Raw genomic sequence first — 144,179 nt, 5'->3', positions numbered from 1 at the left:
TGTGGATGTGAAGGCTATTAATGGCAACTGCTCCAGTCCCCCGAGTGAGACCCTGACATTCAGCTCAGGTAAGAGATGGAAAATATGATTTTGTATGTACACACCAAAATCAAAGACTCTGTAATGCTGCTTTTAGCCTTTTGGGTCTAAGCATGCTCTCTTCTAGATTAGAAGATGTAAGTGTCACGCATGGATTCAAATGTTGGTTGGGATTAACAATTGGATGAGTGAGTGAGTGAGTGAGTGAGTGAGTGAGTGAGTGAGTGAGTGAGTGAGTGAGCTAAAATAACATGTCAACATTGTGTTTTACCTTTGTCTCTTCCCAGCTCCATGTGCTCCAAAGAATGTTAGTGCCAGTCTGGTGTGTCCCAACTCAGTCGATGTGTCCTGGGTAGCAAGCTCCAGTGCCACAGCTTACAATGTGACAGCAGTGGGTCAGGATGGACACATACATTACTGCTACACCAACAGTACCAGCTGTGACATACCCAACATGCCCTGTGGCCAGAACTATACGATCACAGTGACACCATATGCTGACTCCTGTGCTGGGAATCCCAGCAGTCTTCACTTCATTGGAGGTACACAGAGAGAACAACATTTCAAATCTAAAAGATATACAGTATAAAGTATCTGAACAGTATTCAACAGACTTTTTGAACATTGTAATTGATCAGTTCTTTCTCTCCACCTCTTCCGTCCACCTCTCCAGGTCCCTGCTCCCCCAGTAATGTTCATGTTTCTACAGAATGTGGGGCCAGCACAGTGTCCTGGTCCCCTGTTTCAGGAGCAGAATCATACATAGCAACAGCAACAGCACATGATGGACACAGCCGCACCTGTAACTCAAGCTCTGCAAACTCCTGCTCTTTCACTAATCTACACTGTGGTGAAAACTACTCTGTCAGTGTTGTAGCTGTTGACAGAGGTTGTCACAGTGAGCCAAGTTCACCTGTGGAACTGAAAACAGGTGAGAAGATGTTAATCAAAGACAGTGTAATTATGTATGACACGTGTAAATGAATCAATGAAAGATTACATTTGGCGCCCCACAATGTAAAATTATGAATATCTTCTTAAACAACATCATGGTTCAACTGAACGTATTTCTTTTAGGACACCTTGACCCGTTACCCGTTACTAATTCTGAGATTTTAATCATGTCAATTTACATTACAATTTACATCCAAGATATTATGTAATACAATATACATTTGATTACACTATTAAGATGCCTCAGGGCCCATACATGGAGATCCCTGTCTGAACCAGCCGCACAGATATGGGCTTCCTCCATTCTTCCTCCATTTATGGGCATTCCCATATGAAGTCCTGTTAGATATGGGATTAATATTGATGACATCAGGGATCTCCATATATGGGAATAAAAGGGATTCTGTTAGAGTGGTCCCCATGACATCACAACATACAATATCGTTTATGTCCATACATGGTGGAGATCCCTTTCTGAACCAGCCACACAGATATTCAGATATATGGGCCATCTAGCCAGTGATGTATATGGATGACATCAGGGATCTTCATATATGGGCATAAAAGGGATTCTGGGGAATACCCATATATAGACGTTTACATAGGTGATGTCACCTGTGATATGTATCAAGGGAACCAACCCATAGACTGTAAAAATGTGTACACAGTACACACGTCTACACACAGACAAGCTGTGACATTTCTCATGGTAAATGCGACCTTCGGTCACAATAATACTGTGTCTTGGAGCCAAGTCATATTGTTGATGTGTAATAATTAACTCTGTATCCATCCTCTCTTTGTAGTGCCATGTGTCCCTACCAACATCTTGGCATCTCCTGACTGTATCAGCAACACTGCTGTTGTGTCCTGGTCTGCCAGCAAGGGGGCAGTACAGTACTCTGTTTCTGCCTGGAGTAGTCAAGGCAATGCCACCTGCCGGTCCTCTGATCTCAACTGTACTCTTACAAACATCACCTGTGGCTCCAACTACACTGTAGATGTGAAGGCTATTAATGGCAACTGCTCCAGTCCCCCGAGTGAGACCCTGACATTCAGCTCAGGTAAGAGATGGAAAATATGATTTTGTATGTACACACCAAAATCAAAGATTCTGTAATTAGTCCGGTTCACTATGTTAAGAAATGTTTATTCGTTCAAAATTTGTGGGGATTTGTAAAACTATACATTTTTGGAATCTTCAGAGCATGGGGAATCCAAAAATCTTTGTTTACATTTGCACAGAAACCTGCAAAGCCGCCATTTTGGACGTTCAAAATGGCTGACATAAAATACATAATTTGTGCCATCTTGGCTTCTAGACAACCTAGAAACTTAATTAAACATGCCAATCCTATGTTTTCTGGGTCAAGGAACCAAATGAGTAAATGATGGGTGTAAAATGTCCTGGACCCCCACCCCCTTTCTGGGTGTTATCTATTTTGGGACCTCCCAGAACATTACGCCAGCCAGTTAATGTCCGATTTTCATAATATCAGAGTTGTTTTGTAGGTTCCCCGAACATCCCGAGTTCATTTATTACACTTTTAAAGCAGCCAGAATGACCTGTCTGACTTTTGGTTGGGGTCTTTCCTCACCTTGGACCCCCCAGACAGACCCCTGAGCCTATCTCAGTAATCGCTCTGCTCCTGCTCCAGAACAATGTTAAATTATATCATAATTGAAGCATAAAGGTTGTTGTAGCTGGGCTCTGGAAACAGAAATGAGTAGTAGCAAATAACAGGGGTCTTCCACAGGGGGTCTGGGACCCCTGGGGGGTCCTCATATTTACTACAGGGGGTACGCCAAATCTTTATGGGATCTTTTTTTTTTTTTTTTTTTTTTCTAGGTATCCTGGGTTATGTATTGTACTTTGATGGTTTATTAGTATTCTCAGTATTATTTATATATTTTGTGTGTTAGACAGTTATGGTTGACAGGTGTTACTGCAGGGATTGCAATAATTAAGGTATTGCAACTTCTTACTTTGGGCGTGCAGAACAACGTGTCTATTTATTCCACTGCACTCACACTGACAACACAACACGCACACCTCTTTGTATTGTCACCCCAAAACCCTCACCCTATCCAAGAGCCCATGGTCAATTATGCCCAAAGAGATTCACTACAATACAGTAATTTCAGACATACAGGATCTATTCGTCTTTATCATCGTCATCTTCGATGTCCAACCTAATAGTGTTGACAGTGTCTCCACCATAGCATAGAGTAAAAGGCAGGTTATTTGACTACCTGCACCATCCCTTGCAAACTGCTTTTCAGTCACATTATGAGCTCAAGTACTGCCTTTGGAGCAGGGAGGGCAAGACACCTGACTGGAACATACCCTCCACTCTCTGAATTCCATCAATTTTCTTCAATTGGTGGGCAATTTGACAGGTATGATTTATCCCTCATTGTGACATAGTTGGCACAGAAGATATGTGGTAACAGTGCAGCACAAGTTGGAGGTAGTATCTCAAGCTCTAAGTTCTTTGACAGAAATAGTTCCCATCTGAGTAATTGCAGGGTTGTTGGACCTTTTGAACTGTAAACACGGCATGCAAAATGCTCCAATGATGTTGATGGATGCTCACCATTAATAAGCTCAGGAGGAAACCTTGCCAAGGTCCTTGAAGCGGTTTATGGCTTGGTCATCATCATCATAACCAGCATTGACCCATGTACTTTGGAGATTCCAACAAATGTTCTTCCCCAGTCAGCAACAGGTAGATTGTGTAGGCCAAGGAACCCTTGACATTTGTGACATCCAATAACTTGACCTCACTCGAATATATCTATATTCTTTTTTTTTTTGTATCTGTTGCAAATTTCAGAGAAGTAACAGCAGGAGGACATCAGTGTCGGGTGACCAAACACATATATCTCGCAAAGCACCATAAGCAGTAGAGGCAAGGACTTGAGTAATCAGGGCCTATTCATGTGTGTGCACTTCCTCAAAATCATGTCCCTTGATGAATGTATTGTATTATGATGCCTACTTTGTCATAACTGACAAATTGCCCTGAGCTTCCATCAATCGAAGAAAATAGATGGAATTCAGGTTGCAAGGGACGGTGCAGCTGCTCAAACAATAACCTGCCTTGCACTCCTCCCTGCAAATGCTATGTTGGAGACTGTCAACACTATTAGGGAGGACATATATTGTAGTGAATCTCCTTGGGCATAATTGACCATGAGCTCTTTAAGAGGATAGGGTGTGGGGTTTTGGGCTGACGATAACAAAGAGGTGTGTGTGTGTGTGTGTGTGTGTGTGTGTGTGTGTGTGTGTGTGTGTGTGTGTGTGTGTGTGTGTGTGTGTGTGTGTGTGTGTGTGTGTGTGTGTGTGTGTGTGTGTGTGTGTGTGTGTGTGTGTGTGTGTGTCAGTGCAATAAATGGACACGTTGGTCTGTGCGCCCAAAGTAAGAAGTTGCAATACCTTAATTCTTGCAATCCCTGCAGTAACAACTGTCAACCATAACTGTCTAACACAAAAAATGTTATAAATAATACTGAGAATACTAATAAACCATCATTATACATAAAAATTTTAAAAGTTTAAAAAGGTTTCAAAATATAGATTTGGCGGGCCCCCTGTAGTAACTCTGAGGACCTCCCAGGCGTCCCGGACCCCCTGAGGAAGACCCCTGGTATTTGCTACTACTCCTTTTTTTTTTCAAAGCCCAGCTACAACAACTTCTATGCTTCAATTATGATCTGATTTAACATTGTTCTGGAGCAGGAGCAGAGCGATTACTGAGATAGGTTCAGGGGTCTGTCTGGGGGGTCCCAGGTGAGGAAAGACCCCAACCAAAACAGAAAGGTCATTCTGGCTGCTTTAAAAGTGTAATAAATGAACTCAGGATGTTTTAAAACCTACAAAACAACTCTAAAATTATGAAAATCGGACATTAACTGGCTGGTGTACTGTTCTGGGAGGTCCCAAAATAGATAACACCCAAAAAGGGGGTGGGGGTCCGCAATATTTTACACCCATCATTTACTCATTTGATTCCTTGACCCAGAAAACATAGGATTGGCATGTTTAATTAAGTTTCTAGGTTGTCTAGAAGCCAAGATAGCACAACTTATGTATTTTTTGTCGGCCATTTTGAACGTCCAAAATGGCAGCTTTACAGGTTTCTGTGCAAATGTAAACAAAGATTTCTGGATTCCCCATGCTCTGAAGATTCCAAAAATGTATAGTTTTACTAATCCCCACAAATTTTGAACGAAAATACATAGTGAACCTGACTAAATGCTGCTTTTAGCCTTTTGGATCTAAGCATGATGAATGAAAGAGTGAGTGAGTGAGTGAGTGAGTGAGTGAGTGAGTGAGTGAATATTCATGGAAGAGAAGAGAAGTTGTTAAGAGTGTGTGATTGTTTTTATTCTTCTACAATGTCATTTTATTTCCTGAACGTATGATGTAAACTAATGCTGCACAATGCTTCATATTCTTGTGATGTGAATTTCAACATTATAGCAAAGAGCTGTTATTTCAGATATGTGTTAAGCTAAAACATTTAATCAGCTAAAATACCTTTTTTAGAAACATGTCCGACATAGATGTTTGACAGATATTAAACCTGCTGATTGTTTACCAATGTAAACATGTGACAGTGATGTCTTGTTTTTCCCTTCTCTTCATTACATTTATTGATTTTTATACAAAACAAGCTTCCCATATCCCTCACCTACCCACCACCCTACAAACAAACCCCTATCGCATCCAAAACCCTCACCCCTGCATCATCCAAATGCACACTTTTTAACATAATGTCGCATTTTGCTTCTTAAAACACTGAATGCTGCTGCCATAGTGTAGAGGGTTAGTTCAAATATCACTGAAACCAATCTTACCTCAAATGGCCAAAGGGGGGCGCTATATAATTTTGAGCAGTTTGTAAAACGCTTAAACCAGTTTTAAGCCTGGGATCTTTGAGCAATTTGCATGAAACATTCTACACGCAATCTAAGGACCTTTATCAAACATGCCTATGAAGTGCACAATCTTTTTAAAATAATATTCATAATAATAAATATAGCTGCAAGCAGCGATGAAGTGGCCAAAAACACCTCAAATCATGAACACAGCCCGCGATGTGCGTGAAACTTTGCAAGCACATTCCCACTAGGTCAAGGAACAGATGCCACCCTTCTCACATTGGCCTGTTATAGCGCCACCAGCGGGTCAACTTTTGCATAACAAATTTTTGGAACAAAATGCCTCAAATCAAAGAGAGCACTGCCTGCGATCTTGACATTTTGTACTATTATAGCCATTGATTTTTGGCTTGAAGCGAGCCCACAATTGTTTCGAAGGAACAATATTTTCTAGTTGTATCTGTTTTTGTTTACATATCACATTCACACACATTCACACACATACCACCTGCACATGCCTATTTAAAGTGGGTGTCACAGTTTATGGCTGGGGTCAGACGTGACAACCTAACCACCAGACCTCTCATCCCATCTTGCGACTTGGAGGTCTGAGTCAGCCCCCGTATGAACCTTTGGAGAGCATCTCCTTGAAGCTTCTCAGCCTCAAAACCGCTCTTCCTTTGGCTTTGACTACAGCCAAAAGGGTTAGTGACCTACATGCCCTTTCAGTGTCATAGGACTGCATGAGGTTTGCTACTGATGACCGGAAGGTCTTGCTGAAGCCCCATCTCCAATTCATACCGAAGAATGGAGTGGTGCAGGATGCTCCACTGGAACTGCTTGCCTCCCTTCACTTCGGAGGAGGACAGGCGCTTAAACTGTCTTTGCCCGGTTCGGGGGCTGAAGATTTTTTGTGAGAGGAAAAAGGATCGCAGAAAGTCGAACTGTCTCTTTGTCTCATATGGTAAGTCAACCAAGAAAACAGAGATCCCCGCAGCAGCTGGTGGAAAGTAACTAAAAGTACATTTACTGCCTGTTGTAGATGAGTCCAATTTCCAGTACTTTCCTTCTACTCCACTACACTTCGGATCCTTTTGTATTTAATACCCAGCGATTTATTTTAAAACATTAGTCTTTTTGCAGTTATAAATTAGCCTAAAACATAGGTCTACATAAACCATGCTTTTACCAGTAATGCATTGGAGTACTTTTTCCAATCAGCCACGCTGTCACACAGAGAGAGACACGGAAAAGGAGAAAAACACCGTTCCCCTCAGCCTCAATAAAACGTGAAGGTCCCTCCACCATTCTCTCTCTCTCTCTCTCTCTCTCTCTTAAAATAGGGTAGAGTGAGCTTACTTTGATACACAGAGAGAGAGGAATTCGCCTTTGAACGTTCGCTAAATTCGACACAAGGGCGAATAAAAAACAGACGCCTTTTCGCTTTTTCGAAATTCGCGGTTGGTGTGGATGCTTCCATTGACTTTATAAGGTTTTAAACAAAAGGCGAATTATACGCTAATTCGCTATTTGCCAATTCGCCCTTTAGGCCTTAAAGCCCATTCCACTAGGGGAATGTCTTCCTCATGGGGTCTCTCGCAAGGAACCTCCATTCAAGAGGTGTGTATGACGGCGAACTGGAAGCCGCCTTCTACCTTTTCAGCACATTACCGTTTGGACGTGGCGCCGTGTTCCTTGGCGCACTCGGTCCTATAAGTAGCTGCTTCTTCTGTATAAGGTGTTGCCCGTGGCAGTTTACACCTTATCTAGTGTGAATAAAGGTGTCCGTGTACGCTTTTTTTTACACTTCCTTGACCAGCCTGGTAGTGGTCTCAGTGAAGGGGGACCCTTTCTCCTTATGAGATAATCCTTGATTATTATAAGGCGGGCTGCCTGCCTATAGCTGAATGAGGCGGGCTTAGCCTGTCAGGGTCTCTAATTCTCTCCAAATCACTACCCCTGAGTCCGGTGGGCTCAGGGGGCGTTAAGGCGGGGCTACGCCTGGGGGCGTGGCCTTCGCCACTGAGGTGTGTAGGTGATTGGGTGTTGGCCGTCGTCGCTTCCCAGGAATTCTCCTTCGGGGGTTTACGTGAGTACGTTTCTGTGATATGGGATGCCACATTAGCGCCACCCATAGGATGGAATGCCTCCTTCCAGAACTAAATAAACAGGTGTTTCGTTCGAAACACTTGTGTTTTGTAGGCTGTTCCGATTAGCCTAGTAAACTTGACTCCTCCCATCTTCTGTTCGAATCGCAGGAAGAGGAGTCTGGTTTACGAGGCTATGTTCCGATAGCCCTGTGATGTGTTGCCTGGGCCACAATAATAGCTGTTACAGAGGCTACTACTGTGATGAAATCTGCATTCAATTCAATGACAGTTGTTCTGACTATAACCACCTGTGTTGCAGGTAAAGCACCTGTACCTGCCACGGTACACATCTAGGATGTGAGAGCATTTTAGTCAAAATATAATCCATTGTAGTGAACCTGTTGAACAGTGAATACCATAGTAGAATTGTGTTGTTGTTTTTTTGCCTTTTTTAAAATGTTGTCATCACAACAGGCTGCCAGACATAATATCAAGATTCATTTCTATGGTTGAAAAGATTTTCAAAGACAAATAGAACACATTTGCAAATTACAATTTTATTATCAAGGTATTGGTTTCCTACTGTCTTACAATTGTGATATCACCACACCCCTGCATCGAATTCTACAAATGCTTCTACACCTTTGTATCCATTGACCTCTACCAATGCTACTACAGGTACCTATGCATTAACCTCTACAACTTGTACAACACCTACCCCTGGCATTTACACCCACAGGTGTTTCCTCCAACGTTGAACATTAGCCTTTCCATCCCTGCGCCTCGGGATCCAAACTCTGCGGTGGGCACCACAGCACATTGGGTCCTTGCCTATCTGTATGCCAAGTTTGAAGTTGGCCGGGCCCATATTCTGTTTGCACATGACCATGGGCATAGCGGTCGAAATATGTGGCTTTGGACAACCGGATCTCCATATACAGTATGCCTGTATATGGGCATTGTTTATGGTTATTGTTGCGACCGTCAGGTCGCAGTTACTATCAAAACCTCAACCAGCTGTCCGTCAGTCCTTCCGTCAGTCTGTCAGTCTGTCTGTCACACGTCACACTTTTGCCCTGCTCATATCTCTGCAACCGTTGCCCCGATCCATGCCACATTTTGCATACACACTCCTTGCCTGCCAAACCACAACCAATTCTCACTTGACCCTCTTCTAGCGCCACCATGAGGCAGATTCTTGCAAAACACATTTATGGACACAGCTCCTACAATATTTGCCCTAAAATCACGCAAATCGGTACACAGTATGTCTAGACCCATGTCATCAACATGGATCTGTCCCATTTAGCGCCACCTTCAGGCTGATTTCTTTAAACACAAATTTGGACACTCCTCCTACACATTTTGCCCTAAAATCAGGCTGCGACATGTCGTTTGTCTTACTGGTTTATGTTTAAGTCTGAATCATAGTGACATGCTTATACAGTATATGGGCGTATTGGGTATATCAGGTTTATTTATGGTTATGTCTGAGTCAGAGTGACATGGTCGTCGGCTGGCCAGCCGCCCTGCTCGCCGGCCCTCCCTGTAGCCAATTTTAAAATATACAACATCAGTTGCTTCAGATGCTGTCATTGACTTGGAAGAGAAGCCTCCAGGTTATCAGACATGGTATGGATGGAGGATGCGGTTGAAGGGCTTAGTATCAAATAGCTAGTGAGCCTCTTGATTATCTGTCTGTCTGTCTTTTTCCTGACAGGCCTGCTTGTCTGTCTTCAAGCATTTTATTTTGAAGTTGTAGAAGGACAAAGACCACATGACCAAGTATACAGAAGAGTCACTTTTTACTTTTGATTCAGAAACAAAAGAATCACACCTGTGCGAAGTGAGCACCGCTATCAAACATGACACACGTGCATATCTCCTTGTATGGCCCGTTCTGACCGTGACCTCAGCTGTGTTGATGTCGGTCTCTGCGTACTTTCGACGTTAGTAGTCTCGTGTGACGTTAGTCTCATCTGAGCTGTTGATACTGCATACATAGGGACATAGGGGCATACACAAAAAGTCAAACGGCACTGATCAATGCAACTAGCACCAGTAAATAATACTCATAGGTAGAATTAACCAGCACATAGGTAGAATTAACCAGTATTTGCAACAACAGCACCAGTCAATGCAACAATAACACCAGTCAATAAAACGACATCAGTCAAAGCAACTACACCACCAGGTAATGCAAGTACGACTACAACTATAATTGTGTCAATTTCTAAATAGTTTGATTTTTATTTACTCACCTGCTTTTATACCTTTTAATATAGGTTAAGCTTTTACACATGCCATTCATTTCAAAATGGGTTTAGTTAGGTCTCTTTTGCGGTCTGGGATCACGCACTTCCGGTTTTGGTTCAACGCTGTGATCGTTTGCGATTATCGTTTGCGTTCTTAATTTAAAAATATGTTTTAATCCATTCTGGCTGATTGGGACTACAAAGAAAATCTGTTAAAATACATTTGGCTGGGAGCGAGTTAATCTTTCTACGTCATTATCATTATTATTTTTTCTGATGTTATTATATTATGTTACAGTAAGCTGCTCGAGGTGTCCGTCCGTCCGTCCGTCCGTCACACACGTCACACGTCACACTTTTGCCCTGCTCATATCTCCGCAACCGTTGCCCCGATCCATGCCAGATTTTGCACACACACTCCTTACCTGCCAAACTACAACCTCCAAGGACCCCCGGAGCTCCAGGGACCCCCAGCTCCCTCGGGGACCCCCAAGTGTAAAAAATGAGCACATGTGCAAAAATTACCAAATGACCACCCCAACGGGGCTGCTCACGGGGCATTCCCGGGGACCACCCACTCCTGGTGCTCCAGAACGGATGCAAAAGTGGTGGCGCCCCCAGTGGAGGACCCCCTGCCACTGCAGCTCACATAAAATGCCGTAACTCGGGCTAGGAGCGACCGGGAGAGCCGGGGCCGGTACCTATTCGTCCGCCTTGGCGGCGCGGAGACCCCACCCCTCATTTCTCACATGGCCCTCTAGCGCCACCATGAGGCCGATTCAGATTTTGCCCTAAAATCACGAAAATCACTACACAGTATGTCTACACTCATGTCATCAACATGGATCAGGAAGATTTTGGAAAAACACATTTTTGCTCTATTTGTGGAGATAAGTGACCTACGGTCGCTTATCTCCCGATTAGGGAGTCTTACTGGTTATATTATGTTACAGTTAGTTTGGGTAACTCAGTTAGTTTGGGGTAAGAGCGCTCGTTTTGTATTTCACCACACCCCCCTACCACCACCTGGATCAATTCACTTTGATAGTGTGACTGGCTAATCAACACATCACCTGTGTAATTCTGTGTATTCATTCTGTGTAGTTCTGCTTAATCAACACTAGATGGTGACAACACAACAACCCACTGTGTGTGGTATGCATACGAAAATGAGTTTTACTCTTATGTACCAGTACAAAAGATGTAACAATAAAGTACCCCTTGAACCTTGAAACTTGTGAGGTAATACAACTTCAATAACAGTAAAAACCATCTCACCACATAGCATATTGATATAGATAATAACCCCATGATGCTTTGACATTTTTAAAACTCGCTCTTCCTACAACTGCAGGTTCAACAACAACTGGCCCAACAACGTCTGGTTCAACAACCACATCTGGTCCAACAACAACTGGTCCAACAACATCATCTGGTCTAACAACAACTGGTCCAACAACAACTGGTCCAACAACAACAACTGGTCCAACAACAACATCTGGTTCAACAACTACTGCAGGTCTAACAACAACATCTGGTCTAACAACAACTGGTCCAACAACAACATCTGGTTCAACAACAACTGAAGGTCCAACAATAACTGTACGTTCAACAACAACTGGAGGTCCAGCAACTGTAGGTTCAACAACAACTGGTCCAACAACGTCTGGTCCAACAACGTCTGGTCCAACAACAACATCTGGTTCAACAACAACTGGTCCGACAACAACAACTGGTCCAACAACAACATCTGGTTCAACAACAGCTGGTCCAACAACAACGTCTGGTTCAACAACAACTGGTCCGACAACAACATCTGGTCCAACAACAGCATCCGTTTCAACAACAACTGGTCCAACAACAACGCCTGGTTCAACAACAACTGAAGGTCCAACAACAACGTCTGGTTCAACAACAACTGGTTCAACAACAACTGGTCCGACAACATCATCTGGTTCAACAATGACTGGTCCAACAACAACATCTCGTTCAACAACAACTGTTTCAACAACAACTGAAGGTTCAACAACAACTGGTCCAACAACAATGTCTGGTTCAACATCTGGTTCAACAACAACTGGTCTAACAACAACATCTGGTTCAACAACAACTGGTCCAACAACAACGTCTGGTTCAACAACAACAGGTCCAACAACAACATCTGGTTCAACAAAAACAGAAGATCCAACAACAACTGGTCCAACAACAACGTCTGGTTCAACAACAACTGGTCCAACAACTACTAGAGGTTCAACAACAACTGGTCCGACAACAACATCTGGTCCAACAACAACGTCTGGTTCAACAACGACTGAAGGTCCAACAACAACTGGTCCAACAACAACTGGTCCAACAACAACGTTTGGCTCAACAACAACTTCTGGTTCAACAACAACTGCAGTAACAACAACAACTGGTTCCACAAAAATAACAACAACTGCAGGTCCAGCAACAACTGAAGGTTCAACAACAACTGCTCCAACAACAACTACAGGTTCTACCGGTTTACCACTTATCACTTTGATTGAATCCCTACTCAGTTTAGTGATACTAACGCAATATAACTACAACTAATTGTTTCTACCCATTGTGCATCACATGCAGATATAACAACTGCACCACCACCAGCAGAGCAAAAGTTTGAATTGGAATTCGACATACAACAAAACTTCACAGAAGCACTTAACGACTCATCCTCTCCCGAATTCAAGAACTTAGAAAACAATGTAACTAAAGTGGTAAGTTCATTATTATTATGCACACTACAGCCTGTCAATAAAACATTCCCTATATTTTCCGGGATTTCTCCTATAATCAAGTTTATTATAATATTGATCTTTGGCAAAAGTACAATAATGACATTTAAAGAGAAACATACTGTATGGAAATGTTTTGCTTGTTTTGTACGATTCTCAAGTAAAAAAAAAAAGAAAAAAGTTAAATAATTGAAATGTTATACATTTTAATAAAAAGGCCTACAAGCCTCTGGCTTTCATCATGTTTTCATTAATTATTATTCATTCATTAATTAACTATAAATCTATTCATCATGAAACCTGAAATGATCTTTGTGGAATAATGGGGATTATTTTACTATGTTACTCTGGAATAATGTGTTATTTTTCAATGACTGAATCGTTGTTTGTTTACAGATGAACGAAACCTATTCAGCAAAGTTTCCTAATTACAAAGGCACTGCAAATATAAAATTCAGGTACGCACCAATGGTATTTACTGTATTTTTAAAAATTCATATTGATTTGTACCATTAATATAGTCATAAATAAAAAAAATGTAGTAAAGTAATAATTATAATAACTAGAAGTTCGCAGCCCATCGGGCCGCTCACATCTAGAGATTGCGCCTGCAAAGCTACGTTGCAGCAGTGATCCAACTGATATGGCCATATATGGAGATCTGTATCTGTCAGTCCTTGCACACTTACCTACAAGTCCCTAGTACCCAGTTGTCCAGGTGCCCACCTCTCCAAGTGCCCACATGTCCCAAGTGCCCAGTTGTCAAGGTGCCCACCTCTCCAAGTGCCCACATGTCCCTAGTACACAGCTGTTCAGGTGCCCACCTCTCCAAGTGTCCACTTGTCACTAGTGCCCAGTTGTCCAGGTGCCCACCTCTCCAAGTTCCCACATGTCCCTATTGCCCAGTTGTCTTGGTGACCACATGTCCCTAGTGCCCAGTTGACCAGGTGCCCACCTCTCCAAGTGCCCACATGCCCCTATTGCCCAGTTGTCTTGGTGACCACATGTCCCTAGTGCCCAGTTGACCAGGTGCCCACCTCTTCAAGTGCCCACATGTCCCTAGTGCTGTGTTGTCCAGGTGCCCACCTCTCCAAGTGCCCACATGTCCCTGGTGGCACCACCTACAGGCCCAAAAGTCTCTGACTGTGTGGGGCCCCAGGCAGCCACCTAGGCCCGGCTCTGCACCGCCTGCTGTGTGATGCCCAAGTCCGGCCCTGCACCGCCTACTGTGTGGTGCCCCAGTCCGGTCCTGCACCACCTACTGTGTGGTGCCCCAGTCCGGCCCTGCACCGCCTACTGTGTGGTGCCCCAGTCCGGCCCTGTACCGCCTACTGTGTGCTCCAGTCCGTGCCCCAGTCCGGCCCTGCACCGCCTACAGACCAATATTTGGGGAAAATTCGTAAACATGTTGTGATTGTGAGAAGTAGAGACACATCTGAAGGTGGAAAAGTAGATGGTCAGCAAGGCCAGTTATTGATTTTTGTATTATATTTTTTAGACAATTGAACAACTGCTGAACGTAGAGTACAGATGGACATACATACATACATAAACACACACTATTGCTGTGGTACGCATTCTGATTAGGTATAGTGAGATAACCAGTAAGACTCCCTAATCGGGAGATAAGCGACCGTCAGGTCGCATACACAAACTATAGAAGGCAATGGTAGGCAATCAGGAGGGAATATGGGAAATGGGACAGATCCATGTTGATGACATGACTTTAGAGATACTGTGTACCGCTTTGCGTGATTTTAGGGCAAAATCTGTAGGAGCAGTGTCCAAAAAGTTGTTTTGCAAGAATTGGCCTCATGGTGGGTGGCGCTAGAAGAGGGCCATGTGAGAAATGGAGGTTGTGGTTTGGCAGCAAAAGGAGTGTGTGTGCAAAGTTTGGCATGGATCGGGCAACAGTGGCGGAGATATGAGAAGGCTGTCAGTCTGTCAGGTGTGACAGACTGACAGCCGGTGGAGGTTTTGATAGTAACTGCGACCTGACGTTCACAATAATAATAAAAATGATAATAACAATAACTCCAACATCACTTTTACAGCCCAGGATCAATAAAGGTGAACGCTGACTTAATATTCAACAAAGTGGAAAATGCCATAGCACCAAATACCTCTTCTGTGGTTAATACTCTGGTGGAGGCTGCAAACAGCGGTATTTTTCCCCTTCCTATGAACACAGCATCTATTGTTGCCACCGGTAAGAATTGTTGACTCAACGGATAAAAGCTCAGAATGCGCCTTTATAATGACATGTTTAACGAATAATTACATACATTTTTGTCTTATTATAAATGAGATATTATGACCTGCACAAGTAGCCTACTGATATGAATGTTTTAATTCAACAGAGGTTTTGCCACCACCCCCAGCAACAACTCCAGCATCCACTACAGCAGCACCTTTAACAACAATCAATCCGTCTTCAACAGGAGGTACCGTTGCTTCTGTCAATGATCCTTTGGTCATTCCTTGGTAAAATATACAACATCAGCTGCTTCAGCTGCTGTCATTGACTTGGAAGAGAAGCCTCCAGGTTATCAGACATGGTATGGATGGAGGATGCGGTTGAAGGGCTTAGTATCAGCACTAAATAGCTATAGTGAGCCTCTTGATAATCTGTCTGTCTGTCTTTCTTCCTGACAGGCCTTCTTGTCTGTCTTCAAGCATTTTATTTTGAAGTTGTAGAAGGACAAAGACCACATGACCAAGTATACAGAAGAGTCACTTTTTACTTTTGATTCAGAAACAAAAGAATCACACCTTTGCGAAGTGAGCACCGCTATCAAACATGATACACGTGCATATCTCCTTGTATGGCCCGTTCTGACCGTGACCTCAGCTGTGTTGATGTCGGTCTCTGCGTACTTTCGACGTTAGTAATAGTCTCGTGTGACGTTAGTCTCATCTGAGCTGTTGATACTGCATACATAGGGACATATAGGGGCATACACAAAAAGTCAAATGGCACTGATCAATGCAACTAGCACCAGTAAATAATACTCATAGGTAGAATTAACCAGCACATAGGTAGAATTAACCAGTATTTGCAACAACAGCACCAGTCAATGCAACAATAACACCAGTCAATAAAACGACATCAGTCAAAGCAACTACACCACCAGGTAATGCAAGTACAAGTACAACTACAACTATAATTGTGTCAATTTCTAAATACCGGTAGTTTGATTTTTATTTACTCACCTGCTTGTATACCTTTTAATATAGGTTAAGCTTTTACACATGCCATTCATTTCAAAATGGGTTTAGTTAGGTCTCTTTTGCGGGATCCCAGAGGATCACGCACTTCCGGTTTTGGTTCAACGCTGTGATCGTTTGCGATTATCGTTTGCGTTTTTAATTAATCCATTCTGGCTGATTGGGACTACAAAGAAAATCAGTTAAAATACATTTGGCTGGGAGTGAGTTAATCTTTCTACGTCATTATCATTATTATTTTTTCTGATGTTCTTATATCCACAAGTTTCCCGGGGGGTTTACTGGAGACTATCAGGACCAAACTTCCGGGTTTAACAGCAGACGTACAAGCTCACGTCGCGTCGCAGATGCAACCCGTTGTGAGCTTGTAAATCGGCGGCGGAACCTCGATGCAGACGTTTGCGCAATGCACTATGGGGCGTTGGAAACTCGTGGATATGTTACAGTTAGTTTGGGTAACTCAGTTAGTTTGGGGTAAGAGCGCTCGTTTTGTATTTCACCACACACCCCTACCACCACCAGGATCAATTCACTTTGATAGTGTGACTAATCAACACATCACCTGTGTAATTCTGTGTATTCATTCTGTGTAGTTCTGCTTAATCAACATTAGATGGTGACAACACAACAACCCACTGTGTGTGGTATGCATACGAAAATAGGTTTTACTCTTATGTACCAGTACAAAAGATGTAACAATAAACTACCCCTTGAACCTTGAAACTTGTGAGGTAATACAACTTCAATAACAGTAAAAACCATCTCACCACATAGCATATTGATATAGATAATAACCCCATGATGCTTGACATTTTTAAAACTCGCTCTTCCTACAACTGCAGGTTCAACAACAACTGGCCCAACAACGTCTGGTTCAACAACCACATCTGGTTCAACAACAACTGGTCCAACAACAACATCTGGTCTAACAACAACTGGTCCAACAACAACATCTGGTTCAACAACAACTGGTCCAACAACAACTGGTCCAACAACAACATCTGGTTCAACAACTACTGCAGGTCTAACAACAACATCTGGTCTAACAACAACTGGTCCAACAACAACATCTGATTCAACAACAACAGGAGCAACAGCAAGAACAACTGAAGGTCCAACAACAACTGTAGGTTCAACAACAACTGGAGGTCCAGCAACTGTAGGACCAACAACAACTGTACGTTCAACAACAACTGGAGGTACAGCAACTGTAGGTTCAACAACATCTGGTCCAACAACGTCTGGTACAACAACAACATCTAGTTCAACAACAACTGGTCCGACAACAACAACTGGTCCAACAACAACTGGTCCGACGACAACAACGTCTGGTCTAACAACAACATCTGGTTCAACAACAACTGGTCCAACATCAACATCTGGTTCAACAACAGCTGGTACAACAACAACGTCTGGTTCAACAACTGGTCCAATATCAACATCTGGTTCAACAACAGCTGGTCCAACAACAACATCTGGTTCAACAACAACTGGTCCAACAACAACGTCTGGTTCAACAACTGGTCCGACAAAAACATCTGGTCCAACAACAGCATTCGTTTCAACAACAACAGAAGGTCCAACAACAACGTCTGGTTCAACAACAACTGGTCTAACAACTACTAGAGGTTCAACAACATCTGGTCCAACAACAACGTCTGGTTCAACAACAACAGAAGGTCCAACAACAACGTCTGGTTCAACAACAACTGGTCCAACAACAACGCCTGGTTCAACAACAACTGGTCCAACAACAACATCTGGTTCAACAACAACTGGTCCAACAACAACGTCTGGTTCAACAACAACAGAAGGTCCAACAACAACGTCTGGTTCAACAACAACTGGTTCAACAACTACTAGAGGTTCAACAACAACTGGTCCGACAACAACATCTGGTTCAACAACGACTGGTCCAACAACAACATCTGGTTTAACAACAAGTGGTCCAACAACAACATCTGGTTCAATAGCGACTGTTTCAACAACAACTGAAGGTCCAACAACAACTAGTCCAACAACGTCTGGTTCAACAACAACTGGTCCAACAACAACGTTTGGTTCAACAACAACTGGTCCAACAACTACTAGAGGTTCAACAACAGCTGGTCCAACAACAACGTCTGGTTCAACAACAACTGGTCCAACAACAACGTCTGGTTCAACAACATCTGGTCCAACAACAACATCTGTTTCAACAACAACTGGTCCAACAACTACTAGAGGTTCAACAACAGCTGGTCCAACAACAACGTCTGGTTCAACAACATCTGGTCCAACAACAGCATCCGTTTCAACAACAACTGGTCCAACAACAACGCCTGGTTTAACAACGACTGGTCCAACAACAACATCTGGTTCAACAACAACTGGTCCAACAACTACGTCTGGTTCAACAACAACTGGTCCGACAACAACATCTGGTCCAACAACAGCATCCGTTTCAACAACAACTGGTCCAACAAAAACGTCTGGTTCAACAACAACTGAAGGTCCAACAACAACGTCTGGTTCAACAACAACTGGTCCAACAACTACTAGAGGTTCAACAACAACTGGTCCGACAACAACATCTGGTTCAACGACGACTGGTCCAACAACAACATCTGGTTCAACAACGACTGGTCCAACAACAACATCTGGTTCAACAACGACTGGTCCAACAACAACATCTGGTTCAACAACGACTGTTTCAACAACAACTGAAGGTCCAACAACAACTGGTCCAACAACAAAGTCTGGTTCAACAACAACTGAAGGTCCAACAACAATGTCTGGTTCAACAACATCTGGTTCAACAACAACTGGTCCAACAACAACATCTGGTTCAACAACAACTGGTCCAACAACAACGTCTGGTTCAACAACAACTGGTCCAACGACAACAGAAGATCCAACAACAACTGGTCCAACAACAACGTCTGGTTCAACAACAACTGGTCCAACAACATCTGGTCCAACAACAACTGGTCCAACAACTACTAGAGGTTCAACAACAACTGGTCCGACAACAACATCTGGTCCAACACCAGCATCCGTTTCAAAAACAACTGAAGGTCCAACAACAACTGGTCCAACAACAATGTCTGGTTCAACATCTGGTTCAACAACAACTGGTCCAACAACAACATCTGGTTCAACAACAACTGGTCCAACAACAACGTCTGGTTCAACAACAACGTCTGGTTCAACAACAACTGGTCCAACAACAACATCTGGTTCAACAACAACAGAAGATCCAACAACAACGTCTGGTTCAACAACAACTGGTCCAACAACTACTAGAGGTTCAACAACAACTGGTCCGACAACAACATCTGGTCCAACACCAGCATCCGTTTCAACAACAACTGGTCCAACAACAACAACGTCTGGTTCAACAACGACTGAAGGTCCAACAACAACTGGTCCAACAACAACTGGTCCAACAATAACGTCTGGTTCAACAACAACTTCTGGTTCAACAACAACTGCAGTAACAACAACAACTGGTTCCACAAAAATAACAACAACTGCAGGTCCAGCAACAACTGAAGGTTCAACAACAACTGCTCCAACAACAACTACAGGTTCTACCGGTTTACCACTAATAACTTTTATCGAATCCCTACTCAGTTTAGTGATACTAACGCAATATAACTACAACTAATTGTTTCTACCCATTGCATCACATGCAGCTATAACAACTGCACCACCACCAGCAGAGCAAAAGTTTGAATTGGAATTCGACATACAACAAAACTTCACAGAAGCACTTAACGACTCATCCTCTCCCGAATTCAAGAACTTAGAAAACAATGTAACTAAAGTGGTAAGTTCATTATTATTATGCACACTACAGCCTGTCAATAAAACATTCCCTATATTTTCCGGGATTTCTCCTATCATCAAGTTTATTATAATATTGATCTTTGGCAAGAGTACAATAATGACATTTAAAGAGAAACATACTGTATGGAAATGTTTTGCTTGTTTTGTACGATTCTCAAGTAAAAAAAAAAGAAAAAAGTTAAATAATTGAAATGTTATACATTTTAATAAAAAGGCCTACAAGCCTCTGGCTTTCATCATGTTTTCATTAATTATTATTCATTCATTAATTAACTATAAATCTATTGATCATGAAACCTGAAATGATCTTTGTGGAATAATGGGGATTATTTTACTATGTTACTCTGGAATAATGTGTTATTTTTCAATGACTGAATCGTTGTTTGTTTACAGATGAACGAAACCTATTCAGCAAAGTTTCCTAATTACAAAGGCACTGCAAATATAAAATTCAGGTATGCACCAATGGTATTTACTGTATTTTTCAAAATTCATATTGATTTGTACCATTAATATAGTCATAAATAAAAAAAATGTAGTAAAGTAATAATTATAATAACTAGAAGTTCGCAGCCCATCGGGCCGCTCACATCTAGAGATCGCGCCTGCAAAGCTACGTTGCAGCAGTGATCCAACTGATATGGCCATATATGGAGATCTGTATCTGTCAGTCCTTGCACACTTACCTACAAGTCCCTAGTACCCAGTTGTCCAGGTGCCCTCCTCTCCAAGTGCCCACATGTCCCAAGTGCCCAGTTGTCAAGGTGCCCACCTCTCCAAGTGCCCACATGTCCCTAGTACACAGCTGTTCAGGTGCCCACCACTCCAAGTGTCCACTTGTCACTAGTGCCCAGTTGTCCAGGTGCCCACCTCTCCAAGTTCCCACATGTCCCTATTGCCCAGTTGTCTTGGTGACCACATGTCCCTAGTGCCCAGTTGACCAGGTGCCCACCTCTCCAAGTGCCCACATGCCCCTATTGCCCAGTTGTCTAGGTGACCACATGTCCCTAGTGCCCAGTTGACCAGGTGCCCACCTCTCCAAGTGCCCACATGTCCCTAGTGCTGTGTTGTCCAGGTGCCCACCTCTCCAAGTGCCCACATGTCCCTGGTGGCACCACCTACAGGCCCAAAAGTCTCTGACTGTGTGGGGCCCCAGGCAGCCACCTAGGCCCGGCTCTGCACCGCCTGCTGTGTGATGCCCCAGTCCGGCCCTGCACCGGCTACTGTGTGGTGCCCCAGTCCGGCCCTGCACCACCTACTGTGTGGTGCCCCAGTCCGGCCCTGCACCGCCTACTGTGTGGTGCCCCAGTCCGGCCCTGTACCGCCTACTGTGTGCTCCAGTCCGTGCCCCAGTCCGGCCCTGCACCGCCTACAGACCAATATTTGGGGAAAATTCGTAAACATGTTGTGATTATGAGAAGTAGAGACACATCTGAAGGTGGAAAAGTAGATGGTCAGCAAGGGCAGTTATTGATTTTTGTATTATATTTTTTAGACAATTGAACAACTGCTGAACGTAGAGTACAGATGGACATACATACATACATAAACACACACTATTGCTGTGGTACGCATTCTGATTAGGTATAGTGAGATAACCAGTAAGACTCCCTAATCGGGAGATAAGCGACCGTCAGGTCGCATACACAAACTATAGAAGGCAATGGTAGGCAATATGGGAAATGGGACAGATCTATGTTGATGACATGACTTTAGAGATACTGTGTACCGCTTTGCGTGATTTTGTGTCCAAAAAGTTGTTTTGCAAGAATTGGCCTCATGGTGGGTGGCGCTAGAAGAGGGCCATGTGAGAAATGGAGGTTGTGGTTTGGCAGCAAAAGGAGTGTGTGTGCAAAGTTTGGCATGGATCGGGGCAACAGTGGCGGAGATATGAGAAGGCTGTCAGTCTGTCAGGTGTGACAGACTGACAGCCGGTGGAGGTTTTGATAGTAACTGCGACCTGACGGTCACAATAATAATAAAAATGATAATAACAATAACAATAACTCCAACATCACTTTTACAGCCCAGGATCAATAAAGGTGAACGCTGACTTAATATTCAACAAAGTGGAAAATGCCATAGCACCAAATACCTCTTCTGTGGTTAATACTCTGGTGGAGGCTGCAAACAGCGGTAGTTTTCCCCTTCCTATGAACACAGCATCTATTGTTGCCACCGGTAAGAATTGTTGACTCAACGGATAAAAGCTCAGAATGCGCCTTTATAATGACATGTTTAACGAATAATTACATACATTTTTGTCTTATTATTAATGAGATATTATGACCTGCACAAGTAGCCTACTGATATGAATGTTTTAATTCAACAGAGGTTTTGCCACCACCTCCAGCAACAACTCCAACATCCACTACAGCAGCACCTTTAACAACAATCAATCCGTCTTCAACAGGAGGTACCGTTGCTTCTGTCAATGATCCTTTGGTCATTCCTTGGTTTGTGACTGACAATGGTGAAAGGTCTTTGTTTTCAGATTTTGTCTTCCTTTTTTTCCTCCACAAGTCCCTAAGTCAACATAGCTATTTATTTTGTTTCTGAGGCCCAATTCCAACATCCTCCCTAAGCCCTCAAGTCCTGCACCCTCACTGACTTAAAGGAGCAGGAAACCCTGCCTCTTTATTTGTTTTATAAGACTTGAGAATATAAAAAGAAAACTAAAATGTAGGCGTGGTTATCTGATGTTGTGGGGGGGTGGAGTAATGCGTGCATATCGTTGTGTTCTGGAAGTGTAGCCACAGAGAGAAGCTGTCCGCACTTGTTGCATTTGCATTTCAGAAACAAATTTTAAAACCAGCCATTGGAGGTGTAAAAAGTATAAAGCTTCGGCAACTCCGGGAGGCTCTCTCCATTCCGACATGTCGCCATTCCGAAATTGACTTCTTATTGTCGGAGTGGCGACACTCCCATAGGGGTTAGGTTTAGGGTTAGAGTTAAAGATAGGGTTAGTGTCGGAATGGAGACATGTCGTAGTGGAGAGATGCACCCGGCAACTCCATGTTCTATAACCAGTCGAAATGTCCAAGTATTTTACAAACAAGCTGTCTGAGCTTTTATCCATATCTAACTTTCTCCAGCATTGGACTGTTTACCGGAACAGAACGGACGCTAGGCGCTAGCGCTGTTGGCTATTTCCTGACTGTGTATGTGTGTGTGTGGTGACAGTGCGTGCGCGCACACACACTACACACACACCGTCCACATGCACGGAAAATAGCTGTGACGCTTTCGCAACGCGTTGTGAGCTTGTAGATCGGCTATTTTTTACATTTACAAGTACATTTTGAATCCTGGACGTTTACTTGTAACAGAGTGTGTTTTTTAGTGTGTCTCTGCAACCGTTGCCCCGATCCACGCCAAATTTTGCATACACACTCCTTGCCTGCCAAACCACAACCAATTCTCACTTGACCCTCTTCTAGCGCCACCATGAGGCAGATTCTTGCAAAACACATTTATGGACACAGCTCCTACAATATTTGCCCTAAAATCACGCAAATCGGTACACAGTATGTCTAGACCCATGTCATCAACATGGATCTGTCCCATTTAGCGCCACCTTCAGGCTGATTTTTTTAAACACATTTTTGGACACTCCTCCTACACATTTTGCCCTAAAATCACGCTGCGACCTGTCGTTTATCTCCCGATTAGAGAGTCTTACTGGTTTATGTTTAAGTCTGAATCATAGTGACATGCTTATACAGTATATGGGCGTATTGGGTATATCAGGTTTATTTATGGTTATGTCTGAGTCAGAGTGACATGGTCGTCGGCTGGCCAGCCGCCCTGCTCGCCGGCCCTCCCTGTAGCCAATTTTAAAATATACAACATCAGCTGCTTCAGCTGCTGTCATTGACTTGGAAGTGAAGCCTCCAGGTTATCAGACATGGTATGGATGGAGGATGCGGTTGAAGGGCTTAGTATCAGCACTAAATAGCTAGTGAGCCTCTTGATAATCTGTCTGTCTGTCTTTCTTCCTGACAGGCCTGCTTGTCTGTCTTCAAGCATTTTATTTTGAAGTTGTAGAAGGACAAAGACCACATGACCAAGTATACAGAAGAGTCACTTTTTACTTTTGATTCAGAAACAAAAGAATCACACCTGATTCATTATTATTTTTTCTGATGTTATTATATGAAGAGTTCATTTGCAAAAACAGATAAAAGCCATTTTGGAAAAAAATGAGATGACTATTGTAAATAACAGTTAAGTTAGAGTTTTATTAGAATATAAAATCAATTTTGTTGTTAAGGCAGATATATCCCATTCTAAACACCCTCAAAGATCAGGTTTTGTAGCAAAAACAGACAAGTGACATAGCTCTTTGTTTGCAGAAACAGATAAATCCATTGGGCAGCGTGTTTAGACCATGTGATCCAAGATGGTGCCCCATTATGCACCAAACTTGTCTCAAACATTGTTCAGGGGTCTGCCATGAGGATAGTCAAACCAGGGGCCATGTGTGGCCCCCAGGGACCATGTGTGGCCCCCAGGTGCCTCTGGGTGCCACATGCACACTGTTGCCCCGTTTTGCACCAAACTTCTCTCAAAGACTGTTCCAGGGGTCTGTCATGAAGATAGTCACACCAGGGGCCATGTGTGGCTCCGAGGGGCCATGTGTGGCCCCCAGGGGCCTCTGGGTGCCATAGGCGCACTGTTGCCCCATTATGCACACTGTTGCCACCATTATGCACCAAAAGTGTCTCAAACACTGTTCAGGGGTCTGCCATGAGGAAAGTCACACCAGGGGCCATGTGTGGCTCCCAGGGGCCATGTGTGGCCCCCAGGGGCCTCTGGGTGCCATAGGCACACTGTTGCCCCATTATACACCAAACTCGTCTCAAACACTGTTCCAGGGGTCTGCCATGAAGATAGTCACACCAGGGGCCATGTGTGGCTCCCAGGGGCCATGTGTGGCCCCCAGGGGCCTCTGGGTGCCATAGGCGCACTATTGCCCCATTATGTGCACTGCTGCCCCATTATGCACCAAATGTGTCTCAAACACTGTTCAGGGGTCTGCCATGAGGAAAGTCACACCAGGGGCCATGTGTGGCTCCCAGGGGCCATTTGTGGCCCCCAGGGGCCTCTGGGTGCCATAGGCGCACTGTTGCTCCATTATGCACACTGTTGCCCCATTATGCACCAAATGTGTCTCAAACACTGTTCAGGGGTCTGCCATGAGGAAAGTCACACCAGGGGCCATGTGTGGCTCCCAGGGGCCATGTGTGGCCCCCAGGGGCCTCTGGGTGCCATAGGCGCACTGTTGCCCCATTATGCACACTGTTGCCCCATTATGCACCAAAAGTGTCTCAAACACTGTTCAGGGGTCTGCCATGAGGTAAGTCACACCAGGGGCCATGTGTGGCTCCCAGGGGCCATGTGTGGCCCCCAGGGGCCTCTGGGTGCCATAGGCACACTGTTGCCCCATTATGCACCAAACTTGTCTCAAACACTGTTCCAGGGGTCTGCCATGAAGATAGTCTTGCCAGGGGCCATGTGTGGCTCCCAGGGGCCATGTGTGGCCCCCAGGGGCCTCTGGGTGACATAGACGCACTGTTGCCCCATTATGCACCAACATTTTCTCAAACAATGTTCAGGGGTCTACCATGTGGCCCCATGTGGCGTGTGGCTCCCAGTGGCCCCTGATATACAGGGGCCCCTGATGAGGCCTGTGAGGTGGCCCCTGGTGTGACTATTGTCATGGTAGACCCATGGACAGTGTTTGTGCCATAGTTGGTGCAGATCAGAGCAGCAGTGCGCCTTTGGCACCTGGGGACCCCAGGGGCCACTGATATGGCACACTGGGGCCCCTGGTTTAGCCCTTTGTGTGACTATTGTCATGGCAGACCCTTAAACAGTGTTCATGCTAAGTTTGATGCAGATTGGAGCAATGGTGTGCCTTTGGCACCCCGGGGCCCCCGGGGGCCCCTGATATGGTACACTGGGGCCCCTGGTTTAGCCCTTTGTGTGACTATTGTCATGGCAGACCCTTAAACAGTGTTCATGCTAAGTTTGATGCAGATTGGAGCAATGGTGTGCCTTTGGCACCCTGGGACCCCCGGGGGCCCTTGATATGGTACACTGGGGCCCCTGGTGTGGCCTGTGAGGTGGCCCCTGGTGTGACTATTGTAATGGTAGACCCCTGAACAGTGGTTGTGCCAAGTTTGGTGCAGATTGGAGCAACGGTGCACCTTTAGCACCCCAGGGGCCCCTGAGTTGTCCCCTATTGTGCCCCCTGGTGGCTACATGTGGCCCCTATAAAAGTACAGACTACTTAAGTATGTTGTCAAAACTTTGTTTTTGCTCTCCTGTAAAATTCTGGAAATCCTTTTTGCGTCCTCGATATGGCCAAATTCAATGGTGAAACATCAATTGTGGAGTTATCTGTTTTTGATAAAAAACGACTGTTGGAGTTATCTGTTTTTGCCAAAAAAATAAGTTTAAATTAAAAGAAAAACTATTTTCTAATAAAGTTACATTTTTTATGATACATCTATTTTGTTAAGTCATTTGTACGTAGTCAAATCGACCCAACTTCAGTTTGATTGATATTACTTTGAGTGCACAATAAAAAAACTGGATTTGTGAACATTTATAAAAACGGAGTTATCTGTTTTTGCAAATGAACTCTTCATATGTTACAGTTAGTTTGGGTAACTCAGTTTGGGGTAAGAGCGCTCGTTTTGTATTTCACCACACCCCCCTACCACCACCTGGATCAATTCACTTTGATAGTGTGACTAATCAACACATCACCTGTGTAATTCTGTGTATTCATTCTGTGTAGTTCTGCTTAATCAACACTAGATGGTGACAACACAACAACCCACTGTGTGTGGTATGCATACGAAAATAAGTTTTACTCTTATGTACCAGTACAAAAGATGTAACAATAAAGTACCCCTTGAACCTTGAAACTTGTGAGGTAATACAACTTCAATAACAGTAAAAACCATCTCACCACATAGCATATTGATATAGATAATAACCCCATGATGCTTGACATTTTTAAAACTCGCTCTTCCTACAACTGCAGGTTCAACAACAACTGGCCCAACAACGTCTGGTTCAACAACCACATCTGGTCCAACAACAACTGGTCCAACAACAACATCTGGTCTAACAACAACTGGTCCAACAACAACATCTGGTTCAACAACAACTGGTCCAACAACAACAACTGGTCTAACAACAACTGGTCCAACAACAACATCTGGTTCAACAACTACTGCAGGTCTAACAACAACATCTGGTCTAACAACAACTGGTCCAACAACAACATCTGATTCAACAACAACAGGAGCAACAACAACAACTGGAGGTCCAGCAACTGTAGGACCAACAACAACTGTATGTTCAACAACAACTGTACGTTCAACAACAACTGGAGGTCCAGCAACTGTAGGTTCAACAACATCTGGTCCAACAACGTCTGGTACAACAACAACATCTAGTTCAACAACAACTGGTCCGACAACAACAACTGGTCCAACAACAACGTCTGGTTCAACAACTGGTCCAATATCAACATCTGGTTCAACAACAGCTGGTCCAAAAAAAACGTCTGGTTCAACAACAACTGGTCCAACAACAACGTCTGGTTCAACAACAACTGGTCCGACAAAAACATCTGGTCCAACAACAGCATCCTTTTCAACAACAACAGAAGGTCCAACAACAACGTCTGGTTCAATAACAACTGGTCTAACAACTACTAGAGGTTCAACAACATCTGGTCCAACAACAACGTCTGGTTCAACAACAACAGAAGGTCCAACAACAACGTCTGGTTCAACAACAACTGGTCCAACAACAACGCCTGGTTCAACAACAACTGGTCCAACAACAACATCTGGTTCAACAACAACTGGTCCAACAACAACGTCTGGTTCAACAACAACAGAAGGTCCAACAACAACGTCTGGTTCAACAACAACTGGTCCAACAACTATTAGAGGTTCAACAACAACTGGTCCGACAACAACATCTGGTTCAACAACGACTGGTCCAACAACAACATCTGGTTCAACAACGACTGTTTCAACAACAACTGAAGGTCCAACAACAACTGGTCCAACAACAACGTCTGGTTCAACAACAACTGGTCCAACAACTACTAGAGGTTCAACAACAACTGGTCCAACAACTACTAGAGGTTCAACAACAGCTGGTCCAACAACAACGTCTGGTTCAACAACATCTGGTCCAACAACAGCATCCGTTTCAACAACAACTGGTCCAACAACAACGCCTGGTTCAACAACGACTGGTCCAACAACAACATCTGGTTCGACAACAACTGGTCCAACAACAACGTCTGATTCAACAACAACAGAAGGTCCAACAACAACGCCTGGTTCAACAACGACTGGTCCAACAACAACATCTGGTTCAACAACAACTGGTCCAACAACTACGTCTGGTTCAACAACAACTGGTCCGACAACAACATCTGGTCCAACAACAGCATCCGTTTCAACAACAACTGGTCCAACAACGTCTGGTTCAACAACAACTGAAGGTCCAACAACAACGTCTGGTTCAACAACAACTGGTCCAACAACTACTAGAGGTTCAACAACAACTGGTCCGACAACAACATCTGGTTCAACAACGACTGGTCCAACAACAACATCTGGTTCAACAACGACTGGTCCAACAACAACATCTGGTTCAACAACGACTGGTCCAACAACAACATCTGGTTCAACAACAACTGTTTCAACAACAACTGAAGGTCCAACAACAACTGGTCCAACAACAGAGTCTGGTTCAACAACAACTGAAGGTCCAACAACAAAGTCTGGTTCAACAACAACATCTGGTTCAACAACAACTGGTCCGACAACAACATCTGGTTCAACAACAACTGGTCCAACAACAACGTCTGGTTCAACAACAACTGGTCCAACAACAACATCTGGTTCAACAACAACAGAAGATCCAACAACAACTGGTCCAACAACAACGTCTGGTTCAACAACGACTGGTCCAACAACAACATCTGGTTCAACAACAACTGAAGGTCCAACAACAACTGGTCCAACAACAACTGTTCCAACAATAACAACGTCTGGTTCAACAACAACTGAAGGTCCAACAACATCCGGTCCAACAGCAACTGGTACAACAACAACTGTAGGTTCAACAACAACTGGTCCAACAACAACTTCTGGTTCAACAACAACTGGTCCAACAACATCTTCTGGTTCAACAACAACTGCAGTAACGACAACAACTGGTTCCACAAAAATAACTGCAGGTCCAGCAACAACTGAAGGTTCAATAACTGCTCCAACAACAACTACAGGTTCCATCGTTTTTCCACTAATCACTTTGATTGAATCCCTACTCAGTTTAGTGATACTAACGCAATATAACTACAACTAATTGTTTCTACCCATTGTGCATCACATGCAGCTATAACAACTGCACCACCACCAGCAGAGCAAACGTTTGAATTGGAATTCGACATACAACAAAACTTCACAGAAGCACTTAACAACTCATCCTCTCCCGAATTCAAGAACTTAAAAAACAATGTAACTAAAGTGGTAAGTTCATTATTATTATGCACACTACAGCCTGTCAATAAAACATTCCCTATATTTTCCGGGATTTCTCCTATCATCAAGTTTATTATAATATTGATCTTTGGCAAAAGTACAATAATGACATTTAAAGAGAAACATACTGTATGGAAATGTTTTGCTTGTTTTGTACGATTCTCAAGTAAAAAAAAAAGAAAAAGTTAAATAACATAATACATTTTAGTAAAAAGGTAATTCATTAATTAACTCTAAATCTATTAATCATGAAACCTGAAATGATCTTTGTGGAATAATGGGTATTATTTTACTATGTTACTCTGGAATAATGTGTTATTTTTCAATGACTGAATCGTTGTTTGTTTACAGATGAACGAAACCTATTCAGCAAAGTTTCCTATTTACAAAGGCACTGCAAATATAAAATTCAGGTATGCACCAATGGTATTTACTGTATTTTTTAAAGTTCATATTGATTTGTACCATTAATATAGTCATAAATAATAAAAATTGTAGTAAAGTAATAATAATAATTACTAGAAGTTCGCAGCCCAACGCGCCACTCGCATCTAGAGATCGCGCCTGCTTTGCAGGCGCTCAAAGCTACGATGCAGCAGTGATCCAACTGTTATGGCCATATATGGAGATCTGTATCTGTCAGTCCTTGCACACTTACCCACAAGTCCCTAGTACCCAGTTGTCCAGGTACCCATCTCTCCAAGTGCCCACATGTCCCAAGTGCCCAGTTGTCCAGGTGCCCACCTCTCCAAGTGCCCTCATGTCCCTAGTACACAGCTGTTCAGGTGCCCCCCTTTCCAAGTGTCCACTTGTCACTAGTGCCCAGTTGTCCAGGTGCCCACCTCTCCCAAGTTCCCACATGTCCCTATTGCCCAGTTGTCTAGGTGACCACATGTCCCTAGTGCCGAGTTGACCAGGTGCCCACCTCTCCAAGTGCCCACATGCCCCTATTGCCCAGTTGTCTAGGTGACACATGTCCCTAGTGCCCAGTTGACCAGGTGCCCACCTCTCCAAGTGCCCACATGCCCCTATTTATCCCTACTGCCCAGTTGTCCAGGTGCCCACCTCTCCAAGTGCCCACATTTCCCTAGTGCTGTGTTTTGTCTGACTGTATGGGGCCCCAGGCAGCCACCTAGGACCAGCCCTGCACCGCCTGCTGTGTGGTGCTCCAGTCCGGCCCTTCCCCGCCTACTGTGTGGTGCCCCAGTCCGGCCCTGCACCGCCTACTGTGTGCTCCAGTCCGGCCCTACACTGCTTACTGTGTGGTGCCCCAGTCCGGCCCTGCACCGCCTACTGTGTGGTGCCCTAGTCCATCCCTGCACCGCCTACTGTGTTGTGCCCCAGTCCAGCCCTGCACCCCCTACTGTGTGGTGCCCCAGTCCATTCCCGCACCGTCCAGCCCTGCACCGCCTACTGTGTGGTGCCCCAGTCCAGCCCTGCTCCGCCTACTGTGTGGTGCCCCAGTCCAGCCCTGCAATGCCTACTGTGTGATGACCCAGTCTGGCCGGTCACCCAATCCGGACCGTGCCCCAGTCCGGCCCTGCACCGCCTACTGTGTGGTGCCCCAGTCCGGACCTGCACCGCCTACATGCCAATATTTGGGGAAAATTCGTAAACATGTTGTGATTATGAGAAGTAGAGACACATCTGAAGGTGGAAAAGTAGATGGTCAGCAAGGCAGATCAGTTATTGATTTTTTTATTATGTTTTTTAGACAATTGAACAACTGCTGAACGTAGAGTACAGATGGACATACATACATACACACTATTGCTGTGGTACGCATTCTGATTAGGTATAGTGAGATAACCAGTAAGACTCCCTAATCGGGAGATAAGCGTCCGTCAGGTCGCATACACAAACTATAGAAGGCAATGGTAGGCAATCAGGAGGGAATATGGGAAATGGGACAGATCCATGTTGATGACATGACTTTAGAGATACTGTGTACCGCTTTGCGTGATTTTAGGGCAAAATCTGTAGGAGCAGTGTCCAAAAAGTTGTTTTGCAAGAATTGGCCTCATGGTGGGTGGCACTAGAAGAGGGCCATGGCAGCAAAAGGAGTGTGTGTGCAAAGTTTGGCAAAGTTTGGCATGGATCGGGGCAACAGTGGCAGAGATATGAGAAGGCTGTCAGTCTGTCAGGTGTGACAGACTGATAGCCGGTGTAGGTTTTGATAGTAACTGCGACCTGACGGTCACAATAATATTAACATTGATAATAACAATAACAATAACTCCAACATCACTTTTACAGCCCAGGATCAATAAGGGTGAACGCTGACTTAATATTCAACAAAGTGGAAAATGCCATAGCACCAAATGCCTCTTCTGTGGTTAATACTCTGGTGGAGGCTGCAAACAGCGGTAGCTTTCCCCTTCCTGTGAACACAGCATCTATTGTTGCCACTGGTAAGAATTGTTGACTCAACAGATAAAAGCTCAGAGCGCGTTTTATAATGACATGTTTAACGAATAATTACATACATTTTTGTCTTATTATTAATGAGATATTATGACCTGCACAAGTAGCCTACTGATATGAATGTTTTAATTCAACAGAGGTTTTGCCACCAACTCCAGCAACAACTCCAGCATCCACTACAGCAGCACCTTTAACAACAATCAATCCGTCTTCAACAGGAGGTACCGTTGCTTCTCTCAATGATCCTTTGGTCATTCCTTGGTTTGTGACTGACAATGGTGAAAGGTCTTTGTTTTCAGATTTTGTCTTCCTTTTTTCCCCCCACAAGTCCCTAAAGTCAACATAGCTATTTATTTTGTTTCTGAGGCCCAATTCCAACATCCTCCCTAAGCCCCCAAGTCCTGCACCCTCACTGACTTAAAGGAGCAGGAAACCCCGCCTCTTTATTTGTTTTATAAGACTTGAGAATATGAAAAGCAAACTAAAATGTAGGCGTGGTTATCTGATGTTGTGGGGGGAGGGGGTGGAGTAATGCGTGCATATCGTTGTGTTCTGAAAGTGTAGCCACAGAGAGAAGCTGTCCGCACTTGTTGCATTTGCATTTCAGAAACAAATTTTAAAACCAGCCATTGGAGGTGTAAAAAGTATAAAGCTTCGGCAACTCCGGGAGGCTCTCTCCATTCCGACATGTCGCCACTCCGAAATTGACTTCTTATTGTCGGAGTGGCGACACTCCCATAGGGGTTAGGTTTAGGGTTAGGGTTAGAGATAGGGTTAGTGTCGAAATGGAGACATGTCGGAAAGGAGACATGTCGGAGTGGAGAGATGCACCCGGCAACTTCATGTTCTATAACCAGTCAAAATGTCCAAGTATTTTACAAACAAGCTGTCTGAGCTTTTATCCATATCTAACTTTCTCCAGCATTGGACTGTTTACCGGGACAGAATGGACGCTAGGTGCTAGCGCTGTTGGCTATTTCCTGACTGTGTAGTGTGTATGTGTGTGTGTGGTGACAGTGCGTGCGCGCACACACACTACACACACACCGTCCACATGCACGGAAAATAGCTGTGACGCTTTCGCGACGCGTTGTGAGTTTGTAGATCGGCTATTTTTTACATTTACGATTACATTTTGAATCCTGGACGTTTACTTGTAACAGAGTGTGTTTTGTAGTGTGTCTCTGCAACCGTTGCCCCGATCCATGCCAAATTTTGCATACACACTCCTTGCCTGCCAAACCACAACCAATTCTCACTTGACCCTCTTCTAGCGCCACCATGAGGCAGATTCTTGCAAAACACATTTATGGACACAGCTCCTACAATATTTGCCCTAAAATCACGCAAATCGGTACACAGTATGTCTAGACTCATGTCATCAACATGGATCTGTCCCATTTAGCGCCACCTTCAGGCTGATTTTTTTAAACACATTTTTGGACACTCCTACACATTTTGCCCTAAAATCACGCTGCGACCTGACGTTTATCTCCCGATTAGAGAGTCTTACTGATTTATGTTTAAGTCTGAATCATAGTGACATGCTTATACAGTATATGGGCGTATTGGGTATATCAGGTTTATTTATGGTTATGTCTGAGTCAGAGTGACATGGTCGTCGGCTGGCCAGCCGCCCTGCTCGCCGGCCCTCCCTGTAGCCAATTTTAAAATATGCAACATCAGCTGCTCCAGCTGCTGTCATTGACTTGGCAGAGAAGCCTCCAGGTTATCAGACATGGTATGGATGGAGGATGCGGTTTAAGGGCTTAGTATCAGCACTAAATAGCTAGTGAGCCTCTTGATTATCTGTCTGTCTGTCTTTCTTCCTGACAGGCCTGCTTGTCTGTCTTCAAGCATTTTATTTTGAAGTTGTAGAAGGACAAAGACCACATGACCAAGTATACAGAAGAGTCACTTTTTACTTTTGATTCAGAAACAAAAGAATCACACCTGTGCGAAGTGAGCACCGCTATCAAACATGATACACGTACATATCTCCTTGTATGGCCTGTTCTGACCATGACCTCAGCTGTGTTGATGTCGGTCTCTGCGTACTTTCGACGTTAGTCTCCATAGGCGGCACCAGGGGGGTGCTTGCAGGTGCTTTAGCACCTCCAAAGGAGCCCATTGCACCCCCGTAGCACCCCCAAGAAATGCTCAGCCAAAACATTTTTTTCAGTCATCAAATAAAATTATCTTTGTTCAAATCTGTGACATTGGTGAAAAAAAGATTCCTGCCCACTAGAAGTCCCTCATGATAAGTTAGGAGAAAAATAAAATGTGCCAGAAATGTTCAGTATCTCCATTGTGTGCAGCCTATAGCCTGCCCTATACATCACTCCTTTTGTTGATGGTTTTACCATTTATTTAATGTGACTTAAAGGAGTCATCCAGACCAAAACACATATAGGGTTAAATCTGTCTTTTATCATACCCCTTTATACCTGCTTTAGTCGATTTCTTTCACAGCTGCCCCTTTTGCTAGATTTCGGCTGCCCCTGTTGCTAGATTTTGCGGGCCCTCTCATAACTAACAGAGTGTATAGCCTTTATACTAGTGCGGTTATTTCTTCAGCTTCAAAGTTAGTATTTTTTTATTGGATTGTGTTTACACAACGTCCTGAGACCAACCAAACCGCTGTTTTGACCTCACAGGCACCCTTACTTATCAAACGGCTTCTGCTCTGCACCAGAGCAGGGAGAGGAGAGGCTAGAAAGGGAGGGGAGGGAGGGGTCGGTTTGACAAGTAAGGGTGCCTGTGAGGTCAAAACAGCGGTTTGGTTGGTCTCAGGACGTTGTGTAAACACAATCCAATAAAAAAATACTAACTTTGAAGCTGAAGAAATAACCGCACTAGTATAAAGGCTATACCCTCTGTTAGTTATGAGAGGGCCCGCGAAATCTAGCAACAGGGGCAGCCGAAATCTAGCAACAGGGGCAGCTATGAAAAAAATGGAATAAAGCAGGTATAAAGGGGTATGATAAAAGACAGATTTAACCCTATATGTGTTTTGGTCTGGATGACTCCTTTAACACTTGTGATGTGATTCTTGAATTGTACTGATTGAACAGTGATTCGCTTTGTCAATAATAGTACACTAGGCTTTTTTCTTTTTTTGGTTGTTTAACAGAATAGTGGATTTTGCAATGCAGCACAAGATATTTGGCTGTACGTATAGGCTTTTGGAGCCTAGCAAAAATAAAGATAAATACATGTGTGTTTGTTTAGGCTCTTACTGTATATACGTAAATTGGTAGGCTATATCCACAACTACTTAGCACCTTCATTAATAGCCAAGCTCCCTTCCAGCACCCCAATTAAAAATTGTCTGGAGCAGCCACTGTTAGTCTTGTGTGACGTTAGTCTCATCTGAGCTGTTGATACTGCATACATAGGGACATATAGGGGCATACACAAAAAGTCAAACGGCACTGATCAATGCAACTAGCACCAGTAAATAATACTCATAGGTAGAATTAACCAGCACATAGGTCGCTTATCTCCACAAATAGGCCAAAAGTTTGTTTTACCAATTATCAAGACATACGGGCAGTTGACAGTTTGCCATGGTTACTCATTGAAGTTGAATCTCCATATATGGAGATAACCTACGCATCACACTAAGTCTGACCTCACCAGCCCATATTTGGGCATGAGCAACTTATGTCTCCATATATGGAGATATGATGACATCACACAGTCCTCAGCCGATGATGTGGCGTGATGTCATACAATACACAAACGAGCCCTACAGTATAAAGGGGCAATTCTTGCCAGGAAAGAAGCATTTCTTCGACTCAGACCTTATCGCCAGGGTTGGCTTATAGCAGCTGTCGGTAGGACCATATATGGATTCTGTTAGTGTGGATCTCCTAACAGGGCATCATCTGGGATACAATCCCTTTTATGCCCATATATGGAGATCCCTAACAGAATCCCTTTCATGCCCATATATGGAGATCCCTAACAGAATCCCTTTTATGCCCATATATGGAGATCCCTAACAGCATCCCTTTTATGCCCATATATGGAGATCACTAACAGCTAACATAATCCCTTTTATGCCCATATATGGAGATCCCTAACAGAATCCCTTTTATGCCCATATATGGAGATCCCTAACAGAATCCCTTTTATGCCCATATATGGAGATCCCTAACAGAATCCCTTTTATGCCCATATATGGAGATCCCTAACAGAATCCCTTTTATGCCCATATATGGAGATCCCTAACAGAATCCCTTTTATGCCCATATATGGAGATCCCTAACAGAATCCCTTGTATGCCCATATATGGAGATCCCTAACAGAATCCCTTTCATGCCCATATATGGAGATCCCTAACAGAATCCCTTTTATGCCCATATATTATGGAGAAATCCCTGCTCTGAGTATCTGACATCAGTGTGATGTCACCTGTTTATGCCCATATATGGAGATCCCTGCTCTGCGTATCTGGTTGCTATGGTAAACAGTTGGTTGCTAGGGTAAAAAAACATGGTTGCTATGGTAAACAGTTGGTTGCTAAGGTAAACAGTTGGTTGCTAGGGTAAAACCATGGTTGCTAAGGTGGTTGCTAACGTACACTAACAAACCAGCAACAACAGACTGTTGCCACAGCAACGTACACAAAGGTTTGTGTACACATGTGGTGTGATGTCATACTGATGCGGAGATATGAGCAGGGCAAAGGTGTGAGGTGTGACGTGTGACGGACGGAGGGACGGACGGAGGAGGTTTTCATAGTAAACTGCTCCCTGACGGTCGCAACAACTACCAGTAAGACTCCCTAATCGGGAGATAAGCGACCGTTGGTCGCTTATCTCCACAAATAGGCCAAAAGTTTGTTTTACCAATTATCAAGACATACGGGCAGTTGACAGTTTGCCATGGTTACTCATTGAAGTTGAATCTCCATATATGGAGATAACCTACGCATCACACTAAGTCTGACCTCACCAGCCCATATTTGGGCATGAGCAACTTATGTCTCCATATATGGAGATATGATGACATCACACAGTCCTCAGCCGATGATGTGGCGTGATGTCATACAATACACAAACGAGCCCTACAGTATAAAGGGGCAATTCTTGCCAGGAAAGAAGCATTTCTTCGACTCAGACCTTATCGCCAGGGTTGGCTTATAGCAGCTGTCGGTAGGACCATATATGGATTCTGTTAGTGTGGATCTCCTAACAGGGCATCATCTGGGATACAATCCCTTTTATGCCGATATATGGAGATCCCTAACAGAATCCCTTTCATGCCCATATATGGAGATCCCTAACAGAATCCCTTTTATGCCCATATATGGAGATCCCTAACAGCATCCCTTTCATGCCCATATATGGAGATCACTAACAGCTAACAGAATCCCTTTTATGCCCATATATGGAGATCCCTAACAGAATCCCTTTTATGCCCATATATGGAGATCCCTAACAGAATCCCTTTTATGCCCATATATGGAGATCCCTAACAGAATCCCTTTTATGCCCATATATGGAGATCCCTAACAGAATCCCTTTTATGCCCATATATGGAGATCCCTAACAGAATCCCTTGTATGCCCATATATGGAGATCCCTAACAGAATCCCTTTTATGCCCATATATGGAGATCCCTAACAGAATCCCTTTTATGCCCATATATTATGGAGAAATCCCTGCTCTGAGTATCTGACATCAGTGTGATGTCACCTGTTTATGCCCATATATGGAGATCCCTGCTCTGCGTATCTGGTTGCTATGGTAAACAGTTGGTTGCTAGGGTAAAAAAACATGGTTGCTATGGTAAACAGTTGGTTGCTAGGGTAAACAGTTGGTTGCTAGCGTAAAACCATGGTTGCTAAGGTGGTTGCTAACGTACACTAACAGACCAGCAACAACAGACTGTTGCCACAGCAACGTACACAAAGGTTTGTGTACACATGTGGTGTGATGTCATACTGATGCGGAGATATGAGCAGGGCAAAGGTGTGACGTGTGACGGACGGACGGACGGACGGACGGACGGCCGGTGGAGGTTTTCATAGTAAACTGCTCCCTGACGGTCGCAACAAACCAGCAACAACAGACTGTTGCCACAGCAACGTACACAAAGGTTTGTGTACACATGTGGTGTGATGTCATACTGATGCGGAGATATGAGCAGGGCAAAGGTGTGACGTGTGACGTGTGACGGACGGACGGACGGACGGACGGACGGACAGACGGACGGCCGGTGGAGGTTTTCATAGTAAACTGCTCCCTGACGGTCGCAATAAATACAATGCGGGTGGGGTTGATTGTCTAATGTAGACCAGTAAGACTCCCTAATCGGGAGATAAGCGACCGTTGGTCGCTTATCTCCACAAATAGGCCAAAAGTTTGTTTTACCAATTATCAAGACATACGGGCAGTTGACAGTTTGCCATGGTTACTCATTGAAGTTGAATCTCCATATATGGAGATAACCTACGCATCACACTAAGTCTGACCTCACCAGCCCATATTTGGGCATGAGCAACTTATGTCTCCATATATGGAGATATGATGACATCACACAGTCCTCAGCCGATGATGTGGCGTGATGTCATACAATACACAAACGAGCCCTACAGTATAAAGGGGCAATTCTTGCCAGGAAAGAAGCATTTCTTCGACTCAGACCTTATCGCCAGGGTTGGCTTATAGCAGCTGTCGGTAGGACCATATATGGATTCTGTTAGTGTGGATCTCCTAACAGGGCATCATCTGGGATACCATCCCTTTTATGCCCATATATGGAGATCCCTTACAGAATCCCTTTCATGCCCATATATGGAGATCCCTAACAGAATCCCTTTTATGCCCATATATGGAGATCCCTAACAGCATCCCTTTTATGCCCATATATGGAGATCACTAACAGCTAACAGAATCCCTTTTATGCCCATATATGGAGATCCCTAACAGAATCCCTTTTATGCCCATTTATGGAGATCCCTAACAGAATCCCTTTTATGCCCATATATGGAGATCCCTAACAGAATCCCTTTTATGCCCATATATGGAGATCCCTAACAGAATCCCTTTTATGCCCATATATGGAGATCCCTAACAGAATCCCTTGTATGCCCATATATGGAGATCCCTAACAGAATCCCTTGTATGCCCATATATGGAGATCCCTAACAGAATCCCTTTTATGCCCATATATTATGGAGAAATCCCTGCTCTGAGTATCTGACATCAGTGTGATGTCACCTGTTTATGCCCATATATGGAGATCCCTGCTCTGCGTATCTGGTTGCTATGGTAAACAGTTGATTGCTAGGGTAAAAAAACATGGTTGCTATGGTAAACAGTTGGTTGCTAGGGTAAACAGTTGGTTGCTAGGGTAAAACCATGGTTGCTAAGGTGGTTGCTAACGTACACTAACAAACCAGCAACAACAGACTGTTGCCACAGCAACGTACACAAAGGTTTGTGTACACATGTGGTGTGATGTCATACTGATGCGGAGATATGAGCAGGGCAAAGGTGTGACGTGTGACGTGTGACGGACGGACGGACGGACGGACGGACGGACGGCCGGTGGAGGTTTTCATAGTAAACTGCTCCCTGACGGTCGCAATAATTGTGTCAATTTCTAAATAGTTTGATTTTTATTTACTCACCTGCTTTTATACCTTTTAATATAGGTTGTGCTTTTACACATGCCATTCATTTCAAAATGGGTTTAGTTAGGTCTCTTTTGCGGTCTGGGATCACGCACTTCCGGTTTTGTTTCTACGCTGTGATCGTTTGCGATTATCGTTTGCGTTTTTAATTTAAAAATATGTTTTAATCCATTCTGGCTGATTGGGACTACAAAGAAAATCTGTTAAAATACATTTGGCTGGGAGTGAGTTAATCTTTCTACGTCATTATCATTATTATTTTTTCTGATGTTATTATATATGTTACAGTTAGTTTGGGTAACTCAGTTAGTTTGGGGTAAGAGCGCTCGTTTTGTATTTCACCACACCTCCCTACCACCACCTGGATCAATTCACTTTGATAGTGTGACTAATCAACACATCACCTGTGTAATTCTGTGTATTCATTCTGTGTAGTTCTGCTTAATCAACATTAGATGGTGACAACACAACAACCCACTGTGTGTGGTATGCATACGAAAATAAGTTTTACTCTTATGTACCAGTACAAAAGATGTAACAATAAAGTACCCCTTGAACCTTGAAACTTGTGAGGTAATACAACTTCAATAACAGTAAAAACCATCTCACCACATAGCATATTGATATATAGATAATAACCCCATGATGCTTGACATTTTTAAAACTCGCTCTTCCTACAACTGCAGGTTCACCAACAACTGGCCCAACAACGTCTGGTTCAACAACCACATCTGGTCCAACAACAACTGGTCCAACAACAACATCTGGTCTAACAACAACAGTTCCAACAACAACGTCTGTTTCAACAACAACTGTAGGTTCAACAACAACTGGTCCAACAACGACGTCTGGTTCAACAACAACTGGTCCAACAACAACTTCTGGTTCAACAACAACTGCAGTAACAACAACAACTGGTTCCACAAAAATAACAACAACTGCAGGTCCAGCAACAACTGAAGGTTCAACAACAACTGCTCCAACAACAACTACAGGTTCTACCGGTTTACCACTAATCACTTTGATTGAATCCCTACTCAGTTTAGTGATACTAACGCAATATAACTACAACTAATTGTTTCTACCCATTGTGCATCACATGCAGCTATAACAACTGCACCACCACCAGCAGAGCAAAAGTTTGAATTGGAATTCGACATACAACAACAACAACTTCTTGTTAGACTTCTTATTGTCAGAGTGGCGACACTCCCATAGGGGTTAGGTTTAGGGATAGGGTTAGAGATAGGGTTAGTGTCGGAATAGAGACATGTCAGAGTGGAGAGATGCACCCGGCAACTCCATGTTCTATAACCAGTCAAAATGTCCAAGTATTTTACAAACAAGCTGTCTGAGCTTTTATCCATATCTAACTTTCTCCAGCATTGGACTGTTTACCGGAACAGAATGGACGCTAGGCGCTAGCGCTGTTGGCTATTTCCTGACTGTGTATGTGTGTGTGTGGTGACAGTGCGTGCGCGCACACACACTACACACACACCGTCCACATGCACGAAAAATAGCTGTGACGCTTTCGCGACGCGTTGTGAGCTTGTAGATCGGCTATTTTTGAGCGGTGGTCACAACGCTCCTATACGTGGCCGTGTGTGTGGGTCTGTCTGTCTGTCTGTTTGTCTGTTTGTCTGTCTGTATGTCTGTCTGTCTCCGGGTATGTAGCCTGGCCCTGCAGTAACCTTTTCTGACCACACATTTTAAGGGAGGGGCGCTGTTGTTCAGGATAGGCCAGGCATAGGCCAGGCACACACAAACACACACAGGGGCCACACACACACACAAACACACACACACACACACACACACACACAGGGGGCACACACACACACACACACACACACACACACACACACACACACACACCACCGCTCAGTTCACACGAGTGTGATTTTTACATTTACGAGTACATTTTGAATCCTGGACGTTTACTTGTAACAGAGTGTTTCTACATCGCAGTATTACTTCCAACATGTAACAAGTGTTACTTTCCACCACTGTGTCGAACAGCAACAGCCCTGCCCCACGGTCGAGACAGCAGCCGCATAGCGTTCTCTGCCACGGCATGTAAACACACAGTGGTTATTTGGCTCGGAAAGAGTCAACGACCATTGAATATACTAATATGATAAAACACCAAATACGAAGAAACTACCCTAAAATCTAAAGAACTGTGACTTGTGAGTTGTGACTTGACTTGTGTTGTGAGAGAGAACCAGGAAACACAGGCACAACAGTGTAACTGTGGGCGGTCTGTTGACGGAGTCTCTGGCTCTGCTCTCTGGCTGAAAGTAGCATTAAGTGAAACCACGCCCCCCCTTGATACGACTATCCACCTGTTTCCGCGGGAGTTTACTGGAGATTATTTGGACCACACTTCCGGTTTAACAGCAGACATACAAGCTCACGTCGCGTCGCAGATGCAGCCCGTTGTGAGCTTGTAAATCACACTCGGCTGCGGCGCCGGAAGCTTGCTACAACGTCTGCGCAATGCACTATGGGGCGTTGGAAACCTGTGGATATAAAACAAACGTTAATATTAATTAGATATGCCTACGTCACGTCACAGAAATAAAACAGAATGAGCTAATATTTAATGATTTCTTTTCTACACAGAAACCGGAAGTTCACAGAAATAGCTAGAGACAGCAGAAAGCTCTGAAACCACAAGCATATGGGCCAATTAAAACATATCATCTCTCCCTATCACAAGTGACTCATTAGGCGCCTTTCCATTGCAGGGCCAACCCAGAACTAGAACCTGAACATTCCAGAACCAAGAACTTACAAGAACCTGTGAAGTTCCAGAACCAAGTTCTGCTTTTGTTTCCATATAACCAGACCCAACCGGGAAGCTCCACTGGTCAGCCTGATTTGGCTGAGACAAAACAGCTGGTCATTTGAACAGCAGCACATTCGGGAATCTAAAATCTAAAATAACAGCTGTATGTAAGAAATAAGTCTATTATTAGTTACTATTTTCTGGATATATATATATAAAAAAATAACAATAGAACGTTCAAACAAGCTGCTATATAACTGTACTGAGCGTTTGGTCGGTACGCTGCCTTTGCTCTAGGGAGAAAAAAAGCGTCTCTCTCTCTCTCTCTCTCTCATACACACGCGCGCGCACACACACACGCACACAACACACACACATACACACAAAGCAGGCATGTCCTGAGCACAGCACGGGCAAATGTAGTAATGCTTATCTCCACTGTTTTAGTTTGTTGTCTGTCTATCGACGTACATTTTCTTTATTTGTGCTTGGCACCGTGTCTGTTTGCTTGAGCACTCGACGCCCATTTCAGAAGGACGACGGCGGCGGGATTTGTTTGAAAATCCTTTCATTTAGAAGAACGGATGCTTCAAGCTCCTTCTGGATATTTTCTTCTCCCGCCCAGACACAAATAAGAGCCTGTATCATCACATTCACTTGTGTCGTGGCTGTCGTCTGGCGTCGCGTCCATAGTGTTTCTGTGTTTCTTTCAGTCGGAATAGGATTTTAAAAATGATGGTGTTGTGTTGTGAGAGATTTCTCCCAGTTCTCCTCGGTGTAGTCTCCGCTCGAGCGGCTCGACCAATCAAGAGCAGCAGCGCTGCTAGCCCCGCCCATAGGTTCCCAGAACTCAAGTTTAGTTCTACCTCAGGAGCAGGACCTAAAAAAGGTTCGGGCCATTCGCAATGGAAACAAAACCAGAGATATAATATATATTTATAGATAAAAATTGATTTCGTGTTTCATGACTCATTAAGTGATGTCAGTTGGTACGTGCCATAGAGTATATATATAATAGAGAGCGGATAGCCCCGACCCCCAGATATTCATTTCAATGCAAGTTGCTCAGTGGCGTTTTGAAGCATGCGGAAGTAGCTGAATTCCGGTGCATTGTGGGTGAATCCAGGTGCATTGTGGGGGAAATTGGCAAACAAAAGTTTGCCAATTTCTGTTCCAGCTTTGGCCAGTAGGGGCCGGCTGCTTCAACTTTCTACCTTGGTTCTGGGGGCTTGGTAAGTGCTTTAGGGTGCATTCCCCTAGTGGTGAGAAAAAGAACTTCTGGAGACTCAGATTAGAGGGTGCAGCTCCAAAAAGTAATTGAACAGCACTATTACATCACATTTAAAACTCTTATTTAGTCATTGCTTTAAAGACTGTGATTGTTGATTATTATAATATTTATGTTAATGATTTCATTTTAATTATAATTAATATTCGTTTTAAATTACATTTCCATATTCTGTATCTACTTTGCACATTTCTTATTATGTGTCCCCTTATTTATTTTTAACTAAATATATCTTCCATTCCGTCTCCCTTTGAGACCAGTGATTTGTTGACGTTTGTTGACGTTCTAACTGCGATTCATGATTAATTTGCATACATTTTGAGGATTCCCCTGGTAACGCTATGAACTGTGGGCAATTCCTTTCCAAAGCCTGCATAGGTGCGGTCTTATGTAAAGTTAGCAAAAGGGGCGGTCCTGAGCCCTCACTGACTTACCGATTTCAATTGGAACAGCCCTCAAGCCTTCAACGTGAACGTGCACCTAAGTCTTGGGCCTTGGAATTGGGCCTGAATCAAAAAACAGAAGTCAAGTCACTCACTTCATAGACACATGGTCAAATCACAGAAAAGTCACTTCTGTTTTTTCTTCTTTTTTTTTTCTTTTTTTCAGAAACAAAAACATTACACCTGTGCGAAGTGAGCACCACTATCAAACATGACACACATGTATATCTCCTTGTATGGGCCGTTCTGTCCATGTTAGTCTTGTGTGAGCTGTTGGTACTGCATACATAGAGACATAGGGACATACACACAAAATCAAGCGTAGGAGCGGTTAGCACCGCTCAAAAAGTAGAGCTGTATTGACTTTTGAGAATCTCCATATATGGGCATAAAAGGGACAAGGACTAACGGTTACAGACAGGCTGTAAAAAAATATGGACGTGCAGGAAGCCATTGATTGATTGATTGAAGACTTTATTAGAAGTTTGCACAGGAAAAGGTACAGTTTCATGACGGTACAGTTCACTGGTACAAGGTCTACTAAAAGGAGATCCTAGAAAAGACTAAGCTTATTTCCACAGGAAACCATTAAAGTATCTCATATAACATTGGTTTCTATGCTGTGAAAATGTAGCTTTTTTTGGCCCTTATACGGGTGCCACCATCATTGTAGAAATCAACGTTCATTGTTAGAAATGGTACCATCTTGAATGCTATTGGCTGCCAACGGTCACGTGCAACCGCAGGGATACTTGAGCTTGCCGAAAATAAAGCACACGAAGAAGAATCATCACAAGCCTATGATCACAAGCCCTGCATACCCTGCTTTAACCTCAAATATAACATAAATTGGACCATATTTTCACTAAACGCATATCATGGTGATTGAAACGAGGCTTTAAACTAGCGACCGGAACCATACAGTATTTATGACAATGTTTATTAAGGTGAGAAAAAGTAAAAGTTTGGGTGAAATGAAAGGAATCCTATGGAGAACATGTTGCTTCTGGTACCAGAACAGCGCAACTAGCGGCCAATCATAGGAACTTTTAGTTCTGTGTTCTGTTATCTGGCTATAATAGACTAATATTAGAACACACTTTAAAAAAAACATTAGTTGTTTTTTCTTTATATTATTAACAAATATTAACAAGAAAGTGACACTTGTTGTGTTACGGGTCAAAATTGACCCGTATACAGTAAAAAAGGCAAAGTAATTTATTTTATTCTACACCTGATAGCAAATGCAAATTGAAGTCTCTCTCTCTCTCTCTCTCAAACATCTAAAAATGTAATATTTACAATTTGGGGGGAATTGAGCCACACTTCTATGCCGGGTCAATTTTGACCCGTAACACCACAAGTGTCACTTTTTTTATAGAGGCCCACATGAAGCCTTGTTGAAATGTAAAACGTAATTTTTACACATTTAAACTTGAAATCGGGTCAAATATGACCCTAACTCAATAGAATGGTTAAGTTATATTACAGCACCACGTCTTAAACAACTTAAGCCCTGGGTGTAATGATAAATTATTCAACAGCAACTGGTCCAACAACAACTGGAGGTCCATCAACAACTGGTCCAACAACATCTGCAGGTCCAACAGCCGCTGCCACCACTGCTGCTGCTACCACAGCTGCTGCCACCACAGCTGCTGCCACCACTGCTGCTGCCACCACAGCTGCTGCCACCACTGCTGCTGCCACCACAGCCTCGACAGATCCTCCTACTGCTGATGAGGACACCGTAACTCTTACGTTTAGCCTCGACCAAATCTTCAATCCTGAGCTCTCCGACTCATCTACTACAACATTTAAGATATTGGCTGCCACAGTGGTCTCAGAAGTAAGACAAATGCTGTGCTTTGTTGCAATACAATTCTGAATTCTAACTTATTATCAATATGCAATGCAGACAGGAATGTAGCATTTAATATTTATTTATCTAATTTAAGTCGGATCATAATCGTGGAATTAAAAACATTTTTCAGATATTGATATTGGGGTCCCATCCTCTTTTACAGTACACTTTAATACAGAGCCAGATTTCAATATGAATCTGCGCTTATAACGCCAGGAAATAGCTATATTGAATCCCCAAAATCACATTACATTACCAGTGCACTTTGAAAAACCATACCACAAGATGACCACTAGAGAGAGCCATAGCCCATAGACTGTGTGCATGGGCCCATGTTAAGTCAGATTAAAAACGAGGTTCAGGACATAAAAGGATGGTACGATGACATGCTCCCCATTGACATTCAATGGACAGGCCGTCTCAAACCACCATTGGTATGGGCACCGGAACGTATATAGATGCCACACAGAAAGTTTCCGAATCAAAATCCGACCTAGTGAAGCTACGTGAGGGTCGGATGGTTTGCATTGAGCCTAGCGGCTAACAGAGGCCTACGTAAACAGGAAGCTATGGCTTAAAGGTGACGTCATAATCGTATCCTTTTTTTTCACGGTTTACGTCTGTATACTAGCCGAAGGTAAGCTAACCGTTCCGCTCCGTCTATTAACCCAAATTAAAAGCTTAAACAATGCTTTTATATAAAAGTCGCTCTAAGTCGCTCGGCACTAAACGCCCTAATTAGGAAGTCGCTCTGAAAGTCGCTCGGCGCTAAGTGAGTTAAGACATAAAGAAGAGCTCGTCTTGGGCTCTGACGCGAGTTCGTTCCTCCGAAGAACTTCTTATAAGACTCTTCAATGCCTAATCCTCTATCTGGAGTGCTGTGCTTATGTGCTTAGCTTAGTTATTGCTATGCCTGGCTCAGGGCTTCTTCCTGTGTTCAACTGGAGTAGCTGGGACAACTGGCCCAGATCTAACTGAGAAGCTGGTTTATATGCGTTTTGGTGACGTCATATTGATGACGTCACTCTGACCTGTATGCCGTTCAATCCTGGTTGCCATTGACTCCTCTAACAAATGGCTACTGTCTATGACGGTAGTCCCATATGACATGATGGAATGGACTATCTCCATATATAGTGTTCTCCACTTCTCCATGTTAGGCCAAACGGGTTCGCTCCATATCTCCATGTATAGGCCTAAATGCCCGACGTTGAGCTTGGCAACGAAACGTTCCTAACAGACATAGTAAGACAGAATAAAGCCATAATAAGAAATAATGTGTTGGTAATTAGAGCTAATATATTTTATTAGACAGAAACAAAGACAGAATAGTAGAAAGAGCGAATACATTCTCTGGCACCGTCACCTGCCGCGGAACTGCAGCGGCAGACACTGCCGCACGACCGCTAGTTCGACCAGCAGTCGCACTGCATCGCCGGCGATAGGACCAGCAGTCCCGCCAGTAGGACCGGCGGCCGCCGCACGGACCGGCAGGTCCCGTAGCGGTAAACTGCCCGTCCATGCGGTGGTGGCTGCCGCGGCAGTTACCAGCGATGCCGGTGCCAGATAATGTATATTCGCTTTCTGCTATTCTGTCTCAGCCACCACCGCACGGACGGGCAGTTTACCGCTACGGGACCTGCCGGTCCGTGCGGCGGCCGCCGGTCCTACTGGCGGGACTTCTGGTCCTATCGCCGGCAATGCAGTGCGACTGCTGGTCGAACTAGCGGTCGTGCGGCAGTGTCTGCCGCTGCAGTTCCGCGGCAGGTGACGGTGCCAGAGAATGTATTCGCTCTTTCTACTATTCTGTCTTTGTTTCTGTCTAATAAAATATATTAGCTCTAATTACCAACACATTATTTCTTATTATGGCTTTATTCTGTCTTATTATGTCTTAAAGTGTACTGTAAAAGAGGATGGGGCCGATATTGGTTCTATTTGTGTTTAAAGCTAATGTTTGGTTTTAAAAGACATGAAAGACATGAAACAATGAAAAAAAAAAGATAAAGGGAAGGATTCTGCTTAATTTAAGGAACTGCATACAGTGCAGGTTAGTATTTTCTAGATGATATTTCCATCAGCAATTAAGCTAAACCAATTTGCATTCTTCTCTTTCAGGTAAACACAATTTTCAGCAGCAGCAGGGGCATTACATCTTTCAGACGTTCTATTGTCGACAGATTCACGTAAGACCTAATTTTGATCAATTGTTTACTTGAGTTTGGCAATGATTTGCAATGCAGTCACATTGTCTTTCTCACACATTACAGGCCAGGATCAGTTATTACTCAAATGAGACTGGTGTTCCCAAAAGACTCAGTTCCTTCTACAAGCGATGTAACAACAACGATGGATAGTGCAATTAGTAGCGGTTCCACCTCCCTGAAAGTCATCCCGGGCACTGTTAGTGCAACCGTTGCCACCACTGCTGCACCTGCACGTATGTTTTATATAGTTATATACTATATACAGTATACAGTGTATATATATATATATATATATATATATATAAAATCATCTAACTATTAAATGACGAAATGTCTGTCCGTCTAAGTGCCACGAGAGGGGCCGTCTATGCCCGTAGCCAATCAGAGAGGGGCAAAGGGTGACATTATAATATCGAGGCATATATAAGGGCCACGATTAAACATATTTAAAATAGACATTTTCAAACCTCACTCTTCTTTACTCGGGAATTAGACAATCTTAAAGAGGTGGTGCCAGAGTTTTGTACTTTTTCTGTTTTATCTATGGAGTTAACACTAGGGCGACATGCGACCTCGCCACGCCAATTCTTGGCCATCTGGCCAGTGATGTATATTGGACCTGTTACTCATGGAGACCCCTGCATGATGGTCAACAATGTTATGTAAAAACATGCCCATATATGGGCATTACCAAATATGGGCATTCCCAGATATGTCCTTAACACATGGGAAGCCAAGGTTTCTAACATTTCTAGCTGTTGCTGCTGCCGCCGTTCACTCACGCTTTATTTCCTGCCTCGGAAGCTTTGTGCGTGTGCACGTGAGTGTCCGCTGACGATTGAGGAGGATAATCCATTTGTTTACAAACGCTTGCGAAACTAAAATCCAAACGGGGGCAGACCATCGCGGTATAGTGTCGCCGTGAAAACAATCAGATCTCTGCTTCCCTGGCGTTCTTTGCACCTCATTCATAGATAAAGCCCTTTTTATGTTTCAGCCTAGAATGGAAATCAATGCAGCCTGGTCGCGCCATTTTCTCTCTCTGCGAGCCACGGTGTGGTGTATGGACTAGGGTCTTTCACAGACAACACAGGATGCGGGCAGCACGCTGCACATTAACCCTTTGTTGTCTCGTTGAGGAACGAGATAACTCCTTTTGGCAGAGTGACCTCTAGTGGCCGTATCTCGTTACTGAACGAGTTTGGCGTACAAATTGTTCATATTAATGACATTGGGACAGGGATCTCCATATATGGGCATTAAACGTATGTTAATTAGTAAAGCCAAGCGGGGCCTTGGCGAATTAGGGCCTTGGTTTGATGCCTGGGGATCCCCATATATGAGCATTAGGGGGTACCCTAACAGGGCATCATGGACTTAATATTAACGTTTTCGGGGAAGGTAGGGTGTAAATCAAAGTGAAGCAGGCTCTTGGGCCAGTTAGGGCCTGGGTTTGATGACATCACAAAATCTCCATATATGGGCATAAAAGGGATTTTGTTTCTGGGAATGACCTATATGGACTTTTTATTTTATTTTTAATAATAATATGTATCCATATACATATACATATAATATATGCTATGCCCATACATGGAGATCCCTAATCTGAACCAGCCACACAGATATGGGCCATGACTTTGCCATCTGGCCAGTGATATATATCAGTGACATCAGGGATCTTCATATATGGGCATAAAAGGGATACCCATATATGGACTTTTACATAAGTGATAGGTCACCAGTGATAGGGTTCACCTGTGATGTCAGTGTCACAGTGACAGTATGGATATCCAGGGTTTGATCTTTGATGAGGTGATGTCACGTGACATCACTTCCTGTACGGAAGGACGGAAGGAAGGAAGGACAAGCTACGACATTTCTCATGGTACTGCGACCTTCGGTCGCAATCGCAATTACTCTAATAGACCCCCAGGTGTGGCTATAATATGCAAATATCTTCCCTGTGGTTTCTTCCTGAAAGCTGAAAGCCTCTGAGTCAAAAGGCCCAATTGAAATACAATGCTTAAATGACATCATAAAATCCTCCCCTCCCCTATTTACCATAGGGGTGGGGGGGGGGGGGGATTACAGCACGTCTTTAACAACTTAAGCTCGGGCTGTAATGATAAATTGTAAAAACAGCTGATCTACAATACAGCTGATCTACAAGCTCCCAACACATTGCATCTGTGAGCTTGAAGATTGGCTATTTTCACAAATGCCTATAACCTTTTTACGTTATTTTAAAAGATCAAATGTTTTGAAACGTTTGCACAAAATCGGGATGCATGGCGTTAATGTGGTTAAAAACTTGTGTTTGCAGCATCCACTACTGCTGAAGTACCCATCACTAAGCATCTGAGATTCAGAACGGTGGGAGAAACTTTTACAGCTGACCTGCTGGATCCATCATCTTCTGCTTTTCAGAGTCGATCTCAACTGTTAAAGGAAAATGTATGTAACAACTGAGAAAGAAAATGGTGTTAATGATATATTAAAGAAAGCAATGTGTATAGGTTGAAGCAAAAAGGTCTGATTTCTTCATTACAGGATCATTTTTACTTTTTATTTTAAAAATGTAAAGTGAATCACTGACAGAATCCTTGTTTTTATTTCTACAGCTTGAACCCCTCTACAGAAAAGAATTCAGCACATTCAGATCATTTACAGTGTTTGCATTCAGGTATGCAGATACTGAACTTAAGTTGCTTTTCAATTTGTTTTAATGAATGAAACTACTACCTACAAATCTGTAAGGTAGATTTTATTGTGGGCTCGCCTATAAGGCGAGCACACTTTAGATATTGTCATTATTTATCTATCAGGCAGGCAATCAGTAGACGGGATCTTCGGTTCCTTTCTACTCCTACATACTTAGTGAGAAAATGAAAATAAAAACATCAATGTGTTCAGTTTAGTGGCGAAGTGTGCTATTATTTTTTATAGCAATCGGCCAAATGGTGGCGCTGTAGGAAGCCTTCGAAAGTGCGAACTTTGAACAGGTATAGCTCATGCTGTGTTTGAGTTACAGTCATGAAACCTGTATACACGTATGCGTCTCCTCATGCCGAACAACTTTTACCCTCTAACTTTTGACCTCTGACCTTTAGGTCTCCCACAATTCGGAATTATATGAAAAACAGTAAAAATCTATCTCCTCCTGGGATTTTCGCGTCAAGTGCACAAAACTTTTTTTCACATGAACTTTGGACCAATACGGTCAAACTAATCTCGGCGGATTTCTTTTAAAGTGAAATATAATTTTTTAATAATTCTATCAATATTGCGGTTTTATGCAAATTATTCTTCTGCCTCTAAATCATACATGCAAAGTTACACGTTCATGGCATTTGGCAAAGATGTGGAGGGTTAGTCAAAGTATCACTGAAACCAATTTTATTCCAATCGGCCAAAGGGGGGCGCTATACGAAGCATTTGAAAATTCAAACTTCAAACGGGCATAAGTCATGACTCGTTTCGTTTGAAGACATGCAACTTGTTACACGCGTGCTTTGACTCAAGCGGAAGACATCTGTGTCGTTGTTAAGTAAGCTCCGCCCTTCGATTTTCCGCCATTTTGAGCAGTTTGTAAAACGCGTAAACCCGCTTTTATTCTGGAATTTTCGCTCCACGTGCACAAAACTTTTTTTACGTGAACTTTGGACCGATATCTAAAGATCTGTCAGATCGGATTTCTTTAAAATTGAAACATGCTTTTTAAAATAAATTCAATGAATATTGCAGTTTTATGCAAATTATTCTTCTGCCTCTAAATCATACATGCAAAGTAACATGTTCATGGCATTTGGCAAAGATGTAGAGTGTTAGTCCAAATATCACTAAAACCAATCTTACCCCAATTGGCCAAAGGGGGGCGCTATATCATTTTGAGCAGTTTGTGAAACACTTAAACCCGTTAGGATTTTTTTTTGCAATTTGCATTTAACATTCTACACACAATCTAAGGACCTTTATCTAATATGCCTATGAAGTGCACACACACAAAAAAAAATAATAATGAATATAGCTGCAAGCAGCGATAAAGTGGCCAAAGCCAAAAACACCTCAAATCATGAACACAGCCTGCAATGTGCGTGAAATCTTGCAAGCACATTCCCAATAGGTCAAGGAACAGATACCACCCTTCTTACATTGGCCTGTTATAGCGCCACCAGCGGGTCAACTTTTCCACAACACATTTTTGGAACAAAATGGACCAATCTTTGACGTCAGTAACGTCAAAGAGAGCACTGCCTGCGATCTTGACATTTTGTACTTTTATAGCCATTGTTTTCTGGCTTGAAGCGAGCCCACAATTGTTTCGAAGGAACAATATTTTTCTAGTGAGTACAATAAAACTGTCCCTTTTCTCCATTGAGAAATGTAGACCCTGGTGTTGGGTATAGGACACCCACTGATTGACAAGTAGTACTATCTCAAGCTCATGAGGGTAAAATCTTCCCAGAGCAGGTATTCCATCTCGGAGTGGTAAAAATTGGTTTCTTAATTCTCGTATAGGAGACTGGTGTTCAAATCCTGGATATAGGACACAAAAGTTATGGATTGCTTTAGGGAAACGATGGCAATGTCATCATTATTCCAAAAACTTTGTTGTTTAGTCAAATCAAGTCAAATGTATTTGTATAACATATTCTGTGATCTTTGTTTCCAGCAATGGATCAATCATCAATGATATAAACCTATCATTCAGTTCCTCATTCATTCCAAGTGATGCTCAGATTGTAGAAGTTTTGTTCAAAGCAGCAGCTCAAGGCCTACCCTTCAACATCGACACCACCTCCATCTCTGTCAATGGAATACGTAAGCAAGTAGCTTACCTGATCAAGACAGAAAAATATTATAACATATTGTTTTGTTTTGATCTATAGCATGCTTTGTTTTTTCTTGATTCACAGTGTATTGTTCGAGTGGAGCACGCCATGAGATGAGCATCTTCACTGCATTGTCTCTGGTGGTGTTGGCATGGCTGCTGTCAAGCCGGCAATAGTGTCACTCCTAAAGTACATCCAAGATGATAAGGACAATGGTACGTGCCCGTATGAGAAGGGACTTAAATGTCACTGGAGATGACAGATGATAATGCTCTCACATTTTAGAGGACTTTGAAATCATTTATACCAGAATCTTTATTTTTATTTTATTTTATTTATTTTTTAATGGGCAAATGTATACACTTCTGTTAATTGAATCCACACTGCTGACTTTCTTATCAAGAGATATTCCCCACAATTCACCATCTACTATTTATCTTTTGGCATATTCAATCCTGGGTGTTAGGTGTTGTTTTTTTGTCTTCCTTAAACCATATAGAATACAAATTTACTGCAAAGCTTATTGATGTAAATATATGTTTTACAGTCAGTTGGGTGACAGGGGAAGGCTACAATACTGCAATTGTAGATTGGGACTTGAGGCAAAAGCTTTTAGTAGATACATGAGATAGATGGATCACAACTACATTGTTTCTGGGGATCTTTGATTTGTGCAGAACAAAGGCTTTTTATTTTTTCCACAAGAGTGCCTTGGTAAACTGTATCATCCTTATACCTAAGAGCACCTTATTGGTATTTGTATGAAGAAATAAAGCAGTACTATGTTGCAGGCAGTGTCGGCAAGGATAATGATGGACTATATATTAAAGCAAACCAATGGTCTGAATAATTTAGTTAATCTTATGGTTGGTTTACATATTTATAATGCACTGTATTTATCAGACTTGAGTGTATTCAGTGAGATAATTGAGTACCGTTCTTCTTAGAGGTGTAAGTCTAATTTGAAGAGAGCTTCTTTTTATAGATCAAATTTGCTATGGAATAGTCTTCCAATTGAAAATCCTGTTTTAAAAGTAAAGGTCTTCTTCTTATGCACACTAATAACATAAAATGGTAAATTTTCTTACGTTTTAAATTGGTCATATAAATGTGGGTATTTTCTTTTTATGTGATACTTTTGTAAAATGTATTTTTGATATTTTTGTATTTATTTGTAATATTTTTTGATATTTTATATATCTTTTTTGTTAATCTATCTTAATGTTTTGGACCCCAGGAAGACTAGCTGACATTAAGGTGCCATGGGGATCCATTTAAATAAACAAAATAAACATCAGCACACAACTGCATGATTTTTGCCCCAAACTGTATGAACTTGTCATAAATGTTGTCTGTACAGGGGAGGCTTGTAGTAATCCATGTAACCCATTTCCATTCACAAATATTGATTTCACTCGCCAAAATGTAATGTAGCTTTGAATCATTAGGTATTTAGCCCCCATCCAGTCATGGAAGCATGACCACGTTGGTCCCATTGGAAACCTGAGGTTGGCTAGAATCAAATGATATCTTCATATTTGGGCTTATTTATTTTAAAAGGATGAATGCAAAAAGTGAATAGATAAATATTGTGCTATTGCTTTCTTTAAAAGCTTGAAAAAATGTTTTCACTGTTATAGCAATGAATAAGATCACACTTGACTTGTGCCTCATACATTCTGTTAATACGTCAGTCAAGCTGAGCAAGTTGCATCTTAGATACCTAGTGTGTGTTAATTTTAATGATGAGTATTATCATAGATTAATAATAACTAGAAAAGTGTAATTCTGGGAAATTGCAAGTGTGGTTGTGCTGATGCGATTCGCTATGAATCTGCTGGGAAATGAATTCCTTCTTACCATTTATATTAGATATTGTGATGTCAAGTGAGGCATGACCAATCCTGTCTGAATGGACATTATATTGTCCAATCAGAAAAGGGCCATTGAAATGAAAACAGGTTTACTTTAGGTAACAGGAAGGTTTACAGATACAGACAAAGGTTAAATGAAAACACGTTTATTTTAGGCTTACAGAAAACTGCAAACTTTTGTGCCTATAGCAACCACACTTATAACGATAATCTTTATAGTCTCCAAAGGGATATGTTATCATATTTCAGTCTGTAAAAAAAAGAAAAAGAAAAACATAACCATATAGCACTTTATAACCTCCGAATGTTAGAAACCATATAATACAGGTACTGTATGTACAGTATATGGTCTCAAAGGTCAGAAATCACACGCACACTCTCTTTATTGTAAATGAATCTTCATATTCCATTCAGTCGTCTTTTCAACTCTACAGAAAAGAAACTAAGCAAACCCTGATAGCAGCTGTTGACAGCCCCTATCACATACAATGTGTTGTGGTAATGATATGACTCTGTAGTTCAGGATCTACTGTATATCTGTCATCAGCTTTTAACATGTAACGTTGCACACATGACTAGACAACAGTGAGTGGAATACAAATTCTCAACTCTTTTAATGTTCTGAATACAACATTACCTAACTGTTATTTCTGTCTTTTCTTGCTTTCCATACAGTAAAAAAGAAAAGAAAACATTGTATTCTTTCTTATAACTCAAATAAACAAAGCAGCTAAATCTACAATTGAGTGTTGACTTAACAGTCCGGATAATAGTCTGTACATTTTCCAAGTGAACCAGTGGTGTACTGTAAGTAACTAAGTACATTTACTAAGTAATGTACTTTTAAAATGAGTTTTTTTCCAAAGTAATTTTACTTTGACTCCATTACATTGTAGATTTTGATTGTTATTACAAAATATACATTAACCACTTCAGCCCTATTTAAACTTTGGCTATTATTATAAAAAATAGCCGACTTACAAGCTCACAACGCATCGCGACGCTCACAACACGTCGCATTGCGGCGTGTTGTTGTGAGCTTGTAGATCTGCTATTTTCAAAAGATGTTTTATACATTTTAGACATATGAACTTGTTAAAACAGGACATTCTGCATAATGAGTACTTTTACTTTAGGTACTTTAAGTATATTTTGATGCCAGTACACATTAAGTATATTGATTACCTGACCAGAGTGTTTCTATATTGCAGTATTGATACCTTTTCACTTTTTAGTAAAATGTGTACTCTTCACACCACTGAAAGAGACTGTGATGAACATCCAGAAGTGCTAATACATTAATTTGATAATTTAATAGCAAAACATCTGATGGAATGCTGACTGACAAGTCAAATTAAATTATATTAGGCTATATTATCACCAGTAAGACTCCCTAATCGGGAGATAAGCGACCGTCACATCGAATACACAAACTTTAGAAGGCAGTGGTAGCCAATTAAGAGGGAATATATGGGAAATGGGACAGATCCATGTTGATGACATGACTTTAGAGATTCTGTGTACCGCTTAGCGTGATTTTTGGTGAAAATCTGTTGGAGCGGTGTCCAAAAATGTGTTTGAAAATATCGGCCTGATGGTGGTGCTAAATGGGACAGATCCATGTTGATGACATGACTCAAGACATACTGTGTACCATGCAGGCTATATATATTATCATGATTGGAATTATTGTCTTTAAAATAATACACGTTTCATTACACAAGGACCAGTTACATAAGTTCTTCCCTGACATAATACCTTTAATAATAATACTTTAAGACAAAAGTTGGCATACAGAAGAGACACCTCTACATAGGTAAAGTTTCTGTATGACAGATGTTCTCAGACAATCAGAGAGAGCAGGGACTCCATATATAAAAGCGATTCTGTTAGGGATCTCCATATACGGGCATAAAAGGGATTGTATCCCAGATGATGCCCTGTTAGGAGAACCCCGCTAACAGAATCCATATGGCCAAGACAGATGGCGGTCACTTTTCGCCCTTAGGCATCTCACATGTATTGGTATTTTGAAGAAAGGTGTGTCATAGTAAAATGCATAACACAGTATGTTATTACAGTTGAGATCAAGCGGATAATGCCTTTGTCGCAGTGTGTTGGGATGAAACTAATTGACAAAGGGACAAATATTTTGACAATGGTCATTTGTCATGTTGTCTGAAACCTGTTTGAGCTACTGTATCCAGAAATAGACTGCTTACTGTATAAGTACGGTGTACTGTACGGTACCACATGGCTCTGTACTGTACATTTGACACTCAGCTGAGCTGAACAGACAAGCTGAGCCTACAGGCCTGCAACAGGTAAACATGCTAATATTAACCATTAATTAAATGTAATTTAATTTGATTTAATAAATAAAATAATGAGCTACAAAATAACTTTTATTTTAATAATAATTAATGATACGTCTTTCCATACAACGTTCACGTTTATTTTTCTTCTCTTGATCTTTCCTTCCAGGTATGCCTGACCAAAGGACTGTGACAAATCTGACAATGATGAATACTTTCATACTTCTTGTGCTGTGTTTGGCAGATTCATCATTCTCCATGGTAAGAGTACCATTTCCTACCTGCCAGTGTGGATAAGGAGACAGTTGATGTTAGTTCCTACCTGCCAGTGTGGATAAGGGGACAGTTAAAAGTGTGGGACTCATGTGTATTATGGCACTGTGCTGCCGAATAAAGAGGAATTGTAGCCTGCCTGTGGACTGGAGAACACAACCAAGCTATAACGGCTACACAACTATCTATGATAATAAGTAACTGTCTTGATGAGCAGAGCATCACCAGTCTCATTCAGCACGTTTCTACCTGATATCATATGCATTTACATACACTTACTATTATGAAAATAACCGTGTATAATTTGTATTATAATTCATATTCATAAGGGAAAAAACTCAAACGTATAGCCGTCAGCAGTAGTCAGCAGTCTACCAATAGCACTTACAACAGTTACTTTATTGACTGACTACTAAGACATATTAAATAAATCCATAATGATTTTTTAAGGGTATTTTTCTTTCACAATATGACAAACATTATGTTGATTTGATCAAATCTGATTTGTTTGTTTTTCCTCAGTCTCTAACAAGCATAGGCCTACATGGTAAGCTTATATTCATGAACAAGATGAAGTTATTTCAGTTGTTGAAAGGGGTTTAAATAAGCCTAATAGACCTGCTATATTTGGATTTTATTCCAGTCAGCCTATCGTGCTCAGTGTTACATAAACATAGTCTCTGTCAGTTTCACAGTTGTATCCTATCTCTGTTATAGATGTTGGTGATAGCAGGGATCTGGACATTACTGAAATCAATGAGGGTAACAAAATGCTAAACAAAATGGAATTCAAATGAAGTGAACTTTGTGTGTGTGGTGGTGTCATCCATTGTCTTTGCTCTCGTTACAGGTTTAGACTTAACATTTGGTGACATCTTGGAGGTGAGATTAATATTGCATAAAATCACCTCAATTAAAATCTGCTCCTTGGCACCCTATTGGGGGGTTAGCATTTGGTGGAAATAAAATAGTAAATCTACAAGTTAACCTCACAATGCATAACAACTTGATGCCTTTTGAGGTTGCAGATTTATTTTTATTTTTGTATTATTATTATTATTTTATTTTTATTTTTTTATTTATCTTTTTGTGCATGGTGTGAGGGAATAAGGTAATAGACCCCTGGGAACTACATATGAAGGCTTTAACTTCAGTTAAATTGACAAGGACTTCATCATCATCAACATGCATGTGTGAGGATTACAGTATTGCTACATAAGATAAAGATAAAGAAAACTTTATTGTCCATTGGATTTTCCAAATAAAAATCTGGCATAGGCCTAGTATATACATACAAACTAATACATACAATGCAGTAAAACACAAACAATTAAATACATACCAGGTAGTTTACCTGAAGTGCATCTTGTTTTTCTTGATTCCAGAGAAATGAAAGAAACACAATCAATCGACAATGGCCAATCCCAGTGCCCTATGTTCTGACAAAGACCCTTGGTAAATACAAAGCCAACTAACTACATTTATAGTAAACGTGTTGAACTATCATTTTGTAATATTTTTACAATTTTACACTCGCAGTCATTATTTTAATTATTCAGCAGGCATGATTTTGTGCTTTAATAACTATTAGCAAGTCATTATTTGATCAATTACAATAGTGTGAAACAACACAATATGATGTATACATCTTTATACATCTGAAACACTAGCACTTATTGGTCTGACTCTGACCCAAGATACACACCACAACACACCACTACTATCTGTCAAGTCAAAGCAATCAGCGTAAAAGAGATTCCTGACATTTGACTTGTTTTAACCCTGCATGATATGACCATTCACCTCTACCACACAACCATGACACCACCAATGAACCAAAGGCATGAATGCCAAGGGAGTCTGCCTGAGAGCCTTTGAACAATTCAGACTCAAGTCATGCATTGATTTCAAGCCCAGGGACTCTGAAGATAACTACATCCGTGTCAAGACGTCAACTGGGTATGTTTTATTGAATCAATCAATTTATGTATCAATAAATCAATCAGTCTGTCTATCCATCTACCCTTCCTTTCATTTGTCTGTGTATCAGTTTGTCTGTACAGTATCTGTCTGTCTGTCTGTCTGTCTGTCTGTCTGTCTGTCTGTCTGTCTGTCTGTCTGTCTGTCTGTGTTCATAATAACAGTGAACTGAATTCAGCAGCATGTTTTGGTTGTTGGAACACACTAGTGTTAATGCATGTTGATCACTCCTACCAGCATAAGGCCATATAAGTTTAATTAACTTTCTACTGTGATGTGAATGCAGGTGTAATTTAAACATTTTCCTTGTTCAGATGCAGCTCCTACGTCGGGCAAGCAGGCTTTGGTGATAGGGGACAGTCACTCAAACTTGGGCGAGGATGTGATACGATATCCACTACTGAACACGAGTTTCTCCACGCTCTAGGCTTTTACCACGAACAGTCCAGACATGACCGAGATGACTACGTGACCATTAACTATACAAACATCCGAGAAGGTTTTATTAAAATGTCTACTATTCCTTTTCGTTATTACCCTCACATTTTGCTACACAGTAAAATCTAGTGTTCATTTCGATCCGAAGACTATAGCTACACTCTTTGGAGTTAAATAAACACTGATAATTTTAACGTATCTAAAATGATTTTATGGTGTGTGAGAGTGACAATGGATTTGTCTCATCTAGGTAAAGAGCATAATTTTGGAAAAGTAAGTGAAAACAGAAGCAGCACCCAGGGAGTCTCATATGACTACAACTCAGTGATGCACTACAGTCAGTTTGCGTTCTCCAATCGCAACGGGGACGGGCGCACTATCATCACCAAAGACCCAGAGTTTCAGTATGTAATTGGTCAACGCTTGGAAATGAGCTCCAGTGATGTGTTGAAGCTGAACCGACTCTATCAGTGCAGTAAGTGCAATTTATTTTTAATACATTTAACAAAGGCACATGGTATATTTTAATTACGACATGGGCCACTAGTGGCATCACTGTGGTGTCAGGGGAACCACACTAACATAATCCCTTTTAATGCCCATATATGGAGATCCCTGATGTCATCAATATTAAGTCCATATCTAATAGGACTTCATATGGGAATGCCCATATATGGAGGCCACATACCACACTAACAGAATCCATATATGGCGGCCAAGACAGATGGCCAAGACAGCCCATATCTGTGTGGCTGGTTCTACAAACAGGGATCTCCATATATGGGCATAAAAGGGATTTATGTATGATTATCAGATGTCATAGACGTCATAGGACTTTCACATAATGAATAACTGAGTAAGCATGTTTGGGGTCTCACAGCACATCTCCATATACATTATGGATCTCCATATATGGGTACCAGGGGGTCTCCATATATGGGTAACTGGTCCGATATACATCACTGGCCAAATGGCCAAGACATGGCTCGACCTAGCCCTAAGCTTGTCGCCCTAAGGCGTCTTACTGGTAGCTTAGAGACATTTGAGACATTCTCAAATAACAATTGGATGTTGACTTTAAGTGCTATTTTGCTGAATTCAGCACAATGTAAAATCAATTCCTTTTCTGTTTCTGCAGACTGCATTACCTCAAGCAATTCCTCAAGGTCTTGTCTTCTGTTCTATGCCTACAGATTCAACCATTGCATTTAAAATGTACTGCAGTTTTTCTAATGTAACGGCATGTGGAATAAGTCGCTGTTCGACTAATGGTGGAGGCTGGGAGTGGGTGACACATGCTGCTGGGGGTCCGACTTCTGACCACACCAACCTACCTAGTGTCAGGCCTGGAAATGGTAAGTTGTCACCATTCTGCTGATGCTGATCCATGTACAGTAGTATCTCTTGTTTCAATTGCAACTATCGATCATCTAGTTAATGATTATTCTCTTGATTACCCTTTTGTCTTAGATCAACTGAATAATCTTGCATATTATTTACGTATCAACAAATTGAAGTGAAAAAGACTAGATGTTTTATAATCAATTGAATCCATTAGTTCCCTTGAGCCATATGTTACACAATGTCATGCAACAGTGTTGTGAAAACAAGGCCTGCAATGTTTTATGACAAAATATATGTATATATATTTTTTTTTTTCCCCACAGCAGATAACCCCACAGCTCAACAAGGTACGTACAAAGCACAGCAGTAAATACTTTGTCTACATTATGTCCAGGTCATTCAAATCAAAATGTAGCTCAAAAGATGCAGTGACACATTTTGTCCAAATGCCCATTTGGCTGTCTGATATCAGAGCATTAGCATAGAACAGACATGAGCAGGTCTACAGTACAAGCTCACAAGTGATCTTGCAATACTGAATATCCAAAGTGGTTAAGCTGATTGTGATGCTATGTTAACTCATTTTGTGGGGGACTCGGGACTCCCTGGAACCTGGACCGCACTGTTATAGTATAAGCAAGAAAGGGAAAAATAGAAGCAGGTCGTAACATTGTGTGTACATTATGCAGGTTACTTCATGCATGCCAGCACAGCCTCTGGCAGGGAAGGAGATTCCTTCTGGATGCAGACCCAGAGGATGAGTCCCAGCAGGACGTGTCATGTCCAGTGTCTCCAGTTCTACTACTACCACAGCGGGAGCTCCTCAGACCAGCTCAACATTTGGATCAGAGAGTTCCAGGACCAGTGGGACTTTACAGGAGAACTACGTCTCATGGGACAGATCACTGGTAATGTTGGACGGACGGACGGACGGACGGACGGACGGACGGACGGACGGACGGACGGACGGACGGACGGACAAACACACTGACTGACTGTCAGATTGATGATTCACAGTCAAACTAATGGACGGACGGACAGACAGGCAGTCAGACAGACAGAATGTGAAACCAACCTTAGAATCTGCACACGTTCCATTCCAAAAATGTGTCAATCAATAAATCAAGACAAGTATTACAGTGAGCCTTGCATTTTTAAGTACAAACGGTGAATACTACGGTGAGTTATTGCAGAACAGGGGTTCCCAAACCTTTCTTTGCCAAGGACGCCCAAATAGGCATAGCCTCTGGGTGCGGCCAGCAGAGGTACATAAAGATGATTGTTGCTAGGACGGGAGTGGCGGAGTGCTTAGCCTGCGGGTTGTGTGAAGAGCATCATGTTGGAGTAGTGATATGCACCTTCAACAGCCTTGTATAACAGTGCCAAATTTGAGTGAGGTTGGAGACGACTCCAAAGTTGATAACTGGAGACATTAACTTGGCATGCATACATTATCATATTGATAATGTATGTCTCCAGCTATAGTCTCCAGCTATTAACCTGAGTGTCAGTAGATTGTAAACAAAATGTAGAGTAGCTTGTCATCAACATGTTACAGTTTGGTGAAACGTTGTCGGACATGATACCACAAGCACAACCCGATTTCCGATTCATCATTGGCTATTTGAAAGACAGCGGCAGCCCATCTCAGTGATTTGAAAATTATCCCAGGTCCCAGAAATCTCCCTTTCTTCTGTTGAGACTTTTAGTATACTTTGGCTTCACACCTACAGTAGCTTCTATCTGATGTATTAAAATAGTATGTATTGCAATTGCATTATATGTATAATGTAAGAAATCCTTCCTCCAGGTTCACCAACATCTCATTGGCAGCTCCACCATGTTCCTCTAAATGCCAGCAAGACCTTCCAGGTGGAGTTCCAGGCACACAAAGGAGCAGGGGACACTTCAGGAGGTTTCTCCATAGATGACATCAACCTCTCCGAGACCGAGTGTCCACATGTGACCTGGCAGATAGATGACATTGAGCAGGTTTTGTCGAACAGTCCCTCCAATACCATCTTGTATGGTCCAAAACAGTATTCCAGTGAAGGCTATGCATACCAGGTCCTAGCAGGTCTTTACAGAACTTACATTGGACTGTTTGTGCGTTTGGTGTCCGGTGAGAACGATGAGCAGCTGCAGTGGCCCTGCACATGGAAGCAGGTGACTTTTCAGTTGCTGGATCAGAAACCCAACATCCAGTTGCAGATGACCAAGCAGAAGAGCATTGTTAGTGACCCCAATGCAACTAACAGTGATGGTGAGCTTGAGGGACTGCTTGCTTGCTTGACGACTTACACAGTATTTTCTTGTTTGTTGTTTGGGTTGTTTACCATTTCCACCTGCCTGTCTGTTAACAGGTACTTATATTTGGGGCAACCCTCGTCAAAATGGTAGAGAGGTCACAGGTGAGAACAACGAGACATATTTTGCCAACATGGCGAGTGGCATATTCTCCTTTGCTAGACTGGAGACAATGAAGAGAGAGAGAGACTTCCTGAAGGGAGGAAATGTGGTTTTCCTTCTCGACTTCCAAGGTAACCACGCACTATCCTAGGCAAACATTTCACGTTTCAAAGTTGACCATGAGACCAGATATATTAATTTTAATTATATGCTTGACACATTGGAACCACTTGACAGAAGTATTTACTTCTCTTCTAGATATTTCTCCTCTTGTTAACGGCAGTGATCTTCCATGTCCAAAACTACGACCAGCAAAGATTACACATCCTGCAGGTGTTCATAACAGTCCATGTGCTGCACAGTAGGACATTATCTTATAATTATGTTCACACAATATCTTATTTTCTGCAATCCATTCATGCCAACTATGATAAAAAAAAATGCTGCTATTACTGAACACATCCTTAGCAATGGAAGACTAATGATTGTAAATGTTGTTATTCTCTTTGTAGGGTGACAACCACCACCAATCCACCTCCTACAACTACTCCGCTGCAAACAACCACTACATCTCCAAAAACTACTCCATCTCCAACAACTACTCCATCTCCAACAACCCCTCCATCTCCATCTTCAACGACAGAAGACGACAACAGGTGCTCATTTTGAGTCACACATTGTCAGTATTGTTTTAACCACTTAAACCCTGTATATTTAGGATTCCCCATGTGGGTCTATGATCTGTACCATAGTCCCCCCCCCCCCAGTCCCCCCCCCCCCCCCCCCCTACACAAACCTCTTTGGTGAAAATAGCTGATCTACATGTGACAAGAAATTCCCAGATAAATCTCATAATATATGAATTCAAAAAATATCAGCCCATCAGCGACTTTGTCAGTTATGGCACGTGTCGTTTACGATATTGAGTTACATTTGATTCTAATTTTTGGACCGCAGTTCTTATGTTATGCAAATAGAAAACATAAATCTGTGACCCAGGAGGATAGCGGCCTCTTGTGGCCATGATGTCAAACATTGGCGCTCTATCTACATATAATATGGAGTTTATTTGAATCACACATTTTTCTCCTGCATCCAGTATCTTTGGCTTCTCTCCTGGAATGGTGTCCTCTCCTCTGCTCGTCATCCTGGCTGTTGTGATGCTGTTGAATCCGTGATCTCCTCCTGTCTTCAACTCAATCTTATGGTGCGTTCATGCAAAGTCATAACCAGGAACTTTCCCACTTGGAACTTGGACCGGGTTGGTAGCCTGATTTCAGACTCAGCTCTGAGAGTGGGCCAATTCACGTTATTCCTGGCCCTCTCTATGGAGGCTGCCATTTTCTTTTACAGCTTCAAAAAACATCTTTACACTTCCTCCCAAAAAGGAAGTGACAGGGAATTGTCTTTTGCCAGATTTTGCCAAAGAAATAAGCCCAACAGAAGCAACTATAGGCTATAATACTTTACATTTGAAAATAGCAGATCGGCAAGCTCACAATGTGACACATTGTGAGCTTGTATGTTTGCAATTTAAAAAATATTGACCACATATTTTCAGATGGGGTTCTGCGACTGTAGACAAATATGTTGAAGGACAACTTTGTTTTTTTGCAACAAAGGTTCATATTTTAGATTGTCATTAGAGAAAATAAAAAGTGAATGTTAAAATGTTTTCATTTGCTTTATTCTATTGTTTTATTGTGTTTACCGTGCTAAAATGTGGGGCATGCGTACGCATGGGGGCATGTGTATAAGTGGCTTAATATGTATTTTTACACACAATAAGCCAGCAGTTTCTTTAATGCTATTTACAGTAACACTTCTAGCCCCCATAAGTCACATCCAACCATGAAAGGTTGCGAACTAGTGACTTCCTCTAGACCTACCACCTGTGCCCTGGATCCAATCCCTTCTCCACTCTTCCAGACGATCGCACCTGACCTACTCCCCTTCATAACCGCCATCATCAACAGTTCTGTAACCTCAGGCTGTGTCCCAGCTGCCTTCAAGGCAGCCAGACTATCACCACTCCTCAAAAAACCAACTCTTGACCCCTCGGACGTCAAGAACTACAGACCGGTATCCCTCCTCTCATTTCTTTCAAAAACCCTTGAACGTGTGGTCTCTAACCAGCTTTCTCTCCATCTCTCACAGAACAACCTGCTGGATCCCAACCAGTCAGGTTTTAAACCGGCCCATTCTACAGAAACGGCACTCCTAGCAGTCACAGAAGCACTCCATGTTGCCCAGGCTGCCTCCCACTCTGCAGTCCTGATTCTTCTGGATCTATCAGCAGCATTCGACACAGTGAATCACCAGCTGCTCCTGGACACCCTTGCTGACCTAGGCATCACCGGGACGGCACTAAAGTGGTTCGCCTCCTACCTGTCGGACCGGACCTACCAGGTCTCATGGAAAGGTTTGCTTTCATCCCCCCGAACCCTCCACACGGGAGTCCCCCAGGGATCCGTACTTGGCCCTCTGCTTTTCTCCCTGTACACCAAATCCCTTGGTGCTGTAATCTCTGCTCACAATCTATCCTATCACTGCTACGCTGATGACACTCAACTGTTTTTGTCCTTCCCCCCTTCTGCCACCCAGGTGGAAGAACGCATTGCTGCATGTCTGGCCGACATCTCACAGTGGATGTCAGCCCACCACCTTAAGCTGAACCCGGACAAGACGGAGCTACTCTTCTTCCCAGCTAAGTCTTGCCCCATGCAAGATTTCACTATTTCCATAGATAATGCATTGGTGACTTCAGTTCCTACTGCTAGAAACCTTGGTGTGGTCCTGGACAGCCAGCTATCATTCAAGGCACACATTGCATCAGTCACCCGGTCCTGTAGGTTCACACTCTATAACATCCGTAAAGTCAGACCCTTCCTCACCCAGGAGGCAGCCCAGCTCCTCATTCAGACATCTGTCATATCGAAGCTTGACTATTGTAACTCTCTCCTCACTGGTCTCCCTGCATGTGCACTTAAACCTCTCCAACTGATCCAAAATGCCGCGGCACGACTGGTCTTCAACCAGCCTAAGTTCTCACATGTCTCTCCCCTTCTCCGCAGCCTCCACTGGCTCCCGGTTGCGGCCCGCACTGAATACAAAACACTGATGCTGACCTTCAAAGCAGCCAAGGGTATGGCTCCTCCATACCTCCAAAACCTGACCAACCCCTACACCCCCACCCGTTCACTTAGATCAGCCACCACAGGGATGCTGACAGAACCCTCGCTAAAAACTCCAGGGCAAAAATCCACTCGTCCGAGACAGTTTGCCCTCCTGGCCCCCAAGATGTGGAATAAACTCCCTGCCGCACTTAGAACAACGGACTCACTCGCTAGCTTTCGCCGTGGACTGAAGACTCACCTTTTCAGACTCCACCTAAACCCTTAGCACTACAGAAAAATCAGTGACCATACATGAAGCTAGTTAGCATTAGTTTTTTGTCTTTAGGTTTTTAGAACTTTGATTTTACTGTGTTTTTTCTAGATAGATAACCATTTGCATTTGTTATATTGTTGATGATGTTCTGACATATTATCTTGTTCATTATTGTGATGTTATTTGCTTATTGTAAGTCGCTTTGGATTAAAAGCGTCTGCTAAATGCCTAAACTGTAAACTGTAAACTGTTGTATCTTGGGAATGGGCTTATTTAGCCACTTGTACCCATGCCCCCAAACATTGAAATAAGAATCTCTAAAACAATAGAAAGAAGTAAATGAAATAATTTTGACACTCATCTTTTATATTCTTTAATTACAATCTAAAATATGAAGTTGTAATAAACTAAAGTTGTCCTTTAATATGGGGTCCTTGATATGAAAAGATTTGGGAACCACTGGTTTAAGAAATATTAGAAAGTAAGCCCAATAAGCAACTATACTATTTTTTAAAAGACACACATTGCTTATTATAAGCAGACATGGCAACCCAGGTACTTTCAGAGCCCAGAACGCCAACTACTGACACTTTAATGCAAGGACAACAGGAAACCAAATGATGTTTTTCAGGCCAGTTTTTTCAGCCTCCGCATCTTTCAGGATATGAACAGGAAGCCGGGGGCGGGGCCAGGAATATCGTGAATAGAGTCCGTCTCGAGTGGGCGGGGTCTATGGGCTGGAACCAGGCTACCGGGTTGGACCAAACATAATGTACTGACAACAAGTTGGAAGAGTCAGGAGTCTGCTCATGTGGACCTTTTCTACTTTGAATTCTGAAAATTCCTATTTTCCACTTGGCCTGAACTAAGAGCCCTTATGCTAAAAGTTTTGGCATTTTTAATATTTAAAAAAATGTTTTACCATGTCCCCTCGAGAGCTCTGTCACATCGACCTGTTGTGAACTTCTAGACCGGCTATTTGAACTTCTCAAAATAGTAAAAAAATGCGAAAAAGACTTAGGCATGCAAGATAAGATAAGGCCCTTATATTTAGTATTGAGCTTAATCAGCCAAACGATTTGACCCGAAAAACGTTTTTGTTTCATTTCCAACTTCAACCACTTGAATGCTCTAAGGTTCAAAGTCTAACTTTCACAGTTCCCACTTGTCATGGATACACCTTTAGAATGTGAACTAGAGGCTCGACATTGACTGATGTTCTCAGCTGTTTATTTTTTTATATTTATTTTACTTGTATTATTAACTTTTTCTAAATAATTTTCTCACAACTGAAGCAAGCATTTGCTGGTTAATCACCAGCCTACTCTTTCTTTAACCTTTAAACTATATTGACCTCAATGACCTGAGCCCACCATGGTTATTGGCCCTCTCCTCTTCCCTCCCTCAACAACCCCTCAACACCAAATATGATCTGACCCGATCTACAAGCTCACAACAGGTCGCAACAGGATGCATTGTGAGCTTGTAGATCGTCTATTTTGGCCGAAAGTTCACCCCAGAATAGGGACACTGGAGTTCATGATGTAGAGCTACAATGGCCCATGATACTGCCATACTGTTAAATAAAGTATTCAATCAATCAATGTGGTAAAAAAACGAAGCCTACAGTTCATCCTGCCTTATTGTTCAGTGTACACTGTGCTCTATAATCTTCAACTGTTCTACCTCAACCCCATTGCAGGAGAAAAACGTGTAGGCTATCATATCATATCATATCATATCATGAACTAGTGCTAGACTTAGCCATTATGAAAGAGAGGATGGAGGGAAGGCTGGATTACCAGATTAGAAATGTATCACACAAATGATTAAATTATATGAAATAAAATCAAGTAAGGCATTTATTTAAAATGTAGCAACTGCTTTCTAAATGGTGCATGGTATTTCTGTTGTATTTTAACAACCCTTGAAATAAAAGCTTTTTTATGCAAGTCAATTTTAAGTTGATGTCTCCCGATGCTGAAATGAACTTTTTCTAGAACCCTAAAACCTTTCACCAATTTTAAACAATGTTGTTAATGGCAAATGGATCAGTCTGATCACAGGACCTTACAAAATTGACCTTGCAAGTCTTGCATTGTCAGAAATCATGTCACCCTGGACCAGACTATACTAGTAGTTGTTGGTGTTTTTTCATGAAGCTTCATTTCTTTTATCCCATCTACTCGTGTTAAAATGTTTTCATTTGCTTTGTTCTATTGTTTTATTGTGCTTACCGTGCTAAAATGTGGGGCATGCGTACGCATGGGGGCATGCGCACAAGTGGCTAAATATGTCTTTTTAGACACAATAAGCCAGCAGTTTCTTTATTGCTATTTACAGTAACACTTCTATCCCCATAAGTCACATCCAACCATGAAAGGTTGCGTTGTATCTTGGGAATGGGCTTATTCTGTGTAAAATTACATATTTAGCCACTTGTACACATGCCCCCAACCACTGAAATAAGAATCTCTAAAATAATAGAAAGAAGTAAATTAAATAATTTTAACACTCATCTTTTATATTCTTTAATTCCAATCTAAAATATGAACCCTTGTTGTCCTTTAACATAACCTTGAGCAAGACACAGAACCCCCAACTGCTCGCTGGGAACTGCTCATTTATCTCAGTGCTCCTAATAGTTAGTGTGGTGGGTATGTATTATTTAAGTTGACCAATTAATCTGGTTCTGACCTTTTTGTATTTAAGAAACAAAGTCAAGCATGGTCATACATGTTGGTTTAAACTCAGTGACAATGAGTCCTCAGTATGTTTCTGGAAGCCAGTCAACATGACAAAGATCACTCTGTCCTGTTAGGTTTGCACTTGTCAACATCCATGATCCAGAGGACCTGACCGTCACCGTGGAGTCTGCCCACAGCTTACTCCATCCATACCTAGGCCCAGGGCCGTAGCGCATCTAATCGGCTCGCTCTAGGCGAGCTCTCTCGAATGTGCCCCCCCACCCCCGCGCGCGTGAAGCACGCGCGCGATTTTTGCGGGTTTTGCCGTGAATTTAGTCGGTTTTGGGCTGGTTTGGGTCCACTCCCTCCATTTCGGCGCCCCCTCTAGGATGGCGCTCTAGGCGACCGCCTATACCGCCTATAGCTAAAAACGGCCCTGCCTAGGCCACATGCTCTCTACAGCTGATTCACTGCTCTCCCAGCATCAATTTCAAGGGTGTGGCGTCCGCTTTCATCTAGCCTTACACACACCTAGCTTACTCCATCCATACCTAGGCTACATGCTCTCTACAGCTGATTCACTGCTCTCATCAATTTCAAGGGCGTGGCGTCTGCTTTCATCTAGCCTTACACACACCTTTACGCAATCACCACCAGAGGGCGCCCAAAAACTGACCATTGGTCCCCCTCCAAATTTAGATGAGATGATTGTGATCATCGTCTTGCTCATGTTCACCCATGTTCACTGCATTCATTTCGAATAGTTTGTTATGGAGTTGCTTTAAGTGGTGATTTGTTCACTTTCTTTTGCATCCTCTTGAATTTGAACTGGAGTAGCATAAAACCATTGCCGAGGCTTCTTCTTAGTGATGGAAATGATCAGTTATTTATTTGATGATTTAATCCTCACATAAAACGGCATAATCTTTTCTGTGGAATAACCCAGCTGCAATGTAGGCAATATGCATAATAACAAATGATGCGAGTATAAGGTGTCAATTAAATACAAAGTAAGCATATTTCCACAGTTTCTTATCCAGAGCAAGTATGCTAATGCTGCCCAATGATTAAAGGGATATTCCACTTTCAAAAAATGGGTCTGCCTCCCCAGGCCCAGGGCCTCTCCCCACACACACCCATTGTAACTTCAAACTCCATTTTAACCATGATAGATTCATTAAAAACACACATTATTTTTTTCTGGTGACTCATAATACCCAATGCTGGCCATTGGGAAAAGTGGGACAACTCCCGAACAGCCGGTCCATTCCCGGCTGGTCCAGGCCGGCAATTAAAAAGAAAAAAAGAAAGAAAGAAAAAAAGAATGTTCTATATTGCCTGGCAACACCACATTCATATGGATCCTATGCATATCCTATCCTACCGAGCATTTTTTTTTATTAAAATATAAACCAAGACAATGTGGTTAAAAACTAAGTTAAATGTAGGCCTACGTCATCATGTACCATGTACAAGGCAGCAGATGATTCAAATTAGTGGAAATATCTCAGAAGCAATGCCCAAATGCGGCTATAAAAACAAAATATAGCAAAACTTCAGAGAATGTATTAAATATTTCAACTAACACAAATCAATCAACACATTTATTCTTTTACCAAAAATACTTAATAAACTCCTTATTGTCTATGCCAATGTGCTATACATTTTACAATGATAGTATGTCTGCATTAACCACTGAGCCACATAGAAACATAATAAGCCATTGTTTTGAAAGCCAATCTAAAAGCTCACGACACATTTTCAGAAAAGTTTCTCATTACGTATTTATTTATTTACTTGGCCTTCAATGACATGCCCAAAATGGGGCATGCCAGGTTACATATTATGAAGAAAACCTTAGACTTCTAGGAGGTTAAGACAGGCATTAAATGTGGCATGGTGAAAGTCTATATTTAGTACTTCCATCGCACACTACATTGCCAAAGGGCAATTTAGGTGCAGGTACAGTGTCATGTGCTTATTGTAGAGAATGCTGGCTTGTCAGAGGTTAGTTGAGGTGAGGGGGAGATCAAGTTCTACCAGTTCTACCTTATCGATCCAACGCTATTTTTTGGTATGGTAGCTTTGACAGTTGTGGTTTCTTTTCATTGGAGCGATATCTTGATGAGAAATCTTCTATCATGATGAGACAGTCTATTCTAGACCTTGCAGAGTTGTGATGCAAGATATGTGAAACAATGGAAATGGAAAGGTCATGTACTGTACATGACGTATATGACCACCTTGCAGAGTTGTGATGCAAGATATGTGAAACAATGGAAATGGAAAGGTCATGTACTGTACATGACGTATATGACCAGTGATTAGATAATGATAAAGGGGATGACAGGATTTAAAGGAATGCAGTGTCACAACTACTTTCATGCAATGTCTCCTAACTTTAATCAGAGGTGAGCAGATTTATAAGCTGGAGGTCTGATGGTGATTGTGGACCCTAGGTTGTGGTCAGTGGTTTCCACTGACTATGATTATGGAGTGTTACTAAAGTATATTGTTATTTTTGGACACTTTCAAACACTTTCTTTGAAGGGTGAAAATCTTTTTCATCAAGCTTTACTTGTCCAGTTCTGCCCTCCTTTTCTTTTGTAGCAAATAGATCCTTCTGAACAGATCTGTTTTGATCTTTACCTGCACAATTTTCCACTGCGGTCCCATTGACCTTAGTTGTTTCATTGTCTGACCACCATATGAATCCATTGTCCAAAAAATGTCCAAATCTCCAACAAAGGATTAAACACGTTTTGCTTTTTTCAGGGAAGTAAGGTTATTATCAAACATTACTTCTATCTTCTCATCTGATGCAATCATGTACAGTACCATGTACATTACCACGAGTAAGACTCCCTAATCGGGCGTTAACCGTTGGTCGCTTATCTCCACAAATAGGCCAAAAGTTTGTTTTACCAATTATCAAGACATACGGGCAGTTGACAGTTTGCCATGGTTACTCATTGAAGTTGAATCTCCATATATGGAGATAACCTACGCATCACACTAAGTCTGACCTCACCAGCCCATATTTGGGCATGAGCAACTTATGTCTCCATATATGGAGATATGATGACATCACACAGTCCTCAGCCGATGATGTGGCGTGATGTCATACAATACACAAACGAGCCCTACAGTATAAAGGGGCAATTCTTGCCAGGAAAGAAGCATTTCTTTGACTCAGACCTTATCGCCAGGGTTGGCTTATAGCAGCTGTCGGTAGGACCATATATGGATTCTGTTAGTGTGGATCTCCTAACAGGGCATCATCTGGGATACAATCCCTTTTATGCCCATATATGGAGATCCCTAACAGAATCCCTTTCATGCCCATATATGGAGATCCCTAACAGAATCCCTTTTATGCCCATATATGGAGATCCTAACAGCATCCCTTTTATGCCCATATATGGAGATCACTAACAGCTAACAGAATCCCTTTTATGCCCATATATGGAGATCCCTAACAGAATCCCTTTTATGCCCATATATGGAGATCCCTAACAGAATCCCTTTTATGCCCATATATGGAGATCCCTAACAGAATCCCTTTTATGCCCATATATGGAGATCCCTAACAGAATCCCTTTTATGCCCATATATGGAGATCCCTAACAGAATCCCTTGTATGCCCATATATGGAGATCCCTAACAGAATCCCTTTTATGCCCATATATGGAGATCCCTAACAGAATCCCTTTTATGCCCACATATTATGGAGAAATCCCTGATCTGAGTATCTGACATCAGTGTGATGTCACCTGTTTATGCCCATATATGGAGATCCCTGCTCTGCATATCTGGTTGCTATGGTAAACAGTTGGTTGCTAGGGTAAAAAAAACATGGTTGCTATGGTAAACAGTTGGTTGCTAGGGTAAACAGTTGGTTGCTAGGGTAAAACCATGGTTGCTAAGGTGGTTGCTAACGTACACTAACAGACCAGCAACAACAGACTGTTGCCACAGCAACGTACACAAAGGTTTGTTGCGACCGTCAGGGAGCAGCTTACTATGAAAACCTCCACCGGCCGTCCGTTGGTCGGACGGTCGGTCGGTCGGTCGGTCGGTCGGTCGGTCGGTCGGTCACACGTCACACGTCACACCTTTGCCCTGCTCATATCTCCGCATCAGTATATAGGGCTTGTTTGTTTATTGTATGACATCACGCCACATCATCAGCTGTGGACTCTGTGATGTCATCGTATCGCATCAGTATATAGGGCTTGTTTGTTTATTGTATGACATCACGCCACATCATCAGCTGTGGACTCTGTGATGTCATCGTATCTCCATATATGGCCATCTCCGTATATGGAGATATAAGTCGTCCATGCCCAAGTATGGGCTGGTGAGGTCAGACTTTGTGTGATGCGTAGGTTATCTCCATATATGGAGATTCAACATTCCAGGCAATGCTCTCTTCCCTGGTGAGAATTGCCCCTTTATATAGGGCTTGTTTGTGTATTGTATGACATCACGCCACATCATCAGCTGTGGACTCTGTGATGTCATCGTATCTCCATATATGGCCATCTCCGTATATGGAGATATAAGTCGTCCATGCCCAAGTATGGGCTGGTGAGGTCAGACTTTGTGTGATGCGTAGGTTATCTCCATATATGGAGATTCAACATTCCAGGTGTAACTATGGCTACCCGTATGACGTGAGAGGTGGAGGTTGTGATATTTGTGGAGATAAGCGACCAACGGTCGCTTGTCTCCCGATTAGGGAGTCTTACTGGTGTACACATGTGGTGTGATGTCATACTGATGCGGAGATATGAGCAGGGCAAAGGTGTGACGTGTGACGGACGGACGGCCGGTGGAGGTTTTCATTGCGACCGTCAGGGAGCAGTTTACTATGAAAACCTCCACCGGCCGTCCGTCCGTCGGTCGGTCGGTCGGTCGGTCGGTCGGTCGGCCGTCCGTCCGTCACACGTCACACCTTTGCCCTGCTCATATCTCCGCATCAGTATATAGGGCTTGTTTGTTTATTGTATGACATCACGCCACATCATCAGCTGTGGACTCTGTGATGTCATCGTATCGCATCAGTATATAGGGCTTGTTTGTTTATTGTATGACATCACGCCACATCATCAGCTGTGGACTCTGTGATGTCATCGTATCTCCATATATGGCCATCTCCGTATATGGAGATATAAGTCGTCCATGCCCAAGTATGGGCTGGTGAGGTCAGACTTTGTGTGATGCGTAGGTTATCTCCATATATGGAGATTCAACATTCCAGGCAATGCTCTCTTCCCTGGTGAGAATTGCCCCTTTATATAGGGCTTGTTTGTGTATTGTATGACATCACGCCACATCATCAGCTGTGGACTCTGTGATGTCATCGTATCTCCATATATGGCCATCTCCGTATATGGAGATATAAGTCGTCCATGCCCAAGTATGGGCTGGTGAGGTCAGACTTTGTGTGATGCGTAGGTTATCTCCATATATGGAGATTCAACATTCCAGGTGTAACTATGGCTACCCGTATGACGTGAGAGGTGGAGGTTGTGATATTTGTGGAGATAAGCGACCAACGGTCGCTTATCTCCCGATTAGGGAGTCTTACTGGTAGTAAACTGCTCCCTGACGGTCGCAACAAATCTCCTGCAACATATTAATGAGCAAGTCATCCCAACACAATTGGTACTCAGCAAAGACAATATTTATATAGACTATATTTTTCATTTAAAAGAAATAAACACAATGGGCCATGGACATAGTCTTGCCACAGACTCATTTGTCTGTGTACAGACATTTTGATGACCTCTGTGGTAAACACATTTTGTCAATGGGAGGGGAATACAGAGTTAAGAGATACTTGGTCATTAACTTGTGTATAAACTAAAACTTAAGCTTACTCAGCTAAGATGAGTTTCTTAAGACATTTGAATTTAAATGATGCAACAATGTAAATGATCAGATCATAATTTCAATCATGCAAAATGTAAATGATCAGAAAGTGTTACACTTCCTGTAGGCCTACAGTACTAACCCTATTCACCCTGAACTGAACTGTCAACCACCCCCCCCCCCCCCCACACACACACACACACACACACACACACACCCGAGGACATCCGAAAATCTTTGCGTGTGCGCTTCATGTGCGCATTAGTCCCTCTCAATGGCAATACTATTTTGAAAATGGTGACGGCACCTATATGCTTTGGCCCCACTGGCTTGTCTATCATGTGAATACCGGCCCCCCAAAAAATCTGGTGCACTGCCAATAGCCACGCACATTGAGAATTATATAAAAAAGAAATATATAGAAGGGGAAACATTTTTATGATAGAGGTATTTTGACTCCTAAAAACTGAACCAAGTATATAAAGAAACAAGTAAGACATGAACAAAGAGAAACTGAATAATAACATTTTTTAAGCAAGATTATGAGAACAACTGAATCGATGTCTGTAGAAACAAACGCACACTAACCCGCACTTTGTAGCCCGAGGTATCTTTGGACTAGGACTGCTACCCTGGCAGGACCAGGAGAAGCAACTTTAAGCAGGCGAATGACTCCCCCTGAATACGGCCATAAATCAACCCCTGAACCCATGGAGTGCAGCTGAGCTTGACAACCAGAGCTGCATCTGCCCCAGCACTGACAGGGTGAAGACTTGTTGCATGGAGAAATCACCAGTATACAGACAATGCTGGCACTGCCGGACTCACCAGAGTCACCACGTTATGGTACATTGCCCCTCAGCCCAGGCCAGTAGGCCTATGAAGAAGACATTCAAATAAAAAGCTGGAAGATCTACAAAAAGGATAGGGCTGGACACTTGCAATGTTACAGTACAAGCTGAAAACTTGGAAAAGCAAAGGCAGGGAGACGGCACTATATCAGAACTATGGATACAGAGACAATTTGAAGCAACTCAACCGAGCCAGACTACTACCGTTGGAGCGCTGAATTTGGAGGACAATCAGACCGACCGACTTTTTGGCCGACGCATGGATGGAGCGGCGGCCGTATTCAGGGTGGACAAGGTCGCTCTGTGTCGTTCTAATTTAACCTGGTCCCAAGGAACACGGGAATCGCTTTTGCGTGCATGCCATGGGGCCCCGTAGGAGACAAGGTAAAGAAATGTATGAAACAGTGATTGATGAATTAATTGTTTGACAAGGCCATAGATAGATAGATAGATACCTTTATTATCCCAAGGGGGAAATTTAGTTGTCCAGTAGTAGCACAGCAGTATACAGTTATTTACAAAGTTACAGAGACGTAAGAAAGATAGATAAGAGGGAAAAAAACAAAACAAAGACAAGAGCAGTACAGTACCAATAAGGAGAAGGTGCATCAATAGAGGGGGCGAATAATATATAAGTATATATACATAAAGTGTCTTGCAAAAGAGACCATAGCAGTCAATGCTAATTAGTGCAAACAAGTATCTCACTGTCATTGTTAAACAAAGCAAAAATACTCAGAAACTACCAACACTAACAACCTAATAGTGCAGTGTCAAAAATCAGTGCGAAAAAAAGAAGAAACTAGGAAGCGTGTCACCGCAAGGCGCACATGAGCACTCTTCCTGGAAGGTCCTTAGAGGTCAAAGTCAATACAGCAATTGTTCCTTAGAGGTCAAAGTCAATACAGCAATGGTTCCGATTAGATGTAAGATGTATATGATATTGACACACACTTATTAGCAGTTATTGGTGTTAAGTGACTTCAAGAAATTATTTAGACATTTACTGAGAAAATTGAAAAAGCTACATACAGTATTGTGCAAAATTACTCTAAAAACAAAAACTAGGCTCTACTCAATTTTATTGGTGAAACATTTTTACACTCAAAAATATTGAGTAAATATTACTGTTATGAAATCAGGTAGATGATACTCAATTAATTTGAGTAAAAGTAACCAAAACTTTTACGTACTTATTAACAACTAAAATTGAGTACAATGACCTAAAGAAATTGAGTAGATATAATTAAATTATTCAGTCAATGCCACAAAAGACTACAAGTAAATACATTGAAATATTAAGTAGATCTAATTGAATATTAGAGTATGATTTAACAAAACAAATATGTCACATTTACTTTATTCATTTACTTTTATTGATTTAATTCATATAGTACCATTTACCCCTTTCATTTACTTTACCTTTTACTCCAGGAGTACATGATGTCAAATGAATACACATGAAATAATTATGCAGATAATTATGTTTTTAATCAACTAATTTTGACCAGTGTAACACCACATCAAGTATGAACATTCAACATACTTTAGTATGTAAATGACATGCAACAATGCCTGCAAAAACAATATGTTTAAAGATAATGATCAGGAAAGGGGTATCCCTGACACTTTTAAAATTCTGTTTACTAAAGAGCAGTGTGTGTTCACAATACTGTATATAAGTACCTCTAATTGAACTGTGCATACTGTAAGTAAGCAGTCTGTCAAACATTATGCACCATAAGAACAATGAGCCCATCAAATGAACAGTAAGTCATAACCACAAAATACATTAAAGACAGTCAGAGGCCATTTGGCATGAAAGAAAATCACAACTTGGAATATGAAATAATAAATAAGCATTTACAGTAGCTCAACATTTAAACATATTGACTATGCACACGTGTAATGTCTATATGCTAAACTGACCTGTTTGCATTATGACTCGAATGCACCAGAAACAAACACTTTACATTAACTAATTACTATCAGCAACAAATACCATTGCAAAAATGCTGTTTTGACAATAAATCCACTTTCAGTAGGTTATACCCACTTTCTGAGAGCATCTTGCTGAACAGTAGTCGGCAAGCAGACATTTTTTCAGTCTCTGAACTTTGGCTGAAAGGTGTCCAGGATCCAACTCAACTAGTACTTTTTGGAACATCTCAAGACCATATCTGAGGTTCTTGGGGTATCTCAGATTAAAGGCATAGAACAGTCCCAACAGATAGCAGCAGACCCCCAAGATTGTTGAGGGCAGTGATGCCCTTAATCACAATACCTACATCAGTAGGTTCATTCATTGAGTCCTCTTGGTTCTGCAGCAGGTAGATCTTCATCTTCATCATCACCTCCTCTGTCAACTTCTCTTCTACTCTGACAGGTGCACCAGCAGCTTCCTTCCTGCACACATTGTGAAGATAATTGTTTAGAGCTCACTTTCAGGCTAAATGTTACAAGACACACAGACACACATTGAGCAATCCTAGCTGTCTCCACACATGCAGCCCTGGGCATAATCTTGAATCAGTTGGACCAGACATGCAACGGATGCAACAGCCATTCAGCCAATGTCACAACCTCATTCTCTGGACATCACTATGCTGTTCCTTTGCATGTGATGGTCTCATCCACGATGACATTAAAACGTCAAAACATTTATTTTACTAACTTGAAAGTCCTTGATCTTGACACTATCTTCTTCCAGATGGTCGATGAGACATCGGATGATGACCTCTCTTGTTCGTTGATTGGGGATTCCTCTCTGCAGAATAGAAAAATAATTATTTGAACAATAAAGAAAAAGTATGACTGCACTTTCATAACTAACATAAACTTTGGCAATACAATTGTTTCCACAACCCAGTTTTAGCAACGGAAGCTGGGAGACTGTCCTTAGTAGCTATTAAGACATACATTTAGAAATGAATAATCAGGAGAGAGTTGCAGGGGATAAAGATGAGTTTAGCATAAATTAATATAGTAATTATTGTCATTAGCCAGGTGAAATATAATTAAAGCAGTTAGAGTAAATGAAAGTTTCATACCTGAAGTACAATACTCATTTGTGCCCAAACTGCCCTTCTTGGACTGGAACATGGACAGTAGTTTGGGGGAAGTCCAACATTGCCATACATTTTGGCTCAAGATTCAGTGTGGTGATCATCCTGAACTTTGCACTAACCTGGAAGACAGAGATGAGGGGAAGAGAGTAAAAAAGAAGACATGTAGATAATAATGTAGGCCTATACCTGTGCATTTTATCTTCATTGTACACACCATTGTATGCAGCTGTGCATAGCTTGTAATAAATGCAAAAAGTCACAATGACTAGAGGGCTTGCACATTCCTCTCACTGTAACCTTAACTAGCTGCAAACCTTTGTAAAGAACATAAGTTATACCCAATACATTTGTGTAGCCTATATGCACAAAGATACAGTAAATCTACTTACCAATATTTGCAAACACTCTCCAGGTTTCTTGTTGAAGAAGATGTGTGCTGCTGCTGTTTGTTGACAGAATGTTCCAGTAGAACTTTCCCATGAACCCTTGTGTACAATTTTGAATCTTAGTCATATCTACTCAATTGTTTAAGTTGTTGTGAGAGATGAAAGATTATTAAGTTGGAATGAATAATAATTAAGGGTCTTTTTAAATTGATCCATATAAGTACTCCATACTCAAATATTATGAAGGAAAATTACCAAAACAAATTGAGTATAATTCATGAATAAAATCAGTTGGTCAAATACTAATTTATTCTCATGAAATTAACTCAAATAATATATGTACATCTAACTCAAAAAGAACAGTTGGATTTTTACTCATTTTGTTTGGTGTGACCTACTCAAACAATCACATACATGATATTCAGTGATTTTATTGAGTAAATATAACTTTTTCTAATAGTGCTATTTACTCGGTCACAGAATTCTTTCTTAGAGTGACTCGTCAAAGTGTTATAATAAATATCCCATGATTATTTACAATAATTGGTAAACAGTTTAAAGGTATGGTGGTTTTTGGTATTAAGTCAGTCAGAGTCTGTGAAACCTTTTAAACTTTTATCAGTACTAATCGCTCTTTCTGAACTGTACAACCATGTCATGAGATGGTATATGGGTCATTTTATGCATTCATTTTTTAGGTCTTATAATTGTCCAGTTACATTAGACAGGGATTCAATTCTAAAACTAGGAATTGTTATATTATATGGTTCAGAAGAGAGAGAGAGGAGCACTCATCAAACACAGTTCCATCAAATACTTGTCTTGGGTGCACGGCTCAGGGAACAAATGAACTTTTAGAAAGGAGATGCCAGCACTCACTTTAGAATGAAATCTTGGAATTTGTACATGGTTGAATAATGAAATTGAAAATGTAATCCAATGCAAATAATGCATTCATATATGGTAACATTTAATCCAATCAAAATATTTGTCATTTATCAATACAAATTATGCATGTCAAAGCCAAATGTAAATACTAATATACTAACAGAGGTATTAAAAAGTACCCAGCAAAATGTCCCTGAATGAATATCTTTAAAACCAGAGGAAAAATATATATAATTATTCATGTATGAAATACGAGTCAGGTGACTTAATGCTAAATATGGTGGAATATATGTCTTTCATTTTCAAAGATTGTATATAGAATAATATTATATTATCTGTAGGCTTATTGTAGTTGTAAATGGGCAATATTGAGCACAGATATTCCTCTCATTACTGATGAGGTGTGTTAAGACAGCTTGGAGTTTTAAGTAATGTTTCTGGTTCCATTTGATGTTCTAGACATTATGCCCTTGTTCCATTGCTTAAATCAAACGATCTAGAATGGTCACAGCTCATGTTTCAGTGAAGCGAAATTGATCCAAAAGAATGTGGTATGCAGCCCGACGGGAAACACCAGGAATTTTAAAGTCTCGTTATGCAGAATACCCCTCTGCTTCGTGTTTATAGGATATGTTTTGATGTCTCTGTGACATAAATTATGCGTGTACACTTAGAACAGGACGCTTGGTCATATTTAGATTATTGGCAATGCAAGAGTTGGCTACCTTTTATCACCTGCTTTGTTTGTGTAAAATTGGTACGGCATGGGTGAAGTAAAGTCTTATCCACCTGTGGCCATAAGGCTGCTTGACTCCAATACATTAAGACCAGTCACATGTCAATGTAGATAATCTCAACTGTTAGGATAAAAAGCAGTGTTTTAAACTTTATTGGAAGCTGTTGTAATAGTGTAAACATGTCCACAGGCTGAGTGTGGCTATTGTTGCATTATCATGCGTTAATATGATTTAGATCAGATGGCACAGTTTTATTGCAAAACCTGATGATGACCTGTAAATAGCTGCACCAAACGAGATATGGTCCGTCCTTTGAAATATTTATATGAAGGTGGTCACAATGTCAGTGCGACTAAAATGGTTAAACATAGTCTCCAAAGGGAATATTTAGTTGGCCACATTATGATGCCTAGGCCTGGGCAGGGTAAATTGGTTCAAATCATGTGAATACTATTCAGGAATTACAATTAGTTTACCTATGACAGTAACATATATATTATAGACATGATAGGGTATGATAGACATTTTATTTATTTGTATTTGTTATTTTGGCCTAATTATTTTTCATGATTGAAGTCTACTTCAGAATTTCTCTCTTAAAGGGACATGCACGCTCATGCGGGCTGAAGAGCAAGAGGAATCCTATTTCTATCCTTAAAGCATTGAAGACAGCTTTATTGATGCCCCCCACCCATGGCCCCACTTCTCCCTTACATTTGATTTGTTGCATACTTCTCTTGTGATCTGGACAGCGTCATTCAGGATCCTACATGTGTTCACCTGTAGACATACAGGACCCCCTGTATGTGTTAACTTAGGGCTTTTGCTGTTGAAGATGGAGCCGTTATCTGCTCATATGACTTATTGTGGGCTCGCCTGGAAGGCGAGCACACGTATGTTATCTTCATTATTTATTTCTATACTATACTAGTCAGTATCCTCAAAACTTTGGCGCGCTTCATCTCCTAAACGCTTACACCTTTCAACACCATTCAAATTTTTATGTGTTCAGCTTACTGAGGACAAGTGTGCGTGTATTTTTCTTTTTGAAATGTTTTGTAGTTTAATTATAAAAAAATAAAAATGTTTAACTTTAAGCACCCAATGCATTTCCAATGGGTTTAGCAGAGTGAGACAGAGGAAAGGGACCCATGTTTATATTAAGTCGCTGTGGCTGCAATATTCACACTTCAGATATGCTATTTATATCAATGCGTTCACACAGGTCTGCTGTCTGATTTGATCCAAATGTCTAAGCTGTGTGATATATAAAACTATAGTTATAGTTAAAACTATAAATAAATGTCCCTCTGCACTCTACTGATTGACACAGCTGTGATTAAAGGCTTGGCTGTCATTGGCTGTTCTGTGGTGATTTAGCCTTACATAAGTCGGCCCTGCAGTGACAATGCGAAAGTCTCGGCAGAGACGTCTTAAAGGGGAAGACCACCCATTTTCAATATTGAACTATGTCATTAATATACCTTAGAGGAGTTGTGTGGAAATAAAAAGAAAGTTCCCCATCTTCTGTGTTGCCTAGAACTGGAGGATTGATTTTGGGGTTTGTATTGCAAATTACAACTTGATGACATCACACATTGTACTTTACAATACAAACCCCAAAATCAATCCTCCAGTTCTAGGCAACACAGAAGAGGGACACACACACACACACACACACACACACACAGTCCCCGACTAAGGATTTGTATAGTCGACTATGATTTTAGTGTAATAGCGCAATAAGTGTAATAGTGTAATAGTGTAATAAGTGTAATAGTGTAATAGTGTAATAGTGTAATAGTGCAATAGTGTAATAAGTGTAATAAGTGTAATAGTGTAATAAGTGTAATAGTGTAATAGTGTAATAAGTGTAATAGTGTAATAAGTGTAATAGTGTAATAGTGTAATAGGGCAATAAGTGTAATAGTGTAATAGTGTAATAAGTGTAATAGTGTAATAGGGCAATAAGTGTAAAAGGGCAATAAGTGTAATAGTGTAATAGCACAATAAGTGTAATAGTGCAATAAGTGTAATAGTGTAATAGTGTAATAAGTGTAATAGTGTAATAGCGCAATAAGTGTAATAGTGTATTAAGTGTAATAGTGTAATAGCACAATAAGTGTAATAGTGTAATAAGTGTAATAGTGTAATAGTGTAATAAGTGTAATAGTGTAATAGCACAATACGTGTAATAGTGTAATAGTGTAATAAGTGTAATAGTGTAATAGCACAATAAGTGTAATAGTGTAATAAGTGTAATAGTGCAATAGTGTAATAGTGTAATAAGTGTAATAGTGTAACAAGTGTAATAGTGTAATAGTGTAATAGTATAATAAGTGTAATAGTGTAATAAGTGTAATAGTGTAATAGTGTAATAGTGTAATAGGGCAATAAGTGTAATAGTGTAATAGTGTAATAAGTGTAATAGTGTAATAATTGTAATAGTGTAATAGTGTAATAGTGTAATAGGGCAATAAGTGTAAAAGGGCAATAAGTGTAATAGTGTAACCGCTGCCCCTTGTGACGTGGGTAGAGCTGCGAGGGCCCGGTCATCGCTGCTTGCAGCTTTAATTTAATTTTATTTTGATTTAATTGTCCATACCGTTAAAGGACCAGGTCACCTCTGGGACAACCAGATCTTATTTTATTGTTGTGTGGGACACGATCAACACAATCCTGAGTAATTTCTTGTGTTCAATCTTTGTTTTTAGATATTTTAGTATTTCAGCATGCTACAACTGGTCATATGATGCTTTGTAGCATGATATTGCATCATCTCATGCATCATATGATGCAAAATGCATCATATGACCAGTTGTAGCATACTGAAATACTAAAATATCTAAAAACACAGATTGAACACAAAAAATAACTCAACATTGTGTTGATCGTGTCCCACACAACAATAAAATAAGATCTGGTTGTCCCAAAGGTGACCTGGTCCTTTAAGTTCATGTAATAACACTGCTTGTCTACATTGTATTTGCATTACCATTTTACGTCAGTAAAATGAAAGAGAGCATTGCCTGGGAACTTGACACTTTTACTATTATTGTTTTGGGTTGGAAGCGAGCCCACACTGTTTCGAAGGAACAGTTTTCTAGTTCTTTATGCTCTTCTGACAAGTTCATCTTATAGGATTATTGGGCCTCACACTTTTTGTTTAAGTGATGGCTGAAACAAGATTTCTTTCTCTTGAACATTGCAGCCTAACGTTGCAGGGGACAGTGTTCTGTTCTGAATAAAGTTGTACTTTTGCCTGTACTGGAAGATGCAAAACCAGAAGACGTTCCTTGACGTTCATAATGTAGATTAATATTGTGTTTTTAAATGTGATGATGAACATGATTGTTTTGATTAACCAAATTAACTCATTGACCTGATTTGTTCCCTTAGGCCTGGCCTTGTTGGAGTGCCGTTGGAGAATTCTGAATTAATTATTATTATTTTCCCCCAGTGGCAGCTACGTTCCGCTTCTTGTACATATCTGAGAAATTGTTGGTTTGTTAGAATACTGCTAGTGATTTTTTCCGTGTGTTTATCTGATGTCCCCCCTTTCCCCCACTGCCCCTGAATGTTGTGTTTGGGATCGTGATTTTTATTACACAGTTGAGATTTGGATGCCCTTTGTGTTAACAAATATTGGTTACAGAGGGAGTTACTGCTACTGACATCTGGAGGCCTACAGGTTCCACACGCACTGCCCACCCAAAAGTGGCTGCTCCTTACATCAAACGCTGGCCCAAACTGAACCTGTGTGACTCCGTGTACATCAGGAAGTTTTGCAGGAAAGATTGGAGGTCACCACGGTTGGAGGGCCCGTTCATGGTATTGCTACCACTCATACGTCAATCAAAGTCGAGGAGAGGTCAACTTGGGTGCTCGCATCACATTGTAAGCTGTTCAAGGGTTTAGCCCAGCCTGAGGCTGACCAAATGGACTTGTGCGCTAGCACCGACTAGATGTTTTTGGGCAATTGGCATTGCTCCACCAAATAGACTTGTGCGTTAAGCACCGACTAGATGTCATAAGCAATTGGCATTGCTTCACCGCCAGAGTCGTCCGTCGGTCCATGCACAAAGGGAGGATGAAAACAATGTGTCTGCTATTTCTGTTTGTTGTTTTGCCCTGTCCCGGTCATACTTAGTCAGCCCTATGCAACATTTGCCCCCTCTGGTTTCAGGAGAGAAACGACGTGACCACCATGCTGCAGAGAAATTGCGTTCTTACCCATCTGACCCACATGTGTTGGAGATATGCTGCCTTCTTTGCTAAGAACAGTGATGAATTTGATTGTTATGTCTGTTCTTATCCCCGAAATGAATACTACTGTTTTGATTTGCATGACTGCTATTGCTAGTTATCCAAGTGGTAAGTGTGTCACTGGCAGTTCATTGTTTGCCTGTTTTAACCCTACCTATAGTTTTCAATATCTGACGTGACAGAACAGACCGTCCTATTGCAATTTTTTTTTCTTTTTTTGCAGTTATGCCTTATCTCACGTTAGAATGATTTTTGTGGTTGTACTCAGTAAAAAGCGGTACAGGCCCTACCTAGTCTAGGGTATGTGTCTTTTCCATTGTTGGTTTGATCTACTGGTTTGATACTGTATATGTCTGCTGTTGAGTGCTTTTACATTGTGAAAATAGACTGTTTCTGCATATATGACTCATCTTTAACCTGGGAGGTTAATGTTTGATGTTTTGAGAGCATGTCTCGTTATTAACTTTCTTTTCCCCCCACAGCCTATTGCTTTTTTTTTTTTTTTTTTTTGTATGCAACGTCATGATTCTAAGGAATTATGGATCCTGTCTTGCTAAGGGTTAAAGTTCTATCATATGTTTTATCGTGTATGTTGAATATTGATTAGGCACTTGCAGGTCATGCCGTGATGTATGGTAGTTATGTTTCGCTTCCCTATTTTAGTTTTGTGATTAAATGTGTGAAATTTAATCAAAGGGAGGAATGATGAGGTGAAATTATATTATTATGTTATATTGTTTGTAGTGAATACATCAGTTCTGAGAACTTGAAGGTAAACACCATTATTTGCAGTTAAGGTCAGAATGTAGGGAGTGTACCATGAAGGTCACAGCTGGCAGCTAGTCAGTGCCCATTTGTTTTATGACCGTGTGAAGGAAGATAAGCCGTGTGAGGAGTTCTTGGCTTTTTAACTAGAATGTGTTATTGTTTTTGCTTAGCCAATTATTGAACTGAGAATCAGGGGAGAGCGAGTCAGTCTGTCTTGTCTGTCTCTTGGTGTAGGACGTATGTACATGTGTGTGACTGTTACAGCGCTGTAAATAAATGTTTTCTATTATCTTTTAACATCGTTTCTGAGTCAAGGTTTTGCTGATCTTTTGAGAGTTTCAATTCTGCTATGGAGTACATAAATTAAGTAGGATTTCCACGTCACTGTATCAAGACAAAACTTAGTACAGAGGACTGCATTGTAAAGCTGTCTCTATTCTATTAGCGTATGATTAACCAAACAATCCACCTGACCTTTATCAAGAACAACCTCTTTGTACAGATACATTTTACAGTGCAGTTTACAGTAAATACTTAAGAATGTCATTCACAGTCATAAATGTGGATGACACTTTGTTGAAGATTTCTCATCAAGATATCACCGTGCTGTTGGCAGATGTGACTTTTAAGGATTGGAATGTGAGCTGAGGGCAGCATATTCATTTTCACTGATGGGGAAACCACAACTATCGAAACTATCAAACCAAAAATGTTTTAAGGGTTGGTAAGGTAAAACTGGTAGAACTTGATCTACTCCTGACTTTCCTCTGAAAAGCCAGCAAGCTCTGCAATAACCATACTGATACGCATGTAATGTGCGATGGAAGAACTGTACTGATAAGACCCAATTTAGTGAGGAATACTCACGTCTAAGTAGAGTAACCATTTGCATTAATGGAATACAGTTAATCTTGACGTTAATGGGCTCTGCGTTTGGAGATGTTCCCTGAAAATCAGGGAACGCTAAGCAATACATAGCATAGGGATACAATAGCAGAACAATAGCACCAGTAAGACTCCCTAATAGGGAGATAAGCGACCGCCAGGTCACAGCGTGATTTTAGGTAGTGTAGTGTCCAAAAATGTGTTTGAAGAAATTGGCCTGTTGGTGGCGCTATATGGGACAGATCCATATTGATGAGATGAGTGTAGACATGTGTACCGATTTGTGTGATTTTAGGGCAAATCTGTAGGAGCAGTGTCCAAAAATGTGTTTTAAAAAATCGGCCTGAAGGTGGCGCTATATGGGACCGATCCATGTTGATGACATGAGTGTAGACATACTGTGTACCGATTTGCGTGATTTTAGGGCAAAATGTGTAGGAGCAGTGTCCAAAAATGTGCTTGAAAAAATCGGCCTGATGGTGGCGGTATATGAGACAGATCCATGTTGATGAGATGACTGTAGACATACTGTGTACCGATTTGCGTGATTTTAGGGCAAAATCTGTAGGAGCAGTGTCCAAAAATGTGTTTTAAAAAATCGGCCTGAAGGTGGCGCTATATGGGACAGATCCATGTTGATGACATGAGTGTAGACATACTGTGTACCGATTTGCGTGATTTTAGGGCAAAAATTGTAGGAGCTGTGTCCAAAAATGTGTTTTGCAAGACTCGGCCTCATGGTGGCGCTAGAAGAGTGTCATGTGTGAATTGATGGGTGGAGGTTGTGCTTTGGCAGGCAAGGAGTATGTGTGCAAAATTTGGCATGGATCGGGGCAACGGTTGCGGAGATATGAGCAGGACAAAAGTGTGACGTGTGTGACTGACGGACGGACAGCTGGTGGAGGTTTTGATAGTAAGTGCGACCTGACGGTCGCAAATACATTGACATGTAACTTAGTCGAATCACAGTATTTGAGCTTAACAACATGGATGTAACTTAATCAGACAATCACAATGATGAGATGGATGGAGGTGTGTGGGGTAGGTGAAACTGGTGATGTGGGTGGATAATACATAGTTTAAAAAATCACACCCGTGTGAAGTGGAGCTGTGTGTGTGTGTGTGTGTGTGTGTGTGTGTGTGTGTGTGTGTGTGTGTGTGTGTGTGTGTGTGTGTGTGTGTGTGTGTGTGTGTGTGTGTGTGTGGATCATGTGTACCGATCTTTGTGACATTTGAAGAAAATATGTAGGAAAAGGAGCAAAAAGTGTGTTTTGGAGAAAATTCAAGATGGCGGAAAATCTATCATGGCGCAAATGGGCGTGGCCATATGGGGAGATGCGTCATGACCCAAGGAATCCAGGGAAAAATATTTTTAATTTTCCGACCTACGGTTCAAGAGTTACAGGCCAAAACGTAAAGTGGGGTGTTATGGCGCCACCATGCGGCCAAATGACACAATTTTTTTTAATTTAATCCTTGAAATCATTATGAACCTCCTCTCCAAGTCTTGAAACTCTAGCCCCTATGGTTTGCGAGAGACAAATAATTGAATGTGAGTTTTTGCGATTCCCATTATAAGTCAATGGGGAAAATTAATTCACTAATAAATTAATATCAATTAAACTATTGAACCTTTCTCTTAGCAAGTTACTAGCCCACGATTCCCGAGTAAGCCGGTCGATTTGACATATGGCACGAGTGTGTGGTGGCAAAACTGTGGGACTAGTAGCGTGCCGAAGTTTAGGACGTTCAGGCTACATACAGACACACAGACAGACACACAGACACACAGACAGACCCACACAGCCACGTATAGGGAGCCTGTGCTTCACACAGCTCCAAAAATTATATATTCGGAATGGTGGGGTCTTATAGAAAAATGGGAAATTCCACCATTCTGAATAATGGAAGTCAATCTACGTAATGGCAGTCTGTCTGATTTTCAGAATGGCGGGGTCTTATAGAAAAATGTGAAACCCCACCATTCCGAATAATTTCGGAATGGTGGGGTTTCGGAATGGAGGGTGGTGGAACACGGCCATTCCGAAACACCGCCATTCCGAAAAATACATTTCGGGATGGCAGGGTTTCGGAATGGTGTTGTTTCGGAATGGGGGTGTTTCGGAATGGTGGGGTTTCGGAATGGAGGGATGTCCCCCCGTCGGGTTGGGGAGTCAGTGAATTGTGAAACAGAGAAGGCTCTTTTGTTCCTACGTGGCGTTTTGTATCTAATGAGCGCAGGTGTGCTCAAATCAGGCTGCGAGAGAAGATAGTTAGGTAGGTAACGCGTTAACTACTACCTGGCCCAGGAGGGGGCGTGGTCTTCTCCTGCCTTCTCTGCTCCCTTTCCACTGACGTCCCATATGGAGGGGCTCACCTGTCAGGCGGCCACCTAGTGACACGCCCCAATATATTATCATAATTGGAATTATACACACGTTTCATTATACAAAGACTAATTGTGGGCTCGCCTGAAAAGCGAGCACACTTTAGATATTGTCATTAAGTGTGCCTATGCATAGCATGGGGACACTTATTGTTCTCGCTCATATTTAAGCCGGACACACATGGTTTCGCCCCAAAAGTTTGGCACGCTACTCCTCCCACAGTTTTTGCACCACACACTCGCGCCATATGTCAAATCGACCGGCTTACTCGGGAATCGTGTGCTATTAACTTGCTAAGAGAAAGGTTCTATAGTTTAATTGATATTAATTTATTAGTGAATTAATTTTCCCCATTGACTAATGGGAATCGCAAAACTCAAATTCAATTATTTTTCTCTCGCAAACCATAGGGGCTACAGTTTCAAGACTTGGAGAGGAGGTTCATAATGATTTCAAGGATTAAATAAAAAATAATAGTGTCATTTGGCCTCATGGTGGCGCTATAACAGCCCACTTTACGTTTTGGCCTGTAACTGTTGAACCGTAGGTCGGAAAATTAAAATTCTTTTTTCCCTGGATTCCTTGAGTCAAGACGCATCTCCCGGTATAGGCCACGCCCATTTGCGCCAGGATAGATTTTCCGCCATCTTGAATTTTCTCCAAAACACACTTTTTGCTCGTTTTCCTACATATTTTCTTCAAATGTCTCAAAAACCGGTACACATGATCTATGAAGCCATGCGATAAACATAGTCAAAGGATATTTCGATAGTCCATACCGTTCGTTCGTAACGCGCTTCCAAAGTTAGCGGGAGGGGCCCGTTTCGCAAACAATAGCAGCAAGAGCCGCTGATACAAACGACCTACGGCCTGGTCGCGACTTAGGCCACGACTTGGAGGTCGTAGGTCCCGGTTCTGGAGGTTTTGCGCGATCTCGGTCGTAATTCAGCGACCTGGGAAGTCCGCGATCGAAACTCTACGCTTGCTAAGGGAAGGGACGCGAGTTTAGAAACTCTACGCTTGCTAAGGGAAGGAGCGCCGCGATCGAAACTCTACGCTTGCTAAGGGAAGGGACGCGAGTTTAGAAACTCTACGCTTGCTAAGGGAAGGAGCGCTCGTTTTCAACAGCGTCGGCAGGTTAGCTACTCAGTGTCGGCAGGTTAGGGTTAGGGTTAGGGTTAGGGTTAGGGTTAGGGTTAGGGTTAGAGTTGGGGTTAGGGTTAAGGTTAGGGTTAGAGTTAGAGTTGGGGTTAGGGTTAAGGATAGGTTTTGGTGCACCTCGCGCGGTCCAAGTGACTACAATGGAGCGCTTCCTACCTCCGGTTCAGCCAATCACAAGCTTCAAAAGGTTGAATAGCGCTGCTGCTCTAGAATATTCTGCAAAAAGACCTTTTAAATACGACCGCGGACTTCCCAGGTCGCTGAACAACGGCCCGATCGCGCAACAACGGCCCGGGGACGACCGAGGTGGCGCAACCACGTCCGGGGGTCGCGAAACTAGACCGGCCGCGACCTAACAAGTATGTACCGCGAACTACGACCTCCAGAACCGGGACCTACGACCTCCAGGTCGTGGCCTAGGTCGCGACCAGGCCGTAGGTCGTTCGTATCAGCGGCTGTCTCTCAACAATAGCCATAAATCACAAACAATAGGTCGAGTCAACACTGAATTTCAACCACAGGTGGGGGGTGGCATACTCAACGAATCCCCAAAAGCATTTCCACTTGGCCACATGGTGGCGCTATAACGGACCACTTGCCTCGTAACTCTTTAACTGTAGGTCGGAAAATTAATATTCTTGCCATATGTCAAATCGACCGGCTTACTCGGGAATCGTGTGCTAGTAACTTGCTAAGAGAAAGGTTCTATAGTTTAATTGATATTAATTTATTAGTGAATTAATTTTCCCCATTGACTTATAATGGGAATCGCAAAAAATCACATTCAATTATTTTTCTCTCGCAAACCATAGGGGCTACAGTTTCAAGACTTGGAGAGGAGGTTCATAATGATTTCAAGGATTAAATAAAAAATAATAGTGTCATTTGGCCTCATGGTGGCGCTATAACAGCCCAGTTTACGTTTTGGCCTGTAACTGTTGAACCGTAGGTCGGAAAATTAAAATTATTTTTTCCCTGGATTCCTTAAATCACAAACAATAGGTCGAGTCAACACTGAATTTCAACCACAGGTCGGGGGTGGCATACTCAACGAATCCCCAAAAGCATTTCCACTTCGACCCCTAGGGGGCGTCACAAACGCGCAAAACGTAACCGTTTCGTGCCAGAACGCGTTTTTCACGGGGAACGACCCTCTCACAACGAAACGCAGACAACTTGGCGGATGGTCTCACAGTCCAAACCGCTACACAAGGTCGCGCATTTAGCGAGCTGCAGGCACACTTGTCAAAATTGACTCTGTCAATTCTAGTTATTTATCTATCAGGCAGGCAGTCATACTATATCAAGTTCTCCTCAAAACTTTGGCACCTTTCTACTCCTACATACTTAGACAGAAAATGAAAATAAAAACATCGATGTGTTCAGCTTACTGTGGCGACGTGTGCTATTACTTTTTACAGCAATCGGCCAAATGGTGGCGCTGTAGGAAGCCTTCGAAAGTGCAAACTTTGAACAGGTATAGCTCATGCTCTGTTTGAGGTACAGCCATGAAACCTGTATACACGTATGCGTCTCCTCATGCCGAACAACTCTTACGCTCTGACTTTTGACCCCTGACCTTTAGTTCTCCCACCATTTTGAATTATATGAAAAACAGTAAAAATCTATCTCCTCCTGGGAAACGGACACGTTTCCTGGTGACTCAACCAGGCAACACTCCCTTTTCTGTGGAATATACACTATACTACCTACCAGTGGTGGAAAAAGTACTCAATTGTCTCACTTAAGTAAAAGTATCAATACTGCAATATAGAAATACTCTGTTACAAGTAAAAGTCCAGAATTCAAAATGTACTTGAGTAAATTAAAGTATGAAAGTGTTGGCATCAAAATGTACTTCAAGTGCCAAAAGTAAAAGTACAAAAAGTTAGAAAATTGCAGATTTTCAAACAGCCTAGGTATAAAATAGGGCTAAAGTGGTTTATGTATGTTTTATAATATTATAATGTAAGTAACTAGTAACTAAGTTTTCAAATTGTAGTGGAGTAAAAGTACAATATTTGGATCCGAGATGTAGTGGAGTAGAAGTAAAAGTATTGGAAATTGCAAACACTCAAGTAAAGTACAAATACCTCAAAACTGTACTTAAGTACAGTACTTAAGTAAAAGTAAAAGTACTTAGTTACTTTACACCACTGCTACCTACCTACACTACACTCCCTTTTCTCAACCACTGTGCCGCGGATCTTTGGTGTGCCCTTTGAAATACATGCAATGCAATTAAATGGGAACATTTCCTGGTGACTTCACCCAGGCAACACTCTCTTTTCTGTTGAAATTCTTGACTTCTGACTGCCTCCTTTTTCCCAAACACTGGGTCGGGACCCATTTGTCAATCGTGCACCCATTTTTATGGGTCCCTTAATTATTTTGCCTACTTTTTGTTTTTAATTATTATTGTTTCAAAACAAAAATAATACATAAAAATCCCAATAAATAATGTATGAATTAAAAACTAAATTCAATTATTTTTTTCAGTAATTTAATTTAGAATCAAAGAAATATTTAAGAAATTCCATGAATTAGAAAACATGTTCAAGAAGTAGTGAAAATAGACGATCTCCAATTTCACAATGCGGTGCGAAGTGACGCGTTGTGAGCTTTGTGGTAGAAATATTTACAGAGTAACAAATATGTGTATGTAGTCTACAGAAAATCTCACAAGGCTACTCATTTAGATGTACCTGCAGCTGTCAATCTAACAGCTGAGTTCTCCCCCAAGCTTACTTCTTAGTCTGTCAGCAAATCCTTATTTCTGTAACTGTTTCTATGTTGCTGTGTTTAGAACATATCCTTATAAGACCATGTTACCATGTTAGAATAGCATCACTGTCAGAATGGACTATAAGAGGTGTATGAGAAAGGGGCAAGGAGGCTGGTGCCCAGAGGGGCTGACAGGAGAGGCCAGGAGGCCTTCTCCTCTGATCCTGTGAATGCTGTCACTCTGTTCAACTATTTGCCTCTTTGGAATAAATCTTTGTCAACTCTTCAAATCCTTCATCCTTGTGGAACATTAATTAATTTCTATCATAGCTTGTCTCAACAAAAGACACTGGTGTCTACATATTGACAAGAAAGAGAAAGAGGAGAAAGTACAGTCAGCTGGGGTATTAAGGCCTCAGGTCATGCCATTGGTTTGAGGGGCACAAGGCCAAACTGAGGGGCAATGACGGCATGGCCTTCATGGCCTCCATGAAATGAATGCCCTGCATACTACTTACCTACACTACACTCCCTTTTCTCAACCACTGTGCCGCGGATATTTGGTGTGCCCTTTGAAATACGTGCAATTAAATCGGAACATTTCCTGGTGGAAATTCTTGACTTCTGACTGCCTCCTGTTTCCCAAACACTGGGTCGGGACCCATTTGTCTATCGTGCACCCATTTTTATGGGTCCCTTAATTTTTTTGCCTACTTTTTGTTTTTAATTATTATTGTTTCAAAACAAAAATAATACATAAAAATCCCCCAAAATTATGTGTGAATTAAAAACTAAATTCAATTATTTTCTTCAGTAATTTAATTTAGAATCAAAGAAAAATTTACGAAATTCCATGAATTAGAAAACATGTTCAAGAAGTAGTGAAAATAGACGATCTCCAATTTCACAATGCGGCGCGAAGTGACGCGTTGTGAGCTTGTCTCAACAAAAGACACTGGTGTCTACATATTGACAAGAAAGAGAAAGAGGAGAAAGTACAGTCAGCTGGGGTATTAAGGCCACTGTGGCCTCAGGTCATGCCATTGGTTTGAGGGGCACAAGGCCAAACTGAGGGGCAATGACGGCCATGGCCTTCATGGCCTCCATGAAATGAATGCCCTGCATACAATAAAAATAAAACAATAAAATAATAAGAGAAAAAGAGGATAATGCCTTTGTCACTGCGTATTAATAATAATAATGGATACGATTTTTATAGCGCTTTTCTAAGCAAGTTGCGAACTCAAAGCACTTTACAATGGTCCATTCATTCATACATTGGGAAGTGAAGTGAACCGCCGACCCATTTTTGATTGATTGATTGATTGATTGAAGACTTTATTAGAAGTTTGCATAGGAAAAGGTACAGTTTCATGACGGTACAGTTCACTGGTACAAGGTCTACTAAAAGGAGATCCATGAAAAGACTAAGCTTATTTCCACAGGAAACCATTTAAGTATATCATATAACATTGAATGAAAGACGAATAGAACACAGTACTATGCAGTAGATATGTAAAAAAAAGAAGAAAAAAAAACGGATCACGGATCATTACCAACCTGCTCTACCTCCTGAGCCACAGCCGCCCACAGCTTCAAAGAAATTGGAGCATTAGAATGAAACTGATTGTCATCGGGACAAATTTTTGGTCATGTTGTTTGAAACCTGTTTGGGCTACTGTATCAAGTAATAGACTGCTTATAAATACGGTGCACTGTACCACATAGCTCTGTACTGTACAGCACTCAGCTGAGTTGAACAGACAAGCTGACTCTACAGGTCTGCAACAGGTAAACATGCTAATATTAACCATGAATTAAATGTAATTTAATTTGATTTAATAAATAAAATAATTAACTATGAAATAACTTTTTATAAGGGTAATAATAATAATAATAATAATGATGATAATAACAATAATGAAATGAAAATCTTTCCATACAAAGTTCATGTTTTCCAGGTATGCCTGACCAAGGGACTGTGCAAAGGATGAATACTTTTATACTTCTTGTGCTGTGTTTCTCCATGGTAAGAGTACCATTTCCTACCTGCCAGTGTGGATAAGGGGACAGGTGATGTTAGTTCCTATATGCCAGTGTGGATAAGGGGCTGTCGAATAAGACTAGACTAGACTACCGGTAAAACAATTTCAGAAGACTAAACCGGACTAAGTCTAAATGTATGATTTAGTCTTAAGACTAAGACTAAAACTAAATCTAAGTCTAAGACTAAATGGATTTAAACCCAAATAGTAGTAGACAGTGTCAGATGTCATTGATACTGTTACTATATTATTTGCAGAGCAGAGATTTTGTACATTTGGCACACACTAAGCATTGTAGCTAGGGATGTGCCGAAAGCAAAATTATTGGCCGAAACCGAATACCGAATATTGGGAACATTTGGCCGAAAACCGAATACCGAATAGCCGAATAATACATGTATATCATTTATTTTGTATTACAAATGTTTGCACCATTGCTGTACCTTTGTTGTAAAGCTACCTGATTATGGCAAAAGAAATGATTATGGCAAAACCTAACTTAAATAATAATAACCATATGGTTCCAAAAAACATTTATTTCTCACTTTGGAATGCACACATAACATATTTATTTTTGTGTAGAATTATTTATTTACTATTATGTAGTAAATTTGTAATAAAAGACAAATTATGTCTCAAAATATTAACATTCCATATAGTTGAATTATTGCATCATAAAGAAATATCAATGTAATTATTGTTATAAAAAAAATTTAATATCCTATACATTATTCGGTAGTATTCGGTAGTATTCGGTATTCAGTATTCGGTAATATTCGGTATTTGGTATTCGGTACTATTCGGTAATAATTATTCGGCTGTAAAATCAAACCGAACCGAAACCGAATATGCGTTTTTTGGCACTATTCGGCCGAAAATATTCGGCGCCGAATATTCGGTCACATCTCTATAGCCTAATTTTATTTAAACATTAACATAAGTATTGTATTTGCTACTGTATATTACGGTGCAATGGCATTACAGCCAAGATGGTGTTTTGTTTATTATTTTGAGAACTCAGAATTGCACTGTATTTTCCTGACTGTTTGATATTGCACAGTAGAAAAAATACTTGTTCAGAGTCATGTGGTTATATTTAGCTTAAAAGACTTAGCCTAAAAGACTTAGCCTAAAAGATGAAGACTAAAAGACTAAGACTAATCGCAAAAGACTAGGACTAAAACTAGACTAAGACTAAAATGTTTTGATCGTTAGTTGACTAGACTATTAGACTAAAACAATTTCAGAAGACTAAAGGCCCTTTTCCACCGGCAGCGATAACGATGAGGATAACGATTTTAAAAAATGTGTTTTCAATTGAAGTGGATCGGCAGCATCCTCCCAACACCGATAAAGACAATGATAGCCGACAACTATATCGTTAGGATCAACAACGGTGTTGGGTGGATGCCGCCGATCCACTTCAATTGAAAACACATTTTTTTAAATCGTTATCGTCATCGTTATCGCTGCCGGTGGAAAAGGGCCTTTAACCAGACTAAATTCTATGATTTAGTCTTAAGACTAAAGCCCTTTGCACACAGGACAGTTGCGTTTTTTTTCGTTTGCGGCATGAATAAAACGCATTGGATTTGGTGTGCAAGGCTGTGCGGAATCGGCGCTGCGGATCCAAAAAGGAGTCATAAAAGGAGTGATGAGTTTTTTACCGCATGCGACAAGACGCACAAATCGAACTGGTTTCGATCGAGAAAAAAACGCACGGCGGCAGCCACTCGTCGTACGGCTAATTCGGAGCCGGTGTGCATGAGGTCATAGAGAATCATTGTTTTCTTTTCAAAAAATGATATTGTCCGTTTTATCCGTGCGGTTAAACGCGCCTGTGTGCAAAGGGCTTAGGACTCAAAACAAAATTAACACTGATAAGGGGACATTGTTGTTATATTGTTTTTTGATATACGACTGCTTTGTCTGAAGGATGCCAAACAAAAACAAATTCTACTCTTATGTACCTGTACAAAAGACGTAAAGTACAACCTTGAACCTTGAACAGGTGATCTTAGTTCCTATATGCCAGTGTGGATAAGGGGACAGGTGATGTTAGTTCCTATATGCCTGTGTGGATAAGGAGACATGCAGGTAAAAGTGTGGGATTGATGTGTATTATGGCATTGTGCTTTTGTATTGGTTCAAGTCGAATAAAAACTAATTGTAGCCTGTCCCAGGAGGACTAGAGAACACAACCAAGCTATACAAAAATAAGGGTTACACAACTGCCTATGCTAAGTAAAATTTAAGAAGTTAAGAAAAATCTGTGGAATCTCACAGGTGGCAGTGCTGATGTGCCATTCAGCATGCTTCTACCTGTTATGCATTTACATACACTTACATACAGTAATATTACGAAAATAACCATGAAAAATTATTATTTATATTAACCAGTCCTGTGCCCGGGGGTGTGCCCAGTATATGAAGGATTGAATGTCCCTGAGGAGTCTCAGAAGTAATGTTGGAGAACGCAGACCATTGCCCGTTGGGCAGAATAGTCACCATTGACGTCCATGGTGTTTCAAGCCAGTCCGTGATGTCATCTCCAAATTTGGGCACAGTCAGTGATGTTGTTTCAGCATGCAGTTGTTACCATGGCGGCGATACTGTTTAATATCATTGATTGTCAGCATGCGGTGGATGGCAGACAGACATTCCGTAAATAGTTAGATAAGGAAACAAAAAAAATTATAGCCTGTCAGTCTACCATAGCGCTTTACAACAGCTACTTTATTGACTGACTACTAAGACAGATTTGTTGATATTATAAATATAATATAATATAAATCCATAATGATTTTAAAGGGTATCTTACTTTTAATAAATCACAATATGACAAAAATATGTTGATTTGATCAAATCTGATTTGTTTGTTTTTCCTCAGTCTGAAACAAGCATACATGGTAAGCTCATATATTCATTAACTCATTCATTAACTCATTGCATGCCAGGCCCGATAGTCCCGAGATTATTTCAATGTCTTTCCCTGCCAGGCCCGATAGTCCCGAGAATTTCCCGTTTTTTTTTTGTTTTTTTACCTGAAGTGAAATTGTAGTGATTTTATGCAATATTAATCTCACCTCCAAGATGTCACCAAATGCTAAGTCTAATGTACCTCCTGAAAAACTTCGGTATCTTACTACTCCTACATACTTAGACAGAAAACGAAAATAAAGACATCAATGTCTTCAGCTTACTGTGGCGACGTGTGCTATTACTTTTTACAGCAATCGGCCAAATGGTGGCGCTGTAGGAAGCCTTCGAAAGTGCAAACTTTGAACAGGTAGAGCTCATGCTCTGTTTGAGGTACAGCCATGAAACCTGTACACACGTATGTGTCTCCTCATGCCGAACAACTTTTACGCTCTGACTTTTAACCTCTGACCTTTAGATCCCCCAGAATTTTGAATTATATGAAAAACAGTAAAAATCTATCTCCTCCTGGGATTTTTGCGTTTTTCGTTTGAAGACATGCAACTTGCTTACACGCGTGCTTTGACTCAAGCGGAAGACATCTGTGTCTTTGTTAAGCTCCGCCCTTCGATTTTCCGCTTTTTTTTTTTTTTTTCGATTTTTTTGAGCAGTTTGTAAAGCGCTTAAACCCGCTTTTATTCTGGAATTTTCACGTTATGTGCACAAAACTTTTTTTACATAAACATAAATTGAAACATAAATTGAAACGTGCTTTTTTAATAATTCAATGAATATTGCAGTTTTATGCAAATTTTTCTTCCGCCTCTAAATCATACATGCAAAGTAACATGTTCATGGCATTTGGAAAATATGTAGAGGGTTAGTCCAAATATCACTGAAACCAATCCTACCCCAATTGGCCAAAGGGGGGCGCTATATCATTTTTAGCAGTTTGTGAAACGCTTAAACCCGTTTTTATTCTGGGATTTTTTTTGCAATTTGCATGAAACATTCTACACACAATCTAAGGACCTTTATCTAACATGCCTATGAAGTGCACACACAAAATAATAATAATAATAAGTATAGCTGCAAGCAGCGATAAAGTGGCCAAAAACGCCTGAAATCTTGCAAGCACAGTCCCACTAGGTCAAGGAACAGATGCCACCCTTCTCACATTGGCCTGTTATAGAGCCACCAGCGGGTCAACTTTTGCATAACACATTTTTGGAACAAAATGCCTCAAATCATGCATGCAGCGTCCGATTGCGTCAGTAACGTCAAAGAGAGCACTGCCTGCAATCTTGACATTTTGTACTTTTATAGCCATTGTTTTCTGGCTTGAAGCGAGCCCACAATTGTTTCGAAGGAACAATATTTTCTAGTGTGTTATTTTGTATTGTCAGACGTATGTATGTAGTAGCAGATATATGGACAATGAAGTGACCAGATAATTTCTCAGAAATTCAGAATAAGTAACTGTTTTAAAGAAAATCATTTCCCACAATTATGCCTATCATCTTAGAGCTACAAATGTAATGAAAGTGTCCAAATCAAACGATTGAATGACAAATACAATACAAAAAAAGTAACATTGTTTGCGCTTGTTTTTGCCGAAGAACAGAACGCTTATTTGGATGGATTATCTCGGTAGCTCTCATTTCTAGCTCGAAGGGGAAGTTCTTGAGTGGTCGCTGCCAAAATGGCTCTGCCATTCTCCGGAGGGCACCAAAGGCCTCTAAAACCTAAGTAACTGCCAGAAGGAGTGTCTACACCTCAGTAACCACAGATTGGATTCTAAGACCTTTGTGTGGACCCCCAGAGAAAACTGTGGACAAAACATTCAAACTCCAGACTCTTGTAGAACCTCGATTTCTGATCTGGACCTTTGGAATTTCTTACAATGCATAAATAATGTCTCAGTTGTGGCTTGTATACTTAATCATTGACTTATTTCTCTTTCCCAGGTTGCGCTATTACTTCAATATCATCTCCCTCAGCATCGTCATTGCAAGTTGAATGGAACGCTGTCTCTGGTGCATATAGTTATATATTGGACCTCAGAGTTGTCAACTCAACAAGCATAGCTCCAGTTAAAGTGACTGTATACAGTACCACGTCAAAACAGGTCCAAGGACTGTGGCCAGGACGTTTCTATGAAGTAAAACTAAAGGCTATGGCGTTTTTGTCGATGTTGTGTGAAACCACGAGTACGGCATGGACAGGTACACAGAGAAAGGTTGCTTTCAAAATGAACATTGAAATAAAATGTAAGAGAAAGTGAAGCTTCACAACTAATTAACTATAAATCCTTGATATTACTTTCCTACAGTACCGGCCGCGTCCCAATTCACCCTTTCCGAAGCCATTTCCAGTACCTCGATAAAGTTTGAATGGTCCACCGTGACGGGGGCGACCGAGTACTTCTTGGTTTTGAGCGCCTTTAGAGGCACGGGTGCACCGATCTACAACCAGAAGTTCACAACCACCAGTGCACAGGTGTCTGGTCTAATTCCATCCACAACCTACAGTTGCAATGTTTACTCCTCTAATAGTGCTGGCAATGGGACCAAGAGTGGATCTAAGACAATCACAACATGTAAGACAGCACTGATGTTTTAATGATTATAGCCCTATTGAATGAATTTATATTGTATTTAGAAGTTGCCCAAATACATAGGCCTACTGTTAGTTAATGCCAGTGTGCAAACTGTAAAATGTAAAGGGAAACTAGAAATGACACTTCATTGACATTTGTAAATGGCGGAGAACTTGAAATGTACAGATTCAACAGCCCATATTCTCTCCTCACAGTGGTACAGCCACCAACGGGTGTGCAACTCGTGTCAACGGGGAAAAGCACTGCCACGGTCTCGTGGAATGCTTTGTCTGGCGTCCTGTTGTATGAAGTGAAACTCAGTGACAACAATGACCCCAGCGTCACCCCGGTCGTCATTAGAACCTCAGATACAACGATGGACCTCACTAATCTGCAGCCTTGCTCCGAATACACTGTCGGCGTGTCATCAGTCAACAACTTCCTGGTGGCCGGCGAGTCTGCCAACATCTCACACACAACCCAGAGTGAGCATTTCATCATTTGATTAGCACGGTTTCTCCAAACTGCATTGCAACAAGCTTGTTGCAGTGTTTTATCAATCAACCAGTCAATCTGTTAACCAACATTGCTGCAGTGCTGCCATAGACCCCATCCACGGCTTGAGCACTGTGTACATTGTGTAGAACCAGGGGATGTTAATTTAACCCATCAAGACCTGATTCTACAAATGCTTTCTAAATCCTAACAGTTTTCTGAAAAACCTATGCTGCTACATCAGTGGTTCTCAAACTTTTTCATGTCAAGGATCCCCAGAATGATATGTATTTGGATGTGCATATAAAATTATACCTCTCCCTCCTCTCTTATACCTCTCCCTCCTCTCTTCATCTTCCTACCACAAAAATGCACTATCCTTTTTCATTAAAGCTCTGTTTATGTTTCTCCTCCCCTCACAGCCATAGACAAAGTCAGTTCGATCTCCGTGTCATACATCTGTACGACGAGCACGGTGGCGGTGACCTGGGGAGCGGTGTTTGGGGCCAACTCCTACAAGGCCCTGGTCATCGACGGCACGGGCGCAGAGCTCAACTGCACCTCCGCCTCCACTATTTGCAACATCACCAGTCTGAAGTGCGGGGAGAAGTACCAGGTCCACGTCACAGCCTTCTCCGACGACTGCACAAGCCTCTCCAACACCACCACCCTCTTCGACACAGGTGTGTGTGTGTGTGTGTGTGTGTGTGTGTGTGTGTGTGTGTGTGTGTGTGTGTGTGTGTCTGTGTGTGTGTGTGTGTGTGTGTGTGTGTGTGTGTGTGTGTGTGTGTGTGTGTGTGTGTGTGTGTGTGTGTGTGTGCGCAGGGGTGTCGCACCAGATTCCCTGGGGCCTGGGTACAAGGATTCACCGCAGGCCCCCCATGAGCTTTTTCATGTGAAGGACCCCCAAAATGATATGTATTTGGCCACAGACCCCCATCTCAAAATATTTAGTTCCAGGGACCCCCCAGAAGCAAGATTTGAGTTACAAATGTAACTACAAGCTCACAGCGCGGCACCAAGTGAAAAAAGTAAAAAATAATTCCAGGCCCCTGTTACGTTGGACCCTAGTAACTCAGTCCCACTTCCCCCCCACCCCCTTGTGACACCCCTGTGTTTATGTGTGTGCATGCGTGCGTGCGTGTTTGTTTTTTCGGCCGGGGGATACACAATCACATGGACCGGTCAACATGGCAGTGTCACTTCCACGTACTTTCATTCATGCTTTGTTCTCAGTGTTGTGTTCCTGTTCCCGTCACCTGCCTCACACTGTGATTTCTGTACATCTCTGTACATCGTCTCACACGTCGTTACTGTAAGCTCCCGTCAAAACCGACCCTCGTCGTCAAGTCAGTCCATTGGGAGCTGGCTCAGGTTCCTTCTGTGGTGTCCTGTGTTGTTTTCCCATCCTTAGCAGAGGAACACACCCTGTCATTAAGCCACCAGGAGCTGATCTAGAGTTCTCTGCGGGTCATTGAAGTGAGGGTGTTTGTGAAAGGTCAGCCGTAGCTTTCAGCCTGGAAAGTGAAAAGGTTCCTAATGGTCTCCTAGTCTGTGTGCTTATGACAGACGTTTATGTTTTAAGTAGACAATAGAGGCCGTCCACAAAAGGAGACAGTTTCTTTGTAGGCTGAATTAGATAACTCGCGGACAATGGGTTTCAGTGGTGGAAACAGTCTCAGTTGGTTTGGTGGTCTGGTGATGAAGACTCATATTGAGATTTGCATTAGATACTGTACAGCCTGAGAGCCATGTAGTCTATTTGTCATCAGTGGATTGTGTACATAATCTTGGTGGTCATATATATTTTTTACACTGAAAATGGAGTGGCCTACTGTGGACTTGATCAAGAATAACTGTGCAAAAAAAGTGGGACAATGTAATCAAGCTTTTATTTTATTCAATGTTTACATAGCGAGAAGGTCCCACACTCATATGCTCTTCAATCACATACGGCCACACTAAACGTTCTCTCTGTGTAGTTTATTTAACCACATTACTCAATTATCAATGAACAAACTCCCTCCCCAGAGAGTAGCATTTAGGGTTACACCAAGTCAATATATCATTCAATACAGGTTCATTCATATGTATTGTATCGTGTTCTTTTAATTCTGTGTGTATTCTGTCGGTTCATCTATTATCATGCTTGTTTTGTTTAATACAATAGCATTTTGTAGGACCTGCTTTGGGTGGTTTGTGAAATCAGAGTTTGTCCTGCTTGGACGATTTTAGAGTATCACATGAGCTGCTGAGCCACGCTACCAAACACTATATATCATTGCATGACTGAAATAAATAGATTTAATATTGACGAGGGTGTATGATTGAACACCATTCAAACAATGTGTAAATAGAATATTTTATTATGGTGTCCTGCACCACAAGGTGCCCAGCCCACACAGGGTTACAAGACACTCACAACAACATTAACATACACAAACATAATACATGAACTAAACATAATTTGATTGTCCAGGCTTTGAGTTCCAGATACTGTACATCGTTCTCCAGCAAAACTGCCATGCCCTCTCTATGAATTTTACTAAAACAAAACCTTACTTACTGTAAGGCCAACTTAACATATTCATCCTGGATTTTTCCCCATTGTAGCCTACAGTAGACATTGAAAAACTAAATTAAACTCATCCTCCACAACTCCCAGGCCACAAAGAACACACAATCGCTGTGGTAACTAATTTTCTCTCTTCTCTGTTGTTCATATAGTTCCCTGTTCACCGGCGAATCGCACGGCACACAGAGAATGTGCCAGCAACGTGGTCGTCTACAGCTGGGAAGCCACCAACAACACCATCTACTACGTGGCCAAATCTGTGAGCAGCAGTGGGGAGGTTGTTGAGTGCAGGACCACCGAAACGGCATGTTACTTCACCGACACTCCCTGTGGTCTATCCTACAATTACACTGTGTACGCCAAAAGCACAGAGTGTGACGGTGAAGTCAGCCCCATATTAACATTACCTGCCTGTGAGTATCCATTTAACCCATTTATAACGGGTACACATTATTGTGTATCATTATTTTATGCTTTAACTATAGAAAAAAGATATACAAGCTCACAGCACGGCACCGAGTGCCGCGCTGCGAGCTTGTAGATCTGCTATTTTTGAAAAGTTGTGAAAATTTGAATTTTGACCTGATTCTATAAGTGTCTTTTGAATCCTTCTAAGGTTTTTTGGAAAAACCTATGTTTCTATGTCGGCACCGAGTGCCGCGCTGTGAGCTTGTATATCTGCTATTTTTCACTGGTTAAAGCATTCAATAATTCTAGGCCTAAAAAGGTTTGGTGATCAAATTCAAAATTCACTCTCTAACTTATTATCCTCCTTACACAGAAGGATGGATGTTCAGATTAAATCTGAATATATATGACGTTTTTTGTTCCTCCTCCCCTTCTCTCTCCTCTAGCTCCATGCAGACCAACAAATGTGATTACATCATCAGACTGCCAGTCTGACAACCTGACCTTAAGCTGGGATGTTGCGGCCGGTGCAGGATCTTACCTGGTGGAGGTTTATGGGAACAGAGGAGATGAATATAATTGTAAAACTACTGGCACCACCTGCATAGTGGCTGGTGTTCCATGCGGTGAACACCTCAGCGTGTGGGTCACCGCCTTTGACGATGCCGGTGTATGTGCCAACAGGGTGCTGGGACAAGCGGCTGTGACTGGTAGGCACTAGAAAATACGACTGCACCATTTCCAGTACTGTCAACCATTTAATATCATGCATGGGTGCTGAGACCTTTGGTGGGCTTCTACTTTGCAAACTTGTGTACTGCTATATTGTGATGATGTTGACGAATACCTCTCTCTCTTCCAGCACCCTGTCAACCCACAAACGTGTCCCTGGCAGTGGGCTGTAACCAGAATTCTGCAACATTTAGCTGGACAATAAGCAAGGGAGCTGTGTTCTACATGGCCCTGGCTCAGCACGCGAACGGCATCGTGCGCAGCTGCAATTCAGCATCAACAAATTGTATCGTTGAGGGCCTTGAGTGCGGGACAACTTACAATGGCACCGTCATCGCCACTAACTTCAGGTGCAACAGCACCGTTAATGAGACGGTGCTGTTTACAACAGGTAGGCCAGAAGGAAGATAAGATTATAAATGATTGTCCGAATACATGGAAATGTGTCTTGCATCACATGCTCCAAAAATCATGACAATGTCATCGTACCATGTCAAAACATCCATCCAACATGTATATATACTGTATATATATATATACGCATTCATATTCATGCCTTCAAAGTGTCACATTGTCGCACACACCCAAAGAAGAGCATATCCTCATGCAAAGTCCATGAATTTCAGTGAACAACCTTCATAGTCAGGGTCTCCTGAACTAAAATGTTGGCATAGAAGAGTTGGATTGATTGTGACATGAGGAAAATGCTATATGGTTAAGAATGATGTATCTTTTTACTCTGGAATATCTGAAAGAGGTTTTACAATGCAATTGCACAACAAAAACTCCTATTGCCATACATACCATTTGCGTTATACATTTTTTAAAGCAATCCAATGTCACATAACTATTCTTAATTCTTCCTGCCTCCTCCCCAGGACCCTGCGCTCCAAGCAGCGTTCAAGCGGTCGCTAACTGTACGTCCAATCACGTCGATATAAGCTGGGAGAACCTGGGAGAACAGCCCACAGGCAGCTACACCGCAGTCATACAGGACCACAGCAGCGCTCAACTCAACTGCACCTCCAACACGGTCAACACATGTGAAATCCTTTCAGTGCCCTGTGGGAAGACGTATAACGTCACTGTCACCTACACTGATGGATTGTGTTCCCCCGCCTCAACGCCGATCAACCTGAACTCAGGTACTGGAGTCGGCTTGATTAAGGACGGGCGCCTGTGATTGAGCAGTTGCCTTGTAAACAACATTCCAGTCTCTATTTAAATTGTTTCAATATCATTCAGAGTCATTCTTTTTCATTTAATTGTTTTTCCTTCCTTTTTTTACGCATGAGATAATGTTTTACAAAAAGATAGCACTGTTCGGAATGTCTGAATGAATAAATGCATGGATCTCACAATGGAAAATGTAGGTAAAAGACTCATGAGAATGTGATTGTGATTGATTGCTTAACTTTATTAGGATCAATGTATGTTGAGATTCACAAGTAGGCTATGATTAATTTGCAGATAAGGTAGGATGTAGTCTGCTCCCTAAATGCGAGAAGCAATTAATTTTAAATAACTGTGCGAGAAGCAATTCATTTTAAATAACTTAACCGATCATTTCTCCTTATTTGATGTCCCATTCAGTCCTGTGTGCCCCAGAGAGTGTTAGTGCCAGTCTGGCGTGTCCCAACTCAGCCAATGTGACCTGGGTAGGAAGCTCCAGTGCCACAGCTTACAATGTGACAGCAGTGGATCAGAATGGACACATACATTACTGCTACGCCAACAGTACCAGCTGTCACATACCCAACTTGCACTGTGGACAGAACTATACCATCATAGTGACACCGTATGCTGACTTTTGTGCTGGGAATCCCAGCAGTCCTTATCACTTCACTGCAGGTACGCAGCGATAGACACAATATGAAACCCATCTATGAATCTGAACAGTCTCCACTCTCAAGCTCAACACACTGTACCTTTTATTTGATTAGTTCTATGAAACATGAAATAGAATAATATTTCTTTCTCTCCATCTCTCCAGGTCCCTGCCCTCCCAGTAATGTTCATGTTTCTACAGCATGTGGGGCTAGCACAGTGTCCTGGTCCCCTGTTCCAGGAGCAGAATCATACATAGCAACAGCAACAGCACCTGATGGACACACCCAGACATGTAGCTCAAGCTCTGCGAACTCCTGCTCTTTCACTGATCTACACTGTGGTGAAAACTACTCTGTCACTGTTGTAGCCGTTGATAGAGGTTGTCACAGTGAGCCAAGTTCAGCTGTGGTACTGACAACAGGTGAGAAGATGTTCACCAAAAATCACTGTATCTCTGCTTTAGATGTTTTTGTCCCCCTGGGAGCCAATTTAGACTGAATGGCTTAATATTCATGCACTTAATATATAAGTGCATGGAAGGCAAAGATAAGTTAGTTACCCACAATGCAAAATCCTTTGAGAATGATGTTCTTTTTCTTTTTTCCTTTTTTTTACAACACCCTGCTCTGTTAGTTAAGTGTGCCTGCTATGCAATAGCAGAACACTTATTGTAATCCGCCATACTTAAGTCAGTCAGTCAGTCAGTAAGTAATGTTCTTGCAAATTTCTGCTCGTAATAACTGCCGCACAATTTACGCCACCGCCGCAATATATACATCAAAACGTGCGGCTCGGCCGGGAATGGTGTGCTATTACTTTTCTTTCCGATCCGCGTTACCATTGCGACGTAATTCGCAAAAAACGACGCCAAAAAACCCCATTCACTTAGAATGGGGGAAATTTCGGCACGTAATAACTGCCGCAGGATTTACGCCACCCCCGCAATATACACATCAAAACGTGCGGCTCGGCCGGGAATGGTGTGCTATTACTTTTCTTTCCGATCCGCGATACGATTGCGATGTAATTCGCAAAAAACGACGCCCAAAAACCCCATTGACTTAGAATGGGGGACTCCGAAAAAAAAAACAGAAACTTTGGCGCCACATAACTCTGCCATACTTTTGCCTAGCAACGTGATTTAAACTTTAAAATGCACACACAACTTTGGTCTTTTTCCGGCCAATAGGGATGAGCTGTAATTGATTAAGCCCCGCCCCCTCTGTAACAGGAAGTGCCTCTATAACTCATGAACCGTTTGTCGTACAGACTCGCGGCTGGTGTCATAATTTTTTTTTTTCTCAAAAATTTTTTTTCTCAACAATTTTTTTTTCTCAAAATTTTTTTTTTCTCAAATTTTTTTTTTCTCAAATTTTTTTTAATCAAAAATGTTTTTTTCTCAAAAAAATTTTTTTCTCAAATTTTTTTTTTCTCAAATTTTTTTTTTCTCAAAACATTTTTTTTCTCAAATTTTTTTTTTCTCACATTTTTTTTTCTCACATTTTTTTTTCTCAAATTTTTTTTTTTCCTCAAAAAAATGTTTTTTTCTCAAAAAACTTTTTTTTTTCTCAAAAAACTTTTTTTTTCTCACAAAACTGTCGTTAAAGTGCGACCCGTGATAACGGCCAAAAATGCGCCAAAACGCCACTAATTAGTCGAAATGGCTGACTTCCTGTTTGGTTTCTGATTGGCTGCTGGCCTTGTGACGTGGGTAGAGCTGCGAGGGCCCGGTCATCGCTGCTTGCAGCTTTAATTCATTAATCGTCCATGACCTTAATTGGGGCCTATTTCGCCAAACAGGAAGTGCCCCTCACCAAACAGGAAGTGACCCTTGATCTCGTGAACCGTTTGTCATACAGACACGCGGGTTGCGTCAAATGACAAGATTAAGAGTCCTTAAACTTAATTGGGGCCTATTTCGCCAAACAGGAAGTGCCCCTCACCAAACAGGAAGTGACCCGTTTTCTCGTGAACCGTTTGTCGTACAGACATGTGGGTGGTGTCATATGAAGAACAATAATGTTAACGTTTATGCAAAAAAAAGCTAATGTTAATAACGCTAATGCTAACACCAACCGCTACACAAGGTTGCACAGACTTAGCGAGCTGCAGGCACACTTAAAATTTCTTAGAAATTTTCTTTTCTAGTTTATCATATTGCTGTGTAAAGTTTAACTCTGTATCCATTCTCTCTTTGTAGTGCCATGTGTTCCTACCAACGTCTCGGTATCTCCTGACTGTATCAGCAGCACCGCTGTTGTGTCCTGGTCTGCCAGCAAGGGGGCTGTACAGTACTCTGTTTCAAGCTGGGGTAGTCAAGGCAATGCCACCTGCCTGTCCTTTGATCTCAACTGTACTCTTAGCATCACCTGTGGCTCCAACTACAATGTAGCGGTGAAGGCTATTAACGGAAACTGCTCTAGTGCCCCGAGTGAGACCCTGACATTCGGCTCTGGTAAGACAGAGAACATAGCCTACTGTAAGACAAAGACAATGTAATGCTACTTTTGACCTCTAGAGTGCATCCTTTGTTTATTTAAAAAGATTAATAATTTCAAATTTAGGTTGCGCTGCTACAGTTGGTACAGTAAGGACAAGTGACTTAATTGCTGAATTAATTAATCTCCTAATGTAAAATGTATGAAAAAGACAAATTAAGGTTCTAAAATTATGTAACTTTTGCACATTATTCCATAAATATAATGTAAAAAATAATTTAGCAACCATGTGTTTTACTTTTTTCTCCTCCCAGTCCCGTGTGCTCCAGTGAATGTTAGTGCCAGTTTGGTATGTCCCAACACAGCCCATGTGACCTGGGTAGCAAGCCCCAGTGCCACAGCTTACAATGTGACAGCAGTGGATCAGGATGGACACATACATTACTGCCACACCACCAGTACCAGCTGTGACATACCCAACTTACCCTGTGGCCAGAACTATACCATCACAGTGACACCGTATGCTGGCTTATGTGCTGGGAATCCAAGCAGTTCTTATCACTTCACTGCAGGTAAAAAGATGGACCAAGACTTAAAATCTAAAAGCTATGTAGTAATCTGAACAGTCTCCAACAACAGACTAATTTGATCAGACTAATTAAGATATGCTCATCATACTTTCTCTTTCTCGACTTCTTCCTTCCATCTCTCCAGGTCCCTGCCCTCCCAGGAATGTTTCTGTTTCTACAGAATGTGGGGCCAGCACTGTGTCCTGGTCCCCTGTTTCAGGAGCAGAATCATACATAGCAACAGCAACAGCACATGATGGACACAACTACACCTGTAGCTCAAGCTCTGCAAACTCCTGCTCTTTCACTGGTCTACACTGTGGTGAAAACTACTCTGTCAGTGTTGTAGCTGTTGACAGAGGTTGTCACAGTGAACCAAGTGTATCAGTTGAACTGAAAACAGGTGAGAAGAAGCTCAACAAAGACACATGTAATTCAGATTTTGACCTGGTACATAATTCTTTGTTGAGAAAAAAAAAATAATAATACAAAGCTACTCTACACAAAATTGACAGCTGGCCCCACTCCCTCTACTTATGATTTAGAGCATACATGGGCAACTGGCGGCCCGGGGGCCACATGCGGCCCCCACCTTCACTTAATGCGGCCCACAGGAATACTGATATATTATTGGTTTCAGCTGTTATAATTCCAAACGTGCTAACATGACCAGCTTTGATTACTTCTGTCTACTGTATATTAGTAGCTCAATGACTAGTAGCCAAAGCATTTGTATTTAAGTTTATAAAGTTAACAAAGAAGATATAAATGCATTTGAAATTAAATAGAAAACATATTTTTCAGGTTTCTAATTCAAAAATAGCAAAAATAGTAGATCTACAAGCTCAAAACGTGTCAAGGTGCGATGCGTTTTGAGCTTGTAGATCTGCTATTTTTGCTATTTTTGACTGTGTATGCATTGTGGCCCTCTGGAGTGTGTGTGAAAATATAGTGGCCCTCTCCAGCATCAAAGTTGCCCACTCCTGATTTAGAGCTACAAATCATGCTGTGACAAAAATTACACTTGGGGAATTTTGAATTTGTAATATAGTCTCCAATACCCAACATTACATTTGTTTTGGTAAGTTTAGTTTAACATATTATTTCTGTGTGTAATGTTCAACTCTGTATCCATCCTCTCTTTGTAGTGCCATGTGTTCCTACCAATGTCTTGGTATCTCCTAACTGTATCAGCAACACTGCTGTTGTGTCCTGGTCTGCCAGCAAGGGGGCAGTACAGTACTCTGTTTCTGCCTGGAGTAGTCAAGGCAATGCCACCTGCCAGTCCTCTGATCTCAGTTGTACTCTTATAAACATCACCTGTGGCTCCAACTACACTGTAGACGTGAAGGCTTTTAATGGGAACTGCTCCAGTGACCCGAGTCCGCCCCGGACATTCAGCTCAGGTAAGACATGACATGGTGAATATTATATACCCACCAAAAACAATGGCAATGTAATCATGCTTTTGACCTCTTGGGTCTAATCGTGCTCTCTTCAGGTATATTTTGTGTAATGAATGGATACAAATGTAGGTATGGATGAATGACTTACATAATTAATTAATCTTATCCCACGAAGGAACATTCAAGTAAAAGACAAATTGAGTTGTAACAGTGCGTGATTGTGTTGATCATTGAGAATGTCGCTGTATTTCTTAAATTTCCTTTTCCTCCACATACGACCAACTTTTTAATTATGTTTTATATATTTGTCTCTTCCCAGTCCCGTGTTCCCCAGTGAATGTCAATGCCAGTCTGGTGTGTCCCAACACAGCCCATGTGTCCTGGGTAGGAAGCTCCAGTGCCACAGCTTACAATGTGACAGCAGTTGGTCATGATGGACACATACATTACTGCCACACCACCAGTACCAGCTGTGACATAACCAACATACCCTGTGGCCAGAACTATACCATCACAGTGACACCATATGCTGACTCCTGTGCTGGGAATCCCAGTATTCCTCATCACTTCATTGGAGGTAGTTAGACTCCAACAGACTAATTTGGATGAGACTAAATCAAATTTCTCACCTTGCTTTTTATTTAATTGATTCAAGAGAACATGAAAGGGAATAATTTTGCTTTCTCTCCACTTCTTCCCTCCATATCTCCAGGTCTCTGCCCTCCCAGCAATATTTCTGTTAATACAGTATGCAGGATTAGCACAGTGTCCTGGTCCAATGTTTCAGGAGCAGATATATACATAGCAACAGCAACAGCACATGATGGACACACCCAGACCTGTAACTCAAGCTCTGGAAACTCCTGCTCTTTCTCTGATCTACACTGTGGTGAAAACTACTCTGTCAATGTTGTAGCCGTTGGCAGAGGTTGTCACACCGGACCAAGTTCAGCTGTGGAACTGAAAACAGGTGAGATGATGGTCACCAGTGACTGTGTAATGCTGTATTGATTAGATTAATGAAATTCCTTATTTAAATGAATGTCCTTATTAACCTCTTTCTCTTCCCAGTCCCATGTGCCCCGGTGAATGTTAGTGCCAGCCTGGTGTGTCCCAACTCAGCCCATGTGTCCTGGGTAGCAAGCTCCAGTGCCACAGCTTACAATGTGACAGCAGTGGGTCATGATGGACACATACATTACTGCCACACCACCAGTACCAGCTGTGACATACCCAACATGCCCTGTGGCCAGAACTATAACATCACAGTGACACCATATGCTGACTCCTGTGCTGGGAATCCCAGCAGTCCTCTTCACTTCATTGGAGGTACACAGAGAGAACAAGAGTTAAAATCTAAAAGCGATGTACTAATCTGTACTGTCTAATTTGATCAGCTAATTAAGATTGGCTCAACATACTTTTTCTTTCTCTCTCTACTTCTTCCCTCCATCTCTCCAGGTCCCTGCCCTCCCAGCAGTGTTTCTCTTTCTACAGAATGTGGGGCTAGCACAGTGTCCTGGTCCCCTGTTTCAGGAGCAGAAACATACATAGCAACAGCAACAGCACATGATGGACACAACTACACCTGTAACCCAAGCTCTGTAAACTCCTGCTCTTTCACTGATCTACACTGTGGTGAAAACTACTCTGTCACCGTTGTAGCCGTTGATAGAGGTTGTCACAGTGAGCCAAGTTCAGCTGTGGTACTGACAACAGGTGAGAAGATGTTTTTGTCCCCCTGGGAGCCAATTTAGACTGAATGGCTTAATATTTAGATGTGGATAAGTGCATGGAAGGCAAAGATAAGTTAGTAACCCACAATGCAAAATACTTTGAGAATTATGTTCTTTTTTCCTTTTCTTTAGAACACCTTGCTCTGTTAGTTTATCATATTATTGCTGTGTAAAGTTTAACTCTGTATCCATCCTCTCTTTGTAGTGCCATGTGTTCCTACCAACGTCTCGGTATCTCCTGACTGTATCAGCAGCACTGCTGTTGTGTCCTGGTCTGCCAGCAAGGGGGCTGTACAGTACTTTGTTTCTAGCTGGGGTAGTCAAGGCAATGCCACCTGCCTGTCCTCTGATCTCAACTGTACTCTTAGCATCACCTGTGGCTCCAACTACAATGTAGCGGTGAAGGTTATTAATGGAAACTGCTCCAGTGCCCCGAGTGAGACCCTGACATTCAGCTCTGGTAAGACAGAGAACATAGCCTACTGTAAGACAACAACAATGTAATGCTACTTTTGACCTCTAGAGTGCATCCTTTGTTTATTTAAAAAGATTAATAATTTCAAATTTAGGTTGCCTGCTACAGTTGGTACAGTAAGGACAAGTGACTTAATTGCTGAATTAATTAATCTCCTAATGTAAAATGTATGAAAAAGACAATTTAAGGTTCTAAAATGATGTAACTTTTGCACGTTATTCCATGCATATAATGTAAAAAATAATTTAGCAACCATGTGTTTTACTTTTTTCTCCTCCCAGTCCCGTGTGCTCCACTGAATGTTAGTGCCAGTTTGGTATGTCCCAACACAGCCCATGTGACCTGGGTAGCAAGCCCCAGTGCCACAGCTTACAATGTGACAGCAGTGGATCAGGATGGACACATACATTACTGCCACACCACCAGCTGTGACATACCCAACTTACCCTGTGGCCAGAACTATACCATCACAGTGACACCGTATGCTGGTTTATGTGCTGGGAATCCAAGCAGTTCTTATCACTTCACTGCAGGTAAAAAGATGGACCAAGACTTAAAATCTAAAAGCTATGTAGTAATCTGAACAGTCTCCAACAACAGACTAATTTGATCAGACTAATTAAGATATGCTCAACATACTTTCTCTTTCTCGACTTCTTCCTTCCATCTCTCCAGGTCCCTGCCCTCCCAGGAATGTTTCTGTTTCTACAGAATGTGGGGCCAGCACTGTGTCCTGGTCCCCTGTTTCAGGAGCAGAATCATACATAGCAACAGCAACAGCACATGATGGACACAACTACACCTGTAGCTCAAGCTCTGCAAACTCCTGCTCTTTCACTGGTCTACACTGTGGTGAAAACTACTCTGTCAGTGTTGTAGCTGTTGAAAGAGGTTGTCACAGTGAACCAAGTGTATCAGTTGAACTGAAAACAGGTGAGATGATGGTCACCAGTGACTGTGTAATGCTGTATTGATTAGATTAATGAAATTCCTTATTTAAATGAATGTCCTTATTAACCGCTTTCTCTTCCCAGTCCCATGTGCCCCGGTGAATGTTAGTGCCAGCCTGGTGTGTCCCAACTCAGCCCATGTGTCCTGGGTAGCAAGCTCCAGTGCCACAGCTTACAATGTGACAGCAGTGGGTCATGATGGACACATACATTACTGCCACACCACCAGTACCAGCTGTGACATACCCAACATGCCCTGTGGCCAGAACTATAACATCACAGTGACACCATATGCTGACTCCTGTGCTGGGAATCCCAGCAGTCCTCTTCACTTCATTGGAGGTACACAGAGAGAACAAGAGTTAAAATCTAAAAGCGATGTACTAATCTGAACTGTCTAATTTGATCAGCTAATTAAGATTGGCTCAACATACTTTTTCTTTCTCTCTCACTTCTTCCTTCCATCTCTCCAGGTCCCTGCCCTCCCAGGAATGTTTCTGTTTCTACAGAATGTGGGGCCAGCACTGTGTCCTGGTCCCCTGTTTCAGGAGCAGAATCATACATAGCAACAGCAACAGCACATGATGGACACAACTACACCTGTAGCTCAAGCTCTGCAAACTCCTGCTCTTTCACTGGTCTACACTGTGGTGAAAACTACTCTGTCACTGTTGTAGCCGTTGATAGAGGTTGTCACAGTGAACCAAGTTCAGCTGTGGTACTGACAACAGGTGAGAAGATGTTCACCAAAGACACTGTATCTCTGCTTTAGAATTTTTTGTCCCCCTGGGAGCCAATTTAGACTGAATGGCTTAATATTTAGATGTGGATAAGTGCATGGAAGGTAAAGATAAGTTAGTTACCCACAATGCAAAATACTTTGAGAATTATGTTCTTTTTCTTTTTTCCTTTCTTTTACAACACCTTGCTCTGTTAGTTTATCATATTATTGCTGTGTAAAGTTTAACTCTGTATCCATCCTCTCTTTGTAGTGCCATGTGTTCCTACCAACGTCTCGGTATCTCCTGACTGTATCAGCAGCACTGCTGTTGTGTCCTGGTCTGCCAGCAAGGGGGCTGTACAGTACTCTGTTTCTAGTTGGGGTAGTCAAGGCAATGCCACCTGCCTGTCCTCTGATCTCAACTGTACTCTTAGCATCACCTGTGGCTCCAACTACAATGTAGCGGTGAAGGCTATTAATGGAAACTGCTCCAGTGCCCCGAGTGAGACCCTGACATTCAGCTCTGGTAAGACAGAGAACATAGCCTACTGTAAGACAAAGACAATGTAATGCTACTTTTGACCTCTAGAGTGCATCCTTTGTTTATTTAAAAAGATTAATAATTTCAAATTTAGGTTGCCTGCTACAGTTGGTACAGTAAGGACAAGTGACTTAATTGCTGAATTAATTAATCTCCTAATGTAAAATGTATGAAAAAGACAATTTAAGGTTCTAAAATGATGTAACTTTTGCACGTTATTCCATGCATATAATGTAAAAAATAATTTAGCAACCATGTGTTTTTTTTCTCCTCCCAGTCCCGTGTGCTCCAGTGAATGTTAGTGCCAGTTTGGTATGTCCCAACACAGCCCATGTGACCTGGGTAGCAAGCCCCAGTGCCACAGCTTACAATGCGACAGCAGTGGATCAGGATGGACACATACATTACTGCCACACCACCAGTACCAGCTGTGACATACCCAACTTACCCTGTGGCCAGAACTATACCATCACAGTGACACCGTATGCTGGCTTATGTGCTGGGAATCCAAGCAGTTCTTATCACTTCACTGCAGGTAAAAAGATGGACCAAGACTTAAAATCTAAAAGCTATGTAGTAATCTGAACAGTCTCCAACAACAGACTAATTTGATCAGACTAATTAAGATATGCTCAACATACTTTCTCTTTCTCGACTTCTTCCTTCCATCTCTCCAGGTCCCTGCCCTCCCAGGAATGTTTCTGTTTCTACAGAATGTGGGGCCAGCACTGTGTCCTGGTCCCCTGTTTCAGGAGCAGAATCATACATAGCAACAGCAACAGCACATGATGGACACAACTACACCTGTAGCTCAAGCTCTGCAAACTCCTGCTCTTTCACTGGTCTACACTGTGGTGAAAACTACTCTGTCACTGTTGTAGCCGTTGATAGAGGTTGTCACAGTGAACCAAGTTCAGCTGTGGTACTGACAACAGGTGAGAAGATGTTCACCAAAGACACTGTATCTCTGCTTTAGAATTTTTTGTCCCCCTGGGAGCCAATTTAGACTGAATGGCTTAATATTTAGATGTGGATAAGTGCATGGAAGGTAAAGATAAGTTAGTTACCCACAATGCAAAATACTTTGAGAATTATGTTCTTTTTCTTTTTTCCTTTTTTTTACAACACCTTGCTCTGTTAGTTTATCATATTATTGCTGTGTAAAGTTTAACTCTGTATCCATCCTCTCTTTGTAGTGCCATGTGTTCCTACCAACGTCTCGGTATCTCCTGACTGTATCAGCAGCACTGCTGTTGTGTCCTGGTCTGCCAGCAAGGGGGCTGTACAGTACTCTGTTTCTAGCTGGGGTAGTCAAGGCAATGCCACCTGCCTGTCCTCTGATCTCAACTGTACTCTTAGCATCACCTGTGGTTCCAACTACAATGTAGCGGTGAAGGCTATTAATGGAAACTGCTCCAGTGCCTCGAGTGAGACCCTGACATTCAGCTCTGGTAAGACAGAGAACATATCCTACTGTAAGACAAAGACAATGTAATGCTACTTTTGACCTCTAGAGTGCATCCTTTGTTTATTTAAAAAGATTAATAATTTCAAATTTAGGTTGCCTGCTACAGTTGGTACAGTAAGGACAAGTGAATTAATTGCTGAATTAATTAATCTCCTAATGTAAAATGTATGAAAAATACAATTTAAGGTTCTAAAATGATGTAACTTTTGCACGTTATTCCATGCATATAATGTAAAAAATAATTTAGCAACCATGTGTTTTTTTCTCCTCCCAGTCCCGTGTGCTCCAGTGAATGTTAGTGCCAGTTTGGTATGTCCCAACACAGCCCATGTGACCTGGGTAGCAAGCCCCAGTGCCACAGCTTACAATGTGACAGCAGTGGATCAGGATGGACACATACATTACTGCCACACCACCAGTACCAGCTGTGACATACCCAACGTACCCTGTGGCCAGAACTATACCATCACAGTGACACCGTATGCTGGCTTATGTGCTGGGAATCCAAGCAGTTCTTATCACTTCACTGCAGGTAAAAAGATGGACCAAGACTTAAAATCTAAAAGCTATGTAGTAATCTGAACAGTCTCCAACAACAGACTAATTTGATCAGACTAATTAAGATATGCTCAACATACTTTCTCTTTCTCGACATCTTCCTTCCATCTCTCCAGGTCCCTGCCCTCCCAGGAATGTTTCTGTTTCTACAGAATGTGGGGCCAGTACTGTGTCCTGGTCCCCTGTTTCAGGAGCAGAATCATACATAGCAACAGCAACAGCACATGATGGACACAACTACACCTGTAACCCAAGCTCTGCAAACTCCTGCTCTTTCACTAGTCTACACTGTGGTGAAAACTACTCTGTCAGTGTTGTAGCTGTTGACAGAGGTTGTCACAGTGAACCAAGTGTATCAGTTGAACTGAAAACAGGTGAGATGATGGTCACCAGTGACTGTGTAATGCTGTATTGATTAGATTAATGAAATTCCTTATTTAAATGAATGTCCTTATTAACCTCTTTCTCTTCCCAGTCCCATGTGCCCCGGTGAATGTTAGTGCCAGCCTGGTGTGTCCCAACTCAGCCCATGTGTCCTGGGTAGCAAGCTCCAGTGCCACAGCTTACAATGTGACAGCAGTGGGTCATGATGGACACATACATTACTGCCACACCACCAGTACCAGCTGTGACATACCTAACATGCCCTGTGGCCAGAACTATAACATCACAGTGACACCATATGCTGACTCCTGTGCTGGGAATCCCAGCAGTCCTCTTCACTTCATTGGAGGTACACAGAGAGAACAAGAGTTAAAATCTAAAAGCGATGTACTAATCTGAACTGTCCAATTTGATCAGCTAATTAAGATTGGCTCAACATACTTTTTCTTTCTCTCTCCACTTCTTCCCTCCATCTCTCCAGGTCCCTGCCCTCCCAGCAGTGTTTCTCTTTCTACAGAATGTGGGGCTAGCACAGTGTCCTGGTCCCCTGTTTCAGGAGCAGAAACATACATAGCAACAGCAACAGCACATGATGGACACAACTACACCTGTAACCCAAGCTCTGTAAACTCCTGCTCTTTCACTGATCTACACTGTGGTGAAAACTACTCTGTCACTGTTGTAGCCGTTGATAGAGGTTGTCACAGTGAGCCAAGTTCAGCTGTGGTACTGACAACAGGTGAGAAGATGTTCACCAAAGACACTGTATCTCTGCTTTAGATTTTTCTGTCCCCCTGGGAGCCAATTTAGGCTGAATGGCTTAATATTTAGATGTGGATAAGTGCATGGAAGGCAAAGATAAGTTAGTTACCCACAATGCAAAATACTTTGAGAATTATGTTCTTTTTCTTTTTTTCCCTTTTTTACAACACCTTGCTCTGTTAGTTTATCATATTATTGATGTGTAAAGTTTAACTCTGTATCCATTCTCTCTTTGTAGTGCCATGTGTTCCTACCAACGTCTCGGTATCTCCTGACTGTATCAGCAGCACTGCTGTTGTGTCCTGGTCTGCCAGCAAGGGGGCTGTACAGTACTCTGTTTCTAGCTGGGGTAGTCAAGGCAATGCCACCTGCCTGTCCTCTGATCTCAACTGTACTCTTAGCATCACCTGTGGCTCCAACTACAATGTAGCGGTGAAGGCTATTAATGGAAACTGCTCCAGTGCCCCGAGTGAGACCCTGACATTCAGCTCTGGTAAGACAGAGAACATAGCCTACTGTAAGACAAGACAATATAATGCTACTTTTGACCTCTAGAGTGCATCCTTTGTTTATTTAAAAAGATTAATAATTTCAAATTTAGGTTGCCTGCTACAGTTGGTACAGTAAGGACAAGTGACTTAATTGCTGAATTAATTAATCTCCTAATGTAAAATGTATGAAAAAGACAATTTAAGGTTCTAAAATGATGTAACTTTTGCACGTTATTCCATGCATATAATGTAAAAAATAATTTAGCAACCATGTGTTTTACTTTTTTCTCCTCCCAGTCCCGTGTGCTCCAGTGAATGTTAGTGCCAGTTTGGTATGTCCCAACACAGCCCATGTGACCTGGGTAGCAAGCCCCAGTGCCACAGCTTACAATGTGACAGCAGTGGATCAGGATGGACACATACATTACTGCCACACCACCAGTACCAGCTGTGACATACTCAACTTACCCTGTCGCCAGAACTATACCATCACAGTGACACCGTATGCTGGCTTATGTGCTGGGAATCCAAGCAGTTCTTATCACTTCACTGCAGGTAAAAAGATGGACCAAGACTTAAAATCTAAAAGCTATGTAGTAATTTGAACAGTCTCCAACAACAGGCTAATTTGATCAGACTAATTAAGATATGCTCAACATACTTTCTCTTTCTCGACTTCTTCCTTCCATCTCTCCAGGTCCCTGCCCTCCCAGGAATGTTTCTGTTTCTACAGAATGTGGGGCCAGCACTGTGTCCTGGTCCCCTGTTTCAGGAGCAGAATCATACATAGCAACAGCAACAGCACATGATGGACACAACTACACCTGTAGCTCAAGCTCTGCAAACTCCTGCTCTTTCACTGGTCTACACTGTGGTGAAAACTACTCTGTCAGTGTTGTAGCTGTTGACAGAGGTTGTCACAGTGAACCAAGTGTATCAGTTGAACTGAAAACAGGTGAGATGATGGTCACCAGTGACTGTGTAATGCTGTATTGATTAGATTAATGAAATTCCTTATTTAAATAAATGTCCTTATTAACCTCTTTCTCTTCCCAGTCCCATGTGCCCCGGTGAATGTTAGTGCCAGCCTGGTGTGTCCCAACTCAGCCCATGTGTCCTGGGTAGCAAGCTCCAGTGCCACAGCTTACAATGTGACAGCAGTGGGTCATGATGGACACATACATTACTGCCACACCACCAGTACCAGCTGTGACATACCCAACATGCCCTGTGGCCAGAACTATAACATCACAGTGACACCATATGCTGACTCCTGTGCTGGGAATCCCAGCAGTCCTCTTCACTTCATTGGAGGTACACAGAGAGAACAAGAGTTAAAATCTAAAAGCGATGTACTAATCTGAACAGTCTAATTTGATCAGCTAATTAAGATTGGCTCAACATACTTTTTCTTTCTCTCTCCACTTCTTCCCTCCATCTCTCCAGGTCCCTGCCCTCCCAGCAGTGTTTCTCTTTCTACAGAATGTGGGGCTAGCACAGTGTCCTGGTCCCCTGTTTCAGGAGCAGAAACATACATAGCAACAGCAACAGCACATGATGGACACAACTACACCTGTAACCCAAGCTCTGTAAACTCCTGCTCTTTCACTGATCTACACTGTGGTGAAAACTACTCTGTCACTGTTGTAGCCGTTGATAGAGGTTGTCACAGTGAGCCAAGTTCAGCTGTGGTACTGACAACAGGTGAGAAGATGTTCACCAAAGACACTGTATCTCTGCTTTAGATTGTTTTGTCCCCCTGGGAGCCAATTTAGACTGAATGGCTTAATATTTAGATGTGGATAAGTGCATGGAAGGCAAAGATAAGTTAGTTACCCACAATGCAAAATACTTTGAGAATTATGTTCTTTTTCTTTTTTTCCCTTTTTTACAACACCTTGCTCTGTTTGTTAGTTTATCATATTATTGCTGTGTAAAGTTTAACTCTGTATCCATTCTCTCTTTGTAGTGCCATGTGTTCCTACCAACGTCTCGGTATCTCCTGACTGTATCAGCAGCACTGCTGTTGTGTCCTGGTCTGCCAGCAAGGGGGCTGTACAGTACTCTGTTTCTAGCTGGGGTAGTCAAGGCAATGCCACCTGCCTGTCCTCTGATCTCAACTGTACTCTTAGCATCACCTGTGGCTCCAACTACAATGTAGCGGTGAAGGCTATTAATGGAAACTGCTCCAGTGCCCCGAGTGAGACCCTGACATTCAGCTCTGGTAAGACAGAGAACATAGCCTACTGTAAGACAAGACAATGTAATGCTACTTTTGACCTCTAGAGTGCATCCTTTGTTTATCAAACATATAATTTTCCAAACTCACTCACGCTCTAACGCTCTAACACTCACGCTCTAACGCTCTAACGCTCACGCTTATCTACGTTTATCTATTCACTCGCTTCAGCAACTGATCCCAAAGTTCACATGGTATTGGCCATTAGCATTACACCAACGCTGACGGAGCCGAATTTAATTTCTCCCAAATTAAAGCTGTTAATTAGCGTTTTCTTTGCCTGTTGTCATGGTTACGGTCCGTTCCTCCAGGCCATGGGATCTGTAGCCCCACACACACACACCCCTCTCTCACAGTTAGGAATGTGCATTATCTCTCTCTCTCTCTCTCTCTCTCTCTCTCTCTCTCTCTCTCTCTCTCTCTCTCTCTCTCATCTTCCAACGGGTATGAAACTCTCTCTCTCTCTCTCTCTCTCTCTCTCTCTCTCTCTCTCTCTCTCTCTCTCTCTCTCTCTCTCTCATCTTCCAACGGGTATGACAAAACTATGTGGAGCAAGTGCATACATTATGCCTTACATTATGATGCTCCCACATATGCTCCCACATATTCTCACGCACGCACCAGTTACAGTTGCACATATTTTGGAGCACATATCTTCGAACGGGTAAGGTCTAGTTTAAAAAGATTAATAATTTCAAATTTAGGTTGCCTGCTACAGTTGGTACAGTAAGGACAAGTGACTTAATTGCTGAATTAATTAATCTCCTAATGTAAAATGTATGAAAAAGACAATTTAAGGTTCTAAAATGATGTAACTTTTGCACGTTATTCCATGCATATAATGTAAAAAATAATTTAGCAACCATGTGTTTTACTTTTTTCTCCTCCCAGTCCCGTGTGCTCCAGTGAATGTTAGTGCCAGTTTGGTATGTCCCAACACAGCCCATGTGACCTGGGTAGCAAGCCCCAGTGCCACAGCTTACAATGTGACAGCAGTGGATCAGGATGGACACATACATTACTGCCACACCACCAGTACCAGCTGTGACATACCCAACTTACCCTGTGGCCAGAACTATACCATCACAGTGACACCGTATGCTGGCTTATGTGCTGGGAATCCAAGCAGTTCTTATCACTTCACTGCAGGTAAAAAGATGGACCAAGACTTAAAATCTAAAAGCTATGTAGTAATCTGAACAGTCTCCAACAACAGACTAATTTGATCAGACTAATTACGATATGCTCAACATACTTTCTCTTTCTCGACTTCTTCCTTCCATCTCTCCAGGTCCCTGCCCTCCCAGGAATGTTTCTGTTTCTACAGAATGTGGGGCCAGCACTGTGTCCTGGTCCCCTGTTTCAGGAGCAGAATCATACATAGCAACAGCAACAGCACATGATGGACACAACTACACCTGTAGCTCAAGCTCTGCAAACTCCTGCTCTTTCACTGGTCTACACTGTGGTGAAAACTACTCTGTCAGTGTTGTAGCTGTTGACAAAGGTTGTCACAGTGAACCAAGTGTATCAGTTGAACTGAAAACAGGTGAGATGATGGTCACCAGTGACTGTGTAATGCTGTATTGATTAGATTAATGACATTCGTTATTTAAATGAATGTCCTTATTAACCTCTTTCTCTTCCCAGTCCCATGTGCCCCGGTGAATGTTAGTGCCAGCCTGGTGTGTCCCAACTCAGCCCATGTGTCCTGGGTAGCAAGCTCCAGTGCCACAGCTTACAATGTGACAGCAGTGGGTCATGATGGACACATACATTACTGCCACACCACCAGTACCAGCTGTGACATACCCAACATGCCCTGTGGCCAGAACTATAACATCACAGTGACACCATATGCTGACTCCTGTGCTGGGAATCCCAGCAGTCCTCTTCACTTCATTGGAGGTACACAGAGAGAACAAGACTTAAAATCTAAAAACGATGTACTAATCTGAACTGTCTAATTTGATCAGCTAATTAAGATTGGCTCAACATACTTTTTCTTTCTCTCTCACTTCTTCCCTCCATCTCTCCAGGTCCCTGCCCTCCCAGGAATGTTTCTGTTTCTACAGAATGTGGGGCCAGCACTGTGTCCTGGTCCCTTGTTTCAGGAGCAGAATCATACATAGCAACAGCAACAGCACATGATGGACACAACTACACCTGTAGCTCAAGCTCTGCAAACTCCTGCTCTTTCACTGGTCTACACTGTGGTGAAAACTACTCTGTCACTGTTGTAGCCATTGATAGAGGTTGTCACAGTGAACCAAGTTCAGCTGTGGTACCGACAACAGGTGAGAAGATGTTCACCAAAGACACTGTATCTCTGCTTTAGAATTTTTTGTCCCCCTGGGAGCCAATTTAGACTGAATGGCTTAATATTTAGATGTGGATAAGTGCATGGAAGGTAAAGATAAGTTAGTTACCCACAATGCAAAATACTTTGAGAATTATGTTCTTTTTCTTTTTTCCTTTTTTTTTTACAACACCTTGCTCTGTTAGTTTATCATATTATTGCTGTGTAAAGTTTAACTCTGTATCCATCCTCTCTTTGTAGTGCCATGTGTTCCTACCAACGTCTCGGTATCTCCTGACTGTATCAGCAGCACTGCTGTTGTGTCCTGGTCTGCCAGCAAGGGGGCTGTACAGTACTCTGTTTCTAGCTGGGGTAGTCAAGGCAATGCCACCTGCCTGTCCTCTGATCTCAACTGTACTCTTAGCATCACCTGTGGCTCCAACTACAATGTAGCGGTGAAGGCTATTAATGGAAACTGCTCCAGTGCCCCGAGTGAGACCCTGACATTCAGCTCTGGTAAGACAGAGAACATAGCCTACTGTAAGACAAAGACAATGTAATGCTACTTTTGACCTCTAGAGTGCATCCTTTGTTTATTTAAAAAGATTAATAATTTCAAATTTAGGTTGCCTGCTACAGTTGGTACAGTAAGGACAAGTGACTTAATTGCTGAATTAATTAATCTCCTAATGTAAAATGTATGAAAAAGACAATTTAAGGTTCTAAAATGATGTAACTTTTGCACGTTATTCCATGCATATAATGTAAAAAATAATTTAGCAACCATGTGTTTTACTTTTTTCTCCTCCCAGTCCCGTGTGCTCCAGTGAATGTTAGTGCCAGTTTGGTATGTCCCAACACAGCCCATGTGACCTGGGTAGCAAGCCCCAGTGCCACAGCTTACAATGTGACAGCAGTGGATCAGGATGAACACATACATTACTGCCACACCACCAGTACCAGCTGTGACATACCCAATTTACCCTGTGGCCAGAACTATACCATCACAGTGACACCGTATGCTGGCTTATGTGCTGGGAATCCAAGCAGTTCTTATCACTTCACTGCAGGTAAAAAGATGGACCAAGACTTAAAATCTAAAAGCTATGTAGTAATCTGAACAGTCTCCAACAACAGGCTAATTTGATCAGACTAATTAAGATATGCTCAACATACTTTCTCTTTCTCGACTTCTTCCTTCCATCTCTCCAGGTCCCTGCCCTCCCAGGAATGTTTCTGTTTCTACAGAATGTGGGGCCAGCACTGTGTCCTGGTCCCCTGTTTCAGGAGCAGAATCATACATAGCAACAGCAACAGCACATGATGGACACAACTACACCTGTAGCTCAAGCTCTGCAAACTCCTGCTCTTTCACTGGTCTACACTGTGGTGAAAACTACTCTGTCAGTGTTGTAGCTGTTGACAGAGGTTGTCACAGTGAACCAAGTGTATCAGTTGAACTGAAAACAGGTGAGATGATGGTCACCAGTGACTGTGTAATGCTGTATTGATTAGATTAATGAAATTCCTTATTTAAATGAATGTCCTTATTAACCTCTTTCTCTTCCCAGTCCCATGTGCCCCGGTGAATGTTAGTGCCAGCCTGGTGTGTCCCAACTCAGCCCATGTGTCCTGGGTAGCAAGCTCCAGTGCCACAGCTTACAATGTGACAGCAGTGGGTCATGATGGACACATACATTACTGCCACACCACCAGTACCAGCTGTGACATACCCAACATGCACTGTGGCCAGAACTATAACATCACAGTGACACCATATGCTGACTCCTGTGCTGGGAATCCCAGCAGTCCTCTTCACTTCATTGGAGGTACACAGAGAGAACAAGAGTTAAAATCTAAAAGCGATGTACTAATCTGAACTGTCTAATTTGATCAGCTAATTAAGATTGGCTCAACATACTTTTTCTTTCTCTCTCCACTTCTTCCCTCCATCTCTCCAGGTCCCTGCCCTCCCAGCAGTGTTTCTCTTTCTACAGGATGTGGGGCTAGCACAGTGTCCTGGTCCCCTGTTTCAGGAGCAGAAACATATATAGCAACAGCAACAGCACATGATGGACACAACTACACCTGTAACCCAAGCTCTGTAAACTCCTGCTCTTTCACTGATCTACACTGTGGTGAAAACTACTCTGTCACTGTTGTAGCCGTTGATAGAGGTTGTCACAGTGAGCCAAGTTCAGCTGTGGTACTGACAACAGGTGAGAAGATGTTCACCAAAGACACTGTATCTCTGCTTTAGATTGTTTTGTCCCCCTAGGAGCCAATTTAGACTGAATGGCTTAATATTTAGATGTGGATAAGTGCATGGAAGGCAAAGATAAGTTAGTTACCCACAATGCAAAATACTTTGAGAATTATGTTCTTTTTCTTTTTTCCCTTTTTTACAACACCTTGCTCTGTTAGTTTATCATATTATTGCTGTGTAAAGTTTAACTCTGTATCCATTCTCTCTTTGTAGTGCCATGTGTTCCTACCAACGTCTCGGTATCTCCTGACTGTATCAGCAGCACTGCTGTTGTGTCCTGGTCTGCCAGCAAGGGGGCAGTACAGTACTCTGTTTCTAGCTGGGGTAGTCAAGGCAATGCCACCTGCCTGTCCTCTGATCTCAACTGTACTCTTAGCATCACCTGTGGCTCCAACTACAATGTAGCGGTGAAGGCTATTAATGGAAACTGCTCCAGTGCCCCGAGTGAGACCCTGCCATTCAGCTCTGGTAAGACAGAGAACATATCCTACTGTAAGACAAAGACAATGTAATGCTACTTTTGACCTCTAGAGTGCATCCTTTGTTTATTTAAAAAGATGAATAATTTCAAATTTAGGTTGCCTGCTACAGTTGGTACAGTAAGGACAAGTGACTTAATTGCTGAATTAATTAATCTCCTAATGTAAAATGTATGAAAAAGACAATTTAAGGTTCTAAAATGATGTAACTTTTGCACGTTATTCCATGCATATAATGTAAAAAATAATTTGGCAACCATGTGTTTTTTTCTCCTCCCAGTCCCGTGTGCTCCAGTGAATGTTAGTGCCAGTTTGGTATGTCCCAACACAGCCCATGTGACCTGGGTAGCAAGCCCCAGTGCCACCGCTTACAATGTGACAGCAGTGGATCAGGATGGACACATACATTACTGCCACACCACCAGTACCAGCTGTGACATACCCAACTTACCCTGTGGCCAAAACTATACCATCACAGTGACACCGTATGCTGGCTTATGTGATGGGAATCCAAGCAGTTCTTATCACTTCACTGCAGGTAAAAAGATGGACCAAGACTTAAAATCTAAAAGCTATGTAGTAATCTGAACAGTCTCCAACAACAGGCTAATTTGATCAGACTAATTAAGATATGCTCAACATACTTTCTCTTTCTCGACTTCTTCCTTCCATCTCTCCAGGTCCCTGCCCTCCCAGGAATGTTTCTGTTTCTACAGAATGTGGGGCCAGCACTGTGTCCTGGTCCCCTGTTTCAGGAGCAGAATCATACATAGCAACAGCAACAGCACATGATGGACACAACTACACCTGTAGCTCAAGCTCTGCAAACTCCTGCTCTTTCACTGGTCTACACTGTGGTGAAAACTACTCTGTCACTGTTGTAGCCGTTGATAGAGGTTGTCACAGTGAACCAAGTTCAGCTGTGGTACTGACAACAGGTGAGAAGATGTTCACCAAAGACACTGTATCTCTGCTTTAGAATTTTTTGTCCCCCTGGGAGCCAATTTAGACTGAATGGCTTAATATTTAGATGTGGATAAGTGCATGGAAGGTAAAGATAAGTTAGTTACCCACAATGCAAAATACTTTGAGAATTATGTTCTTTTTCTTTTTTCCTTTTTTTTTTACAACACCTTGCTCTGTTAGTTTATCATATTATTGCTGTGTAAAGTTTAACTCTATATCCATCCTCTCTTCTTAGTGCCATGTGTTCCTACCAACGTCTCGGTATCTCCTGACTGTATCAGCAGCACTGCTGTTGTGTCCTGGTCTGCCAGCAAGGGGGCTGTACAGTACTCTGTTTCTAGCTGGGGTAGTCAAGGCAATGCCACCTGCCTGTCCTCTGATCTCAACTGTACTCTTAGCATCACCTGTGGCTCCAACTACAATGTAGCGGTGAAGGCTATTAATGGAAACTGCTCCAGTGCCCCGAGTGAGACCCTGACATTCAGCTCTGGTAAGACAGAGAACATAGCCTACTGTAAGACAAAGACAATGTAATGCTACTTTTGACCTCTAGAGTGCATCCTTTGTTTATTTAAAAAGATTAATAATTTCAAATTTAGGTTGCCTGCTACAGTTGGTACAGTAAGGACAAGTGACTTAATTGCTGAATTAATTAATCTCCCAATGTAAAATGTATGAAAAAGACAATTTAAGGTTCTAAAATGATGTAACTTTTGCACGTTATTCCATGCATATAATGTAAAAAAATAATTTAGCAACCATGTGTTTTTTTCTCCTCCCAGTCCCGTGTGCTCCAGTGAATGTTACTGCCAGTTTGGTATGTCCCAACACAGCCCATGTGACCTGGGTAGCAAGCCCCAGTGCCACAGCTTACAATGTGACAGCAGTGGATCAGGATGGACACATACATTACTGCCACACCACCAGTACCAGCTGTGACATACCCAACGTACCCTGTGGCCAGAACTATACCATCACAGTGACACCGTATGCTGGCTTATGTGCTGGGAATCCAAGCAGTTCTTATCACTTCACTGCAGGTAAAAAGATGGACCAAGACTTAAAATCTAAAAGCTATGTAGTAATCTGAACAGTCTCCAACAACAGACTAATTTGATCAGACTAATTAAGATATGCTCAACATACTTTCTCTTTCTCGACTTCTTCCTTCCATCTCTCCAGGTCCCTGCCCTCCCAGGAATGTTTCTGTTTCTTCAGAATGTGGGGCCAGCACTCTGTCCTGGTCCCCTGTTTCAGGAGCAGAATCATACATAGCAACAGCAACAGCACATGATGGACACAACTACACCTGTAGCTCAAACTCTGCAAACTCCTGCTCTTTCACTGGTCTACACTGTGGTGAAAACTACTCTGTCAGTGTTGTAGCTGTTGACAAAGGTTGTCACAGTGAACCAAGTGTATCAGTTGAACTGAAAACAGGTGAGATGATGGTCACCAGTGACTGTGTAATGCTGTATTGATTAGATTAATGAAATTCCTTATTTAAATGAATGTCCTTATTAACCTCTTTCTCTTCCCAGTCCCATGTGCCCCGGTGAATGTTAGTGCCAGCCTGGTGTGTCCCAACTCAGCCCATGTGTCCTGGGTAGCAAGCTCCAGTGCCACAGCTTACAATGTGACAGCAGTGGGTCATGATGGACACATACATTACTGCCACACCACCAGTACCAGCTGTGACATACCCAACATGCCCTGTGGCCAGAACTATAACATCACAGTGACACCATATGCTGACTCCTGTGCTGGGAATCCCAGCAGTCCTCTTCACTTCATTGGAGGTACACAGAGAGAACAAGAGTTAAAATCTAAAAGCGATGTACTAATCTGAACTGTCTAATTTGATCAGCTAATTAAAATTGGCTCAACATACTTTTTCTTTCTCTCTCACTTCTTCCCTCCATCTCTCCAGGTCCCTGCCCTCCCAGGAATGTTTCTGTTTCTACAGAATGTGGGGCCAGCACTGTGTCCTGGTCCCCTGTTTCAGGAGCAGAATCATACATAGCAACAGCAACAGCACATGATGGACACAACTACACCTGTAGCTCAAGCTCTGCAAACTCCTGCTCTTTCACTGGTCTACACTGTGGTGAAAACTACTCTGTCACTGTTGTAGCCGTTGATAGAGGTTGTCACAGTGAACCAAGTTCAGCTGTGGTACTGACAACAGGTGAGAAGATGTTCACCAAAGACACTGTATCTCTGCTTTAGAATTTTTTGTCCCCCTGGGAGCCAATTTAGACTGAATGGCTTAATATGTAGATGTGGATAAGTGCATGGAAGGTAAAGATAAGTTAGTTACCCACAATGCAAAATACTTTGAGAATGATGTTCTTTTTCTTTTTTCCTTTTTTTTACAACACCTTGCTCTGTTAGTTTATCATATTATTGCTGTGTAAAGTTTAACTCTGTATCCATCCTCTCTTTGTAGTGCCATGTGTTCCTACCAACGTCTCGGTATCTCCTGACTGTATCAGCAGCACTGCTGTTGTGTCCTGGTCTGCCAGCAAGGGGGCTGTACAGTACTCTGTTTCTAGCTGGGGTAGTCAAGGCAATGCCACCTGCCTGTCCTCTGATCTCAACTGTACTCTTAGCATCACCTGTGGCTCCAACTACAATGTAGCGGTGAAGGCTATTAATGGAAACTGCTCCAGTGCCCCGAGTGAGACCCTGACATTCAGCTCTGGTAAGACAGAGAACATAGCCTAATGTAAGACAAAGACAATGTAATGCTACTTTTGACCTCTAGAGTGCATCCTTTGTTTATTTAAAAAGATTAATAATTTCAAATGTAGGTTGCCTCCTACAGTTGGTACAGTAAGGACAAGTGACTTAATTGCTGAATTAATTAATCTCCTAATGTAAAATGTATGAAAAAGACAATTTAAGGTTCTAAAATGATGTAACTTTTGCACGTTATTCCATGCATATAATTTAAAAAAATAATTTAGCAACCATGTGTTTTTTTCTCCTCCCAGTCCCGTGTGCTCCAGTGAATGTTAGTGCCAGTTTGGTATGTCCCAACACAGCCCATGTGACCTGGGTAGCAAGCCCCAGTGCCACAGCTTACAATGTGACAGCAGTGGATCAGGATGGACACATACATTACTGCCACACCACCAGTACCAGCTGTGACATACCCAACGTACCCTGTGGCCAGAACTATACCATCACAGTGACACCGTATGCTGGCTTATGTGCTGGGAATCCAAGCAGTTCTTATCACTTCACTGCAGGTAAAAAGATGGACCAAGACTTAAAATCTAAAAGCTATGTAGTAATCTGAACAGTCTCCAACAACAGACTAATTTGATCAGACTAATTAAGATATGCTCAACATACTTTCTCTTTCTCGACTTCTTCCTTCCATCTCTCCAGGTCCCTGCCCTCCCAGGAATGTTTCTGTTTCTACAGAATGTGGGGCCAGCACTGTGTCCTGGTCCCCTGTTTCAGGGGCAGAATCATACATAGCAACAGCAACAGCACATGATGGACACAACTACACCTGTAGCTCAAGCTCTGCAAACTCCTGCTCTTTCACTGGTCTACACTGTGGTGAAAACTACTCTGTCAGTGTTGTAGCTGTTGACAAAGGTTGTCACAGTGAACCAAGTGTATCAGTTGAACTGAAAACAGGTGAGATGATGGTCACCAGTGACTGTGTAATGCTGTATTGATTAGATTAATGAAATTCCTTATTTAAATGAATGTCCTTATTAACCTCTTTCTCTTCCCAGTCCCATGTGCCCCGGTGAATGTTAGTGCCAGCCTGGTGTGTCCCACCTCAGCCCATGTGTCCTGGGTAGCAAGCTCCAGTGCCACAGCTTACAATGTGACAGCAGTGGGTCATGATGGACACATACATTACTGCCACACCACCAGTACCAGCTGTGACATACCCAACATGCCCTGTGGCCAGAACTATAACATCACAGTGACACCATATGCTGACTCCTGTGCTGGGAATCCCAGCAGTCCTCTTCACTTCATTGGAGGTACACAGAGAGAACAAGAGTTAAAATCTAAAAGCGATGTACTAATCTGAACTGTCTAATTTGATCAGCTAATTAAGATTGGCTCAACATACTTTTTCTTTCTCTCTCACTTCTTCCCTCCATCTCTCCAGGTCCCTGCCCTCCCAGGAATGTTTCTGTTTCTACAGAATGTGGGGCCAGCACTGTGTCCTGGTCCCCTGTTTCAGGAGCAGAATCATACATAGCAACAGCAACAGCACATGATGGACACAACTACACCTGTAGCTCAAGCTCTGCAAACTCCTGCTCTTTCACTGGTCTACACTGTGGTGAAAACTACTCTGTCGCTGTTGTAGCCGTTGATAGAGGTTGTCACAGTGAACCAAGTTCAGCTGTGGTACTGACAACAGGTGAGAAGATGTTCACCAAAGACACTGTATCTCTGCTTTAGAATTTTTTGTCCCCCTGGGAGCCAATTTAGACTGAATGGCTTAATATTTAGATGTGGATAAGTGCATGGAAGGTAAAGATAAGTTAGTTACCCACAATGCAAAATACTTTGAGAATTATGTTCTTTTTCTTTTTTCCTTTTTTTTTACAACACCTTGCTCTGTTAGTTTATCATATTATTGCTGTGTAAAGTTTAACTCTGTATCCATTCTCTCTTTGTAGTGCCATGTGTTCCTACCAACGTCTCGGTATCTCCTGACTGTATCAGCAGCACTGCTGTTGTGTCCTGGTCTGCCAGCAAGGGGGCTGTACAGTACTCTGTTTCTAGCTGGGGTAGTCAAGGCAATGCCACCTGCCTGTCCTCTGATCTCAACTGTACTCTTAGCATCACCTGTGGCTCCAACTACAATGTAGCGGTGAAGGCTATTAATGGAAACTGCTCCAGTGCCCCGAGTGAGACCCTGACATTCAGCTCTGGTAAGTCAGAGAACATAGCCTACTGTAAGACAAAGACAATGTAATGCTACTTTTGACCTCTAGAGTGCATCCTTTGTTTATTTAAAAAGATTAATAATTTCAAATTTAGGTTGCCTGCTACAGTTGGTACAGTAAGGACAAGTGACTTAATTGCTGAATTAATTAATCTCCTAATGTAAAATGTATGAAAAAGACAATTTAAGGTTCTAAAATGATGTAACTTTTGCACGTTATTCCATGCATATAATGTAAAAAAAATAATTTAGCAACCATGTGTTTTTTTCTCCTCCCAGTCCCGTGTGCTCCAGTGAATGTTAGTGCCAGTTTGGTATGTCCCAACACAGCCCATGTGACCTGGGTAGCAAGCCCCAGTGCCACAGCTTACAATGTGACAGCAGTGGATCAGGATGGACACATACATTACTGCCACACCACCAGTACCAGCTGTGACATACCCAACTTACCCTGTGGCCAGAACTATACCATCACAGTGACACCGTATGCTGGCTTATGTGCTGGGAATCCAAGCAGTTCTTATCACTTCACTGCAGGTAAAAAGATGGACCAAGACTTAAAATCTAAAAGCTATGTAGTAATCTGAACAGTCTCCAACAACAGACTAATTTGATCAGACTAATTAAGATATGCTCAACATACCTTCTCTTTCTCGACTTCTTCCTTCCATCTCTCCAGGTCCCTGCCCTCCCAGGAATGTTTCTGTATCTACAGAATGTGGGGCCAGCACTGTGTCCTGGTCCCCTGTTTCAGGAGCAGAATCATACATAGCAACAGCAACAGCACATGATGGACACAACTACACCTGTAGCTCAAGCTCTGCAAACTCCTGCTCTTTCACTGGTCTACACTGTGGTGAAAACTACTCTGTCAGTGTTGTAGCTGTTGACAAAGGTTGTCACAGTGAATCAAGTGTATCAGTTGAACTGAAAACAGGTGAGATGATGGTCACCAGTGACTGTGTAATGCTGTATTGATTAGATTAATGAAATTCCTTATTTAAATGAATGTCCTTATTAACCTCTTTCTCTTCCCAGTCCCATGTGCCCCGGTGAATGTTAGTGCCAGCCTGGTGTGTCCCAACTCAGCCCATGTGTCCTGGGTAGCAAGCTCCAGTGCCACAGCTTACAATGTGACAGCAGTGGGTCATGATGAACACATACATTACTGCCACACCACCAGTACCAGCTGTGACATACCCAACATGCCCTGTGGCCAGAACTATAACATCACAGTGACACCATATGCTGACTCCTGTGCTGGGAATCCCAGCAGTCCTCTTCACTTCATTGGAGGTACACAGAGAGAACAAGAGTTAAAATCTAAAAGCGATGTACTAATCTGAACTGTCTAATTTGATCAGCTAATTAAGATTGGCTCAACATACTTTTTCTTTCTCTCTCACTTCTTCCCTCCATCTCTCCAGGTCCCTGCCCTCCCAGGAATGTTTCTGTTTCTACAGAATGTGGGGCCAGCACTGTGTCCTGGTCCCCTGTTTCAGGAGCAGAATCATACATAGCAACAGCAACAGCACATGATGGACACAACTACACCTGTAGCTCAAGCTCTGCAAACTCCTGCTCTTTCACTGGTCTACACTGTGGTGAAAACTACTCTGTCACTGTTGTAGCCGTTGATAGAGGTTGTCACAGTGAACCAAGTTCAGCTGTGGTACTGACAACAGGTGAGAAGATGTTCACCAAAGACACTGGCCCTCATTTATCAATGGAGTGTAAAAAATGGTCTATTTTTTTCACCAAATTTTGCGTAGGGCAACGTGTGCACGGCATTTATCAATGCTTCCTAAACAGACACACCTGGCGTACATTTGATCCCAGCGTTGATAAATGCGCAGGCTGAAATTTAAATAACACGCCCTTAATTATTCTCGAAACGCCCCCATTTTACGACCAGAACAACCCGAATACGACCTAACAAACAAAGAAAAGCCATGTCCGCGTCCCACACAGACCACGCACACATGCACGCACGCACGCACGCACGCACGCACACACCTACACACGCAACTAGGCTACTTGGAACAGCAGCATTTTGGTTTACACAGCAGTCTTTGACAGGAAACGTGGGATTAACCAACGGTACAATCTTTGACAAGGAGGCTATAGCACCGCAGCCGACATGAATGACACAAGTCACTGGTCACTGCCATGAATACTTTTGGATATTAATTTAAACCATTGCCTACCCGTGCCGTGCGTGCGCAGACAGAGCGCGTTCATTTGGTTACAAGCAATCATATTCCCCATGGCCATGATCTCAAGGCTCGCCACGTCGGGTTTCATCATTAACTCCAGCATAGTGTACAGTATCTACTGTATAAATTGAGAGACCCCACGGTTACGTTTTGGATATTAATTTAACCCAATTTCGGTGACGAGCGCAATGCACTTTTAAGTGCTTGAACTAGCGATCATGTACCGTTCCTGCGCGGGCTGGTCTTCTCCCAGGTGGGCCGTGGACCCCCAAATAAATCATCCGCAGCGTGCGTGCGCGGGGCTGGGCACAGCCAGGTTTGGAGCTTCGGGTTTTATCCATATTTAAAAGGACTCGCGTCACTGTATAAATTGGAGGCTCACGCCTCACGGTAGATCACAGCGGCGCCGCGCTGGTCCCGAAAATGCTCTCGCATGCGTTCGTAGGCTATAATGTGCTTGTTCTGAGCCAGGTCTGCAATCTTAAAATATAGACTGTTAAAGCACTTAACAGTAGATTGCTTCCATGTTGCTAGATTTTGATTGCTTGTCATTGTAACTTGGAAATAAAATCGGCGTGCATGTCCATGATGTAGCTGGCTATAATATACTTTTATAAAATGTTATATTTTCACAGGATTATTTATTATTGTGTTGGATATACATTTTCGAGTGGATACATGTGTCCATTGCCTGTCAAATAGTTACACAATGCTGCTCCGCACGTCTACAATGGAACAAAGTGGTGTAGGATGAATCCTACACCACCTCTGGACTTGACGTGAGATTTGATCCTACCCTACGCCAACGTCAAAGTCAAGTTGAAATGATAAATGTCGAGACTTCCCTAAATTTCGGTGTACACCCAAATTTTGATCTGCACCACGTTGATAAATGAGGGCCACTGTATCTCTGCTTTAGAATGTTTTGTCCCCCTGGGAGCCAATTTAGACTGGATGGCTTAATATTTAGATGTGGATAAGTGCATGGAAGGTAAAGATAAGTTAGTTACCCACAATGCAAAATACTTCGAGAATTATGTTCTTTTTCTTTTTTCCTTTTTTTTTACAACACCTTGCTCTGTTAGTTTAACATATTATTGCTGTGTAAAGTTTAACTCTGTATCCATCCTCTCTTTGTAGTGCCATGTGTTCCTACCAACGTCTCGGTATCTCCTGACTGTATCAGCAGCACTGCTGTTGTGTCCTGGTCTGCCAGCAAGGGGGCTGTACAGTACTTTGTTTCTAGCTGGGGTAGTCAAGGCAATACCACCTGCCTGTCCTCTGATCTCAACTGTACTCTTAGCATCACCTGTGGCTCCAACTACAATGTAGCGGTGAAGGCTATTAATGGAAACTGCTCCAGTGCCCCGAGTGAGACCCTGACATTCAGCTCTGGTAAGACAGAGAACATAGCCTACTGTAAGACAAAGACAATGTAATGCTACTTTTGACCTCTAGAGTGCATCCTTTGTTTATTTAAAAAGATTAATAATTTCAAATTTAGGTTGCCTGCTACAGTTGGTACAGTAAGGACAAGTGACTTAATTGCTGAATTAATTAATCTCCTAATGTAAAATGTATGAAAAAGACAATTTAAGGTTCTAAAATGATGTAACTTTTGCACGTTATTCCATGCATATAATGTAAAAAAATATTTAGCAACCATGTGTTTTACTTTTTTCTCCTCCCAGTCCCGTGTGCTCCAGTGAATGTTAGTGCCAGTTTGGTATGTCCCAACACAGCCCATGTGACCTGGGTAGCAAGCCCCAGTGCCACAGCTTACAATGTGACAGCAGTGGATCAGGATGGACACATACATTACTGCCACACCACCAGTACCAGCTGTGACATACCCAACTTACCCTGTGGCCAGAACTATACCATCACAGTGACACCGTATGCTGGCTTATGTGCTGGGAATCCAAGCAGTTCTTATCACTTCACTGCAGGTAAAAAGATGGACCAAGACTTAAAATCTAAAAGCTATGTAGTAATCTGAACAGTCTCCAACAACAGACTAATTTGATCAGACTAATTAAGATATGCTCAACATACCTTCTCTTTCTCGACTTCTTCCTTCCATCTCTCCAGGTCCCTGCCCTCCCAGGAATGTTTCTGTATCTACAGAATGTGGGGCCAGCACTGTGTCCTGGTCCCCTGTTTCAGGAGCAGAATCATACATAGCAACAGCAACAGCACATGATGGACACAACTACACCTGTAGCTCAAGCTCTGCAAACTCCTGCTCTTTCACTGGTCTACACTGTGGTGAAAACTACTCTGTCAGTGTTGTAGCTGTTGACAAAGGTTGTCACAGTGAATCAAGTGTATCAGTTGAACTGAAAACAGGTGAGATGATGGTCACCAGTGACTGTGTAATGCTGTATTGATTAGATTAATGAAATTCCTTATTTAAATGAATGTCCTTATTAACCTCTTTCTCTTCCCAGTCCCATGTGCCCCGGTGAATGTTAGTGCCAGCCTGGTGTGTCCCAACTCAGCCCATGTGTCCTGGGTAGCAAGCTCCAGTGCCACAGCTTACAATGTGACAGCAGTGGGTCATGATGAACACATACATTACTGCCACACCACCAGTACCAGCTGTGACATACCCAACATGCCCTGTGGCCAGAACTATAACATCACAGTGACACCATATGCTGACTCCTGTGCTGGGAATCCCAGCAGTCCTCTTCACTTCATTGGAGGTACACAGAGAGAACAAGAGTTAAAATCTAAAAGCGATGTACTAATCTGAACTGTCTAATTTGATCAGCTAATTAAGATTGGCTCAACATACTTTTTCTTTCTCTCTCACTTCTTCCCTCCATCTCTCCAGGTCCCTGCCCTCCCAGGAATGTTTCTGTTTCTACAGAATGTGGGGCCAGCACTGTGTCCTGGTCCCCTGTTTCAGGAGCAGAATCATACATAGCAACAGCAACAGCACATGATGGACACAACTACACCTGTAGCTCAAGCTCTGCAAACTCCTGCTCTTTCACTGGTCTACACTGTGGTGAAAACTACTCTGTCACTGTTGTAGCCGTTGATAGAGGTTGTCACAGTGAACCAAGTTCAGCTGTGGTACTGACAACAGGTGAGAAGATGTTCACCAAAGACACTGTATCTCTGCTTTAGAATTTTTTGTCCCCCTGGGAGCCAATTTAGACTGAATGGCTTAATATTTAGATGTGGATAAGTGCATGGAAGGTAAAGATAAGTTAGTTACCCACAATGCAAAATACTTTGAGAATTATGTTCTTTTTCTTTTTTCCTTTTTTTACAACACCTTGCTCTGTTAGTTTATCATATTATTGCTGTGTAAAGTTTAACTCTGTATCCATCCTCTCTTTGTAGTGCCATGTGTTCCTACCAACGTCTCGGTATCTCCTGACTGTATCAGCAGCACTGCTGTTGTGTCCTGGTCTGCCAGCAAGGGGGCTGTACAGTACTTTGTTTCTAGCTGGGGTAGTCAAGGCAATGCCACCTGCCTGTCCTCTGATCTCAACTGTACTCTTAGCATCACCTGTGGCTCCAACTACAATGTAGCGGTGAAGGCTATTAATGGAAACTGCTCCAGTGCCCCGAGTGAGACCCTGACATTCAGCTCTGGTAAGACAGAGAACATAGCCTACTGTAAGACAAAGACAATGTAATGCTACTTTTGACCTCTAGAGTGCATCCTTTGTTTATTTAAAAAGATTAATAATTTCAAATTTAGGTTGCCTGCTACAGTTGGTACAGTAAGGACAAGTGACTTAATTGCTGAATTAATTAATCTCCTAATGTAAAATGTATGAAAAAGACAATTTAAGGTTCTAAAATGATGTAACTTTTGCACGTTATTCCATGCATATAATGTAAAAAATAATTTAGCAACCATGTGTTTTTTTCTCCTCCCAGTCCCGTGTGCTCCAGTGAATGTTAGTGCCAGTTTGGTATGTCCCAACACAGCCCATGTGACCTGGGTAGCAAGCCCCAGTGCCACAGCTTACAATGTGACAGCAGTGGATCAGGATGGACACATACATTACTGCCACACCACCAGTACCAGCTGTGACATACCCAACTTACCCTGTGGCCAGAACTATACCATCACAGTGACACCGTATGCTGGCTTATGTGCTGGGAATCCAAGCAGTTCTTATCACTTCACTGCAGGTAAAAAGATGGACCAAGACTTAAAATCTAAAAGCTATGTAGTAATCTGAACAGTCTCCAACAACAGGCTAATTTGATCAGACTAATTAAGATATGCTCAACATACTTTCTCTTTCTCGACTTCTTCCTTCCATCTCTCCAGGTCCCTGCCCTCCCAGGAATGTTTCTGTTTCTACAGAATGTGGGGCCAGCACTGTGTCCTGGTCCCCTGTTTCAGGAGCAGAATCATACATAGCAACAGCAACAGCACATGATGGACACAACTACACCTGTAGCTCAAGCTCTGCAAACTCCTGCTCTTTCACTGGTCTACACTGTGGTGAAAACTACTCTGTCAGTGTTGTAGCTGTTGACAGAGGTTGTCACAGTGAACCAAGTGTATCAGTTGAACTGAAAACAGGTGAGATGATGGTCACCAGTGACTGTGTAATGCTGTATTGATTAGATTAATGAAATTCCTTATTTAAATGATTGTCCTTATTAACCTCTTTCTCTTCCCAGTCCCATGTGCCCCGGTGAATGTTAGTGCCAGCCTGGTGTGTCCCAACTCAGCCCATGTGACCTGGGTAGCAAGCTCCAGTGCCACAGCTTACAATGTGACAGCGGTGGGTCATGATGGACACATACATTACTGCCACACCACCAGTACCAGCTGTGACATACCCAACATGCCCTGTGGCCAGAACTATAACATCACAGTGACACCATATGCTGACTCCTGTGCTGGGAATCCCAGCAGTCCTCTTCACTTCATTGGAGGTACACAGAGAGAACAAGAGTTAAAATCTAAAAGCGATGTACTAATCTGAACTGTCTAATTTGATCAGCTAATTAAGATTGGCTCAACATACTTTTTCTTTCTCTCTCCACTTCTTCCCTCCATCTCTCCAGGTCCCTGCCCTCCCAGCAGTGTTTCTCTTTCTACAGAATGTGGGGCTAGCACAGTGTCCTGGTCCCCTGTTTCAGGAGCAGAAACATACATAGCAACAGCAACAGCACATGATGGACACAACTACACATGTAACCAAAGCTCTGCAAACTCCTGCTCTTTCACTGATCTACACTGTGGTGAAAACTACTCTGTCACTGTTGTAGCCGTTGATAGAGGTTGTCACAGTGAGCCAAGTTCAGCTGTGGTACTGACAACAGGTGAGAAGATGTTCACCAAAGACACTGTATCTCTGCTTTAGATTGTTTTGTCCCCCTGGGAGCCAATTTAGACTGAATGGCTTAATATTTAGATGTGGATAAGTGCATGGAAGGCAAAGATAAGTTAGTTACCCACAATGCAAAATACTTTGAGAATTATGTTCTTTTTCTTTTTTTCCTTTTTTTTACGACACCTTGCTCTGTTAGTTTATCATATTATTGCTGTGTAAAGTTTAACTCTGTATCCATCCTCTCTTTGTAGTGCCATGTGTTCCTACCAACGTCTCGGTATCTCCTGACTGTATCAGCAGCACTGCTGTTGTGTCCTGGTCTGCCAGCAAGGGGGCTGTACAGTACTCTGTTTCTAGCTGGGGTAGTCAAGGCAATGCCACCTGCCTGTCCTCTGATCTCAACTGTACTCTTAGCATCACCTGTGGCTCCAACTACAATGTAGCGGTGAAGGCTATTAATGGAAACTGCTCCAGTGCCCCGAGTGAGACCCTGACATTCAGCTCTGGTAAGACAGAGAACATAGCCTACTGTAAGACAAAGACAATGTAATGCTACTTTTGACCTCTAGAGTGCATCCTTTGTTTATTTAAAAAGATTAATAATTTCAAATTTAGGTTGCCTGCTACAGTTGGTACATTAAGGACAAGTGACTTAATTGCTGAATTAATTAATCTCCCAATGTAAAATGTATGAAAAAGACAATTTAAGGTTCTAAAATGATGTAACTTTTGCACGTTATTCCATGCATATAATGTAAAAGATAATTTAGCAACCATGTGTTTTACTTTTTTCTCCTCCCAGTCCCGTGTGCTCCAGTGAATGTTAGTGCCAGTTTGGTATGTCCCAACACAGCCCATGTGACCTGGGTAGCAAGCCCCAGTGCCACAGCTTACAATGTGACAGCAGTGGATCAGGATGGACACATACATTACTGCCACACCACCAGTACCAGCTGTGACATACCCAACTTACCCTGTGGCCAGAACTATACCATCACAGTGACACCGTATGCTGGCTTATGTGCTGGGAATCCAAGCAGTTCTTATCACTTCACTGCAGGTAAAAAGATGGACCAAGACTTAAAATCTAAAAGCTATGTAGTAATCTGAACAGTCTCCAACAACAGACTAATTTGATCAGACTAATTAAGATATGCTCAACATACTTTCTCTTTCTCGACTTCTTCCTTCCATCTCTCCAGGTCCCTGCCCTCCCAGGAATGTTTCTGTTTCCACAGAATGTGGGGCCAGCACTGTGTCCTGGTCCCCTGTTTCAGGAGCAGAATCATACATAGCAACAGCAACAGCACATGATGGACACAACTACACCTGTAGCTCAAGCTCTGCAAACTCCTGCTCTTTCACTGGTCTACACTGTGGTGAAAACTACTCTGTCAGTGTTGTAGCTGTTGACAGAGGTTGTCACACCGAACCAAGTTCACCCGTGGAACTGAAAAGAGGTGAGAATATGTCAATCAAAGACTGGGTATGTATGAAATGTGAAAATTAATGAAGGAGAGGTTGAATTGGCTGTCCCACAATGTAAAATATTTGAGACTTTCTTCTTAAATATGTCATGGTTCAACTGAACGTATTTATTTGATGACACTTTCCCCTGTGTCCCGTTACTAATTCAGAGATTCTAATCATGTCAATTTACATTTTACTACCTAAAATCTTGGAGCCCAGTTATATTGTTGATGTGTAAAGTTTAACTCTGTATCCATCCTCTCTTTGTAGTGCCATGTGTTCCTACCAATGTCTCAGTTTCTCCTGATTGTATCAGCAACACTGCTGTTGTGTCCTGGTCTGCCAGCAAGGGGGCAGTACAGTACTCTGTTTCTGCCTGGAGTAGTCAAGGCAATGCCATCTGCCAGTCCTCTGATCTCAACTGTACTCTCAACATCACCTGTGGCTCCAACTACACTGTAGATGTGAAGGCTATTAATGGAAACTGCTCCAGTCCCCCGAGTGAGACCCTGACATTCAGCTCAGGTAAGACATGGAGAACATCATTTTGTATACACAGTATACACACACCAAAATCAAATACTCTGCATGCTGCGTTTTGCGTTTTGGGTCTAAGCATGCTCTCTTCTAGAAGATGTGTCATGAATGGATTCAAATTTCTGTTGGGATGAATGAATGAATGAATGAATGATTGATTGAATGAATGAATTAATGATTGATTGAATGAATGAATGAATGAATGAATGAATGAATGAATGAATGAATGAATATTCAGGGAAGAGAAGATAAGTTATAATAGTGTGTGATTGTTTTTATTCTTCTACGATGTCATTTTATTTTCTGAATATATAATGTAAACTACTGCTGCAAAATGCTTCATATTTTTATCATTGTTGTGACATGAATTTCAATAATGGCAAAAAGTTGTTAGATTTGCAGAGATTCGTTAAGACAGAACATTTAAACATCAAAAAGAACTTTTTCAGAAACTTGTCTGACAGAAATGTTTGACAGATATTGAACCTGCTGTTTGTTTACCAATGTAAACATGAAACGACATCTTGTTTTTTCCTCATCTCTTCATTAAATGTATTGATTTTTATACAAAACAAGTTTCCTATATCCCTGACCCTCACCTACCCCCCCCCCCCCCCACCCTATTTTGCGTCTTTAGAACATTGAACACTGCTGGTCTCTTTGCCACAAATGTTTGTAGGTGCAGACACAGTGCAAGACTGAAACCAAACTTAAATGATGTTAACCTCTTACAGAGCAGTGTGTACTATGAGACTCAATCAAATAGTATTATTAAAATAAGTGTTTGTTTCATTTCATCTTATCACCATTAGCAATATCCAACAAGCTTATCACAAATTACATGGCTTCTTCATATCGTGCAGCCATATTGTAAACATTTCATATTCAATATCAACAAACTTTTTTAATATTTATTTTTCTCTTCCCAGCTCCATGTGCCCCAGTGAATGTCAATGCCAGTCCGGTGTGTCCCAACTCAACCCTTGTGTCCTGGGTAGGAAGCTCCAGTGCCACAGCTTACAATGTGACTGTCGCTAAGACAGTGCCACATGGTGGAATCATCATCATAATTATTATAGATTACTGCTACACCACCAGTACCAGCTGTCAGATACCCAACATACCGTGTGGGCAGAACTATACCATCACAGTGACACCATATGCTTACTCGTGTCCTGGGAATCCCAGTATTCCTCATCACTTCATTGCAGGTACACAGAGAGAACAAGACGTTACGTCTGTAAACTATGTACTGTACACATCTGAATTGTCCAGACTACTTGATCAGTCAAAGATTAGCTCAATGTATTTTTTTAATCAGTTGAAGCAAAAAGAAATTATAAAAAGAATAACATTTGTTTCTCTCCACTTGTTCCCTCTATCTCTCCAGGTCCCTGCTCCCCCAGTAATGTTTCTGTTTCTACAGAATGTGGGACTAGCACAGTGTCCTGGTCCCCTGTTTCAGGAGCAGAATCATACATAGCAACAGCAACAGCACATGATGGACACAGCC

This window comes from Nannobrachium achirus (genome assembly GCF_963921795.1).
Source record: "Nannobrachium achirus genome assembly, chromosome: 2".
In the NCBI taxonomy this organism is placed as follows: Eukaryota; Metazoa; Chordata; class Actinopteri; order Myctophiformes; family Myctophidae; genus Nannobrachium; species Nannobrachium achirus.
Note: the sequence above shows the minus strand (reverse complement) of the source record.